Here is a 144,179-nt window from a genome sequence, read left to right as displayed (position 1 = left end):
TAAGTTATTCAACAAATTGTGTTACTTTTTTCAATCATCTTGTTGCTTATTCCAGTAAGTCTTATCTTGCTGCCCTGGGTTTTCAGTCTGTAGCATTTGGGGACAAAGATTGTATTAAACAAATTTTCTTCTGTGATGTGGAATGCGATGCCACAATTTATTTCCCCAAAATAATCATTCGTATCAATTTACTAATGCAAAAAGCACAGTAGTGTTTATATATGTGTTTATATATTTATATGTTTATCTGAGCAAGTTTTGTTGGTTATTATTTTATAAGGTGTATATAATACTTAAATTGCACAATATTTTTAGCACTGTGTGGAAACAGCAGTTCTTCTGATAATTTAGGAATGAAAAGAAGTCCTTTGTTTACTTGTTTCAAAGTTTCATAGATCTATTTCAGAGTATTAGGCATCCCTATCTGCTTCTAAACCCTTTCCTGAAATACAGCTCTTCAATAAAAACATACAAATCCTTTTCATAGGAAAATACTGATAAATGGTAACAGTTGCAAAGTTGCATAAATACATGGTTAGGGAATTTACATGATGTTTTCTAAGAACACCAATTTATATGTGAGAATTTGATTTTCAAGATGCACTCATTTATCACTGTAAGTAGTAGGCCTATAAAAAAACAAGGATGATCAGAGCAGTAGAATCATAACTAAATTTTATTTTGTTACTTGTTTGAATAAAGAACAGCGAACAATATAAAATGTTTTTGAAGTCAATTTCCTTGACTTTGTTTTTGTTTACTTAAAATATTTGGAAGTAGCAAAAATGCAATTATACAGATTGCTGATACCTCTGGGGGTAAACTAAAAATAGAAATTTACTCATTTATTTCCACTAGGTATCAGAAATCTAATTAATGTTTTGAAGGTAGAAGACTGGTTTTGTTTTATTTGTAGGTAGATTTTGTTCATTTTACTTGTCTGTTAGCATCCCAACAGTTGAATATTTTGATGATATCCACAAAACTTGTCCTAGCAGAAAAATGTTTTCCATGTACGTCATATTTGATTTTTGTTATTCACAGGCACTGTTTAAAGTGCTATTTCTATTGTTATCAGTTTGCTGGCATTTTCTTTATCCTTTTCTATCTTAATTAATTTTGGCCTACCTCAGTATTCTGGAAAGAAGGGTAATACTGGCTGAAAAGCATCTTATTTTGATGTAATTTATTGAAATTATTTTGAATGAATCAGTAATTAAAACTATTTACTTTTTTTTTTTTTTTTTTTTTTTTTAACAGTAGATATTAAAATGTTCATAATTAACCCTTCTGCTTTTCAAATTGGTTATCTGATTGGTTTTCTGATTCTTTTCCGGTAACCTGAAGTTTATATACTGTATTCTTTTCATTATATCAAAAGAAAAACAGCTTTCCTGAAAATGATAGAACATTAAACAAACCTCTTCCCACCTTGTTAAACAGCAGAATTATTTCTTAAAACTTAGACATCTTAATGCATACTAGGTGTTAGCACTAAATTCTAGGATTAAAAAATATGGACTTGGCTAACTTGCTTTATCTGCCCAGCAGAGACTGGTGTGAGTTGAAAAGTTCTCAAATCCATTAGACTCCTATATTTACTGTTTTTTATCTGTATTTTGATGAGGTGAAATGATTGCAAGCCTTATCAGGTATTTGTTTCACTCTTGGGGATCACTAGGAAAGCCTTTGATTGATTTAGGAAAACTCTGCTGCAAACAACAACATAGAAATGAAGTGGACAACATAAAGATAAGAATAAACAGAGCTAAAGAATAAGAAGCTGAGTGCAAAGAAATGTTAGGAAGTGTTTCGAGTCTAACACCTCCCATGCAGCTATGTTCTGATTGTGTCGTATATAGATCTTACAAAGTTCACAATGAGCCAAACACTATAAATCTCAACAGGAACACTTATCGTGAAAGTCCCATAAATACATAACTCATAAATTTGCAATACTGTGTTTTAATCCATACAGTTCCTTTTTCCTGTTTTTTTAGCTGTAAGCCAGGAGCTTGATGTTTCAGGTTGTGTTCTGACAGAAAAGTAAATCAAGTAAATGTGAAGAGGAGATAGATTGCTAGATAATAAATGATGTCCCAGCATCCAGTAACAGAGAATAAAGAGCAAGAAAACAGGAAAGGAGAAGCCCATTCTGTGTTGGAGTAGGTCTTCCTACCCTGTTGCTTGAAAGGTGTTGTTTTCCAGATTAAGGCAACATTAAATCAACTAGCCATCCTCAAAGGAAGCTGAGATACTGTACTGGCTCTGGAGAACCCATGTTGTTAGGTGCTTATTTTTGTTCACCATTCCTCGAGGTTTTCTTCTGTTATTTCAAAATCTATCTCTAGTGAAAAAAATGATATTTTTTGTCTGACATTTGTGCAGCAAGAAACGTAACTCTGGGGGATCTTTTGCAGTACAGTGTTCCTTCTTGAAGGTGTGGCAGTTCTTAAACCTAGGGTATTGGAGTGCATTCACAAAAACAAGAATTCTAATGAACTACGTAAGGAAATCTTAAGGGTAACTCAGTGTTTTCCACTTGAGTAGCATCAGCTACGTAGCTAAAAATACAGGGAACTGAAAGGATAAGTTGTCTTCCAGTGGCCTGCACTTTGGACTTCGAGGAAAACAGAAGACTATAATTGCTTATATGCTAACCAGTTTGTTCCTTGCTCCAATGGATTCTTTACCTCCACGCTTCTAGCCAAATCTGTGAAGACCTTACTGAGCCTTGCTAAAACAAATCCTCCCCTACTGCTGCTCGCATTTGCCTCTGTCACTCTTTGCTCATTTTCAGGTCTTGTATGTTGAAGAAAGTCAATATATAAACAATAAACTTGATTAGAAAATTACCTTGGAGTCCATTACTATATTCAGTATTGATATTCTGGTAGGTTTTTTGCCTGACTAAGACCAGATTCCCCATGTTGTACATGCTATGCAGAAATACTTTCAAAAAAGCTTTCTGACCTGTATGTTTAGAGTTACAATATAGAGCACTCTCCAGCCTTGTTTAAAATGTGAGTAATACTACCATTGATTTCAATAAAAGCATGGGTACCAGGAACTTTCTAAAGTCTGATAGAGATGCAACCATCCATATTCTGATTTCTCCCAGAAGAGATAAGAAATCCATAGGGTATTTTCTTTCTTGAAACAGACTGACTGACTCTGAAAAATTTTTAAATGACAATACTACGTATTAAATTTTAATGTTGTGACTGCTAAAGATCCACTTAAAACATTTTCCTTCAGTAATCAATACATCTTCCTTAGTTTCTAAATCTCTTTGAGAAAGTAGAGTTCATGAGCATCAGAACTAGAGCAATACTAAGATATTTGCTAGCATATCTCCTCTTTTAGAAATCTTCAGGTTTGGATTAGAGAAAATGTAGCCAATGATATCTGTGGCCAGATACCTTGAATTCTACTTGCTTCTAGTTCTTGTTGGGTACTCTGAAAGAATTACATTGCTATCTAGTCTTCTAGAAGAAAGAATTTTGGGATTCATAATAGTAGGGAAAAAAATGTAAGCAATACTAGTTAGTTCATGCAGTTCAGATGTATTTCTTTTTAGTTTATTTGTTGTCTACCCAGTTTCATTTAACTTAGTTCATAAATGACCTTACTATAGTATTAAGATACATCGTTTGTAGCCATAGCGATTCCAGCAATGTGTTTTCTTGGTGTTAAATTTATTTATAAAATTATAGGAATCATCTTTAAAATATATATGTAATTCCCTATCAGTGAAATGAATTGATGATCTCTGGCTTTTACTTTAGCCCCTTGGCATACTGCATTTTGTTTCTACTCAGTGCAGGAAATTCCACTGGCCTGTGGCACTTGGGAGAGAGGAGGAGGTCTTTTGTGGAGGGGTTGTGTGACCCTCACTTTTATTTGGATTTGGTCGCTTTTGTTTGAATATCTTTTACTGGGCAGAATCCTGAAGGCTTGAAGTATCCAGATAATATTTATTACTAACGTGTTACATGTTTGATGCAATAACCCAACTAATCTCTGGTCAGTCATACTGAGGTTATCAGCCTCCATTCCTCCTTGGTGTGAGCTGGTGCTCAGTCTTGCAAAGCTGCTATCATCCACCTCTGTGCTTCTTTTGTATTTTTTATAATTTGGCATGTCAATGCTCTGCAGCAAAGCAGGGTTCCATAAATGCTTCATTCCATCCATGAGAGAATAAACAGTTTGTGTCGTGCTGTTGTGTAATTGTAGCATTTGGAAGGCATTTAAGTACAGTAATGCAGTGAAATAAAAATATGATATAGAATATTATAAAATTTATGGTGATCTGGAAAACATTTGTTACAGTCAATACTTGGTCTGTTTTGTTTATGCAAGAGAAGGTAAAAGGATTACTTGATTGTGAGAAAAAAATCACTGGTAATAGATAGCTATTGCATTTGATGGAAAATGTCATAAGAGGATCATGTAAACGGAAGCTAAAGCAAAGCAATTATAGATAAGATGTAATCTTTTCTTTCTTTCTTTTTTTTTAAACAAAAACCAGAACATTTGAACATCTGCCCTTCCCTTCGTTTGCTTCCTGTCTAATAAACTGCAGCCCATTTTGGAGAGAACCTTAAGCTTGAGGAGCATGTGGTTAGATGGTATCTAACTGTTGTAGAATTTGTGTCTAGAGCTAATTACAAATAATAAATAGAGTTAAATGAAATTAACAGGAGTCTTTGCATTTGCTTGGTTGGGGCTTGACTCATCATCCACAGAAAACTAAATTAAATATAAACCCCACCAGTGCTGTTGTAGTCACAGAAGCAAAATCTTAAGTCAGCTGACTAGGAAGTCAGAACTAGCTGGCATTAACTTCAGAGGAATTATCCACAGATCAGGCACCATATGGTAGGCTCAAAGTCTAATGCAGTAGTCAGAAGAATCTGATTGCTCTTTAAGCTGTCCACTTGCTACTGAAGTATTTTCTACTTCTGTTTTTCTCTTTGATATGTGAACTATTTCCTGAGCGTTATTGTAGAACTACTACTCTTTCACCATTACAGAACACCAAATTTCTAACTTTTTAAACTTCTGAGAATCATTATCATCTCAAATATCTTTTGTAGAGAAAGACTTGCTTTCTGTTCAGGTCACAAAGCGGAGGAGGCATACTTTATGCGTAGTTCATTGTCCTGCTCGTAATCATTTTTTATTCTTGAGGAATTTGTTAGAAGTGGAAGGAAGCTTGAACATTAGGCATGTGTCAAAAATCAGTAATTGTGGAATGTGTGCTTTTTGAGTTTTGAAATTTGAATAACTCACTTAACTGGTTCTATATTGTGATGTAGATGATAAAATCTGTTTGCTCTGTTGTTTCCATTTAAACAACCATGTAAATGTTTTTGCTAATGTCAATCAGTGACTCTTGCCATCCTTTCTTATATATGACTTTATAAAACTGCATATTGTCAGTCATGGTAAAATTGGAGGGGGAAAAAAAGAAATCTTATGTATTTTTTTTATTTATTTATTTTTATGAATTTCAGGGAAGCTGGGAGAAGCGAATTCTAAAAAGTCTAAATAGCATGTGCACTGAACTCAGTATCCCACTAGCACAGAAGGTAATGTATTCCCAACTTTCTGTTGTCAAACGGTGTTTTTCTGGAAGTTAAGCCTGGTCTTGTAAGCTCGTGTTCATTGTTCATTTTGCACATGGTTATCAAGAGCTGCAAGACTGGTATCCAAGTTATTTTAGTACAGAATAAATTTCAGAGATTGTGGCAGTGTTTGCTTGAGCTGAACTTGAGAGAAGTCTATAGTCAGATCTTCCTCTGCTGTTGCACAAATTAGCCTCTTGAGGGAGCAGCATGTTGGAGAGCTAATAGGCTTTTACCAGAGCATTCCTGTGTGCAGGCTCAGCTGTATAACTTAGAGGTGCATAGCCTGTGTGCAATATGGATATACTTTGTTTACTGGCCAGCAAAGCAGCAAACTGCTAGTACCGACACATCATTATTGGTTTTATTTGTCTGCATTCTGCATTTCTTCGTTTAGAAGCTTTAAATTTAAATATTACAGAACTGGATTGTAATGTCAGAATGTTTTGTTCTTCATTTTGCTCCTGTTGCAATATGTACAATTTTTCTCTACAGTATGTAGCAAAACCTCTATAGTTCATTATAAGAGATACAGGGTGCAGCTGGTTTTACTTTTCAGTTGGGAATTTGAGGACAAAGTCTAGCAGCTCTAGCGAATAAGCAGTAAATCCTCAGTAAAGGAGGTAAATCCTGAAACCGACTATCAAATAGCCTCAAATTCATTAGCATACTCATAAAACTATTAAATTGCCACCTTTTCAACCTTTAATTGGAACCTGGGACTTTCTGCAGAAAAAGGTAACTTCAGGCTTGGAAGTGGATTTTAGCAAAGTAAGTTTGTGCTGCCAGTGCAATCTGTTTTTAAAAGTGTTACATTAATTTACATATTTTTTTTTACTCATTCTCTTAAAAAAGAAGAGTTACTTTCTTGTGTCTTTCAGAGGCCTGCAAGTGAGCAGAAAGAACTGCTTAATAAATGGAATGAAATGGGAACTGATGAACCAGGTAAGATCAACTAAAATTACATGCATTAAATATTTGTACATGGAAAAATGCCATATGTATCTTATTTATCGGTCAAAGATTAATGTAATAAATGCAAAGTAAACTGATTTCAGTCTTTTTTTTCTGATTTGTTATGTTTTATTATGCATAAACATTCACTTCATTGTGATTTTGTTTCAAGTTACTGAGCTAACTCTGAGTCAGCACTTAAAGGTTATGGCATAATACTCATTATGATGCTGTAGAGATTTATACAGCAAAGGAGTACCCCTTCTAGTGTAAACTCAAGCTAATAGAAAGAAAATGTTCAGAAGTATGGATGATTAAGCTCAGACATTTTATTAACAAAATATAAAAATAACACTTGCACAGAATAATCGATCATATCGGCTGGGAGAGCAAAGCTAAATACAGTTAGTTAATTCCCAAGTTCTCAAAAGAAATGATTTTGCTAGAGTAATAGTTTGTATCCCACGGAGTACCACCTACACAGTGACCAATACCTTTCATGGATTGCTGATGACAAGTCCCTATTTTTCATTTGACTATAGCATATTTCATTCAGCAATCTTCACTATTTTTAAAAAAACAAAAAAAAACAAACAAAAAAAAACACCTATTTTGAATATTATATCACTCCCGTGTCTGAAAGTGGTTCAATCTAAAAACTTGCATGGAATCGATAAAAGGCTTTCTAGGGCTCTTCACTTAAATACCAAGGAAAACCAAGGCACTGACTAATAGTAGCATAATCTTGGAGAGTGTGTTGTAGTTGTAACTCTGATATTTGTCACGATGTTATTTTAATCTTTGCTGTAATGCGTTATTGAAATTGCTAAATTGTGTTACAGCTATGGGAAAATTGCATGCATTTTTAATCTCTTTCGGTTTTAACATGTAATCATTGAAATCTTATTTCAGATCTAAGTCTTTTCCGGCCTGTTTATGCACCTAAAGATTTTCTTGAAGTAAGTATCATGAAAAAACTCAGTGATTGAATTGCATCCATTATAGTCTTTTATGTGAGGTGGGAAAGGTAATTTTTAAGTCTCAAGGAGACTGGTAAGCAATACAATTTGCTATTATTCCAAAAAAGCACGATTGGTATGATGGGGATGATTGTACATTGAGTGATATAATAGAAAGCTCATAAAAAGGATTTGCAGTATCTTTTTTTTTTTTTTTTTTTTGGCAATTGTCCATATGCATATTTACACTGAGACAAAAACTAGTAATAGTACTGCCTAGTACTCCTAGAACGAAGTGTGAGACCTACCCATACAATTGCCCTACTGTGTTACAGTTTGCAAACCTTTTGCTACTAAAGGGTGCTTCTTTCATTCACGTTAGCTTTTGCAGCTTATTCAGGGTCTTTTCTCTTTTTAAGAGCACCAGTGTCTGATTGGATCATTAGTTAAGGTTAATATCTTCTATAAGAGTAGCTCCATCTTATTTCTTAATTCATTTTAGATTTTAAACGGCAATACATTAAGCAATAAATAAAATAAATTGCAATGTGTGAAGCTGATAGACTGATTTCAATCAGTCTAAAGGTTGGTTGAAATTTTAGGTCATGTATGACGAATGTGAAAAATCAAACGTAACAGAACTCTGTGGAATTTGAACTCTTTTATCTATAACCAAATGATATCATTACAAAAATGAGATTATGTGATTGCTGAATCTTTAAAGTCCAAAATGACAGTATTACTCATCATTTTGCATGGTTCAAGCACGAAATGTCTTAATAAAACAGAACTTGCTTTACCAGCTATGCTTAGAATAGGAACTAACAATGGAGTAATAAGCCTTGTTGATGACGGTGAACTTAATGATTACGCAGTAGGAGGTTTGGGGTTAAAATGAGATTGAAAATAAAATTTAAAAAAACTGCATCTGTATATTTTGTCAGTTGTACAGGAACCAAATCATCAAGTACATAACAGTATAGATTTATAGAGTTAAGATGGCCTCCTCATTTGCAGAATAAAATGTAGATGTCTAATAGTGAATCATCAGTCAGAGTCAATGTATTTTAATGTTTGATGGGATTTAGTACAAGTCTAATGGAATGTCTTTTGTAGTGGTAGAGAAAATGTATCATATTTCTGATTTACGTATGAAATGTTTCATGGTTATGAATTGCCAGTACATTTCTGAATTCAACAATAAACTTTCTGTCCATTGTGTTACATTTCTAGAGTGCTTCTTGTCCAATTAGGAATATCTGAAATTTTTAATTAAACAAATTTTAATTTTCGTTTTCTATCACTGTCCTAACAATCAAGTTATGTATTTAATCTTGACCTTACAGATGTTTGCAGATGAATCCATTTTCATTTTGGACTTATCCAGTGACCATTTTTTAAAAAATATTTTCTTTCCAGAGTATGCAGTTTATTACATTAATCTTTTAATTTACAAGTCTGATGATGAGTTTATGTGATATTAGAATACTTAGAAGACTGAGAATTACAGAGATAGATTGTTGTAGAATTTTATAAGAGCAAGAAACTTATCTTAGAAAGTAACCTTGTCAGCTTAACATTATAATATCAAAATATATACCCATGGAATTAGAGTATGTAACAGACGAAATTCCTTTATATAGTCCAGTTATTTATCTTGACATTGAGTCCTTGTCTCTTAAATTTTACCCTTACTTTAGATTTTTAAATTTGTTTAAAAAAAAAAAAGTCAAATAGAAGGAAGTGCTTAGAGTTATTGTTATTTAGTAAGAAATGATTGTAGTAGCAAATTGTATAGTGCTTTGATTGAATGCTACATAGGGTTGCCAATGTAAGAACATGAATAAAAATTCTTTCAGAAAAAAAAAAGTAGTGTTATAGAATATTCTAGATATTTTAGCCATCAGGAGGATATTCTTAAGTGTTCAAATAGCTTTGATGAAGAAGCTGATTTTTTTTTTTTTAAGACTTCACTATGTAACCAGCACTTAATCTCATATGAAAAATGATTTCTGTTTTTTTATTTCATAATTTGGACTTAGTTTTCAAAGTAGAATATGTTTGCATCCTGAAAAATTTGGCTCCTTTGTGATTTTGAAAAGTTGATGTATGGTCTGATGTAATTTGGGCCTGTACATATGATAGTTTCAGGAAATGGTCTTATGCCAAATGTACTGTTTACAATACTGATGATTTTGAGAAAATTTCTGAATGTAAATTTCTGAAAATGTGCAAGGAATGACAGAGCTACCATTTTTAAGGTACTGATGAACCTTCGAAACCCAAATTATGAAAATGGAGAACAACCTAGTTTCAGAAATCATCTGGGGCTAATTCAGGTTCCTCTAAAAGTTAAAGATATTCCAGAATTGGTAAGTATAGTCTTTCTTACAAGAGGTTTCTATAAAAATTAGTTTGCCTTGCTAATGAACAAGATTCTAAACAATAATAACATTAAAATTGAGTTAAATCTCTCCTTTTGAAACCGAAAATCAGTATGAACATGTAGGGGGTCAACAGTTAAAACACAGCATAGAAAAGTCTTTTTAAAAGTAGTTTTTAATGGAAAATGAAATATAAAAAATAAATTGTCACTTGGGAAATTTCCATTTTGTGCCACAACACTGTTGATTTGTGACAAAAATATGTATATTTTCTTCATTTTTTTTGGTGTGAAAATAAACTCTAAAGACGCATTTTATTGTAATGAATTCTGTCGTTTTATTTGAGCTTGCACATGATCAAGTAAGATGACAATCAGTGTCTGATATTCTCTTAAAGTAATTTTAAATCTTGTTATACTGTCAGACTGTAAATGGAAGGAAGTGCTTGAATACAACTGTTATCATTGGAGGATAAGAGAGCTTTTCTTAAGGCTCCACTGAGAAGGTTCCTGAGGAGTTTATGCTATCCTTAACCTGATCTCTCATTTCCCACTTTATTACATACAGGCATATTTCATAGTCAACATGAAAAATGACACTAGACTAAGTATTGATGTGAGATTTTTCTCTTTTAAAAACCTGGGATTGTGTTTCATATATATGGATTTAAAAGAACTGTGTTTGGTTTAGAAAATATTTGCATTAAACCTTTCAGGAGAAATCTCATGATTTAGAGAATTAAACACTACTAATTACTTTGTTATGGTTTTGTTTTGTTTGTTTGTTTGTTTTCAGAAAGAAGATTTCAGTGAACTAGGCTTAAATACAGGACAGCTGGGTATTGATGATTCAGCACAAGTGCCTCCTGGTTAGCAAATGCTGTGTTTTAGTCATTTACTTAGAGAACTAATGCATAGAATACAGTGCAAATATCAAGCAGCTTGTGTATTTTTTCCATAATGAACCATAAATATTTATTCTGCACCTATGAATTTAATGATTTTATTGGTAAAATACAGCTAATAATAAGCAACATCAAAAATACGAAGGGTCGGATTTGAAGATTTAAAATTAGCATATTTACAGCTTGAAAATATGTTAATTTCAGGTGTTTGAACACTTCAGGATCAAGTCTGGAGGACAAACTTTTCTGTCTCCAAAACTGCAGAAAATACTGATAAGTATTTTCTTAAGTCAACCCTGCAGTGTGACACCACTAATGGATACATATAACAGAAACATCTTCTGTTATTTTTTCTGGTATACAATTATTCCTATGTGAACAGGTCTTAAAATGGCCTCTCCATGTAAAAATGGAAAACACTGAAGTTATTTTACTTTTTAAATGGAAACTTACCTATTCGAAGTCTTGGCTTTTGCAGTGTAGCGCTACTTTTGTATTTGTGTCCTTCATATGAGAAGAAATTCTTTGGTATTATTTCTTCATATTTCTTGGAAAAAGACATTGATGCTGATGCAGGTTAGTTTTTAGTGACTTTGCATTCAGCTAATTTTTACTGCTAGTGATGTGTAGTAAAAATACAGAATACTTTACTGGGTTGAGTGTCATTTTTTCTAATTTGTTTTTTGTAGTTCATTTGTATTTCTTTATTTCCTAGAGTTCTTTGAAAATGAACATGTACGTGTTGGACAAAAAGGTACGGATATGTTTTCATTTGTTTAAAAAAAACACCAACAACAGAAACCTATGAGTATTATGAATACAGTTTGTACTTTCATATCTCATATTCCTTTAGAATTTTAACAAGCTGGGCAGACGAACAAAACATAGGCAGTAATACCATTGTAATTTAGACAAGGGCAGAAAAGCAAGCATTGCAGTCTACCAGTAGCTATCAGATAAAAAACTCCACAAATATTTCATTAAAATGAAATAGGAAGCATAGACACATAACTTTCTGGTGATGACTTAACTTATGCTGCTACTGAATTTCATTTAAAAATCACAAGACTCTGGACTCCCTTCCCTGCACACACAGTTCTCATTAGTGAAATGGGTTTTACGCCAGTGCATCAGAACAACGTCTTTTTAATTTGCAGTTGCAGAACTTGCTAAATATTGCAATACTTAGATACCAGGTATACAGCTTTTTCTGAAAAAGGTTAGGAGTTTCCGTGATGGCTGAGACTTGATCCAGAAAGGAAAAAAAAACATTTATTAGTTCCAGTTCACTTATAGGAGTGTACATGCAGGGAATGTTTGAAATATACGCAACTTACAGTTTCTTGTGATTTGTGCAAAATATTATCAAAGGAAAAAAGTGGGGTGGATACCATCTCAAAAGTCCTCCATCCCTTTTTTGTTGTTGTAGTAACAAAACAATGACCTTTCTTTGTCTTCTCCTTTTGTGGTCCTTCTGTTCATTGTCTGTTCTCTGATCCAAGTGCAACTCATTAGGGTACTGTCCATCTCCCTGTTCTTTTCTTTTTTCTCCAAATCAATTCTCCACCCAAACTTACTGAGCCATTCATTTAAATCCACAATGTAACTTTTAGTCCTCATCTCGTCTCTTTAGAGCAGCCTCTATTACACAGTTGGTCTTAACTTTTTGTATGTGCAAAGACACGGAAACTTGTAAAAGTGTAAGCTAGAGTGTTGACCATGAATATTTAAGTTCATTCAGTGGGATTTCTTTTGCATACTCTATTGGATTTTAGAACATAAAGTGTTCTTTATGTCCTTGGTTGCCATGGGTGCATTGATTTTCTTTTATGCAATACATACTACCTCGTCTGAGGAGCTACATTTTATTATAATCTAATTTGTAATTCCTTTATTGTATTGTAAAACTTAATCTTGTATGTAGCAAAACTACTTTTTCATACTTTGTGTCTCAGTAAGAAACAGAAAGGTAAACAGTTTTTTTTTCTTTTTACCCCGTTCTTTAGGGGGGAAAAAAGATGACACGCCATCTGTGTTAAGAGCTCTGCTCGTTAAACAGAAAATTTGTAGACCAGTTATTCAGTACTTCAGAAGTGAGAGAAAAAGATAATTCAGTAGGTTTATAATTCCAAACCTCATCCTTCCAAACCTTTTAGATATTTTCCCTTTAGCTAATGCTTGCTGGTAAAGCAGATTGTAAGCCCTGTTCCTGAATCTTCATATTACGTGCATGTAAAGCTAAGCAACACTCCAGCTATCAGTCAGATAGGTAACGGACTAACCTCATTCTCTTGCTTTCTTTGTTGCCTGCACATGTGTTTTATTTGCCAAAATAAATGCTTGAATTCTCTCTGTATAACAAACAGCACCGAAAATAAATCTTTCAGACCCATTGCTTGCACACAAAACTGTAATAAGCTCAATAGAAGAGTAAAGAAGTGCATCAAATTCCAGTGTAATACAAAATTTCTTGGTAATACGGTCTTTTATTACTTTTTTTATTGGTCTAACAGACTAATATCCACTTCAAATATATGCAAATATTGCAGAACTCTTTTACTGTCATAGGCTGTGTAGTGTGTCTCAATTTTCACTACTCATAAAAAAAAAAATAAAAAATTGAAGTACTTGAAGTTTGGTAAACTTTGGACATCTTAAACTACATCAGTTTATTACTTGCTTTTTTTCTTGCAGTTTTAGCAGAGCAAGATAGTGCTGCAGCTCAACAGTATGTCCGTCAGGGATGCCCAACGGCACTCCGAGCTGATCTGTGGGCCCTCATTCTGAATATTTCTAATCAGCCAGAGGTAAGGAGCAAAGTGAGAGTAAAATCAGCACAAGTAGGATGTTAATATGTTAGAACAGGTCCAGAGGAAGTTGATCAGAGGGCTGGAGCACCTCTTCTATTAAGAAAGGCTGAGATAGCTGAGGCCGTTCAGCCTTTAGGCATTAGAAGAGAAGGCTCCAGGGTGTCCTTATTGCAGCTTTTCAGTACTTAAAGGGGGCTTATAAAAAAGATGGAGAGCGACTTTTTGCTGAGTCAGATAATGACAGGATCAGGGGGAATGATTTTAAACTTAAAGAGGGGAGATTTAGGTTAGAGATTAGGAGGAAATTCTTCACTCAGAGGGTGGCGAGGTGCTGGATCGGGCTGCCCAGAGAGGTTGTGGATGCCCCATCCCTGGAGGTGTTCAAGACCAGGTTGAATGAGGCCCTGAGCAACCTGATCTAGTGGGTAGTGTCCCTACCTATGACCAGGGGGTTGGACCTAGAGGATCTTTAAGGTCCCTTCAAACCTGAGTCATTCTATGAAAATACAAAGGCATGTGTACAAACACTTTTACTATTTTACTCAAGTCATCAACAATGAACTCTTCTGCAGTATCAGAAGACGTATAACTGTCAATATATCTAATATATTCATACCATAGCAATTAAAATCCATAGGTAAGTCTTTGGAGAATTGTCAGTACTTTGTTACATTTATGACCGAATTTACATGTATGAAGGCTATTTTTATTTCAATAAAAGCCTTGTATAGATTTTACTGTATTTCATGTCCTTTGAGGATGTAGTCATTTTCTCATAACACTGCAGCATTTATTGGTGACTATATAGTAGGATGATAAGATCTTATCCATAAAAATAAGTGTGAATCTTGTTCATTGGCAGCTTACCTAAGGAGTACTCATACTAAAACAAATTTTTAATAAAGTTATTTGGTCTGGAATTAGAATTACTTAGTTTATTCTTTTTATTTTTTTGAGAAATAGAGCAGGCTTTTGTTTCTCATAAGTAAAAGATGAAACTCTCTGTAGAAGAAAGAGCTGTTGAAATAATAATGAAATATTGTAAATCTTAATCAAGATGCTCAACACAAGATTTAAGTTCTTTTAAATTACTAGGCCAGCTTGACCTTTAGAAGTCTTGCTCTTCATGAGACTGGGAGTTTAATAGATATGAAATTAATGTTGTTGGTTACACTGCGTCTGCTTATATTCTGTTAAATGCTACATCTCTAACAGCATTTTTATCTTAATGTAGAAAATGAAAACGTTGAATAAAGAAGCCAGGGATTTTGTTTTGATGACAGAAAGTCAAGAAAATGAGAAAAATAATAAAATATTTCATTTTACTTTTATGTGAAGCATGAGCTATTATGGAAATAGATTTCCTAAAATTCGGTTTCTGAAATTGGCATGGACATCTTTTCTACTTCTTTTTTAAAGAGGAACACAAGCTGTGTCTGTCTATTAATATATTTGTTGGCCATACTGTTACATCCTCTAAAAGTTAACTCTAGTTTTTAGTAGTTTTTAATGTGTGTTTCTATTATGCATGAAGTATGAATATTTTAGACATTGTCCAAAGGTTAGCTTCTGCTCTGAGTGTATTAACTCGATCTACCATTAGGTAAGCTAGAGAGCAGTGTATTTGATTACATCTACTCATGGATGTGTTTTCACTTTGTAGTAATTAGTAAGGCATCTCCAACTTATGCATGTGGACATTTATGTGGACAGCTAATGTGCCCTCCCTGACGTAATATTTACCTTGTGTTAACTTTCCACACGCTTAGCAAACGATGCTCATGAACTATAGAGGAGGTAGAAAAAAACCAACTTCATACACATAAAGTATTCTTTGATTCAGTGCAGTAGACCTTCTGCTTTAGGAAATATTGCATGGGGTTCAGAGCCTTGAGATGGAGACTGTTAGGCTGCATGCAGGAAATTATTAGTGAGACAGTATTTTGTGGTGAAGATGAAAAAACTCTAGAAAGGTAAGTGGCTAGAGAATGGTAACAACAACCTGAAAGAAAAGTAAGGATGGATGAAATAATGTTGAATTGCAAATTTGTCAACAGTTTGAGATTATTGAAATAAAGGACTGGAAAACAGTTAAAAAAAAAAAAAAACAACAAAACAAACAAACAAACAAAAAAAAACACCAACACGCCAAAGAACAGAAAGAGTGTGCTTCATGAAAAAGCACGTGACTATTCTGAATCTTTTCCATCCAAATTCAGTGGCATCTGACAACTTTCATGGGTTAGTTACAAACTGCTAACAGTAATGAAGGACAACTCCTACCTTTGTCATCAATTTGGGTTGCATCCCACAGTATGAAGTGCTGAAGGACAGCATATCTGTTACAGAGCTTGGTTGTGATTGCCTCCATTGAGCAGAATAGCTAGAAAAACACTTTCTAAAGTACATTTGTTCTCAGGCATAGAGTTTTGTGCCCTTCATGCTCCTTGCTTTTTTATGAACCGAGAATACCTAGAAATGGAAGATAAATATTTTCATCAATGAGTGGGGACACTTCTCACTGAAAGTTTAACAAAACACATGCTCCAGTTAAAACCTGTTCACGTGGATATTCACCAGCATCATCTATATTATTAATTTAAATTTTTCTTTAGAAATGTAGCAGATAAATTAGCACATAACATAAGATGGATTTTGATATACTTTTCACTGATAACAGCTATATTTGGGGCATTATGTTGTCTCTATATTATTCTGCAGTTCAAATGTTACCATGAAGTAAATTAGCTAGTCAAATTCAGTCAAATAAATTGTGTCTGTATCATTCTTTTATTTAGCTTTTGGTTGGATTTTATTTTGTTTAATTTTCTAGACATACTTTATAGAGTAATATAGATAGTTTAATATATCTTAATTATAAAATAGAAGGCTGAGAGCATTCTTTAAAATGCTGTAAGCAAAGCCTACAGTGTTTGTATATATAAATATCTTGTGAGATACATAATTTTCAGTTTAGAAATATTTTTTGTTCTTTTCTAAAAGGGTTGAATGATTTGATTCTTCGATTTTGATGCAAAAGTGAATACAGTGATTGCTACTTGTAGTCATATTTGAATGCCAACGTGTACATTTATTCTGGTGTTTTCTTGATATCCGTGTAAGCTCTGCTTATGAATGAAATTACCTCTAACCTTCACTTGTGCAGAGTCTAGTTCAGGTGGATTTAACATTACATTTGTTTTGATGTCTGCACTTACTGCTGCGTGTTTATTATTTCCTGAGAAACTGACCCATCCATCTGGTATTGCTAAATTAACTCTTTTCAATGCATTCAGTGAAAGGTTTAACATTGTTTTCTTCATTAACAGAACAAAAGCACCAAAAAAAAAAAATGCAGCCTAGTGCTATACAAACGCCTTTTAAAATGAGTCCTTAATGTTTTCTGCTGCTTTGGTTTTCTAAACAATTGATTTTTGTTTTGGCATTGGGAGTTGTGGTAGCAACGTAAAATGCAGAGATTTGGTACTGTATTTGACTTACCTTAAAAAAATAATTTAAGAGCTCAGATTGATGTATGAGCATAAATTCATGAAGCTTCACAGATCTATGCATAGTAGAAAAACATCATTATCCCTATTTTACAAATTAGTAGCTTATGTAATGTGACAGAAGACTTTGTTCTAATGTGGCAGTGTTGGAACTGATCCTTAGGAGTTCCAGAGCTCACTAGGTTGCTGCCCTGAGGACCTGTATTTTGGAATCTTGCTGAATTTTAAAGGAAAATTGTCACTCACAGAAAACCTTGTCATCCTCTTCCCATTCTGTCTTACTATTTTCTCATAGTTAAAAATGACTTTCTTATCTTGCTATGCATATGTGAGGAATTGGCTAGTTGTTTGGCAAAGGATTCCCACACTGCCTTGATTGTAGACTCTGTCAAGTAATGTATCAACCGTATTAGAACTTGTGGAATTGGCAATACCTTTAAGGCATCTTGCATGCATATACAACAGAAACAGTTAATCATGCAATATGGCTAGCATAAAAAAGAAGTTTTTTTGTTTGTTTGTTTGTTTGTTTTGCTAGTTCCTGTCATAATAGGTACAGTTATTTGAGATAGGGAAAAAAAACAACCAAACACCTTTGTAGATTATTCATTTGACAGTGCTGCACAATACTGCAGTATTGGTACTTCAGAATTCTCACTTGAATATTAAGGTAATTTTCTGTAGATTTTAAGAACAGTTCTCCATCCAGACTGCTATTAGTTTTTATTTAGTAAATTTTGTCTCAACCTTTGTAAAGTGTTAGTGGATTAGTTATACCTCCTTTTTTTTTTTTTTTTTTTTTTTCAGAAAGAAAAATATTTTCCCTGTGGTACTTAGCGTTACTTAAGGAATTCTGCATTTGTCCTCTTTTCAAATTAAGTCTAATAATCTGTTAGTTCTAATAGATTTCTAAGTGTATGCTATTCACTTCTTTTCAGTTTTTGATCAATGCAAAGAACAGTTGCAGTGTTCCCTAGTCTTTTTTACTTCAATTCTCTCCCTTTAAAATGCTCTTTTGAAATTTCATCTTTTTTCCCATTATTTTGTCAAATCTTTACTCCAAGTATACATCTGTTGCAGAGAAATCAGCAGTACATATTATGTAAAGCTTGCAATATACAAGCATTTGTGTGGTGTATGGAAAGATGCTGAAATAATAATAATATAAAAAAAAAAAAAGTAAAGTGAGAGGGAGCCTTGGGACTGACGATTTAGTGTATACATTACAACAATTCAATCTAAAACAGTTGAAACAGTAATATTCAATTGCAGGCATAATGGCAGAGAGGTATTTGGGGATTTAGGAATTACATGATGATAGTGAAACATGTAATTTTTTTTATTCCTTTGCAAGGTCTTTCTTAGAAGAAAGGCATAAAATAAAGTAAAATAGCATTTGTTCTGCTACTTTCCAGTTGTTTCCCCTTTGTGTATCTTTTTTAGACACTCAGGAAGTAACTGAAGTTTAAAAAAAAAAAAAAAAGTCTGAGTTCTTTGTATTCCCCACCAGATTTTTGATATCTTTTCATCATTTTGATATCATTTCATCTTTTCAACATTTTTTTAGGTTTGTATTGTCTTAACATTAAATATTTGCAGCAGCTCACTAATGCTAGAAGTCAGAACTCATTACTGAAAAGGATCATGGAAGTAGAGGATAACAAAGAAGAAAGTCGTAATGATTTTGAGCACCGAAAAACTTTTGACTGGAAAAACTTCCAACCCAAAGGTTGGAAGATAAAAATCTTTGGTTTGAATTAGTTCCTTTATTCTCACTTGTATTAATTACCTGATATATGAATAAATATAAAGGGGAGGTATTTTTATAAAGTCTTGAGTATCTACCTAATTTCTGAGAAAGAATAAGCAGTGATGGAATACTTCCTAAATTATGCAGTGGGTATTTGAGTTTAATAAACGCTTTTTTTTTATTATTATTATTATTAAAAATTAGCTTCTGTAATTACAATATAGATTGAATTTTGTCTCATACTGATGGTGATAATATTTTTTAATTTTAGGATATCTTGTATTATGAACAACTCAAATCAAATGTGATTCAGTACGACCTTTTAGTGGACAGCCTGATTTACAAAGTAAGTAATTCATTAACCAGTGATTAAGTGATTTATATACTCATCACACCAATATCTTTATTTCTTATTTTTTTTTTAACAAACAAAATGTTAGATGGTTTGATTTTAAGGAGTGTCAGAATAATTAGGGTCGATTCATTATTGTAAACCATCTCTTTGTGCCTGTGTTGGCTCTTGCGTAAGATATTTGTTTGAGTTGACATGTTAAACAGTTGTAAAGAAATGGTAACTTCATTTGAAGGAATAACTGGTTTTGGAAGGAAAGGAAGCACTGGCATCCAAGTAGTCCAAGTTTCAATTCTAAATACTTTAATAATCAAGTTAATATTATGTTTTTGCATTTTAAAATATGGAATATGTGCTTAACTACAACTCTTTCACGATTAAATGGTGAAATGGTGTCTTACTACTCTGTTAAGCTTAGCTTCTGTAGGGAGTCTGAAAAGATGTCTTCCAGCTTCAAAGTGCTATATTTTTTGATTTCAGGATGTAAAGCTAACAGCAAGCAATGATGACTACTATTTCGTATTTGAGGATTATTTGTATCAGGTATGTAACTACTCTTTTTTCTTCGAAAAGTTAGCAAAGTATATTGCTGATACAGAATGCAGTGAGACTCTAGCCAGATGCATGTGCTGCATTACATATATTGTCCATTTGGAATATCAATACTCTAAGTTAATCTTGTACATTTAGATAGATGAAGCATGACAGGCTTCTTAAAAACTCCTCAAGGACCCTACAAGTTGTCTCTCCAATACAGAAAATATGAAGTCTGCCATTTTCTTCCTCTTTCTAGCTTTGGAGTATTGAAATGATAAACAGGAGCTATGGAGTGCAGAGAAATTAAGATAGGACCAGTATGTTCGGATTTCCAGTTTAAGAACAAAAATATTGCTTTAGAGCTATTTCAGTGACCTACTAAAATAAGTATCAAGATATTTTATTGATGTGTTTTCAAACTGAAGACATTGATTCTCTATATGTATGGTTACTTTTCAGATTGCTCCCATTCCAAAGCTGCTTCTAGCAATGGAGAACCCATCTAATTTGTAAAGAATTATCTTCATTGCTGCCTGTCAGATGCCCTTAAATAGAAGGAGATTACATTTATGAATTTCCTAATTTGTGATTGATTGCAGTGTCAACATAAATGACACGCAGCAAACTTACCATTCCCACAGTTCTTTCAATTTCATTAGTCACACCTGTTAGGTTAGACTGGCTTAATTTTTTGTTTTAGAGTTGTGTGAAATGAAGTAAGTTTTTCCTTGATGATAAAACTGCTAGTAGTCTGGAGAATAAACAAAGGAAGGAGCTGTCCTTAACATTGTTTAGCCCATAGAAGTTTAAGAATGTGTTAGTATTTAAACATACTATTCAATTATGTCATTATATTTTTAGCATAGTAAGGATTTCATTAACACTTAAAATGATAACTTTAAGGAAATATACCCTGTTTTTAACTTAAAACACTTACGATATTAAGATCTGTATCTGAATTTGTTTCTAAATTAAAATTTGTAAAGTGGCTACATGATGACAACTCAAGCAACAGTGTGTTTTTTCAGTGCAATGTTTGCATGTAGATTTTTCTTTGACACTTAAATCTAGAAAAGAATCCTCATGTTGTTATACTGGAAACTTCATGGGATGTAAAAATCTCACTTTTTTCCGTTTCATTCATTGTATAGGCAACTAAGGCACAACAACTAGTCATTAGCTGACAGTTCCAATGGACACAGAATTCAAATCTGTAAATGAATTTAAGCAAGTATACAGTATAATCTTTTGTTTTGAGACTCTCAGAGATAGATGTTTTGTTTTTTTTTTCATTGTTCTCAACATAAAGCACAATTGAAAATTTTATTTTTGTATATATCTCTATTGACTAAAGGAATTATTACAGAATGGAAATCATGAAAAAGCCCAACCTAACCTTAGTAATTCGAAGGGAGAGTCGACCAAAAATCTTTGAAAAATTAAGAGGCTAATTTTACTTCCAGGCTTTTAGGCAAAGAATACCTTAAGCATCTAGTTATTAGTTGTTCGTTTTCTTTGGTATATTGTGGCATTCCTTAAGTGTTTTTTTCTAGTAGAAGGTTAACCTTTCTCCTTGATCATTTTCTCTTCCGACCTGCTTTGCAAATGCATCATGAATTTGCAAATGCATTACTGTCAGATGATTTTATTCGGTGGGACCTAAAAACTTTCCAGTATTGGCATCTGTCTGATATGGAATATTATTTACTGATTTCATATGATAACTGGAATTAAATATTGGCTAGGTAAAGGAGATAATGAAAACTTTAGTTTAAACCAGTTAAATTACTTCTATGTTTGCATTGTTGTTTGTTTGATTTTTTTTAATTTTAATTTTTTTTTTTTGCCTTGCTCTTTTAGCTTTCTCGTAGCTCATTACCACCTTGAAATTTTTCAAGTCTTTGAGCATAGTGTGACATTTGTCTGTGAATTGCTTAACAGAAAAAGTATCAATCAAAACCAGAACATCTGGGCATAAAACAATAACGAGGATGTTCAGTTGCATTGCTGGTACCTCTTTAATAGCATGCATTCCTTCCTAGAAAGAACATTGCGAAATGATGTAATGTATTTGCTTTACTGTGCTTTCTTTATCCCAAGTTAACATTTGTTTATTAATTCTTTATAACTATTGAAATGGAGTACAGTTACATTCAGTATAGTCTTTTTTTTTAATTAAAGCTTTGTGTTTTTTTTTTTTTTTTTTTTTTTCTTACTCCTTTGAATTCAATGGTTTTCTGATTGTGATTGTATTGCTGCTAAAAATATCCAGTGGTTTATCAAACATTTCTGTACTTTAAAAGGGTTTGTATTATTTTCCTTTAGCAGTATCATTTTTGTGAATGAGAATAATAATACATAAATCAAAATTCATGATTTAATGTCAGATGTTTAATTTTAATACTGTAGTTTTACATCCTGCATAATGAATACATGCAAAGAACCTCACCCAGCAGCTTTCAGGTGTAGTCAGAACTTGGGTTTGAGAGTCTACCTCATTTGAAGACACACAGTCTTAAAGACTTCCAGATACTGGTACTGGATGCTGTGTTCAAAAAAAAAAAAAGAGAAAAAAAAAAAAAAAAAGGAAAGAAAAAAGGTGGTGGGTGTCGGAGGCCTCAAATTAAGGTTACATTCTTTCCCCTATGAGAGAACACAATTTATGTCCTTTTCAGATTAGTTCATCTTCTCTCACCTCAGTTAACATATACACAGAATTACATTTGCCTGTGTATTGTTATTGTCAGTTGTATTTTGGCAGCTATGAAAATGATTGTGTATTGCGCAAAAATAATATTTAGCTTCAACTGTTGAAGATAAAGAAACTATTTATTTTTTAAAAGATGCTTGTTATCTGAGAAGTAATTTTAAGATTCAGAAGAGGGAAATATCTCAAAATATGACCTACTTTCAAAAAAATTGCAGTGGTGTTCAGGTGTCACAGTTTTGCATGCTTCCTTTCGGTAAATACTGATATCTGGAAAATGTTTGGAATAGTTAGTTGAAGGAAAAATCTACTTATTTTATTTATAATAAATTATGTAGTAAAACACCATATAAAACATCTCCACATTTTAAATCTTGGCTACAATTTGAAGAAAAACTTATAAAACCTGTAAGAGGAGAAGGTTTAAGATACGCAAAGATCAGCATCAATTGATGACTGTATTACTTCTGCCCTCTTGTGTGCATTGTTGATAGTGCAGCCTTTCATTGCACCACAACATGAACATTTCCAAGTATAATAATTATTACATTTTTTACAACTGTATGTGGGATGAGTTTCTTCATTATTTTTTCTATGAATGCTCTTAATATTTAATTTTATATTCAGTTGTTCTAGATTGTTTCTTTATGTTAGCACAAAAACTACAGATACATTTCACAAAATAAAGTATGTATTTAAGAAAGTATGGATATGAGGTGAACATTCTCATCTATTCGTTTGGAAAGCACTGAACATAGTGTAAGCATTCTGCAAAGATTTTAAGAATGAGAGAGAAATATGAGGATCGGTCTTCTGGAAATGCACACATGTTAAAATGTAAATGTTTCATTTGCTTATTCACTTAGTAAGACTTCCCCAAGTCATAGTAACTGATTAGGAAAATGAACTGACATGCATCACAGTATTGACTTGCATGCACACAGCAAGCTGTTAAAGACTTAGTTGTTAAAACTAAGATGTCTAAGCAAAAACTTAGAATACTTACCAAACATTCCAAAATGTTCCAATGTGCTGATTATTCAGGTGTAGGTCAATATGACGTGACAGAAGGATGTAGGTTCATGCTTAGAGGCAAAGAGGAAGATTGGAGAGTGTGGATATTTTATTGACAATGAATGAATGTGAAGATGGTATCATAACAAGTTCAAAGTGAGCCTGGAAATTTTAACAGGAAAGTGAATTAAGTCGGTCAATAGCTTTCAACCATATTAGCTCTCTTTAGGAGAGTCTAATAGGTGCTAATCAGGGCAGGTGCTTAAATCTCTGTTTGACATTACTTTGTTGATTGTCAGCTTATTTTTGTCTTTTGCAGGTATTACTCTGTTTTTCCCGAGATACATCAGTATTGGATCACTTCACTTACAGTAGTGCAACCCCACCGAAATCATACATACGAGGTAAAGGGAGTTGTGTTTCTTCTTTCTTTCTTCCTTTTGTATTGCCTCATAGGTCTTTTCTCTCTCTTTACCTGAATTAAGCAGTTTTCTTTACTTACTGTTTGAAAGTAGCAAGGGTCTCACCTGAAGACAGAACAGGAAAGGGACCTGGGTCTCACCTCAGGCCATGACAGCCCAGAAACACATCTATAGGACTATTCCACTTATTCAGAAACAAATCTGGGGAATGAAGTTGCTGAAATCTAAGTCTCTGCTGAACCTGTGCAGTGTAAATCCGAAAGGCTTGTAGGTCCTATTTTTGGCTAATTAGCCAAGAGAAATGCTTCATGCTAAAAATACTGTCCTTCCTGATCACAACTCCCTGCTGCATGGCAAGCAAACAATTGAAAGGAAACGTAAAATTATTCCTTTAGTTTAATGAAACAGGTGACTTCTGTTATTCAAAAATACTGCTTTTTATTTTCATAAGGTAGTGGGCAAGAGCTTCACAAAGTAACTTTGAATTTAATTCCATTGATTCATATCACAGGAAAATATTTAAGTCCAAACTTGACAAAAGCTGTGTGCGCTAATTTTTCATGTATAGGAGAAACAAAATGCACAGAGGTCTAGAGGATCTCTGCATATCTATACATTTTCACATAATTTATTATAATTTCTAGTTAAATTTCTCATATTAAAACAGAGAAATACTTAAAGTTTTTAAATAGTTGTGCTTAAAAACTTTTTTTATTGCTATATTGATAAGATTTTAATTGAGAAAGTCCTATAGTTAAGATACTGTTAACTAATGTAACATTCATTTGCAAGGAAGAGAAAAAGTTATATGTTCAGTTTATACTGTTAAAGTTTGTCTTTACTTAATTAGCCTTTTGTTTCCAATAGTTTACTTAATTTCTGTTGTTGTTATATCACAGCTGTACCATCCATCTTCCTCTCTGTTGCAGGCTTAATGAAGCCTTGGATGTTTTTTTTATCCAGTGTTCTTCTGTCCTTTTAAATGTCTTTCCTGTCCCTAGGTCAGTCTGCCACAGCATGACAGACTTATCCCTTTAACCTTATCTCGTCAGAGAGCTTCACCGTCTTCAAGGACACAGCAAACACCTTTAGAGCTCCTAATATATACCCAAATCAAATCTCATTGGTATAGCATTGCTGAAATGCTTTTTTTTTTTTTTTTTTTTCCTGTTTGTCATCCTCCCTTGCTGGTGCTGCATTTTTATTTTATATTTTAGAGTGTATCTGAATTGCTTACATGCTTTCGGACAATATTAAATGGTCAATAATACTGGTAGTTACTCTTTTTCTAATTATCACTTATAATTTATAAATGTAGACTTTATCTTTACAACTTTTATTAGTTTAATTATTTTAATTATGGTTTGATTCACAGGAAAACTTGGAATAGAAGAATATGCTGTTTTCTATCCACCAAATGGTAAGAGTTATACTGTTGCCTCCTCTAGTGGTAGATTGGAAAGATACAGGATTTTTTTCCTGAATACATGATAACCTCTTTTTCTATTACAAACTGTGTTTTACTGTTATTCTGCCAAAATAATTAATTTAAAGGAGTAAGATGGATTGAAGCTACTGCAGAACCATGTTCAGCCTGGTGTTAATAGTCACATACGGAGTTTGTCTACGTGTGTGGGAAGCAGAGGGAAAACAACTTCTGGTGCATCAGCTTTTACTCCAGTGACAGGATGCTCCACTTAGAGGATCTGAAAGCTACATGCTGAAACCATCTGACCCCAGCTTTTCAGAACTCTACAAACCACACCTGACAGTCTCGTTTCTTTCAAAATGTGTCCATTTTTGAAATTCAGTTATAAAAATTCTATATAATTTTTAGTAAATATCGCTCCTGTTGTTACTTCAATTGTTAAAATTCTTTTTTTTTTTTAGCTCATATTTTGACCATTTAAATCCCTGTCTATTGCATCCTTACCCTGGTTTTCCCCCCATTTTTAGTTAAAGCTCAAGCTCTTTGCTCTTGCTTTCAGGGCCTCATGTCACCAATTTTAAATCTGTATCTCTGAACTTGTGTTTTGTGCCTTCTCCTTTCCAGTGGTGTCAGTGATAGCAGATATGTTTGTTCCCCTTCTCCCATTTTTGCTTCCACATTTATTTGCAGCTTTATAGTCGTGAAACATTGTCCTTATGACCTTTTGCCAAAGCAGCTCCTTCTTATTGGTCCTATAGGAAAATTAATGAATGGGAGCTGAGATCAGCTGGAAAAGAGGAGACAACTGTCATGGTACCACTGCCAAGTCCTCTAAATGTTTTGTCTGAGTACTACATGAGTTACTGGAGGTCTTGGCCTCCTTTTTCTCCTGCTCCCTCCTTGTTAGTGCATGACATTTACCAGTTGTCATTTATCTGAAATTAGGTTCTGATTTCAGCAAAGCTTATACTTCATGGAAACAGGGCTTTACATGGCTTTCTAGGAATTACAGTACGTGTTACGGTGCACCATTGGTCATAGTGAAGTAAATTATATAATTCCTGTACTTAAATATTTACAAGCTTAAAATCTAAGACTGCAGGTGCTATAACAATATAAATATATTTATATACAAATGTAAATATATTTATATATATATATATATATATATATATATATGTAATAAATATAAATATTTTATTCCTGTAGCAGGCAGAATTCCATTTAGAAACTTGGGGAAGAATACATTTCTTGCATGGCTAGAAATAAATATAAAAGAAAAATGACAAAAAATTAAATCTTTTGTTTTGTAGGTGTAATTCCTTTTCATGGCTTTTCTATGTATGGTAAGTATGACTCTCATAAACTCTATCAGTTTGGGATTTCTTTTTGTTGTATTGTAGTTAAAAGCTGTATATACTATGCAAATTTTAAACTTCTGTGTGTTCTATTTCTGTGTGCATGAAAGCTGTTTTATACAATTTTTAAAATTCCAAGCTGCTCCTATTTACTCACATCACAACTTTATATCATATACCCTTTGAGAGCTAATCATCATGCAGCTGGTCTGGTCAGAGGCTGCATCTTAATGTGTATGAGTAGAGGGAGGAAGTTTATTGACAGCCTGCTTGTTTCTTGTGTCTTTTGGGTAGACCAAGTTAGCTGTAGATCTTAAAAACATGAATTATGTAAAAAGCCTGTTTCTGTATCCATCCTCAAGTAGGTGTTAAAGGAGTATTAAGTGATAGAATGGTTGCTACTACTCTGCATAGATGAAAGCTTAAACATCAACAAGATTTCTAGGAAGAGAGCAAAAAAAATCTCCCCAGTTCTCAGATGTAACAAAGCAGCTAGTGCAGAGAGATGCTGAAATAATGTAAGAATATTTGTTACAGGTTTCCATTTTTTTTCTTTTGATTTATCAAAGGTATTTTTTGGGCAAGCAGATTTCAAGATTATACTTTAAATGCTATGTTTTACTAATAATAAATGTCTGATTCTTAGAAATAAAATGTAATATGAATGTAAAATGGAAATTTGAACCCAGGTAGGGAATCTAAGTCTTCTGAAGTAAGGAACAGCTTAGTTACAAACTCTTCCTTAAGTGTTCACTAGAAGGCTTTCAATTTCTGTGTGAAATGTATTCTTCTCAAAATGTTTGGATTTGACTCTGCCCGTTAGAACAGCAGCTGTCAAACTGGGTGGGAGCTGCTTCCCTCCCTCCTTTCCCCTTTTGCTTGGAAAGGGCACAAAACAGACCAGCTGTGACAAAGAGGGTGGATGAAAAGCAAGGTGGTGGAAATACTAGTGAGAATCCAAGCAGAGCATCCTGTGTCTTGCATGCTGTGCTGCTCTAGGAGGAAGTACCTGGGACCTTATGTAAATCCTATATATTTTTGCATGCTCGCATGCATACGATCATGCAGTGCCAGCTGTCAGGCACTGTTCTGTTATCTCCCTGGCCTTTATGTACATACGCACCCTGCCAGCTCTTCCACCTCCATCTTCAATCCTTACACGTAGACACTGGTAACACCCTCTGCTTTTCTCAGCCCAACGTAAATACACATTTCTGTGAACATCTCGCCCAACCTTAGTGCCCCACCTCTCACACACAAGTGCCATTATTTTCTATAAAGCCACCTTCCTGAGACATATACATATGTGAATGAATTCACACATACATCCACATATATCTATAAATATGCACATAGATATATGTACATGTATAGATTTTTATGCAGACATGTATCACTTGTGTAGAAAAGAAGTGGAGGGGAGGGTGAATGTAGAGATTATGAATGTATTCAACTGCAAGCTGCATGAATGCATCTTCAGAAAGAAGTAGTAGTTGAGTGATGATGAGTGAGTGGAGAAATTAAAGAAAAGCTTTTTACTCGAATGCATACAGAACAACTGTCTGTGAAATGTGCGTTGAATGAATAGAGGGTATTAATAATATAATATAATAATATATTAATTATATAATAATATAATCAGGGGTATCTGATTATGTTGAGGCACAATATACATGAAACAGATCTATCTATATGCCAGACCAATGTCAGACTGAAAAAAAAAAAAAAAAAAAGGTTTGAGAATCACTGCTTTACAAATGTAGCCAACTCTTATTTTGAATCAGGTATATTAAAAGGACTATAAACAGTAAACTACCAAATGGCCATGCTTTTCAGATCTTACAAGAAAGAAACAGGTCTCTCCTGATCAGTCATGCTTATGGGATGTTATTATGGCAACCAAGAGCTATTTTTAATACTTCACTTTTCAAAACACCTATCTTCAAATAGTAAAATTATGCCTGTCTTGAAAATGGGGAACCAATTTGGAGACGGTCGATGTCTGAAGAGCACATTGGAAGTTACAGATGGTTAAATCAAAAGCTTGCACTATGCAGCATATCATTGACCTAACTCACAAAGAAGCTGTCTTTAAAGTGTATTTCTTATTCTTAGGAAGCCAGCACTGTGAAAAGCAGGTTCTAAGCAGTTTAGGTTCTTGAAATGTATAGAACTGCAAGCTAGAATGTATTGTACTCCCTTTCTTCACTTTTTACTTCTAATGGTATATTCTATTATAAAAATCTTTCTGAATAATTTATATAATATAATATAATTTTTGTAAATCGTGCTAGTATAAATTACTTGTTTTTCACCATACTTCATGCTCTTAATCATTGAACTCTTTTAGCAGTTTACAGTGTTGAGTCAATTATAATTCTTTTATCCTTTCAGTTGCTCCACTTTGTTTTCTGTACCATGAACCTTCCAAATTGTATCAGATATTCCGTGAGATGTATGTGCGTTTTTTCTTCAGACTCCATTCCATCTCTTCTCATCCCTCTGTAAGTTCATTAGGAATGAATACCCACTCACTAAATACTCTGTTTGCTATGAAACAATAATATACGGTGACATGATTTTGTAGACAACTGAAAGACATCCTTTTAAATATAATGAAATATTTCAGCAAACTTGGAAAGGATATTGGACATTTTTTTCTACCTCAATATTAGTCTCTGCTATAAAATGTCATGTACTTTATGTAATCTTGTATTTATGTAATAGGCTTCTTGATTCAAGCAGTTATGTAAATGCATACTCAGTCTCATTTTAATTGATGACATCTAATTGCTCAAAAGTGTTTTCTGGGGTAGAGGGACTATAATATAGTCAAAGATATAGAGCTGTATTTTCAGTGATATCAAGTTAATGTCTCTTTCATTAAGAGACACTCTTTGTGTGACAGCACATGCTTTTTGGCATTACTAGATGCTGGAGGTATAATTAAATAACTTGGTGATGTTCATGGCCAGCTGTCTCAAGTGTAAGACAATTGTAGACGTTTTTGCTTATCTTCGATTTTTGAAGAATAGAGCATAGCAAATATTTTCCTTTTCTCCCTCACAAAGTGCTGAATAGCTGTATTATATCTTGAAAACATTTCCTGGTTAAAAAAAAATCCTTTCCTTAATATACTGTTTCAAGGCTGGGCATTGTGCTTTCAGTCATTAATAGCAGGGAAACCGGTCAGACAGGAATCTATTCATTTTCATGGTAATTTTAAAAAGAAATTTTAAAATGTATTTACATTTAACTTCTTTGTAGTTATCCCTATTGCTGTTTGTTTCTAGTTATCAGACAGATTATTTCCCACATCCTCCATTTTTTAGTATATATATGGTGTAACTGGGTTTGTTTCATTGAAGAGGAAATATTTCAAGTAGGTCATACTGTAATAACACACTAAGTACTTAGACCATGACATGCAAATATTTTAAGTAACTTAGAGGTGAAAGGGGCTATTACAACGTATTATGTTGCTAATACATACACAGAATTGTAGGAGCAAGGCTGTAGTGACTGGAGGCATCAGAGATGTTTGTGCCCTGCTTACCTGAGCTGTATATTACATTATTAATGGTGTTTTATTTCTTGAATTAAAAATTCATGAATACTTACATGCCGATGCTGTTTTCTCAGATTTGACAGTATGAATGTTAGTATTCAGGACATGATCTTGTTTCATTAGGGCATTGTGTCATTGTGTTTGCTATTTGAGACACTTCTACAAACTCATCTGCCCCAGCTTTTTTATCACCTTCGAGAAATTGGGGCGCAGCCGTAAGTACTTCTTTCTGACTTGCTACAAATATTGTGGATTAATTGCTCTGAAAATGCTGGCCGTTCTGTAGTATTTAAATTAAAAAGCTATGAGAAATTATTCCAAAGTGCAGCCATCAATGTGCCAGTTTTCCTTGAAATTCAGTTTGAATTGCTCTTTGCGTTCATATGAGAAAAAGAATTACTGAAATTTAGCTGAATAATGCAGCAGGTTAGATCTGATGAAACTAAATGATTTATTTCCTAGGGGACAGGAGACTTTTTTTTCACTGTGGTATGTTCATTACAGCAGGAGCCATTGGAGGATGGGGAAAGAGCAGGAGACTGTCATTCTCAATAATGTATTCATGGCACCAAGTACAATAGAACTTGAAAGTCTTACTGTATTATAACTGATACTCATAATAGTAGCAGAAATGGATGAAACATTTGGGGTGATAAAAGCTGAGGATCCCTGTAATGTAATTGTTTGGTCTCAGACTATTGTAATGATATTAGTGGTTTATCAAATGAGATGCTTAATATTTTTCTGATGGCTGTTACAAAGGAAAATATTGATTATTAATGCAGCAAGAGAAAATGACCATTCTTCCTGGAGGAGAAATGCAGAAGAATTTATAGACCATCAGAGTAATCATTACGGGAGAGAGAAAAATGTAACTACTACTGTTTATCGCTTGTTTGCAGGCTACGAATTTCATTTAAATGGATGGTCCGAGCATTTTCTGGTTATTTAGCTACAGATCAGCTCTTGCTTCTGTGGGACAGAATCCTAGGATACAACTCTCTAGAAATTCTTGCTGGTAATTGAATTATTTTTACAAAATGTGTTCAGTCCATGTGGTAGTAAGGCAAATACATGTTAGCTCAAGTCTATTTTGTGACAAGAAGAAAACTTAGAAAACTTAAAAAACTTAGTTGCTATTTGAATGCTGAAAGTAGATTGCGTACAAGTCAAAGAGAATAACTTTTAGAAAAATAGAATTGCATAAACACTGCATTTCTATCACAAATGTGAAGTAACTTTTTTTTTTTTTTTTTTTTTTCCAATATTTCTTCTTTATCATTGTTTGCTGTGATAGTGCTCCAGAGATAATAAGCACTCTCTGAAAAAGAGCGTAGGATGTCCTCCCAGCTTCAGTGGTACCATTTGATTTGGTAATGATTAAGATTTGAGTTCATCACCTTTCACAAAATACAAGATTTGTCTTATTCACGTATGGGAAGTATTTCTTCAACACTTAGCACAACTGAGAATTACCCTGTGTTTGCTGTATATCTTTACTCAAAGCCCCATCGTTTAATAGATGTTGAAAGTTTTGTACTTACAGAGGAAATTCTGTCCAAAGATTTATGCAAGGTTCAAGATGGGTGTTCTAAAGAAGATAAGTATCTTCAGTTGGAACACATTTTAAATGCAAAGTAGATGAACAGAAGAGGAAAGGTTTTAGTTCTATTTGTACATGTAAGACAGCTAGGTAGATATATATATAACTGTATAAGAGATAACTACGAATTATTTTTTCATGTTACATAATGCTCACAATTGAAATGTTGCCATTTAAATAAATCCAAATTTTTGGAGTAGAAATTAACTATTTGTAAATTACCTTGTCTTGTAATTAAAAGCTTGCCACATTTAAATGCAAGCATTTTCACTCAAACTTTTCTAAGATAAAGTTGCCTTTGTCCTATCAGTTCAATGAATAGCCAAAGAAATTCAAATACTGACATCCACTGTATATTATTATTCAGAATCAAAGTAATTACTCTGGGGAGTGAAAATTGCTATTTTAAATCAAGATTCATTCTAATCACTAATTAACAAGTCAGCAACTTAAATACTGGGCTTCTTCTTCTTTTTTTTTTTTTTTTTTTCTTTCCAGTGCTGGCAGCTGCTGTGTTTGCTTTCCGAGCAGTCAACCTGATGGAGGTGACATCACTGGCTGCAGCTGAAGTAAGGATACGTTTCAGTTAGGGGAGATTGAAATAGTTTCTGATCCTTTGCCAACAACAGTAACTTAAGCTTCACATGGCACGTGGTACATAGTGCAAATCTTTCTGCCCAAATTCTTACCTTAGATAAAAACTAGACTAATTGTGAACATGCAGTAGATAATACTGCTTTTCTGGAGTATAACTATGTAAAAGAGTATATTCGTTACAAAAATGAAGAGTTATCAAACTATGGTGTATAATTAGATTTTTTTCCTATTTTAATATGTAATTATGTTTGTAGGATATATAGTTTTTTTAAAATATTATGGATGTTTATCCTTTTTCTCAGTATATTTTAATGTTGCTGCTTTTGTGCTTTTTGATATCACAAAGATTTTACAAAGTTACTTTTGTCATTTTCTGAATCTGAAATCTTGCTGCAAGTATTGTCATTTTACAGGTAGGAAATGAAGAAAAATCTTTACGATGAAGATTATTATTGTTTATCTCTACTACTGTGTAAAATGTATATTTTTTTTCAAAGCTCTGGTGACATATTTTTTTCAAACACTGAAACCTTGTGATGGCTTTTTTTTTTTTTTTTTTAAACATACTTCATCAGAAGACATTGACTGTTTCGGTCATTACATTGGACTTACTTCACAAGTACTAGCCAAGCCACAGGATAAGGATTCTTAATTCCCAATTATTTTTAGAAGCAAGTTGAAATGTTAGACCTCTTATACCCTCATGATGCCATGTATATTTGAAGTAAGTCTAAAGGCTAAAATAAAGTTACTTGGTTTTCTATATGTAAACATATGCTTTTTCTTTGAAGTGTTAGAATGAAAAAAAAAAGGCAAGAGACGCTTTTGCACAACAACATAAAACAGTGATTTGTTTCTATTCAGGTCTGAACCTAACTATTGTTACTAGTCAATAACGAATCTTTTTCTGACTTCTTTAGCTGCTTTAAAGAAATTTGATTCAAATGTCAAGTTTAACAAGCCTTTTGGGTTTTTATCCTAGGCTGTACTTGCTGACCTTTCAACCCTGAAGGTTATGCCTCTTCTTCAAATCTTCTTGTTTGCTACTGTCACTTGATTTGCTTCAACAATGCTGATACCACACTTCCAGTCTTTCATGAGAAGCTAATAATTAACTATGCAACGTCTGCATAAAACCAAAATTAAACTGTATGTATAATATTCATTTAGAAATCATGACCTTAGTTGAATTTTGTAACTGAAAACAGGAACTTTGCGCACAGATGTGTGTAATGCATGCTACTGAATTTCCCTGTAACAATGGTTAGTACGTGTACATTAAGAATGACTACTTGTGCAAAAACAAAGCATGAATCGGTGTCTAAAATGCATGTAATATTAAATAAATGTAATGTGATTCTTCATCTGAGTTGTGACGTTAATGTTTCAGAATTATGAACACTTTTCATATTAAATAACTTTTTCAAACTCACAGCTCAGAGGATATCAACTCAAATACTGTAAGTGGAGAAAATAAAGATACTTTAGCTTACAATATTTTTTTCTGATTTTCTAAGAATGCAGATGGACAACACATCAGTTCTGCTATCTCTGTTTTACGTATTCTTCCCACAGAAGTTTTCTCTGTCTTCTCATATTAGTTACTTATGTTTATTTTTTCATACAGAGAGTTGTAGTCGCCCTTTCCTCATTCACCGACATGCCCTCTCAGGCGTCTTCTAAAGTCCTACCCAGAGTCTCATCAAAGGTCCCATGCTGTAAAATATGTTCCCCTGCAGAGAAGGCCTGAGCATAGCTTCCTTCTGAACTTGTTGAAGCCAGTCCTCACATGAGCCAAAATATTCCCCTGAGAATGATGCCAAGAGTTCTTTCACGGTGCCCCACACCCTTTTTGAGAGAGCAGCGTTGTGCCTTTGCCAGTTTTCCAGCCCTGGTGATTCAACAGCTCAGGCTTCAGTTCAGAATCCAAACTCGTATCGATGTGTGACGGATTTTCACTACGCTATCAGGCTGGCTCATTGTCTGTTAGCAAGTTCTATTTTGTGAGGTCTTCCAGCTTTTTCCACTGGCTTGTTTAATACCAAAGTGGGAATCACTAATCTGGTTTGATTTGTGTCTTGATACCTGGAAAAGGATCAAAGTCAAAAGGATATAATGGGGAATATAGCCACTGAGGTTGCTATAGGACTTTTATGTTCATCATATGTGTTATATATATGTAGTCGTCATACATGAGTGTACATACATTATGTACGTATGACAATAAAATACAAACCATAATTTGCTCAAAAGATATCTAAAAAGTGATCTAAGCCAAAATCTCAGATAGGGTAATGAGCTTTATGTGTGTGCTTCTGTCTAGATAATATAGTAAGAAACTTACTGAACGTGTATAGATTGTTACTAAATTTATAAGGCTAACTTAAAAAAAAAAAGTAAAGTTTTGGCTTCAGCATGATCACTTCTTACATGAAGAACTAAACTGCTTAATAGGTATGACATTGAATAATATTTTGGGAAAATTTCTTCTGGATAACCAAGAAAATAGATCTTTTAATATTTGACAGAAATGGTTTTAACACTTTAACTAGAGGCTTTTCTAGACATCTAGTTTTTTAAAAAAGGACGCACATGACAGCTTTTATCTTTACAGAAAGTATTACCCTATTTTACATATGGGGAATGAAGGCATAGAAAGATTAAGAGATTTGCTAAAGATTACAGAGTAAATTCCTAAGAGATGAGCAGTCTCTCCTGAATTCCTGTTTATACTTCAGGAAGCTTGGTTTATGTATTAACCACGAGACCTTACTTCATCTTCATGACAGCACATCATGCACATCTACTTCTGAAAATGGAGCATTTTGCAGTTTTAAAATCCGTAAGACTGGGTACCAATTTAGAAATTATAATGTTACAAAGCAGTCACAAGGACTGTGGCTCAATAAGCTCATTACAAGGTTACCATGGCTTTTAGGGAATTAAAAATATTTACTAAATAGCGAATGAGATCCCTGAGAGCCCTGCTGGACCCCCTAATTCTTCCCACTGCTCTGTGTAGGTACATGGTGCAGAATCTGACCATTACCCTAACCCATTCCTTGATGGGATTTTTGAGTGATATTTTCTCTCTCTCTCTCTCTTTTTTTTTTTCTTTTCTTTTTTTTTTTTTTTTTAAGTAGTTTTGAGAAGGGTATCAATAGGTAGAGATAACGACTGATGGGTGATTGTTTGAACAAGTCGTTTTGTGAATGACAGACGTGGTGTGTCTTCTTGTGACTTGGCATCTCATTATTCATTCTACCCATCTCACTTCTCCTCTGTCTTTCTTCCTTCCCCGCTGGAGTACTTAATCTGTCCTTTATCTACGTTTCTCCTGCTGGTTGAACAAGGGACCTTATGCTAGCAGCTAGCGTAGACCATTGTGCATCATTAGCCAGACCACTTGTGCTGGCTGCTTTGTCAGCCTGATGTGATGCTGTGCCTCTTGCTTCAGGGTTGGCCAGACAAAGGCTTCGGGGACTACATGCAGCCCTTGAACCAGGCATTGTATTGACCAGCTGCAGCAGGGAATCTCCTGAAGGCCTCTGCTGACTTTTGTCAGATGTTTAAGTTGACTTTTGTGAGGCACAGAAAGATACACACATACACATACAGGAATGATGAGTACAATTGCTTTACAATAAGATTAAGATAAGATTAAAAATGAACTGGCTCCTCTCCTTAGACTTGCAATTATACTCTGTTGGAACTTTTTTGAAATCTATTTATAAAATTGCTTTTACTGAAGTTTTATTGTTTTCATGTTCCCATCAGTTTCTCATTTTGGTTCCAACAAAGTATTGTGTTTCAGTTTCTGGCTGATATGTGTATTTTTAATCTCTTGTTTAAATAATATTCTTCCACTTTTCACTAAACAGATTGGTTTCTATCTCACAGCTAGATACTTCTCTTGTACAATTGCTTAAGTGTTAATTCTTCAGCTCTGGAGAGCAGTTCAAACCTGTTAAAGGCCATAGTCTATCACCGGGCTTCCTAAATCGTAAAACTCCTCTTTCATTTATACTGTTATAAATCACAGCCAAATTTTGACAGTAAAATCATAAATAAAGATGCTTATATTGATTTAAATAGATAAAGCTGAACCTTAAATGGCTCAGTCTAGCCAAATTGTTTTTCTTGGTCTGTTCCTCCCTGTATGAAATCGATACAAACAAATGTTTGAGTTCAAGAACCAATTGTTTCCATATTTCTAGAGAAAGATCAATTTTTGCTGCTTACGTTTGGGATTCTGGCTATGACCTGTCAAAAGTTTCGTGTAATGTTAAAGAGACTGTTTAAAAAAAAAAAAAAAAAAAAGCAAGAGCAAATAGCCTTTTCAAAAAATGTACCCAAGTTACCTTATTTCAGTACTCCAAAAAGTATATTGAAACTTTAGTCTTGATGGCTTGGCAATAGAACAGTTTAATAACTAGAACAGTTCCTACTTTTTACTGGATTTTTTTTGCTCATCGTAACAAATTTTACTATGAGAAATGCAGGGAATTTAGAGGTTGTAAAACAGTTAGGTATCCCAGTAAAGGGAAAGGCTGGAAAGTCATCACTGCAGGACAAATTTCTGTGTGTTTCCAGAAACCAGCAGAAAAAATGGTGCCCAAGTCTCTCTTTTACTCTCTTCCAATAAAAAGAAATCCAATGAATTTTACACAGTTCTTCCAACAAGACTAAAGGGAATTCACTGAATAAATTGCTGTGTGAACATCAAATAGGGGAAAGCCATTTAGTGAGCGGCTTATTAACCCTAAGTAAGAATTCATTTAGAGCTACTGAAACACAGCGTGAGACTGCGGTAATGTATTTTCGGTTGGGGGGGAGAAGAGCTTTTCTACCTTTTTTAACAAATCGGAAAAATACTTCTCAGCTCCTCTGTCAAGCATTTCATGTTAGGAAGCGGGGGAGGGAGGGGAGGATGCAGGAGTGGCTGGAGCTGCTGGGCTCTTCCTTTTCCCTCCTTTCTTACAGCCTTTTCCTGTTCACGCCTGGCCGCTGGCAGATGGTGCTGTGCTGGCCGCTTTCATCCCCAAAGCGGACACAGGAAAGGCAATCAGCCGAAGCCAGTGTTTGAGATCAACAGGGCTTTGTATCTGGTGTGGCCGGCTACGGCCTCCTTCCTCCGGCCCCAGAAACCCGCCTGGGGCTGGGCCGCGGGTGCAGCAGGGCCAGGGCCAAAGCTGGGACAGGCGAGGAAGCTGCCCCAGAGACCAATTCCCCCTCGAGAGTTAGCCACCCTGGGCTTTAGAAGAGGGTCTCAAGGACAGCCGTGCCATTATTTTTAGAGCTTTAGGACCCGGTATAACAGGGGATAAAAAAAAATCCCCTTTTTCTGGTGGCGGCTTGCAGAGGTTTGGGCTTTCCACACAAGGCCGCGCTTGTTGAGGGGCTGCGTGCCTGTGAGCGGTTCTGTGGGAGCCGTTTGTTGCTGTAAACAGCCACGGAAACTGGGAGCTCTGAGGTCTGCTGAAAGCACCAAAAGATTTTATTTTATTTTTTTTCCTGCACACATCATGCTTAGCTTTTTCAACACCTTAACAAAAACATTGAAGGAGGGAAAATCAGTTTGATCCAGCCATGGAGCGGTTGTGCTCTGCTTTAAAACTGTTAAAATGTCTCGTCTTCGTATTTTTTTAATTAGCCAATGAATAATTTAATACCAACTGACTACCGTACAGACCGATCACGTTTTTGGGAAGCATCTCAGGATGCTTATGTCTGCTGCAGATGACAGGTAGTGCAACAGCATCCAGCAGACGTTAATGGGGACAGGACAAATGCATGCTTAGAAAATGATGTTTGCCTTTGGTTCGGTGAGCTTTGCAAAACTGCAGTGCATAAACTGCTGTAATGCAATCCAGCTGTGCTAAGTACCAACTGGGGACCAATCCTAAAATGATTACAGGGTGGGTAATGCTGCTTTGTGGTAAACCTTTTTTTTTTTTTTTTCTTTTTTTTCTTTTTTTTTTGAGTCCGCAAGCCCGAGGAGATGCACCTGATTCTGCATTGTATCAGATGTTACGTTACTGCCTGCAGGAGCTGAGCTTTGGGTTCCGTGATGGAGGATGCAGCAGGGCCTCTATTTGTCCATATTTCCAAATCAGTGTGTTGTTTTAGATGTTAGGGTACTGATATGTGCTAGCAATTATCTCTAGAGAATTGGCTGTATAGACGACCATGGTGCTTTGCCAAGTGACACTGTGTTTGGCTGAACAGTTTGAACAAATTGTTTCTTTTGGGATTATGACCAAAATAAACGGAATATTTAACAAAGAAGTTAAATCCCACAGTTTATGCAAGACAAAGCATGCAACCAATTTCTGTGTGGTGTTTTAAACAACAAAGATTGGAATTGGATTGTCAAAGACAAAATACGTTATAGTCACCTAATGTATTCTAGTAGGCATCTGATAGCTCACTTTATTCAACAATGGTTTATTCAATGAATAATACATTCTGTATTTTTTTTCTGAAAAGTAATATTTAGGGTTAAGTTATGCAGTCAATGAGTCCAGTAATTAATAGGAAATCACCACAAATATATGTTGTAAAAAGCAATAGTATTTAATTTTCTATGTATTCAGAATTATGATCTACAATTGTTTGGTTATTTGTCTAGTGTCACAAGATTTTCCCTTTTCTCTCTCTCTCTTTTTTTTTTTTTTTTATTTTCTAGTGCTTCTGGGTTACAAAAACACAGGCATTGCTTTGAAGCCCAATTCTGGTTCATTAACACTGACATCAAACTCTGACTGGAAAATTGGCAGTGTTACAGCTTGTGAAGGAAGTTCCGGTTGCTTTCAGCATTCATGTTAGTGGTGAAGTTTGCTCTACAGTTTCCAACATAAGGACATATTTAGAAATTTAATTTTAGTTTGTGATACACTGGAGATGTTCTGACCACCACATCTTGCCATAACCAGTTTCCAAAGATGTACCAGTGCCAGACATGGGAAAGCAGTAATATTGGTATTAACAGCCCTCACCCTGAGCATTGAGGCAGGAAAGCCTGTCTCCAACTTCTGCTTCACTATCACACCAGTGGAAAGGGATTCTTGAAATGAAAGGCTTGTGGAAAAAAGTGTGCAAACTTTGTAGAATGTCTCTGCAGCACAGAAAGGGGCTGGCTATTCATGATTTGTACGTTTAACAAAGTACACTTTCTTCTACTGACTTCACATTGCATCTTCATGCAGCATGAATGTCAACAAAAAGGTGAAAAGGTGTTCCTGAATTCTTTTTTTTAATTTAAAAGCTGGAGTAAATGTTGTTGAATCATATGAAGGAGAAAATATATTTTTGACATATTTGTATAGATTTTGGAATTCAAACTTTTACCACTTGATATTTTCCCATTTAGAGCTTTACCTCCTCTTCTCCTTTTTACGGCATTCATTATCCTTACATAGTTTTGTATAATTTGGCTTTCTTGCCACTGTGAATTACATTTTACAGCTTAAAGAAAACACACATTTCTGATTAGGACTTATCTTTCCATTAGAAAGATATTATTTCTAATCAGTTATGAAGAAATGCTGGAAAGACTTTAAAGATTCGGTATCAGTCCATTCCTGCATTAGGTGGTGATATGGATAAGGGTGAGTATTACACTGGAGAGTCGCTTTACAGCAGGTATTTATTTAGGCAGGTAATCAGTATTCAGACCTGCAAACACAGCATGAGAAGATGAAAGTAGTAGATGTTTGGGCTTTATAGCAATCTAGGTTAATAAAGATCAAGAGGTTTGAAATGTTAGAAAGTAAAATCCATCAAAGACCTTCCTGTCAGTGCTGTCATCCTGAAACAGCAGGGGCTGCTGCCCAGGGTGTTTTCTTGATAATCCTGTGTCACATTTCTGTGTGGAGAAACTTGGAGAAACTGTGTGGAGAAAGGATGTTCTGCATTTCTGTCAGGTTTTCCATTAGGAGGAGAGAGAGAGAGAAGCAGTGAAGTTACAGGCATGATAAACACTGCAAATCTTCTCAAGCTGGTTGTTAGCCTACGTGTTCACTCAAAGTTGGAAAAAAACTGTCTGAGGCCATATTCAGTAGCATGGCTTTAAAAGAAGTCACACACAACGGTGTATGTACTAACTTTCAAGCAGGTAATTAAAATATTCCCATTATTATACTATTCGTAAAACTCATCCATATTATTTGACTTATGTAAAAGGAAGGGTCAAGATGCTAGTTCCTACAAATAAACTGTTTTGTGTACAGTAGATGTTTATGCAATGTTCTAGAACATAAGGAAAGGGCAAAATAAAAGTATCTTTTCCAGAAAACCAATGGAGAACTGTGAAATCTGGATAAATAGTAAAACAAAGATCATCTTGCATGGTGTGTACAATAGCAATTTGTGACGTTAGGAGCTATAGACATTTTTCTAGTTTGTCAGATACTTCCTGGTCCCTGGTAGTGGTGACATTCTTCTTTAACGATTGATCAGACTCTTGATGTTCTTAAATAAACTTTTTTTTTTTTTCAATAAGGAGTAAGACTTCATAAAGAGATAGTCTTCCTGTTCACAAGTTCCACAGTTCAATCAAGACTATTCTCAGCCAAACTAGCCTTAATTTTTGTTCTTTTTGTAGAATTTCCTGTAGATCTCTCAGAAAACTGCAGCCAGCCCAACTGCAATGAGTGCATTCTCGATGCAAATGTAAGTCATCTTTTCAATTTGCTCTTGACTGAAATTTTGCCCCCTTTTAGAAAACAGTGTGGTGAGATTATTAAATAGCAAGTGCAGGGTGGATATCTCCTTCCTGACTTCAGGCCAGACATTTAGACAGGGAGATGGTTATTGATACTGCTGGGGAAATTGTTCCAATGCAAACAAGTCAAGGCTCTATGCTCTGCTTTTGGTGGGACTGGGCCATTCAAAGGCAGGGCTATTATGGGACAGAGACATTATTTAAAGACCCAGTGCAGTATTAAGATTTTAGTAAGGATTAAAGCTAGCTTTTTATTTCCTTCATAGTATTTCTTTTAAAAATTTACTACTCCCTTTATTTCAGTGTTGTAACTTTACAGGCCATCTGTTAGATCTAAAAGGGGGTGCTGTTAGGATTTAACTGCACCTCATGTCATGCTCTCCTGTCCAGCTTAAACACTCCCAGGACAAGGCAACTGTCCTGCTTTAAGGAACAACACCCACCGTCATAGTTTGTGGTTTGCTGCCATGTCTCTCCAGTAACTCTGGACAGGTTTCACAACTACCTCAAATCTTCATAACTGAGGAGACATTAGAAACCTAATTTTTTTTCTTTGTTTGGTAGCTGTTTCTTGAGCTTGCCCTTCTTTGTCATATTATAAAAATATCAAGACTGCACAGAAGGTATCAGTCCTGGCGTGATACTGAACTCAGTTCTGAAGGACCACAAATCCTAGTTCCTGATGAAGCAGAACATTGCTGGTGTTAGCACAGCTAATCCCACTGGTAATGCATTTCTGGAGCCAAATGCTTCTCTGAGTCTCTCTTTAGTCCTTCAGGATTGGTTCTGAATATATCTTCTGAACTAACTGAGGTGTAGATATGATGACAAATAGGAAATCATCAGAATAGATTTACTCATTGCTACTGGATGTATAAGTAAGCTGTAAGCATTCATCCTTGTTGTTGTTTTCCAGTATTTCAGTAAGTAACAGTAGTAGTAGTAATACTTCAGTAAGGCCTAAAAGTATTGATTCCTCTCCTCTCCTTCCCTCCCCTCCCCTTCTCTCTTCTCCCATCTCCTTTCTTCTCTCCAAAGTGCAGCAGTTAAATTACTAAAATAGTTTTTCAAGGTTCCCTTTATGGCCAGTAGAGTGAAACAAATATTTCAAAAGAAAAGTTACCTGATCTCAGACATTTGTTTTAGTGTGAAATGAACAACCTTCTGGAAGCTCCAGTCTCTCTCTATTGATTCTAAAGTGATCAGGATTAGACTGTCTCTGTGGTGGTTTCACACTGCTGGGCAGCTGGACTCCACCACACTGCTCTGTCACTCCCTGTCCTCAAATGAAGAGGGGAAAAACTATGATGGAAAAGGGCTCAAGGGCTGATACAAGGACAGGGAGATCACTCGCCAGTTATCATCATGGGCAAAACTGACTCAGTGTGGTGAGAGTAATTTATTTTATTGCCTATTACTAACAGGCTAGAACAGGGAGAAACTAAAAGCAAACTAAAAACACCTTCCCCCATCCACCTCCTCCCCCGAGTGGTGCAGGTGAATGGGGAATGGGGGCTGTGGTCACTCTCTGATGCTTCATCTCTGCCGCTCCTTCATGGTCATTCCCTGCCCCTGCTCCATGTGGGGTCCCTCCCACAGGACACCGTCCTTCCTGAACTGATACTGTGTGGGTTTCCCACAGGGAGCAGCTCATCAAGAACTGCTCCCACATGGCTTCGTAGCATGGGGTCCATCCCCCAGGAGCAAGCTGCTCCAGCACAGGTCCCCCACAGGTGGCAGCTCCCCCCAGACCCCAGCTCCTGCGTGGGCTCCTCTCCATGGGCTGCAGCTCCAGCCTGGGGCCTTCTCCTGCGGGGGCTCTCCATGGGCCGCAGCCTCCTCCAGGCCACGTCCACCTGCTCCACCAGGGGCTCCTCCATGGGCTGCAGCATGGAGATGTGCTCCATGTGGGACCCATGGGCTGCAGGGGGACAGCCTGCTCCACCAGGGGCCTCTGCAAAGGCCACGGGGGAGCTTCTGCTCCATGCCTGAAGCACCTCCTGCCCTCCTTCTGCACTGACCTTGGTGTCTGTAAGGCTATTTCCCTCACATTTTCTCATTCCTCTCTCCCAGCTGCTGTGGCACAACAGTTTTTTTCCCTTTCTTCAATCTGCTCTCCCAGAGGCCCAACCAGCATTGCTCAGCTCTGGGAAGCAGCAGGTCCCTTTGGAGCTGGGTGGAGCTGGCTCTGATCTGACATGAGGCAGCTGCTGGGCTCTGCTCACAGAGGCCACTCCTGCAGTCCCCTGCTACCAAAATCTTGCAACGTAAACCCAGTACAATGATTTGGATATCTAACTTTTAGTTGAACTCTTCTCTGTATTTTCCCATTAACCATCATGAACAGTTTACAAAAAACTGTTGAAACTCATTAAATAGATGTAGATGAATCCTATACAGGTTATATCAGAGAAAGATGACAAACTTCATCATTAAATGCAGAACATTTTTTGTCCTACCACTAACCAAAACTCTCCCAATTTTGTCATGAAGGCAGATTAGAGAATAAAAAAGTCAAAATCTGAGGAAAATCATGAAGGTCATTCAAATCCAGTGCTCAGGAAAGACTAGTACCTTGCACACAACCTCCAAGTATCACAACCTGCAAAGCAAGCAGCAACAAAAATGAAATGCACATGTACTATTTCTGAAGATATAAGTTATAGATGAAATTTTGCTCTCACTTTTTTTTTTTTCCCTGAGAAGTACAGCTGTTTGTAGTGAGTCATAATGCCAAATGCCCAAGGTTGTATTTGAAAGTAGGAAGTCAATCCGTTTCCAGTGTTCTTGTAACAGAGAAAGAATATGCCCTTCAATGCTTTTTTTCCTATTACCTAAACCAAATAATTAAAAAATAAAAATAAAGCAAGACAAAGACAAAATATCTGTTATTTGACTTTCTCAGCAGTAGTTTCCATATCACCTTCAACTTTCTGAGTGATCTGAGACTAGCTGTCTCTGCCTCTGCAGAATGATCGTATTTGTTGTGTGACACATCACTCGTGGTGACACTCGTGTGTGACACATCGCACGCGCCATAGCAGTCTGATGGATCTAGGGAGAGCTGCTGTTTACAGGATGTGCGGCTTGCCTTCCGAAATTCCAGGAAATAATCTGATTGCTTTGACCTCAGAGCAGCCATTTCAATTTACTACAAAACAACTGATAATATAGTTGTATTTACAAACAATGTACACATTCACTAGGCTTTTTATCTTCCAGTCATAGATCATGAGAATATAATCTCCTTTTCATTCAAGTTCTGGCCACCGAATGAGTGGTTGCTTGTCCAACCTTTCAATCAACAGCTGCTAAAACTACCAGAACCACATTTGAAGCAAATCTCCGATCACTTCCTTCTTGCCTGCTCATGAGGTCATAATATTCTTTGTTCTTATCCCAAATATTTACTTAAAGGGGTGAAAGATTTCCATTTTAAACAACTGAGCTGACAGCATTTTCTTAGACCCCGCTCAGTAAGATAAAGAACACCTCTCTGCATTAGAAGCTAACAGCGCTTTGGCTCTTTATTTAGACAGACAAAAATAATGAAAGTTACTACATACATTGGTTTTAATGCAGCAGTTCCCTTGGTTACAGCCAATTCCCTAGCACACCTCTACCAGCCAGAACAGGCAGACTCCATCCCAAACAGTTCCAGCTACAAGTGAGTAGGAACTTTTTCTCCTAGTGAAAACATCCCCAAACATGCCCCAAGAGGCAGTCTTCACTACTTGCTGTGAACATACAAGTATATGCTAATTAGTATGCCCAAATTCTTTTTTTTTTTTTTTTAATGTATCGTAAATTTTAGTCTTAGTTTTTGGTGGTGGTTGTGGTGGTCGGCGTGCTTGGTTTAAAATAAAAGCTAGTCCTCTACAGTAGTGACTCTGTCATCTCCTGGTTGTACTTTTTTTCCTTGTTTGCTGTCTAGCAGGAAGGAATAGGCAGACACAAAGCACTTTCTGTCTCAGCTCCCAGTATGTGTAGATTTAGAGATTTACTGAGATTTAGAGAAAGTGAAAGAAAGATTATGTACATACTGGGATTCTTTTTTATATGGCAATTAAATTATTTGTATAACCTTCCCTCCGAGATAGCCTTTTTCAGTAAGTCATCTCACTAAAGACTGAGAAGCTACCACTTCTGTCTTGAAATGGGCTGAATTCACAGCGTGAAAACAGAAGGATGGCCAGCATGTTATTTTAGTATGTTGATTGGTTGTGTAATATTACCGATCATTAAATATTAAAAATGGTCATATTGATTATTTAAAGACAGGTTTGCAAATGAACTGATTATGACTTTACTGGAGATGCAAAATTGTCAGAGTCAAAGCCCTCTTAAAAAAAAATGAACAAAATGTCTGGACTTTTACAGTCTGGCACCCAATCTTGGGGAAAGAAAAAATGAAAGAAAGAAAGAAAAGACTATAGTGAGGTGCATGCTCTTAGTATATCAGATGAAGAAAGGGACTTACTAATATCTAGCTAGCTCTCCAAGTTTGTCCCTTGGCAGATAAACATATTTCTGAGCACCCTAAGCTGTAATATGCTAATTTCCACAACTGTTTTTGTGTTATTCTTGAATGTTCCTGTAGCTGTCAAAACATATAACAACCCATCGTTTTGTTGTAATCCAACTGTCACACCAAATAATCAGACAGATAGGAAGATTCCTGCTCCTCCATTGCTAATACGGTTGTGCCCTGGCAAGCTGCTTGGCTCCTACTACAGATTACAGAAATTAAAGTGCTGCCTCAGATATTTTAGTCACTCGTTCTGCCATTGTTTTCCTTCAGATTTGGTATCTCCGGATATGCCTCAAGGTATTGCATAAACAGATTGAGTCTTTGTTTGTTTTTGAACTAAACAAAATCCAACCCCAGTCTGCCTAGCCTACATCGAGTAGCTGGAATGGCATCTTTGCTCCCATAAAGAGCTCAACAGATTGAAAAACAAAACATAAGCAAAGCTTCCATGCTAATGGGAGATGCAGCCGCAACAAGCATTTGCTGAATGTTCTGGGTTCTTCAAGATTTTTTTGTACTTATTTTATTCTTTAAGTGTGAGAGAAAAGAATCTGCAATACTGCTGATAATACTATCACTGGGGAAAAAAAATAAAATGAGGAGACATAATCAACAATTTCTCACAGAGCTATAGCCCTAGCTTGCACTTAATGACTGTTCCTTCTCACTGATTGAAAGAGATTTTGTCATTTACAGCATTTTAGGTTATTACCAGGCAATTTGCTCATTTGAGAGATGCCTAGCTCCCTTGATAAGAAGATCATAAGGGCTAATACGCTCATCAGATGAGAACGTTTAATTTACTTCCATTCTCTCAGTTCCAATTTCATTATTGGAACTTGATAATATCTATGGCCCATAATTTCTTAGTCCATTAAGGGCTGGGAATACAGGACCATTTATAATACTTACTGTAGTTTTCTCTGCAGTTAACAGCCTTCCTTCCTCAAAAAATAAACTTCAGTAACTCAGCAACAACTGAGAATGGGGTCCTAAACTAATCCTCTCATTGTGGCAAATATAAAGACTATAAAATTCCATATTTGCTCAAGATTTTATCAGCACACAAAATCAGAGAACTTGGGTAAAGATACGAATAACTTCTCTAGTCAAGAAGACCATCGAATTTTACTCTCAAAATTGAAAGTGATTGTTTCTTTTCATGGCATTTGTGGAATTAAATGCTCTTTAGACAATTTACCAGTAATCTGGTGGTTATAATTTATTTGAATATACATTAATTTACTGTTGGTTTTGTATTTGCAATGTTTTTAAAAAGCAAATCTGATTGCCTTCATTTCTACCTAAGCATTTGCTTTAAGTCTTTTCTGTTATCTGACCTTCCTTCCTCTTTTTTTTTTTTTTTTTTTTCAGTCTGTGATATGCTTCCATTTTGTCCCCCAGGTTTCTTTGTAACTCTTATTATCAGCCTGTTTCTGTATATGGTTAATATTTTTCCTTTTGAGTCCTCAGATATACCCAGACCATTCTCATCTTGTTAGCTGGAGAGACTGTAAATAGCACCAAGGAGCAGAAAAAGTATTTATTTTTTTTTGCTCTATTGTTCAAACCTGCTTCCAGGGTCTTTTAGGACTGGCCAAATGTAGCTATTGGAAAGCACTGTGGGCATTAAGCAACTCTGAAGATTATTTCCTTTCTCTATTCAGATAAATTTCCTTTCCCTATTCAGATAAATCAATGTGTGCAAGTAAGCAAGGAGGATAAAATTTGCTGATTGCAAATTGTAGATGGAAATGACAACTCCAAGCAGTAAAATATAGACTATGAAAAAAAAAAAAAAAAAAAAAAAAAAAAAAAAGATAGCTTTCTGCTCTGAAGATCAATGAAAGAATGGGAGACAGAGACTCAAAAATGGGAGACAAGACTCAAAAATCTTGGGTTTTCCTTACAGCAAAGCACATTCAGAACATTTGACCAAGACTATACAATTCCAATATTGATCAAGACTAAAGACTCTAAGTAACATAAATGACTTAACTCTAGACCTTGAGATGATGAGTTTGCTCTTTGCAAAAAGAGTTTGCTCTTTGCCATCATGGGAAATACTGCTGCAACACTGTACCAGCAGTGTACCACATATCAGTGTCGGAACGGTTTGAGAGGAAAATGGTTTTATTTAAAACAGAATTTGCAGTGAAACACCTTTAATTCACATCCTCACAGTTTCATGCTCAGGGGCACCAGAACATGTGTGTTTGGGAAATCTGTAAAGCCATGTGGCACCAAGGCAGAGATGCTTAAGCCACCCGTCCAGACCTATGGCACTGTCATGCCTAGGTCCAGCATCCCTTGCAATTACATACAGGACAAGTGACACCAGCTTTGAAGTCCTCAAGTTTCCTGGGTTCTTCTGAGGCTGGCAACTGTGTGGAGATTTTGGAAATGACCCTGTGGAGTCTTTAGGAGCTGATAGTGATAGCATCTCTATTCTGTCTCACCTCTGTGAGTCATCTGGATTTGTTCTTTGATCTTTTTTCTCCAGATCTGGGTGTCTTGTAAAACTGCACATAGATGTGCTGTGGTCTTGATAATCTGCTAACGTGGGTGCCATTAGCACAGGCCCTGTTGTAGCAGTGTGCTCAATCTGTTGCCTCCACACCCAGACATTACCATTCATTCTCCATTCACACCAGTTTCAGCCTATTACAGTTGTCTACACCCAGCGGCAGAGAAAACCATCTCATTTTTTTTCATTACAAGCATACCAAGCCCAAGAACCACAGGGTCTGCTGATGAATGGGGTAGGTGACCCATTGATGAAGGATAGAGAAAAGGCTGAGATATGCCAAGCCCTCTTTCCCTTGGTATTTACTATCAAGGTCAGCCTTCAGGCCTCACAGACCTCTATGCCTAGAGGCAAAATCTGGGGGAAGAGATTACCAGCTCTAGGGAAAGGTTGTATTAGGGTCACTTTAGCAAATTAGATGTATACAAGTCCACAGGACTGGACAGGATGTGCACGTGAAGGTGCTGAGGAAGCTGACTAATGGAATTGTGCTGGTCCTATCATCCCTGAAAAGCTGTGGCAATCAGATGAGATTGCCAGGTACTGGAAAAAAACAGCCTTGTGCAGCCTCTCTCTCAGAGAAGATGATGAAGGAAATCTTTCTGGAAGCCGTTTCCAGGCTGATGAAGGACAAGGAGTTGATTTGGAGAAAATAGCACAGAGCTACCAACATGTTTGTTTTCTATGATGAGATGATTGGCTCTGTAGATGATGTGATCAGAGAAGCATACCCTGATTTTACCAATGCTTTTCATCCAGCATCCAATAACTCCAAAGTGGGTGAAAAAGAGGCAGAATCACTTTACACAAAGAGTACTGATCAACAGTCCAGAATCAAATTGGCACGTGGTCATACATGTTTCTTTGGGTTGAGTGGGTGGACACTCAGCTGTATTTGGGTCCTCACACTGAAATCACTAGGTGCTTAAATTTCTGTGGATTAATGGGTCAGGCTGCAGCCCGGGGCCAGTACCTGCCCTCGCTCTGAGCTGGTGTGGCTGAGTCCATGTGAGGCGAAGCAGGAGGGCCCCTGGAGGTGTTCCCCCTCAACGTGCCCCTCACCATCAGGTGCTTATCAGCACCAGGCTCCCCCAGCTCCCAAACATGTGCTCCTTGGAAACAATTCATCCCAGGCTTCCTCGTCTGGGGACCCTGTAGCTGAAATCAACAGGTGAAAACAAACTGATTTTGCAAGATTTTTAATGAAAACCGTTTTCAGCTTCATACCCCCAGCACTTCAGTGAAGTGCTCCCTGCTCATGTCCCCAGCTCACAGCTATTCTGACACATGGCATTTCTCTGCAGGACTCCTGCAGCCCATAGCCTTTGACTCCAGCAGTTCTCAGTTACAGTAGTTCACGTTCATCCAAGAAACTTGCCTCTTTCGTGTACCCTTTATGAATACATCTCTTTTTGTATCTTAAAATTACCTAATTAATTAAAATAACAGCTGGTTTCTTTGTTTCCTTCTGGGGAATTTACTCTGCTCCAGTTCCCCTCCCTAAAGTCAAACAACGCCGAGCGAGCTTTCGTAAGATGCAGGCGTTTCATTGTTCTCTCTGCACCAGATCTGATCAGATACTGCTGGTCTTTAAAGGCTGCTGCGTGCTAAGGCCACAAAGTCACCATTGGATGCATTTTCCAAATCTTTGTATGCTATGTAACTAAAGTTTTTGTGTGCGTGTTGTTTTTATTGAAACGTTTTGGCTGAAATGGGTGTGCAAGCTGACTGTCGCTGAGAAGTTATTTCCTGCTGTATGTAACAGCTCTATGAGGCAGCACAGTGAGCTTTTGGGATTGTGCTTTTGGGATTGCGAGGCATGCGATGCGTCCATCTCCTGTGGGGTTTGCGAGGCAGGTCGAGGCTTTTCTGAGGAACCTTTAAAAATACTTCTGCTGTGACTTCTTAGTGGATTGCAGTAGTTAATTTTATAGTGAGGGCAAGGTTTATATAGCTTTTACCATCCACGCTGCATTGTTTTATGTTGTGTATCTGTGGTATTACGTGGGATGTGGACTTTGAAGGCCTTGTTATTCATTGTTGAAGGGATCAAGACAGAGGGGCTGATAATCCTGTGGATTTGGACAGCACAAGGCACAACACGGATTTTATTCCTGCACAGTGGCTTGATGAAAATGACTTGAGTAAAAGTTGTTTTTGATTTATTTTTTTTTTTTTGCCAAGGCCCTAAGCACAGTTAAATCAGGGTTTAGCCCTCACGAGAGCTTGGTGCTCCTGATTTAAGTTGCTCAAGACCAGACTCCAAACACCTTTCTGTGGCTGCCCAGAGGAGGCTGCGCGTGCCAAATTTAGGTTTTCCCTCACACCTTCGTGTCTTTTGGACAACCCTCCTCAGGCGACCGCTCTTTGGGCAACACCGGTGTGGCCAGGGCAAGTTTACGGGACTCCAAGCGTAAGGATATATTAATATTTATATTAAACTTATAACACGAGGTTTCAATTTTTTATTTTTTCACGCTTTTAACCGAACTGTTTCCACACACCGCACCCTGCCCCGCTCCACCTCAGCAGCCGACCCCGGGGCTCCCCTCAGCACCCCCCCCCCCGCCATGTCGCCCCCGCTCGGCGCCAGCCCGCCCCGGCCCCGCCCCGCGGGTGACGTCACGGCGCGGTGACGTGTCGCCCGGGCGGCTCGGCGGTGGTGGCCGCCGGAAGCGGCGCGGGGCCGGCGGCTGCAGCGCGGTGCGGCTGCGGAGCGGCTCCGGAGCGACTCCGGATCCTTCAGCTCCTCTTTCCTCCCTCGCCGCGGCCCGGCCCAGCCCGGCCGTCCCGTCCCGATGAGCGGGCTCCGAGCGCTGCGCGGCGCGGCGGGGACGCCGCTGCCCACCCGCCTGCTCCTGCTGGGGCTGCTCCTGCCGGGGCTGCTCCTGGCCGCTGCGGGCGGCGAGCAGGAGGCGGCGGCGGCGGCGGCGGTGGGAGGGCGGCGGGGGTCGCGGGCGGGCGGCCCCCCTGCCTCCTCCTCCTCCTCCTCTGCGGCGGACACCGCGGCGGTTGTGGCAGGTAACGGGGGGAGCGCGTCCCGGGGCCGGGGGGGCGCAGCTGCATGCCTGCGGTCCGATACCGGGCTTCTCTTCCCTTTTTTCCCCTTTTTTCCTTCCCTTGCCCTCGGGTTGCGGCAGGCTCCGGTGGCCCGGACCCGCCCGGTAACGGACCTGTCTGTCCGCAGGCTCGGGGGCAGGGGGTTGAGGAGCCGGGGAGCCGTCGGAGGGGGGGCTGCGAGTTGCCCGGGTCGCTTTAACGCCTTCTTTAGGGAGCCCTGCGGCTGGGGGTGGGAGGGGAGCAGCAAACCCCACCGCCCCTGCGAAGCAAGGCGGGCTGCGCTTCCTGCCCCAGCAAAACCCGCCGCTGGCTGAACCAGCGCCCTGAGCCAAAATCGCTACTTTTCGCGAGGTATTCCGTTAGCCTGCTCCGAGGCCAGGGCGCTTCGGAGGTCCCCATCGCCTGGTTTTTGTTTGGCTCGCCACAGAAACTAAGGAAGTTGGAACATCCGCAGTCTGAAGCAGGAGTCGCACCTCCCAAGGGTGTTGGGGAAATGCCGTGTTGGATCGGCTTTTTTTTTTTTTTTCCAGAACATAACTAATGTGGTTGTAGGTGGTATTAAGTGGTTCTCGCTATGCCTGGTGCTGATGCTGTCTGCGTTTCACGCTCAGTCAATCTTGAAATGTCAATTTGGAGGGAGAAGTATTTTAAAAATATTTTTGGACTGTAAAACCACTGCGATGCTTGTCAGCTGCTGTGGTGCCTCCCTCCCCCACCCCCCTGCACTGGATCTGGCGAGAAAATACATGTGAGAAATGTAACACATCACACGTGGATTTACTGTTACATGTGTAAGCGTGGTCTGGGGAACAGGTATGTTTAAGAGCCATCAGAGAATCAGTTTTAATCTTTTGAAGGTTTTTAACACAGTTCTGCATTCATCTACTTGCAGCATTTGGTGTTTGAGTTGAATGTGTGAATTGGCTGCCTGTCTGGTAGCTAACCCAAACAGTTCTAAGTTACTCTGCAGAGTCGGAAGGAAGAAGCCTTGAAAGCGGGGGGAGAACCAGATGAGTGTGCAGGGAGTGATTGTAGTTATATTATCTCTTATTCTTTCCTCTGAAGATTAAAATTTGCAGATGTGACATCAAGTTAGGAGGGACTGCAAGTATTCTGCTGGATAAAAACAGAATGAAAATCAAATTCCATAGGCTGGAGAGGCAAAATCCAGAAGTTAAGTCTGTTAAGTATAAAATGCTGTGCACAGAGGACTCTCAGATGCTCAAATACAGTGTAGGTGTATAGTCAGCACAGCTGTAGGAAATAATCCAGGAGTGATGGTTGCAAATTGATCTGAACAAGCAACGTAATGCAGCTGGCAAAAGCAGATGCTATCCTGGGATGTGTTGATCTGGCTTAAATTACACAAAGCTCTTCATTTATTGTTCTTCATTGCTCTTCTGTGCCTAGTCTCGAGTATTAAACAAGCCAAAAAAGTCAGAAGTAGCAATGTGGATGGAGAGGCTTAGCCTCTGACTGATGTATTACTTTATTTGGGGGGATGGAAAAGGCTGTGGGAGGGGTGTGTCACTATCTAAGAAATTAGTTCAAGAGAGGATATTGATTTAATTTTTTTTTCCATCTAATGTGGTTAAGAGGTGGGTTAAGAGGAAGTGAATTGTACGGGGGACGACTGAGGTTAAATATCAACTGGAAAGTTTTTACCAATAACATTCAAATTACAGAAATGGTTCAACAAATCCCATCACTAAAGGTTTTTAATGGGTTAGAGGAGCAGCTGGCAAAGGTAATCTAGAGAGATACTGACATGGCAGAAAAGGGATGTGCAAGTAATTTTATGACTTTATGATTTTATAAACAGCCATATTTTATCAGCTATTCAGGGACTCAATCGTTTGTTACTGTTGTCTACTTGCGTGCATGCGTCTTTTTAATCGTAACTTGTAAATGACAACTCTACATATGTTGCATCTGAAGATGTTTAGTCACAGTTATAAAAATCAGATCAATGAAACTGTTTCCACTGATTGGAATACTGTGAGGTTATCTTCTCTTCATTCTGTCCATGCTTGTTTACTCTTAATTTGGTCGAAAGTTTTAAGGAATCATTATCCAGACCTTGAAGATAAGTGTGAGTTATCGTATTCTGTTTATTCTGTTGTTATCTGCTTTGCAATTCTGGAGGATTTTTTTTTTGGTCTGAATTTAATAAATGATCAGAAAATCTGGTCATCTTTCAGGCAAGACAGAGAACCTGGAACTGTATCTGGCTAATAAAATTCTCTCAAATAGTAGCTTATAATATTTAGCTAGGCCATTCTTAACTGTAGCTCTACATTGTATTTACTGCAGAAACAGTGGATGCCACAATGTAACTGCTTTCTCAAAGTGAAAGATTTGCCTTGTTCACTGAGCTTCCATTCTGGAACTGCCCCATCATGTCGTCTCAGTGCTCTGTGATCCCCAAATTTCTGTCGTTGGCACTTGAGAAATGAAGGTTTGTGTAAAACACTGTTTTTTATGGAACTTTGTAACTGATTGAAGCCATTCTAACGCGGGTGGCTGTCAAAGGCTGGCTTTTCTCTTTGGAAGCTGACCCCAGCTGGCCATGCTAGCAGGATCAGTGCAAGAGAGCAAGCAGGAGGACATCCTGGTACCGGGAGGGAGGGAGTTTCCTGCTCTTTCTGCTTTGTGCTTTCTTTGTCCCCAGTGCTGTGATGAGCACTGCTGCGTTAGCTTGCAGGAATGTGAGAGGGGCAACAAAAAGCAGTGGTTTTCTTATCAGACTCTTTTCTGGCATGCTCTGAGTGCCAGCAGCAGTGCAAGGAAGAGGGAGGATGGGCTGTGTGGGTGGGGTCAGCAGTGATGGCAGTAAGTGAATAAATGAGCCTCCCTGCCCATGTAATTGCATCTGAAGGTGACTGAAACTGCTCTGGTGACCTTTTTTAGCTAGAATAATCTGTTTAGAAGTTGGTGTGGTTACGTGTGAGACTTTACGCTTGCTATCACTCCAGCATATGTGTAGTGATCTTGATCGTGCAGAAAAATGATCTTGGATTACATGTGCATGCACTGGTCTTGTACAACTGAGCTCCAGGACTGGTCTCTTCCCTAGCAGACTGCTTTTTAAGGCCAGTAGATTTTTCTAGTGACAAAAATTGAGTACCTCAAGCTTGTTTCGTTCTGTTACTTCTATATGTATGCTTGTAGCTAAGCTCTTTGTGATCTGCACCTATCATTTAGGTCGAGGACAGAAATTTGTGTCCTTTTCCCACTAAAATGATGCCGACCTAAAGCTGTCGGTCGCTTCCTGACTGCATTTCGGTGCAGTTACTTGAAGTTCTTTGACTCAGGATCATCCCTCCATCAGCAGGTTTTCGCATTGCTCTTTCAGCTGTAAGCATTCTGAAGCAATCTCTGCTTTCCTGGGGACCTCCTACTAGGCTCCGGCTAGCTACTCCTACGCAACTTGGGCATGACTCATTTTCTTCTAACTATCTATCCTAAGTAGGTTGAGCCGCTGTGCATCTGTCAAAAGAGAACTGGACCCGATGGCAGAGGCAGTGGATCACGTTAAGATTTCTCATGATGATACTATCGCTACGGAAAACGCCTAAAAATGCAGTTTCCTCTTTAAAAAAGCTTGTATGAAGTAAACAATTTGATATCTTTTTTCTTTTTTTTTTTTTTTTTTGTGTGTGTGCTGCACTCTTTGTCCTTTTGTATTTAATATGTTCTCAACCAGCACTAGGGGAGAAAAACATATTGTAAAGATCTGTGATGCTGTGGGAAAGCTGGTTACAGGTTTAATCTTTCTATAGCTTTTAATGCACTATCTAAAATTTCTCAGGAGTCAAGTGTGGTATTTTACATAAGAGTTGACTCTGAAACTTGCTGCAGAAGCCCTGATGCACAAGAAGACTTCAGTGGGATTAGTCTGCATCTTATCTGTGAAATGCTTTTTTAAATACAGGAACTTGAGATGTTTATCTTGACCACACGTGGTATGTGTTGGGAGTAAATAATCATTACAAGTGTTGTCCTAAAATAAGCACCTGTGCGTTTTCCAAACAAAGGTGAGTTTCGAGCTGTTACATAAGTTGGTGTTATTCTGCCTTGGTGGATGCTCCCCAGTCTCTCGTGTTGCCATGGAAACTATCTTTGCATCTCTGCAAGGGGGAGGGTGCATAAAACAAAATGCATATTTATAATTGAGAATCAGCATAAATGGGATGGGATGATTGCCTGGGTACTCTACAACTTGCGTTTGTTTACTTGATTTCTGCCAGCACTTCAGACTTAACTGGAGGATGTTTGTTCCTGTTTCTTTAATGCTTTTTTCCTCCCTTTGGACCTTGCTCCTTTTTCTTCCAATCACAAAAGCACGCCACCTTTCAGAGGCCTGTTAGAGGGATGTTTAATTCTGTATAATGAGAAGTAGTCCAGAGTTTTAACAAAAAAATCATCATGGAAATTGCATATAAGGTGCTTGCCAAAGCAGTTAAAAACTTGGGTTAACACTAACATTAACATAAGTGTTGACTCAGCAGAATATGAATTAACAGGTAGGAACCACCAGCTTTTTCTTTTTTTCTAAATCTCATCCTTGCTGTCTCTAGCAACGATTTTTAGCTATCTCATGAGGAAACTTCCTCTGTATGCAGACAGTGTTACACTCCTGCAGGTGAATTGTGCTTCTCTGGGGATCTCTGGGTGCAGGGGTAGAAGGCAGCGTCACTGAATATTGCGGCTTGTATTGCAAGTCACAGGCAGCACCACAGAAACTTGGGTAAACTGGAACAGTTGTCGAGGCTACTGGGACTGTGTGAAGCTTTAACTTCTGCTGTAGCTTAGAGTTTATAGGAATGCAAAGATAGCTTTGACACTCTTCCTCTAGGCCATGCTTTCTGTTCCCTACTTCTTTATCATGAAGCAATTCACAACTGACAGTGGCCCAGCCCTATGGTACTGTGTCCAGTTACAATTTTAATACATGATTTTTTTGTGTATATTGTTTCTGTGGTTGTAAGAAGCTGACGTGTGCTCAGCTTCCAAAACTGGTATCGGCAAAAACCATCAGCTTATCTGAAATGATTTGAAGGTGTTTAAAAGCAAACAGCCTTTGGTATTCATTATTCAAACATTTTTTTTGGTGAAGATGTTTTGGGTTTCTAAACTCTGGGTACTTTCTCCTTAAAATTTGGAACTTTGCATACAAGAAGGTGTGGTATGAATGTTCTTTCTTGCTTTGCGGTTTAGAATAAAGGAAGGGGTTAGTCTTATGTAAATTACTCAGCACACGTAATAACGCTACACAGGAGAAGGAATAGGTTTTCCTCAGTTCCATCAGGTTACTGTGTGAACTGAATTACTTAAAATTTGGAATTCTTCACAAGTTTGGGGGATTCTCACAATGTTATTTTGTTCTTAATGTCAATTAACTCTACTAGATGACCATTGAGATTTGTCATCGGTAACTCCTGAGCATACCATCTTTTTTTCAGCATTTGTAGTACTTCATGAATAAGGGAATGGCTCAGCAAGTGTTTTTTATATTTATGCTATCGTCTCTGTTTACATGTAGAAGTCTTTGGTGAGTTTTGCTGGGAATTTTTCAATGTAACTTTTGTTAATGTGCTGACACTTTGTTCCAACCATAGGATTTCATTTGAAACTCATTCCTCCCATGTGTACCCTCACTAACTTCTGTAAGCAGATGAATTTTCAGGTTGTACACCTAACCTAAAGCAGATTAAGATAACTCTATGTTGCTTCTCCATAGTTATAGCCTGAAATGACTAGCTTGGTTTGCTTTTCCCTCAATTCGCAGTGCTGCCTAGTATTTGGAGAACAGCAAGCAAGAAATATTATACTGTTAACAAACAAAACCACCCAAACTTTGTGGTCTTTGAGATGATTTTGAAGCAAATACTGAAGTTAATCATTCGTAGTAGGAGACTTCCTTCTAGTGTGGTTTTAATTCTAGACTGCTATATATAGAAGGCTGCGAGATAACTTCTTACTGTAGCGTTGTGTGCCTGGGTGAAAAGTACCGTTGGTTTAAGTTAGTTTGTGTTGCCTGGACTCAAATGATTTTGAAGTGAGAATGAGGCAGTTTTCTTTTTTAATGCTAAGTATGGTGTACTGTTTCATTAAATATTAAAAATTAGACTATAATATCATGTAGCTCTGATACTTACATAAAGATGTGATACGAAGGAAAAAATGTCTTTACATCCTTGTCTACTTGTATTTTTTAGGTTGAAATGCATCAAGGCAGCACCGCCCTCCCAAACATGTATATATGTTTGACTTGACTTTTGTCAGTGCTTTTTGGGAACATGGCTGACTCAATTTCCTTTCTCCTGTCTGGTTTGTGTTCCCTGAAGACATCTCCTGAAACGCTGCTGGCATAGCCACCGAGGGTATTGTGGTTAAACATGTAACAACTGAATAATATGTCAGTTCATAGATGAGAGACAAGGACATTATTTTGATGTAGGAACCTGTGTCCTGTATTCTCTAGAATGTAATCCCAACACTGCATTTTAAATGAATACTTTCGTTTTGGTCTGAGGAAACTGCAGTGCCTGTAATTGGCCTTCCTTTGGTTGCGTTGCAGGAAAATGACAGAGTCACTCTGCAGTCTTTGAAGGATGTGGCTTTGTTATCAATTTCAGCTGACCTCAGTGCAGGCTCTTGCTGCAGAAGAGGATATTCCTTTGTGCCTGTTGCGTTCTCTTCCTCCCTGCCTATTCTGTCTGTCCCAAGTTCTTTAATGTTGTTGTGGCTGAGGTAGTCCAGGGGAATGCACTGAGCTGGTAGTTGTCACTTGTGTTTTAGCAGGGTCAGGTCCTGGCTTCATTTCACTGCACTGCTGTATAAGAGCATCTGTGAGAAGGCAACAGTGTTGGAGGAAGGTAGTGTTGGCCATTTCAGTAGGAGCACATGCATGCCAAGTAGAAATTTTTGCTTTCAAATTAAACCTTCCAGGAGCCAACTCAGTTTTTACCAGTTGATTGTAAGAGAGCTTATCTCAAAAGCAAAATTGCTTGCTTGGCATAACTATTTGATCACATAAAGCAAACTAATGAAATATGATTTTTATTAATACAGGATAAGGAAGGCATCTTCCGTTCTGATTGAGATGTAAATGTTTATCAGCTTGAAAGGAAAAAAAAAAAAAGAGCCAATCTGAACTCTTAGTTCATCTGACTGCTGCTTTTAATCTTTGTCGTAAAGGAATTTGAGTATAACTGGTTTGTTTCCTTTATTAAGTAAACATCTTTCTGAAGAAGCTACATCTGTGGTGTTTCCTTTTTTGTCACAAAAGCACTCAGATACTTGTTTTATGCTGCCTCATGTCTGTGTGTTTATAGTATTGTGAGATCAGTAGTCAAGGCTCTAATTTCTCTCTGTGTTGAAGAGTGGTAACATTTCCTTGCTTCAACAAAATGGAGGCTCTGTACACGACCTGGCCTGTTACGAGACCCACAGAAACTGCTGTTTCCTTACAGATGAGTGATAAGCAGTCACAGCTAATGTTACCTTAATGGGAAGAGAAGTTATGCATCTTCAAAGTACTGGATGATGACAAATGGAGCGTTATCCTAATTAGCTTCAGGGTGAGTGGAAGTTTGACGCATGACGGGATGATGAAGGGGGCCCTGCCATAAACTGCTGTTGAGTGCACAGGTATCTGAAGGTATTGCATGATACTGTGTGAGAGGGTAATGGAATAGTAGCTGAGACTGTCTTAGTGCAGAAAACAAAATAACAAAAGCAAACAATACACTTAGGGAGGAAGAGAGAGGAGGAAGGAATTGGATATTTTCATACTCAATACAAGTAAAAGCTTGTATTGAATTTAACCGTATAACTGGAACTTGGTTGACTGTTACAGTTTTGATTTTGGGAGTAATTGTGGATTGTCCTTTGGAAAAAGCCTGGTATATTTCTTCCTGAAAAAATGACAAATTGTGAAGAAAGGAAGATAGTATACATACCGTTGTCATTTGAAAAGGGTATAAAAAACTAGAAAAGGTCTGGATAAAGCTGGCTGAACTTCTTGTATATATGCTTTTGTGTATGAAAAGGCATTGAGACTCCTTCCTTTTAAAAGACCTGCCCTGTGGCCGTAGTTATTTGAAAGCTGAAGCCAATACACGTTAACAGCTGTAGTTTAGGCCTTCACCCTGTGTTCTTCCTCATGCTGAGCAATTTCAGTTTAGTAAACTGACACTTTCTACTAGAATAATTCACGAACTGGTTAAGTGAAGGTCATATGTACCCCAGGCTGTGTCAGGGAAGGAAGGAGGGATGTGGGGCACTGTGGCAGCCAGGTGGGCTTTGGGTGGTAGGGATTGGTGGTGAGGATGTAGTAGACCAGTTTGAAAACATGAGTGTTATAAAGGAGGCAACTATAGGAAGACTGGTAGTTTCTTTCATATGGGACCTAGGGGCACTGATTGCAAATCAGAAGGTTTAAATTAGACATCCCACCTGCCCCACACTTCCTCGGAGGGAGCGGACCTCTGTGAACAGGTGGAATTAAACTGGGGAACTCATTGCGGTTGTGTTGTTTGAAACAAGACAGCTTGGCAGATGCTGTTTTCCATTAGCTCTTCATTTTCAGTTTTGTGCAAATGTTTGAAGTGATTGCTAATGCAGAAAGAATAAGGTTAAAATACTCAAAGGAGAATGTCATAATGTTGTAGTAAGCTGCATCGTAATTTATACAGTAAGTTTTTTGGGAGATGTTGCTAAATGAAGGTTTTCAACTTGAGGGCTTGCAGAATACTTGCTGGCACTCACTTTGTAAATGGATTTTATTGAAATGTTTTCCTTCCATTGATTTGCATTGGTTTGCAGGCTCCTAAATGCTATCTTAAAGCTGAAATTTCTTTCCTGACAGAAGTTAATAAAACTACAATGACTTTTTGTTTTTGATTTTATTTTTTTTTTTTTTACCATTCTTAGTTTTCTATGCCCAAAATGCTGTCAGCAGCAGATTAACATTCTTGCAGCAGCCAAGAACAAGACAACCATTGTCTTGTAACCTAAATTATTGCTTTAAATATTCTTTAAATATGACCCTGCCACTCTTATTTGCAGGATGATGAGGGAAATTAACTTTTCAGAGCTTGTGGTTTCTTCTTCTTTTTTTTTTTTTTCCTCTCCAAAAAAGGGTTTCAAAGGCTTACCAGAATAAAAATGATCATTTCACTGCATCTTGTGCAGTTGAAAACATTTTAAATGAAACTATCTGGCTTTGGCATGGATTCTAGTCTGAAAACTGACTCTACAGAAACATTTCATGAATATCTCTAGTTCAGTTTGCCTCTTTCAGAATTGTTTACTGTGCACATTAAAAATGAAAATGGAAGTGAAACTCTTCTAGTAACTGGGATGCTTTGCAGATGAAAACTAACAAAAATCTGGTGTTGGAAGCAATGAAAGTTCACCTTTGCCGCATCTGTACTGTGCTCTCAGTGTTCATAAAGAGAAGCTTAATTCTGGCCTGTTTATTAGGATTGTAGTAAGAGACTTGCTAGAAGCAGGAAGGAGCATGTATTGCACCATCAGGACAGAGCTCTAATTGTTTTCCTGGGCAAGAATTGTAGTCAGAATTTTGGAGAAGACAGTCTTCAATATGAAGTTACTTGGCTCTTTTTGCATACAGATGAGAGTTAGAAACATCAGCTCTGAACTGCTGTAGAAATCGGTGGCATACATATGTCCTGAGATCACCATGGAGGCTGCCGTTTGCACAAGCATTGGGAAATCTCAAAGAGCTCGTTGTGTGAGGCCGGATAGTGAGCTGAAGATCAGAACGTGAATATATAGGGCATTCTGTATCCTTTGGAGTTAAAACAGCATTTCTCTAAAGTACTTATTGCATACGTACTGGAGAGGAATATTTCCTGGATATTTTCTTAATGTTAGGATGTGAAGTAAGCATAGGCTAGAAATATGCTATAAAGTGAATTGCGACATTCATACAGGTGGCAAGTACTGACACTAATAATGAAGTGTTCAAAATATTGTGGTTTTAAGTGTTGGGCTGAAGTGAATACTGTACTTTCGTAATGCACCCTGTCCAAGAGTTGTAAGTAGCCTGCTATATTTGCATGAATAACAAACCTTTGGCTCTTACATATTTGCTTGTTTTATGAAATAGCCTCACCTGATGATCTCAAGTTTCTCATTTACTTAGAAATATTTTGAAGCTTGCTTCCTCTTTAAGAGAGGTTTGAGATAGGCCACGTTACTTCAAAGGGCAAGTTCTCATTAGTTAGTTTGTTAAACAGGCAAAAACCCTTGATTTTACTGATTGTGCATTAGTCATTTTCTATTTACTAATTCAAATGGATATGAAGTGTAGTTGTAATGATGATGTCAACCTCAATTATTTTTTTTACTGACCTGAAAGATTTTAGATACCTGAGCTGAGTTACCTAGGTATAACCAATTCAATTTTTCTATGATCAGAGATTGTATGTAAGATGTCATCCGAAGGATGACGTTCAGAAATCCTCTAGCTTTTATCCGGTTGCCATTTCTGTCAGAGGATGTAGGCAAATAACGATTTGCATTTGTTGGAGCAGGCAGAAAGCTTTGCTGTCAGTCCTTGTGCTGCTCCCAGATGGGGCTGGAAGCGTGTGGGATGGTTCCTGGTGGGGTATGGGCCCCAGCAGCAGTGCTCCCTGCCCGGCTGTTCCAGCAGGAAGCCTGCCTCCATCCCCCTTGGCTTCTCTGCCTCGCTGCTGGTCATGTCAAGGTGGTTGGTGTCACACCAGACCTGGAGAATGCCCTCACGTTTGGGAGCTGCAGATTTTAACATATGAGGGAAGAAATGTACTTGGGTACCAATTACTCTGCCCGGTTTGCTGCTTAATTATTTTCATTTATTTTTAACATGGTTAAATTAGTAGGGCTCAGACATCTTTAAGTGCTTCCCTGTGATGTTACTTGATCAGAAACTTTAAGGGTTAGATTCCTTCCACAGTTCTTGAGGTGTTGGTATCTGAGCGAAGAATCTGGGCTCCTTCTCTAACACAGTACAGAGAGCAAACATGATACCTTGAGGTAGCAAACCCTGCTCAGACGTGGATCACACCATTAACTCTGTGCATTCAACATGAATATAACTGACAGTGAAAAGAGGACACTTCAGATGCAGGCAAAAAAATGTGTGCTCCCAGCTCTATATGAAAGCTCTTCCAGGAGCAGTGCCTCAACCTGCTTAAGGAGCCTCCAGCCTGTTGAAGGTGATATCTGACCTTACACCATAATCTTATATCTAACATTAGGCACCTCTTGAGTCATGCAAAAAAAAAAAATTACCTGCCTTTAAGTTTTTAACTGCTGCAGACTGAATAATTACTGCTTGGGTTAGATATTAATTTGATATTTACATTCATAGTGCAGCTTAAGTGTGCTAAAGTCTTGTTTCCTGTCATTTAGCTTTAAAATGCTGCAGGATTAGGTTTCAGCCAATCAGTAATACTAGCTAGGAAGCTATAATTAATGTCTTAGGGAAGGGGGGAGGGAGGTGTTAACTCCTTCTCATCTTTGATATCCTTGTTAGCCTTAATTTATTACTTTGAGAAGGTTTGGGAGTTCTTGGTAGATGACTTGGTAGAGAAGATGATCTATCTATGCTTGAAGTCACTTCAGCTTTTGCACCGTTTTACAAACTTGATTTGAACGGTTGGATTGCACTGCAAGGCCTTTTTGTGTGTGCTCAGCTGGTTTAGGACCGATATGCCTGTGTTCATAAGGAACACCAGAAGACTATGCTGCCATCGGCTCATGTGGTTCTGAAAGTCTTTAACATAAATGTTTCAGATCTGCAGATAAGAGAGAAGCACAGCTATGAAAAAGGGAAAGAACAATTCCACCTCTGCATTAATTGCATCTGGGAACTTGAAGTAACGCTTTGTACTTCAGAGCAGAATGTTGTGCTAAATTGGAAATGGTGATATTCTCGCCCACAACCATTCGGTCTCATGCAACTGTGATTGGTTTAGTCACAAGCAGAATATTGGTCTGCCTACTCCGTCTTTGCAAGCTACCACGGCACTGGAGTTGCTGTTCGTGGTTCATTAGTATTCATAGGAGCTTTGCCGTAGGAAGGATGAGAGTTGTGGGCAGTGTCTTTTAATGGCATAGATTAGTCTCTGAGAGATAGCAGAGAGCTGGAGAAAAACTGAAATCTTCAAGCATGGCTGGGGATGATTATAGCTCATTTGGAGGCTATGGTTGTCTTGTATTTGAGGACCTTTTAGTAGTCCTTCAGAATATCTGTTTCTGTGCTTTTCTTGGGCTAATGTTGGAACCTGCAGAGAACTTATAGCTGTTTTATCTGACTGGTGAAAATTGTAATAAATCAGCATTTATGTTTAAATTTTGTAAAGTACTTTGAGCACAGTTGGATGTGCTTCATGTAATCAAGACATCCAGAAGACTGCGGGCGAACTCCTCATATACAGTCTTCCAAATATATACTTACTAACAGCAGCAATTTGTCTAGTATGTGATGACTTCTGTCATGTAACTCTTGAATAATTTTTTTTCTTGGACAAACTCTGGCTTTGTGTGCCTGTCCACAATTACCCTCACTTCTGCTCATGCTCCTTACTTGCCTCAGTTGAACAGCCAGTGGAATTTTCTAAGTATTGTGTTCAAAAGAAAAGCAAAAGCTGCACAGAAATCTACTTCTGTATTTTTTGTTGTTTATAAGCTGGTTCGGTTCAGATAAGGAAGGGGTGAATGAAATGAGAGTGAATATTTGAGCAATCTGGAGTTCCTGTTCTAAATAAACATGGTGCCAATCCATTTAGATTAGTTGAGGCCTTGTAACTGTCTGAATTTACTTTGACTCTTTTGTGATTCTGCCCAATTTATGACCACCTGTAAAATTTGTGCTTTTATTCTGCTCTATCATTGCATTTAGAGTTGATGGTTGACTCATCACCTAATGCGAGGAATAGCTTTTATGTTTAATGTGAGGAATAGTTTTGCATTCGGTCTAACACAATATAAGCAGAAGGATTTAGCATGTGATATAGCGATAACATCTCCTCTGAACTAGGACCTTACTTGTGTATAGTGATTCTAGTAAATAGCAAGTGAACTGATCCATACGAAGTAACGAAGTCAGCTTTCAGCAGAAGGTGACTCTAAATGAATTCCTCCATTCTGTCCACGCACCTGCTTGGCTTTAATGTTTAACGTGCCAACCAGCTGTCACTATTGCCCAACCAGATTGTAAAACGAGGAGATGAAATAAGAAAATTGGAGGAAAATGAGAATAACGAGAGGTTCCCAGCATGGCCTTCTGAATGTTCATCAGAAGATGGATGATGGCAGAACATGGGCAGAGAGACTAAATAGAAGCTGCTGGTGAAATGTGGGATGGGTGAGGGGAAAGCTGCATCAGCGGGGGTGATGAAGATTGTGAATGCTGGAAAGGTAAAAATTCTGTATCTTTCAGAAGAAATACCTTGGCATTATGAGATATTCAAGTCATTAGGATAGCTGTGGTGACAGACTGCTGTTGTATAGCATTTGAAGGGTTGCATGCACAGATCCCAGGAGCGAATGAGTTGGGGCGGCTGGGAAATGCTGCTTCAGTTCATTCCTTGCCTCTTTTTTTTTTTTTTTTTGTGCTGTCATGTAAGCATTTTGTCCTAAGTGTTTAAGAAGCAAGTATAAAGCAAAGCAGAAATACTGTACTAATAGTTTTATGACTGTGTGGTTCATATTTGTATAAGAAATGTGGTGATTATGAAATTTTCTGCTTTGAGGGTGCTTGGCACGGTATAGTGTTTATTCTTCACTCGTGGCAGAATATTTTTCGTATGTCTTGTGACTGGAAGCTGTTAGCTAATTCACTGATTAGGATTGGCTTTAGTAATCAGTTTACTAAAAACCACCACCCCTGGCTTAGTGGAATTTGAGTCTGTGTACTCACCACTGGTGGTTTGACAATTAGTACTGCTGAAATGATCCTGCAAGAAACCCCAAGGTCATCCTTTCGCTTTTCCCGTGAATAATCTGGTTTTACTGATGAGTACTTCTACACTGCTAAAGACTTGGATAATGAACAAGGAGGGCTGTATGCATGGGTCACGCTCTTGTTACTAACTGTAACTAACTAAACTAAAAAGTGGCAAATGGCTGTGGATTTTTACAGATCACTGAAGTATTTTTTGGATTAAGTGATCTCAGGCAATATTTTTATTTCTTTTATAAAAGAGTGAAGTTACTTGCATTTCTGCAGACCATTATCACTCACCTGTTACCCAGAATCATTTTGCTAAAAATTTTACTCACTGATTTAGGACAAGATTCAATTCCTGTGGCATCAGCTTTTATTATTAAAACATTGGTGTCTGTTTCTTTAAGAGGAAAAAACACGTGTAGTCCTTATGGTTTAATATGGAAATACATGGGGTTGTTTAGAAATACTGGAATTGCAGTGTTTTTTTCATAGGCAGCTCTTACAGGGAACAACTGACACTTATTCTTCCATAAATACTATCTTTAGGTATATCATTGTGGGCTTTTTTCTCATCCTCGTTGATCCAGAGGTGGATTAAAAGGTTAAAACCTTGCTTAAGAACATAGTCATCTTACAAAACCAGGGAAGTAGCTTCCCTAAAATCTTGAATTAACTGTCTACCTGCAGCTCAAGAAGAGGGTATTAAGAGAAGTCTCAGCACGTGGCTAAGGCATGTGGTCTTCAGGAAGACTCTTCCTAACAAAAATGTCCTTATGTCTTATGTCCTAGTCAAGATTTTTTCCAGACTGCTTGTTTTTTCTTACCTAAAAAAAAAAAGTGGCTCCGTCACATAGACCTTGCTTTGGAAGGAGTTCTTGGTGTCTTGGACATGATGTTTATCAGTAAGCTCAGTGTCATAATTGAGCATCACATTGTGTAAAGGCAATTTTTTTTTAATTAGTAACTTTTAAAAAATACTATCAACTGGTTACAAATAAATTCAATGTCTGGGTTATTTTCTCTGCTTTTTTTTTTTTTTTTTTTTTTTATCACCTTGCTTCTAAAGTCCTTTTGCATATCTCCCCCTTTATTTTCCTTTGGAATTCGGCTCAGTCTATTTTGAGATGAGCAGAACCAAGGAGCGTACTCAAGCAAGGGAGGTATAATTACCTCTGCATTGCTCTGTTTAGTAACTTCTAACAGCTGCTTATTAAGCAAATGACTTAATTGACTTAATACCTATTAGCAATCTTTCTGGTAAGAAATTGTCTGCTAAAACAAATTCCAGTGTGCATAATTACCTCAGGTGAGTTACTGTGCGGATCAGCAATGGGCTGTTTCAAACTTCTGTGCCTTCCCCTCCACTTTTCCCTCTCTGCAGCCCTGGCTTGGATTCCTCCTGAAAGTGTCATAGGTGGGATTTGCTGTTGACATGCCTGATCAGCAGCAGTATTCAGTAGGAAGAAGATTGTTATGCTTGGGATCAGTTTCGCAATTGAACTTGTAGCTACTCAGTGTTGACGGGGGGGGAAAAGGGAAGTCTTCAGTTTTGTTTTGGGTATAAACTGAGAAATCCTTCAAGTAGAAAAGATTGGTTCTGTACCCACTGTTCAGTATTTCTCTACTGTGTTTATAACCTGTCTCTGAGCAGTTGTCATTTGTCTGGTTTTACAAGTCACACCATCTCTTCTGCTGAGTGCAACAACTTATAAAAAGGATTTGGTACCAGTTTATTGGCTGTGGAATTAAACTTCAGGTAAATTGCTAGATTTCCCCTAAGGAGCAAAAGCAGCATTTTCCAGACAGATCCGAAAGTAGCTGTTTTCTCCTAGAATCTATTTATGCAGCATTTATTGTATTGATAAAGGAAGACAAAAATAGAGGCGAGGCACTCTGGTAGGCTGATTACAAGGAAGATATTAAGGGGAAGTGTAGCTTTTCCTTCTTTGGTAAATGTTTTATGTTAAAAAAGCAAACAATTGGAGAACATGCTATCAGGAACCAATCGGCTCTGTGCAGCCAAGCACAACTGCGGATCCAGATTGAAACAAAGGAGAAAAAAATTCTTAATTTCTAATAAATGGTTTTACTTACCAAATGATTAACATCTGTTTTTGGAATAACTCCTGCTAAGAAGTGGCCTTTTTATTTATGTGCTGCATAACTTTATATCTCGTGTATATTTTTGTACAAGTCTTTGATAAAGTTGATTACATTCTAGTTAATTAGTTTCTCCTATTCTGTATATGGTTAGGGCAACGTTGTTTCTTCTAGCTTCGTACTCCTTTTCTTGATTCTGTTCCCTAGTAGAAGGGAACATCTCCTTTATAAAAAAAAAAAAAAAAAAAAGCATGTAAATGCTTTCATCATGCAAAAGTGAAATTCTTCTGCTTTTTGGGGGCGAAAAAAAGAGCAAAGGGAAGCTAAGATACTTGGAGTCTTCTTTCCCACACTGTGGGAAATGCTCCATGGAGGAAAACTCTAGGTGTGCTAAACTTAAGCATTGAGACTTTCTATTATTTGTCTTCTAACCAAACTGCTTCTAGCATCTTTAGGCAGAAATACTAACATGGAATGGAAGAACACAACCACTGTTCCAGGGTGAAAAAAGAGGTGCACAATGGCCCAAGCTTTATATTTTGACAGAGTTCTTTGCTGAGACATCTGAGTGAACCATGCCTGGGAATTGTCATAGCGTGGGCTGTTAGGACTGCCTGGTGCTGTGCAAAGTTTGTAAGGCAGGGCTTTTTGGTTCATGTACAGCATTTCTTAAACAAATGAACCACTTTTGTACCACAGCAAGACATCTGAAAGTGTTTCTGCCCTGATGTTCTCTGCATGTGGAATAAGGATGCTCCTGGATGAGCAGTGTTGGCATCCTTACACTGATGTACGGTGATCTTCCCTTACAGTGACTGGCAATCATCTTTGTACATCCAGAAGATTTGTCTTTTTTAATTAATCTAGCCTGCCTGTAAGTCAGTTCCTTAAAGCTTAAGCCCTGAAGTGGCAGGGGAGAAGCAAATAGCTATGGATTTATGACCGTAAGATTTTTGAAGCTTAGAGAAGACACAATTAAATTTAGCAGGTCTTTTTAAAATAAAAAGGCATGCAAGTAAATTTTATGAAGAGTTCTCACAATTGCTCTGTGGCCATCTTCGTTCACCTTAAGTAAGCTAAACTCTTGAGATGAAAAGATGCTGAAGAGGCTACAAATGAAGAAAGATGTTTAAAGTTTAGCACTGTTGTGGTGTTAACAAAGACATGTAATATAGAAATTTGCACCCCTCAGTCTATATTTGCTTTCAGTGGCATTTGAGAAGATTGTTTTTCCCGTTAATGTAAAATAACATTGCTATTCAGTGCATCTTTAAGATAAGTGAATGCTTTGTGCAAGTTTAGGAAAGGATGACCTTCTGGACAGAGGTCTCATCTTTGCCATTTCCAGGCAATGCTGTTACCCTGGAGTTGCTCTCGTGCTGGGTTGAATTAGTTTATTATTAAACTAGATTAAATTGTCCTCGTCCATGTGATGATACTGCTTTTGTTCTCCTCTGCAATGTCCAATTTGAACAATTAGATTTTTGAAAATTTTCCAATTAAAATTAGTTCTTAACCCTGTTTGGAGAAGTGCACGTATGCACATGTGCAAAAATTACTTTGGCAGGTTCAGTGAAAAAGAACACCTGATCAAGTGTTTAGTTGCACATATTTCTCATTCTGTTGTTAAAATGAGAAACTAACTAGAATGAGCCACTCTACCATTGCCAGCCTGTGGGAAGGATACAGGGGGAAGATGTCTTACAATGGGAGGAACTAAATTTTTAGAAGGAGGGGCAAAAGTAAAAGGTCTTTATAATCAGGTAAGAGAGCCAATAGGTCACCATATGAGACATACGTATTTTTTTGTTTGTTTTTAAATACAGTATGATGATGAATTTGGTACTAGCATATCAAAACTAGCAGTGAATTTTAGTACTACTTTTGCAGATAAGGAGACTGAGAAACTGGAATGAAAACCTTGTGACACTTGAACTGGCAGGTGGTTGGCATTGAGAAGACCTGGAATGGAAAGAGGAAAATATGAGCAAAGCAGGGAGGGAATATCTGTGTGTGTGAAGGTTGGAAGGAGAAGGGGCATGATCTAATTTGTTATAGGAACTGATGGGGTTGAAAGTAGGAAGTAACAAGTTACAGTTGGCTTTCTATTCCTTTTTAAATATTAAGCCTGTTTATAGTAGGAATAAGCACGATGTGTTTCTCCTGTCGCCTTGTTACACACTACAGTATGTGTTGGTAGCCCTAGCTATCTGGCAGTGTGTGTAGCATCTTGTAAACTTGTTTTTGTGCTAGATAACAAGTTGAGTGTTCGGAGCACTAGATATTTTTGTAGCTTGTTCCAATAATGCTGCTTCCTGGCTGTGAACCGAGCATGCAAAACCACAGGCTGGTGGTTCTAGCCATAGACTGCTCAGTGATGCGCTAAAAGCGACTGTTCGCTTTGCAAGTCCTGCCTGAGGCGAATGCAAGCAGACTTAAATGTTTGCATCCATACAGAAAATCTTGATACTGATTTCCTACACCAGTTTTCTATTGTCCTGGCCAGTTAATGGCATGGCAGGAGGTTTGTTCTTCTGCCTCGTGCTCATGGGATGTGTTTGGGCAATGGAGCTTTGACTGAGGAAGAAAAGGAGCTGATGAGAAACTTTTATTCATTCATTCATTTATTTATTTATTTATTTATTTATTTATTTATTTATTTATTTATTTTTGGAGCTAGTTCATAGCTGCTCTACAGAAACTGCTGGCTGAGCCAACTGTACCTGTGATATGCCAGCAGAGCTGTGGTGGTTCCGTGAGGTTTGGGTTAAGATGCTACGACTGAACAAATTCTGGACCCGGGCGGTATTTCTAAGGAAAACACAACACAAAATTCTTGCCCTGGCCTGCTGTCTCTATATTGTCATCGAGCTTAATTTGGGCACGGTTGAAAACTGTTCTTGAATTCTTCACCTGTCTCTGTTTTGACTGTGCTGCTGCAGCAGGTGGTTTCTTAAGTAGGTCAATGGGCATGTGCTTGGCTACTGGTACACGAAGCTGGCATGGGTTCACGTGGCATGTAGCAATACCTGTGGGATTTGAAAAAACCACACGTATTCATGTGGCATGTAGCAATACCTGTGGGATTAGAAAAAAGTATTACAGAAAAGGTAAGCCTTCAAGAGACGTTTGTATCAAGATGTCCTTGTGAAAAACTAGCCAAGATCCTGCTTGTCTTCGTTTTAGTTTTATCTAGTTGCTGGCTTTTTGTTGCTTAGCATATATTTCTTTTAGCAATTACGTACATGGTTATTTTCCCTTGTGAGTGTACTGGCTCTTGTGCATACATAAAAATGAACAATTCCAACAAATGGCCATCTAATCCAAAGAGTGCTAGTGAGTGTTGAAGTGTATAAAAATATCATCTTTTTTTTTTTTTATGACAGTCCACACTCTTGCTGTCTCTTTTGTGAGTCATTTCAAATTAGGCTGCAGGTAGGAAGCCTTGAAAATAAGAAAACACTGTGCTTGTGTTTCTTCAAGGATTTTTTTTTTATTAAAAAGTGTATATAGAGTTGCATATTACAGGGTGGGCACAAATTTTTACTTGTTTTTAGAATAAACGAGATGCATGCTTTTAGACTAAAAGTATGGGGATGTATGTATGTATGAAGTATGTATGTTCTGGAGCTGGGTATTTGGTTTGTCACCTTACTGGTCTGAATTTGTGTGATTTCTTCTGTACCTTTGACCTCTTATATGGAATGGCACAATTTTAATGTTTATGAAAGCTATTTTGAACATTCCTTGGTCTTTGCTGATGCTTGTAGAACTACCATTGTTTGAAAGATTGAACGTAGGTCTGGACTTTGCTGATATCAAATATTTTTTTTTCTAATTGCTGCAACTTTTTGACATTCTGTACTTGACATAATAGGTACTAAATTTTTGCTTTGGTATTGTAGTCTTGCAGTCATGTCTGTAACTTCAAAACAGTGGTGTATTATTTTAATTGGCAAGTTAAAAGAATTCTTTTTAATCGGGTTTTACTAAAACAGATGATCCTTTGTAAGGGATCAGTAAACCAATAGCCCATGTGATCTCATATGAAACAAGGGAATTTAAAGAACTCCAGTGTTTAATTTTTTTTATTAAAACTTGGGTGGAAGTACTTGCTGTTTTTTAAAAAAATGAACAAAGAATCCTTTATGCAATGCAGAGATTCAACTGTACCGTAACTTATATAACCTACTCACTTTGGTATTCTCAAAACCTGTAGATTAAAAACAAACAATGAAACTTCCAGTTCATGTTAATAAATTCAGCAAACTTAAATAATGTTTGATGCATTGATTTTTATGTCAGCTTGCTGTTTGAATCTGATTAACATTTTTAAGTAAAAGTATTTAATATCTTTATTCTCTTTACTACGTAAGCTATTCCTGGCAAGCGTTAGAGAAAAGGTTTTAAGTGCATTAAAGCCCACCTTCCAATAAATAATGCTTGAGCTCACAGCTTGTGCAGTTGCATGGAACAGCTGATGTTCAGAAATGGTTGGAATTAATTCTGATCATAAACCCTGAACTGGCTTGCTCTCTAAGGTGCTGCTGCTGCAGGTAGTTACATATGAGCTCTGAGCTCACTCTTTATCCTGTTGAGGTGGAACTTCTTTCAGTTTATGGGAATAGATTTGGTTATTTTTTTTTCAGGGTGTTGGTTGTATTAATTCTGCAGATCTCCTTAACTTCCCTTCAATTTATTTAATTTTGGTTGTTTTTCTGCTTTAGTGCATTTCACTTACAATCATTTTTAAACCTTTCTGATCAAAAACTATGGGTGAGGTGTTAAGGTTACAAATTCTTGTTTCTATGAATGTATTAAAGGTTTTAAACTGCTTTTGTCACTTCTCTGAATCAGTACAATTTAGTTCACTGTATTTCTTTTTCTACTGTTTGCACACTTCCTTTTCTTTCCTCCTTCTGTTGGCTGCAAGTTAGCTAACAGCATCTTGAATCTTATTTTTGATTGAGATTGCAGTTCTAGTGCAGTAAGTTATGTAACACTTTTTCATAAATTACGTTTTCTGCTTATAGAAACAGTGATAGGGTTTTGAAACAACCCTGTTTTTTTTTTTTTTTTTTTTCCTCTGCTTCCCTTCTACTTCTACTTAACAATGAAGTTAACCCTTCTCAAAACCTTGAGCTTAAAAACTGTTGTGTGAATTGTGGAAAAACTGTTTGTGTGAACAAAGCCATTAAACCTCTATTTTGTCTTCATGCCTAGACAGTCTTAGATCAGTTGGTGAAAGGAAAGGTGAGGCTTCTTGTATATCATGTACCAAAATATCACTGAATCCCATTGGAGCTTTAGACAAGTTACAATGCCAGAAACTCCTTGCTTTTAATCATGGCAGTAGGCTGTATACTCTTGTAATAGAAGTTTCATTTAAAAATACAGGTCCCCATTTCTTTGGGGCTAGACATGGCCATGTTTAAGTAGAATTTTAGCTCTGTCTTCACACAGATGCGTGCATAAAGTCTCCTAATACAAGGTAGTTTTTATTGAACTATAAGACGCAAATCAATGTTATACAATATACTTTGTTTTTCTTTTCCCTTTTAAAAAAAAAAGCTATTAATGAGTGAACATGCCTACTCATGCCTTCATTTGTGATGAATTCTTTCTTCTCAGTGATTATTACCCTGTTCTCAAGCTCTGGGCCTTTACAGGCATGCTAATTCTTATCATCCTGTTCTCGTTATTGTCTTTTAGCCTGTCTTAAGTTCTGCTGAAACTCATTTCTCTTCATTAGATGCAATGATGTGATGGTAAAGACCTGCAGATATTGTGAAGGCATTCCTAAGCAGAGTTCACACGTGTGCACGAGTACACATATTCTTTGCCCAGGCATGAGGAATACACATGCGTGCTTAAAGGCAGTACACAAACCTGTGCACAAACGTCAGTGCTGTAAGATCTCATTTTGGACTTGTTCAGGATTTTGCAACGGTTTCTTCACAGGCATGCCTTGTTCTTTTCCTGTCTGTAATCATTAGGTGTCTACTTAATATTTCAGGTTGTAAATGTGGTGGATCAACAACTTCTTCAGAACAGCGTGCTTCTTAGGAGTGTCCTAAGAACACATGGAGAGGACACAACTAACAGTTCATAAATAAGAATGACTACTGCTGTTACACCTTTATTTATATTTGTGAAGTGGAGCACTCCATTTTGGGGGCAGTCATAGAATCACAGACTTATAGAATCATTAAGGTTGGAAAAGACCTCCAAGATCATCTGGTCCAACCATCTCCCTGCTACCAATACCATCAACTAAATGGTCCAACCACCCCCCTACCACCAATGTCACCCACTAAACCGGGTCCCTAAGCACCATGTCCAACCTTTCCCTTGAACAGTGACTTCACCACTTCCCTGGGCAACCCATCCCAATGCCTGACTACTCCTTCAGAGAAAAAATGTCTCCTAATTTCCAACCTAAACCTCCCCTGGCATGACTTGATGCTATTCCCTTTAGTCCTATCACTAGTCCTTCTTGAATCTGCCTTTCAAAGGAGATGACAGATGCTTGTTGAAAGGGAGCACTGGAATCCAGACTTGTGCTCTGAGCCAGAATGTCACCCTGACCCGACACCAGCAGGACATCCATAGCTCTCTGGCTAATTCGTGAAAACCTTCAGGGATGGAGTTTCTACATCTTCTGGATAGCCTGCTCTAGTGCTGCAGTGGCCTCCAAGCAAAAAAAAAAAAAAAAAAAAAAAAGCTTTTCCTGATGTCCAACCTGATCTTCCCAATGCATCGTTTGACTGTTTGTCCATGTTTCATGGTCTGCCACTGCTGAAGAGGCTTTGCCATCTGTTGTGAGGTGGTTGCAGGTGCCTGTTAGATCACCTTGGCTGCCTTTTCAGAAGACATTAAACAAGCCTAGTTTCCTGAAAATAAGTGGCCTCCTTGAACGTATGTAGGATTGAAACTTTGTTTTCTTAAGCCTAATAAGGTTGAAGTTCATTAAACACAAGATTTGGAAAATCAGTATTACCACACACTATAACTTTTGATTAAAAATGAATCTAAAATAAAAAAGGGCTGTAACTAGCTGCATGATGCAAGTTTGCGTTCATGTGTATACATAGTCAAACAATGCAATGTTTTAGTTAAAAGACACCAACAATGGGGGTTACTTGGAAATATTAGAATGTCGAAATCTTTTTGTGTAGAGGATCCAAGTCCAAGTACTTCAGAATGTACATTCTTGAGACAACCTAGACTGTTGCATATAAATAATGTAATAAACCAGTAAGATATGGAGAGAGACCAGATGAAATCAACACGTAGAAAGGTTGTTTCAGCTGAATTTAAGATGATGTGTAAGCAGAAAATAGAATAATGTTACTCAGTGAGAAAAAAGAGTGATGGAAAGTTTAGCGCTCAAGACATCAGAGCGGCTTAAAGTAAGTAAAAGTAACTAAAGTAAAGAAGTAAGTGTGTAGACTTCTTTAAAAGGTGATTTGTTTTAATTGAATGTCTGATATGCCTAGGTGGAAGATTCTTTTAATGCATTGACACTTTCTGCCTTAAATAGACCATAAGTTTTTGATTAAGCAAAATTAAAAAAAAAAAAAAAAGGGGGGGGGGGCAGAAATTGAAGTTGCATGATGATCACTAAGCTAGTCGGGTAGTAGGCCACTACTGGAGTCTGCTGTAGGCTGTTTGTAATGTAGGTATTGGAAGTGAGAAAATTCTTTAAGGTAGTTGTTTGCTTAGGATATGGTAAGCTTTAAATTTGTGATGCTACCACTTCAAAGCAAGAAGTGAAAGCCATGCTTTTAAATTCAGGTTCACTTCTCTTGTAATAGCCCCATCTTTGCTACATAGGCAAATATTGCCATTCTTTGCTCTGTCTCCAGCACGTCTAGGACTTCTGGTTTGTGTGGTTGCAGAGAATTTTGGAATGCATGTGGATTTTTTTCCTGTGTGTGTTCTCCCAGTTCGAAAACGTTTGATTAATTTATTGATAAAGTTATTTGAGAAAGGAACCTAGCTTTGGTTTGGTATTGGTAGTAAAACTGTGTGGAGACAACCTCAGTTAACAGTTTAAATGTTGGTAGTTCTTTATTATTTTCATGTTAACTGGCAACTCTTCCCTTTGTTAATATGTACTGATTCAAGTATTACTGAAGAAATGAGACTTAATGAAAAGCAAAAACTTTCTTTGCATTTTAATAGAATAAATGAGAAACTTGCTATAACCCAGAGCTACAAAAAGGCATGGTTTTGTACCTATTTTCTGGTTATATATTGGTAGTGTTCTGTATTCAGAAATAAAGAACCGACAAACACTGTCCTTCCCTGCCTCCTACAGATGACTTGGTATAAGAATTGCTTTGAAGTCTGTATAGACAAAAGCAGGTTCAAAGCAAAGTCATGTGTTACGTGGATCATTGTGCTAATACACAAAGGATGAAAACATTTGTACTGGTTGTTACATGTGACTGGAGTAGTTGGTTTTCAGGTGTCAGCTTTGGCAGGTGTTGTATTTAAAGCATCAGAATAGATTTCAAAAATGAAGTAAAATCCCTTGTATTCGAGTAAACCTGAGAGAAACTACAAGGTGTTACAAAACATGCTTCTATTTGAGATACGAATGAAGAACTTCAGATGTGTTTTACTGTCTATGGAGGCTGTATAACAGCAGTAGGACACCCGATGAAACAAGACAAGCTCCAACATTTTTTAAAACAATCTTAGTTTAGTATTTTTTATGTTCTATTTGTTATATTTCTGTTTCTGTGGGAGACAGAAGGCCTTGTGTGAAATTAATTTCCTAGGGTTTTTGAAAATGGGGTCTAATTGAACGTACTGAATTAGAATTCATCTTTCATGTCTCTGGCTTGTTTTTGCTTATGTTTAATGAAAGACAGGTGGCTTTTTATCTTCCAGAAGTTATTTCCTTTTTGATAATTGGAAATGATGGACCACCTGTACTTCTTGATATTTGATATATTTTTATAAAAAAAAAAAGTTACTGTAGCAGAAACACTTCTATTGGAATTTGTCTGGCTCTGGGCCTCTTTTTGTTCTTCTGTGTATTGCAGGGAGCGAGGAGCAGCAGAAACATTGGTAATACAGTGCACAGGGGATCCAGTTCCAGCAGAGTTGGGGAAAAAAATCTAGTATGTTGTTTGTCATGCTTCAGCCTTTTCAAATCTGACAGATACAAATGGCCATTAGTGTTTAAAGTCTCTTTTAAGACTCTTAAATTTTTAGTAAGCTTTATTTATGGTTGTCATGAAGCACCTGTAATGACTCTTGTAAAAATAGTCATTATCTGGAAAAAGCATGCTGTCCTTTGTTTCATCTTGATTTTTTTCACCTGTGCAAGTCAGGAACAAAGGCAATCTCAAGTGAGGACTTGAGAATAAATATTGTATGTATCTCTGAAAGTAACCAAAGACATTAAATTGTATTTTATACTAATAATCTTTTGCAGATGGTTGTAACCTCAGTTGTCACAGTGTTAAATTTAAAGAAAAAGCACACTTTCTCATGCTTTCCCTTGAGTAAATTTCCAGGTAAATACCTTTCTGTTTCTTCTCTTCAGAAAACTTAAAAACCACCACTTATTGATATCACAATCAAACAAATAGAGATGATGAGAACAAAAACACCCACCCACCTGGCTTTGTGTAGCCAGGTGTCACAGTCTGTTGGCTTTGGGAGAGACCTGTGTGTGTTCAGGTCTTGCATTTTGAAATCTTACTGCGTATTTTGGCTCATAGGTTTTTGGGAAGCGATCAAAACAATTGGAGCTTGACTTATGGAGCTACATAAATTAAACACTACGTGGACCTCTGTATTGCTATAAAGCCCAGCTATGCCACCAGTTTGTGGTTAACTATGTATGCTGTGTCTCCTCCACTTGGTAGTTGTCAGCTGCAACAAGTCTTCCAGGGCACGGTACGGAGGGCAAGGATTTAAGACCTGGAGCTGCAGTTCCCCACTCAAGTAGTAGCATAGCTGTTGTTCCACTGCATTAATTCTCGTTTTGTTTATTTTGCTCACTCGCTGCATCGGTGGCTGGGTTCAGAAGACACCACAGGACCGGGGTTTAGAAGCAGTGCTGTCTGTGAAGTGCTTTTCTGCCGCCTCCTCCTTCAGTTTCTCACCCTCCTGCCCCCCTCCCTCTTCTGTCGCAAGTCTTTGTGCAGGAATATAGAGAACCAATTCAGGCTGAATCAGTTTCCTGAGCCTTCCTCTGCAGCACGACGGCACAAATGTGCTTCTGTTGGTACAAGGAAGGGGACAGTACAGGGGTAGGAACAAACGGTGGGGTACGAACAGTTAGGAATCCTTTTGGCACCAGACTTTGGCTTGTTCTGCCTCAGAGCATATGTGAAATAATTGCCTTGGCTCTTCCTTGCATCCTGGATGTGTTCATGCTGTTGGGGAGCAACTGATGTTATTTGAAGCCGCGCAAGTAGTGTTTGGCGATGTGTGGTGCTCAGGCAAACGTAGAATACTCAGGAGCTTTATGCTTTGCTTTTGCTTTTGTGAACAGTTTCTCAAAATTTGTCCAGAGGCGTAAGCCTACTGCTTTAAGCTTGTGTACAAATGATATCTGTGTGCGATGAGAAGAGCTGTGTGTTTTCAGGTATGCATCATTTAACCATCAGCTTGAGCAAATCCTATCCAATGTTATATAACTTGTTCCGAGTTTTGGACTTTTTAGTTGAACCAAGTTTCCTCTTTTGTCCTCCGCATGACAGCAGTGCATGACGTCAGGCACATGATATTTGTTGTCTTCTCATTGTGTAAGAACTGGATTCTCTTTTAATGCCCACTTTAACAGCCAAGGGAGTGGATGTTGGAAAACAATACCCTTCAATACCCTTTGCTACTACTTCCATGGGCCCCAAAATATATTAATTAAAACTCTGTCAACCAAGAATAATCTGAGTTATGTGCGTCTAGAGTTTATTCTGACACTCTTAATTGCAAAATCAATATCTGTGGTAAATTTGAGCTGTAGCATAATGGTGATATGTTACTTTACACAGATATGTGATCATCTTTTTTTTTTTATGTTCTGAAAACTTAAAAAGAAAACGTGAAAGGGAGAGAGGGCTGTTTGGATCTTCTTAGCATCAAATAAGCTAAGGTGAACTGGGGCAGCATCAGTAGGTTTGTCAGCCCATTTTATCACTTGGCAAAATTTGTCATAAGAAAAATATTTAGCAGCATATTAGTTAGGAGCAGAACTGCCAGTTGTGCAGTCTGGATGTGAGTGCTAACTGCAGGGCAGTTCATGTAAGCTTCTGGAAGTAGGATAGTGCTCTACTAGCCAGCAATCTGCACCACTAAATTTTCCCATAAGCTAATGTGACTATTTAAAGAAACTATGATATTTGTACTTGCTCAATTACTGATGTGTTGAATGGTGCTGAAAGGAAAGGTTTAATTATGGTCTTATCGGTTAAATAAAATGAATCTCTGTAGTCAGCACGTTTGTATTTCTAAAAGCATAGACGCTGCACAGGCTGACAGATTTAATGCTCAAATGCAAAAATCCTAACAGATTGTGTGTAATAAAAAAAAAAATGCCTTGATGCTAAGGGCATGCTGTATTGTAAGTATAATGTTACAGTTTTTTAAATTTAGGTTTCAGTTGTATAATTCTGATATGCTCTTTTAAAGTATAAATACATTCTGACAACATGTTGTTACAGGAACTCTAGGGGAGCTGATGATGCTACAGATGGTGCTCATAGAGGATTAAATTTGATTCCTTCATAAGAACAGTTAATAATATACGTACTGGATCGGATGGTGTAAAAGACTTGAAGCGAGGTTGAGTAATGTCAGCAATGTCATGCATACTTGCCTGATTCGTGGATATAGGATATGATATGAATCACATGTGAAAACAAATATCAGCAGAACTAGCGTAGTTAAATGTCTAAGTGTAAAGGTGTAGTTTATATGAAAGTAGCTCATGACCTTAAAACTTCTCTAGTATATATCTTTCACATGCTTTATTATAACTGCCTGGAAGTGTAATGATTTAGGACTTAAAAGATACATTTTTAAATCTTAAAATAATATTTATAAAACTTATGTCTCTTAGTAAACTTTTCTGTGAAAAATTAAGATGGGAGTCCTTTCAAAGTGCTTTTGCTCCCTCATTTTCATTCTAAGAAGGTTTTAAACTACAATTCCAACATGAAAAAAAAAAAATTGAACTTCTAACTTGTCAGCCATGCTACAGCTATGAGGTTGTTGTGTTCCACAAATCACTCTCCTCTGGAGAGAAGTTCAGTGGCCTATGCTCTGCCGAACTTGTGAACTCCATGTGAACAGAAATTGGTGTACACCTTCTGTATGTTCTCACCAGAAGACCTGGCTAAGAGATTAATGCATAGCAGAGGTGTTAGTGTTAGCTCCAAGAAAAAAAACACATTCTATTCTAACTCAGGATGTAAGTGATTAATATAATGTGTGAAGAGCATATCGTACTTTTTTTTACGGGTTTATTAAGTAATTTTCATGACAAAATCAAGATGCATGTCATGTTTACAATCACGTTAACTGAATTAAATATTTCCCTTCTTGGCCTTGTAATAAAGGATAGTAAAGTGAGACAGTTTGTATTGCTAAGAGGAGACATCAGACATCTGTCTTTTTTTTTTTTTTTTTTTTTTTACTGTACTTACAGGTTTGCACACTGAGTATTGTTACCTTATAGGTAAGGTTGGAAAGAGGAAAAGTGGAGAACTTTTCAATGGGTAGCATAAGATAACATCTCCATCTCCCAGTGAGCTCTGATACTGCTTTGTTAGGTTGGCCAGAGTTTCTCTTCTAAGTTATCTGTCTTTAACCATTTTATACGCGTTGTTCAGCTTCCCCCTTTCAACCTCACACGGGCTCAGAGAGGTTGTGCAAAGGGAGAGTCATGAATCCATCATCTTGACTTTTGTCTAGACATAGAGAAGAGTTGTAATTTGCTAATTAACTTACTAACAATCTAAATGTTTGCACTGATATCTTGTTTTGTCAGAGTAATCCATGAAATGATTAATGTATTCAAACTCTTTATATAACTTCCTCTTCAAACAAGCATTGCTGATTTGGGCTCATTGGAAGATGCTTGCTTTGAATTCTGTTTAATTACAGCAAAATTAGATTTGACATCAAATTTAATTCTTTAGAGAATTCCTTTCATGTCTTTTCCCTTTCAGTGGTTGCTGAAAAGTTCTTAAATTGATATGTGAGATGCTTTGAATGTCTTACTGGGTGATCAGAAAGTTAATCATATCTGCTGTTCTGTTTTTCACGGCTTTTTATCTGACACAGATTAGAGAAGTGCCAATCGAAACCTGCCTTAACACTTGGGTTTGCTAGTGGCATTATGTGATTGAGTTTCTGCTTTAAATAATGTATTGTTACTTCACTGTTTTCTTGTATATAAAAAAGAAATTTAAATTCACTGTTGAAGAGCTTTTTTTCTGTGGGTGTGGTGAAAGAGATAAATTGATGGTGATTTTGGGAAAAAGTCTTTCTTGCTTCATCAAGTGTGTGTAGATATAATCAATTTGAATATACTGAAGATAAACAGAATAAATGGACACTTCTCAATAGTTGCAAAAACAGGTTTGAAACTTGCACATATGGATCACTTTTATACACATTGAAGGGGTATTGATTTATTTTAAGGTTGTTTTAAATGGTTATGCAAGGGATATTTAGTGGATTTTTAAGAACTGTGGCAGCTTTTATGGAGCTGAACTAGCATAGTTTTTTCCCCCTCAGTGAAGTGTTACTAATCACTACGCTTTCTATGTATTCAGAACAAGTCTTTCAGGTACCAGGTTTTGCAGTCAAGAGTTTCATTGTTAAGTCTTATCGGCTATTGTAAGCACCATTTCAGAAATTACCTGATTTCTAATATACAGTGGCAGAAAAGCGAAGCTTTGCATATCTTTAATTCAAAGACAACAGGGCATCGTTGTGTCCTCTCCTTTTGCATTACACCCCTTCCCCTTTCCCTGCTGTCATTAGTATTATTGTATGTTCCTTTTCCAGAAGCTCATTTAAGTAACATGAGTGTTTTGATTAGAAGATAAGTGTATTCTGCCCTTTTTGTCAAAATTTTGTCTGTTGCTTTAACGTCTTTTTTAGTAGAAAGATGTGCTGCAGTGATGAACTTTTTTCTCTCTCATCATTTAAATAAATGTCACAAATGACATTGTCAAGTTAACTGTTATCCTGCTCAGCCTACTTGCCATATGGAGGAGTTTAATTATTAAGAGTAGGAGTGATTTGCTTTGGGAGTTGTTAATTGAAAGATTAAATGAAGCTCACTCTGAGGATCTCTCTTCAAGCATTTGAAGATTTTAATGACACCTTATGTAAGCATTTAAGATAAAAGCTACATGTTTGTTGCTTTTATTGTGAATAGGCGTTTTGAACATCTGGTGAAATTTCTGAAAACACTTGCTTTCCAGTAATTCAAATAATCCCCACTGTATCGTTCAGATTTGTACTCAAACTTCTAAAAAATCATCATTCTCTTACATTTTTTTTTTTGCCTTAAATAATTTTGAACTGATGGAGAAACTGTAGTATATTAAAGTATGGTGTAAAACTAAAACAGAAAAGAAATGCAGCTGTAAGAAAATAGAAATCCTAGAGAGGTGAAGATGCCTTTGGTGGGGGGGGGAGGCAGGAGGGGATTTTGTGGTCACTTGCTTAGACTCTGGAAAATGCAAAGAAATCCTGCTTCTGTCACCATGGCTTGCTGAAACATAGTTATTTTAAGCTCAAAATATGTGCTTAAGAAGCTGACACTTCAGTATAGTGCTTGCCTGTGAGGTTTCCCTTTATTCCAGATGGCTTCTTAGGAGTGAGGAATCATAAAACTAGCAGAACGTGGCACACTCCTGAGTTTATCACAAAAAGGACAGTCATGGAAACATCATAGGCTTCCATGGGACTGCTGCTTGTCAGCTCTTCCTCTTGGTGAGTGCTCAACAGAAATGATGTGTAGCTGCCCACTTCTCCAAGCAACTCCCAACAGCCAAGTTCCTCTCAGCAAACTAATTGGGAACCTGATTCCAGGTACTCAGGACAATCTTGAAGGCTTTGTGTGTTCATGTATTCTTAAAAAGGCTCCTTGAGGTACCAAAAAGCCTTTGGATGCTTTGGAGACCAGATTGGAGCTGCAGGCACCTGGCAGGAGTCCCTCTGTCACACTCAAGCACAATTGCAGCACTTACGCACCAGTGTCCATATGGAAAAGAGGGGTAAATAACTGCAGGTTATCTATATGTGGGGCTGTTGGGCCTTTTCATTCTGAGATCTGCTATGTTCCCAACAGTTTAAGGAAAAGCAAATGCAGGATAGATAAGACTGTGCGATGATCATATACCCTTTGCTTTGGAGCCACGTGCATTCCTAAAATAAATGTCAAGGGCTTTGCTGACATGAACGCTTGAAGATACGGGTAATTAATTTTCCTTACTGGCTTGTGTTGACAGTGTTGCTCTGCAAGCTTACATCCTGTTACCTTCAGGAAGTGGGATGAAAAAGCTGTGACCCTGCAGTTCAGGAGAACTTCCAACTGGAGATTTTCTTGTAGCCTTGCCTTATTTTAGCACCCTTTTAAAATGAAAGGGTGTGGGGGGGAGCCAAGTATTACTTTCCCCTTATTTGTGTTCAAAACAAACAAACAGCTTCCTGTGTACTGTACTGGGTAACTCTTAACTCAGTTCATTATCATCATGTCCTACAAGAAGGGTGGCTTTGAGCAGCCCTCTCCTACAATTGTGGCTTTGAGCAGCTCTCTGGCCAGGCACATGTTTTCTCCTGCTCTCAGAGCTAGGAGGCAGTTCCTGACCTACTCAAGGCAGGAGGAAAGGCTTCCTTCCAAAGCCTCCGCCAAGTTTGAGCCGTAAATCTCACATTTAATATTTCAGTGACAAATTTCCTTCATTATCATGTCCCTAACGTGCGAAATCCCCTCACTTCTGACCAATGCCCAAAGAGGTGCTGTGTAACTCCTGCATGTCCTGACAGCAAGGTGTGCCTGTAGGCACATGGTACGTGTGGTGTGCCTTTGCCAACCTCAGCTAAACAACATCTTTTACTTCGTTTTACTTTGCTAATTTCTCAGTGGTGCTCATTAAAGGAAGGATCAAACCTGAAGTTACCAGGTTTGCTTCCTGAATATCACCTCTGTACTCTTTTCTGTGACAGTGATTTTGGACCATGCTTATTTATGTATGATACACCAGACTAGGGCAGACATAGTGGTCCAGGCCTAAAAGTTAGCTTTATCCTTAAAGTATAATAAAAGGTTTTGAATCCCAGATGCCTTTGGCAGGGTGGATTCAGAATGAGATATGAATTGCCAAGACTTATCAATTGTTACTTGTTGCTGATCCTTAGGCTTTTGATGATGGCACTTGCTGTATATCGAGACACTTCCCCTAGACTTATTCTAATGGACTGGACATTTGAGAAGTTTTTAATAGTACTTCATCTAGTATTAATTTGAATTACACCTGCCTTGTAAATGAGGCAAAATGCAGTGTTTTAAAACCTTCTGCAGAGTTACAAATGATCACATTTCCATCAGTTCTTTTTTGGATTTGGTAGGGGTCTGTAGGTATTCCTTTGAAATGATTTTCACTTATTGTGTAGGTTGTAGCTTTCTGATTTTTTTTGAAGTTGTTCTCTGAAGAGAGGGATGACCAAGTGTTGTCAGTCTGGGAACATTATTTTTAATTTTACTGCATGAAAATAAAGTTGGAGTAAATTTGGGTTCTGTATAGAGTGGATTAATTTTTATTGCAGTCGAGATGTCCTGCTGGATGTTTCTCAGCTCAAAAAAGAGCAAACTGGAACTCAATCTGTTCTTCGAGAGAGATCGAGTGTTCTTGGGGCCAGGGCATGGGGCATTTGAACCATAAGTAGCCTATTTACTTCTTTTAAGAAGACTTATAGCTCTTTCAAGCGCTTTCATGTTTAAATAACCAAAAAAGGCTTGGGGAGGTTTGGGCTGGACTTCAGGAAGAATTTCTTTCCTGTGAGGGTGGTCAAACATGTGAACAGCCTTCCTAGAGAGGTGCCTGTTGTCCCATGCCCCTTGGTGGTCAAGAGGCATTTGCAGAATGCCCTCTCATCCATATGCTTTAAGTTCTGGTTAACCCTGAAGTTGTCAAACAGGTGCATTCAACCTTTGGGGATCCCTTCCAACTGAACTGCTCTATTCTAACGCATATTTAGAAGTACTCATTAAGATTAAGAAACTGATCAACCTCAGTGTTGAGAAAGTGTAGCCTGAGGAAAAGTTGTGACTTGAAAAGCTGGCCTTTCAGCTGAACAAAATGGAAAAGCATTTGAGTGGGTGCTTGCAAACTGTGAACTCCATTTATCTGATGTATTCCACTATGTAAGAGTAGGACTAAATACAAATCAAACAAGTTGGGTGTGTTGGAGGGACCACTTTATCTGTTCTAACAATTGGGCTTTCTTCTAACTTAAAGTGTATGTAATCTTGCAGTACAAGTATGTTGTGATTCTGATATATGACTGTTTTTAAGTAGTGCCATACTCCGTGGCTACTGGAATTTAATAATTAGCAGAATGCTGCAGTGATTCGTTACTATTGCAAGGGAAGCCTTTCTATACCAGCCACCATATTCCAGGGGGATAAGTCCTTAAATCCCCCAATAATTGTAAATTTCTCATTGCAAGGTAAAAATTTAAATGCCATCTAATGTGCAAACTAAACATTTTCTAATGAAACAAAGATGGATAAATAACTGATTTTTCTAATCTTAAAAAAACAAAACCAAACCCCACAACCTTAGAAGAGCTTCATTTTTTTTCAAGGCCTTCTGATTGCATTCCAAAGCTGAAAAATGTTTGTGATAGGCCTAGTTTAGCATTTAGTAATTTGTCTCTCTGAAATATGTGAAGTACTTGTTAAATAGGTAGTATTTCTATCTCTGTGACTGTGTTGTTGTGGTTTTTGGTTGATATGTGGACACAGATGGAACAGTTAACTTCTGTGTAATAAAACTGGTATAGAAAGTAAGAGTGCATTAACTCATGTCGGTCTGTAGGGATCAGTCCTGTTAATGTCCGAGATCCCAGCTGTGACTTGGTTGCCAGCTTTATTATTCTTCTGCTTTGTAGCAAGTGGAGTTGTGTCAGCATCTCTTATTGTTATAAATTAAAAAAAATAATCAACTGAAGTCAGAAAAGCAGAATCATGCCAATTCAATTAGTATGGAATACTAAAGCAATAAATTTTTCTATGCAAACTCAATCCTATCAATTTCTGTATGTTTCTCTTCCATTACTTGTGCAAATGAGCTTTTAATAACTTCAGTAGTAGAAAGAAAGCTTAGTCTTTTGATAGACTAGAAGCAGAAAAAAAATCGTGCCTCCTCAAATTATATTTTTAATGATATGACTGAAGCTGAGTGTACTTAACTGTTGTTTATGGGAATAGTGTATTTTTATAATGGTTATTATGTTGGGAAATCACCATCTCAGTACTGAACTTACAAAAAATAATTTCTGTATCCTTTTCCACCTCCTATTCTTTGAAGGGTTTGGATGCATCAGAACAAATGGAAGTTAGCTACTAGTTGATGCGAAGGTCTGTGAAAGACAAGTCTTTAACGATGGGTTGATCATTGTGTATTATAAAAATGGGCAGCATTTGGCATGTGTCTTGTGGCAAGGAAAGAAAAATGGTATACCAAATCCTGACATGGGGAAGCACAGCCATCAAATGGGCACAAATCATGAGCCTTCAGTAACAGACATGGTTGAACATGTGCTATTTGTGACCTGGGTTCCTGCTCTGTGGTGACTCTGCTGTTTTTTTATCAGAGTATTCAGGGCTGTGGGGTATCATATTCTTGTCAGTTCGCTTTCCTTTGTGGTGTGATTTCTTCTCCTGTAGTCCTTCTTGAGTATTTTATGTTCAGTAGTACTACCTACAGTACTACTGCACTGTGGGTATCATTCCTTTATCTGCTTATGAAGCTGTGATAGAAGAACATTATAATCTATTGTCTTTCTCATCCTCATCTGCTTTTTGTTTTCCTCCGGCTTCCAGAAAGGAGGTTGGAAACAACAGTGACTTTATTTGCTGTTGTGATGATGTATCGTGCAAAATGGTTGACAGATAGGAGAAGAGGTAGAGGTTACAGGGCGTTGGCAGTGAGGGCAGAATTGCAGGAGTCAAACTATACCAGTGTCTGCTGAGAGCTTCCTTATTGCTTAAAAAGAGGGTGTGTTTTCACTTTTTTGTCAGAATTCGTATTTTATGGTTAATTTGTTGTCTTTGAACTGGAGGCTACGTGCGGGCAACTACATGTATACAAACAAAATCTGAAGTTCCGTGTTACGCTTTGGGAATTTTATATTCTAGAGTGACAGTGACTGATATTTCTGTTCTGATTTGTTTTCCCCCCTTTAGATCCCTGCAGTTCCCTCAGCCCACCATGCTTTACTGAGGAGGACCGATTCAGCCTAGAAGCTCTCCGCATGATACATAAGCAAATGGATGACGACAAAGATGGTGGTATTGAAGTAGATGAAAGCGATGAGGTAAGAATATAAAAAGTCTTCACTTGTGCATACCTATGAGGTCTGTCCTTCTCCCTGTTTTACATAGCTGCTCTTTATGTTCCAGAACCTGAGTAGTTGTTTCTTTTTAAATTCAGCCCTTTCTGTATGAAAATGCAGAAAGTAAGTCAGAAATGGAAAATTGTTGTCCGTGGTTTTAGCCTAAAAGAAAAAAAAAAATAAGAGTATGTATAAAAGCTGTTATTTTTGATATTAGTGTAAAAGGTCTTGGCTTGGCTTGCATTGAGGGTTACTAAGCATTGATATAATCTACCAAATGTTATTTTAGTTTCTTTGCTTTAAGATTTTCTTGCTTAAGGCATCACCGGGCTTTCCTGTTTACCTCACATTTGTTCAAGGCGCTTCATGGTGCAAAACAGTACCTGTAAAAGACAGTCTAAATGCTTTATGTTTTTTTTTTTTTTTTTCCCTCCCATCTTATGGGCAAGTAGTAAGCACCTCCTGCTAAAGGTTAATGACAGATTGAGGTCTATGAACTAAGGAACGTTATTCAAAGCTGCCTGAAGCATTTTGTGATAGTGCTTGAATGATTTCAGTAGTCAGGCTCCTGGTGGCCCTGGCAAAGGGCTTGCCCTTTTGTACTTCAACTTTACCATCTGGATACTCAGAATTACTGGGGAGGAATGGAGATCTATCCATGTAGTTTCACTGTTCTTGCTTCTCCAGCTTTCTGGCAGGAGAAAGGAGGGGTTGGGGTGTGTGTGTGTGAAGATGTCCCCTGATTTCCTGTTTGCTAAAAATGAGGGGTATTACCATGTGGTTCTGAAACCAATTCTCACTGAAGGTGAGTAGGAGAAGAATCTAGCCTTGTTTTCTCATCCCTTTTTTGTAACATCTCCCTGAAGGAATGAAGTTATGAGTTATCGTGGTCAAGTCTAATTTGATACCACACTGAGTTCTGTGTGAATATGTACAAAACAACTATGGTGCTTCCTGAAGGAATACAGTACAATAGAGAAGATGTTCCAGAGTAAACTAACGTGCTCCTGAGGAAAAAATCTGCCCTGTACCTTAAGGCGTGTAATGGTGCAGCAGTTCAGGAACAGAAAATACTCTGTAACATTAGAGCTAGGGTGTTTATTAACATGAATATCTGGGAGAGGCACAATCCAGTCTGCAAAATGAAACATTAGTGACTGTGAGCTTTCTGAGAAGCTTTTCAACATTGCATGATTATCTTGACTTGCACTGCATTTTTTTTTATACACGAAGGTGAAGAAAGTTAAAAGAAAACACTGAAATACACATTGAAAAGTTTCTAGCAGTATTCAAAAGACCTGCCCTTGCTTCCAATACACCTCTTCATCTTTATCTCTGAGACTAAGTTTCCTCCTGTTGCAGAGGAGTGTCAAGGTGAATCAAAGCAGCAGAAGCTACTCTTAAATTCGTTAAAATGACTGAAATTTGAATAGATCATGAGGGTTGCGGTTATAGCTAGGGTATGAGAGATTAGTGAAGCTATGTATTCAAAGTACTCACCGTGCATAGAGCAAGACAACTGAAATGTAGCCCTTTCTCTCTACTCTGTTTTCAAATGTTGGTGTATTTAATAAGAGCTAAATTAGCTTTTTTTCTGCATTTAGTATCTTGCAGATCAGTGAATACGTATTTGCACAGATGTACTTTCATCTAAGACATTACAAGCAAACCTGAAATTAGTGAAAACCATAATTTAATTGGAAGATAAACTAGTAATCTATATGTTCCTGTGCTGCTTTAACTAGTTTTTATCTTAATCTTCAAAAATCTGACATTTTAACAATGAAGTTATCTAATTACCTTATTACTTACAACACATGTAGTATATATTCAGAACAGTAATTGACACTGCTTCCAAAACAGATGTTTTATCTGTCAGAGTGGATAATGCTGCTTGTCTTGATTAAAGATGAGAATAGATAATAAACCACTTAATTATAAATAAAGCTTGCATGAGATACAGGGATCTTCTTAACAGCAAGGTAATGGATTCTTACTGTTACGTGCTGCATGGCTTCTGCTTACAACAAGACTCCTGGAAGAGCAGTATATTGATATTCACCAGCTTTATTATTATTATTATTATTTGGCAGGAAAAATGACAAGATATATTAACTTTCTGCTGTTGTACCACTAGTAAAACAGTGTTATGGATTGCAAGCCTGTATTTACACTGAGGAAGGAAGTTCTTGTAAATAAGTTATTTTGAGAAAGGAAAGGTGACAAGAAATAAAGATGTTGAACTACTTTAGCTATTTTAATTTGCTAATCTAGTTGAGAACCCCTGGCAGTGATTCCCGAGACCTTGCTTGCTCTTCTTTTTTGGAAAGTTTCTCATGACTTGTTTTTGTTGTAGTTTGTTTATTCTATGTAAAATAAAGTCTCACATAAAACTGTTCCTTAGAGAATGAATTTCTCTAGGAAGTAGGAAAACGTGAACATTTATAAGAAACTTCGTGTTTCCTCAAAACTTGTCTGCAACTGGAAGCCTTTTGGGGTTGGCTTCTGTAGGCTTGAAAGAAGATTTTAGCTAGCTAACCTTTGTGAAGTTCATGTGGGAAACTTGATCAAAATTTTTACCATGAGATTTATTAGTCACTGAAACACATAAGGGATTTGTGGAAGTCAGCTAAGAAAGGTGGAAGGGTTCTAGTCTGATCATGGACTGGTTAGATTTTTCCTTAGTTTTGATGTGTTACCTAAGTTAAATTCACCAGAAAATACTTTTCTAGTTTGAAATGCTAGAAAATATTTGAGGAAGAAAAGAGGTTATGTCATAGTTACTCATTTTTGATTTTTTTTTATTCAGGATTCACATAATTTTATAACATTTTCCTGATTTTTTAATATAGAATAACATAATTCAAAAACAAGGAACATAACTCAAAGGAAAAAAAGATTGATTTGGATAATAAACTTGTGTTATAATTTAAAGTAGATCATGCTTTACTGTGCTGCTATTAATTTTTGTGAAGTAGGATATCACCGTGAAAGGCAGAATGGGAGGAAAAAGGAAAAGCATAGAAGACAAGACTGTAGTTATCATTAGGGTAGGTCAATATGAATTTTTCAAATCTGGCTCCTGCTACTAATATTTTACTATTAATGTACAAAAGGTTGCAGTTGTTTACATTGCTTCAAAGGTGTAGACTGTAAAAGGGTAACTAAAAGGGAGGACATTATTGACTGAGGCTTTAGTCATGTATTGTGGGAGGCTATCTGCCTCAGGAAGCATCTGTTACAGCAGGCATATATGACTTATTTTAATGATGAAGAGGCACGAGTAGCAAGACAGACTTATCAGCATGTTCGTTATTTACCAAGTTTTTTTCCTGTTTCCAAAGAAACTGTATGTGTAGATCCTACATCATGTAATCACCTCAAGGAATCTCACTGTAGAAATAAGTAAGTTGGTGGTTTTGAAATACTACTATGTTATGTGTATAATGACACAAAAGCCAATGGCATGAATTTACAGCATTTCATGGGATCCCTGGATTAGGTGATTTAGTATCTCAATATCTTGCATAATTAAAACAAAAACAAAACAAACAAAAAAACACTAAAAAGAATACCAAGAGACTGCAGTACTGAAAGCATCAAATGATCAGAGAATGCCCATGAGCAAGATTGGTCAAAGCAGCTGGAAACTCAGAGGTGAGATGTATAAGTGATGTCTGGAGACAAGAATGTAAAAATCAGTCTGTAGCAGCTTAAACAGGGTGGGTGATCATCATCTGTACAGCGACCAAAGCAGTAAAAGTAGCTAATGTGATTTGATCAGGAAGAGTAGATCAGCGCCTTGGCTATAGTAAGTGTGATGGGCAGCCCAAGACCTTCCTTGAAGTGGAAGTGGCCAATTCAGAACGTGTGCAAGCTCTGTGAAGCCATTAGTTGAAGGCTTGAAGGTCATATTTGCACCTGTGATGCAAATAATCCAAGAGAGATGGAACAACCTATGTTATGAGAGAGTGTTTGAAAGAAGATGAAGAGGTGGAATAATCCAGTTGGGAATCAAAATGGAGGAGGTAGAAGAGTCAAGCATAAACAGAAATAAGTAATTTCTAGAATTAGGTTGAGTCGAGAAATACATGCCTCAGAAACCCTGCCTTTGGTGCTCATTGTCCTTTAAGGTTTTAAGAAAAAGTAGAAGAGTATGAATGGTTCTCCTTTTACTTAGTGTGTAATTTGCTGGTGATATTCCCGCTGGTTTACATTTCCTTTCTTCTAGCAGTTAAAATGGTACATACAAACACCACAGTCTGTTTTATAAGCTTGCTATATGAAAATATTGTGCACTTAAAACTTTTAAACTCCAGATACCTCTGTATTCTTGAACAAAAGCAAATTTATACACAGCATCTCTGTCCCCTTTAATTTTTAAATCTTGGAGACAGTAAAGAGTTAGCAAAATATTTTAGGGGAAAAGTACATCTATGTAATATGTTGGAAAAATGAGTGGCTGGTAGATAGTGCATATGTATAGGCAGTTGATGGAATAAATGGACGTACTTCTAGCTTTCCCAAACTTTTTAGATGATAGGGAAGCATAGAAGTTACAACCTCCCTAAATTTAGCCAGAGGCTCCTGAAGAAATCCATTCAAATGTTTTTAAACTGACACGTGTTTTTTAAACTGTCACACGTGTGACGTAGTTGGAGAGCTTGATCTGCCTTTGTTAGTGCCTCTTGGGACCTTGTTAAACTTCAGGAGCTCACCCCAGGTGTTGTAACTTCAGCTGGGAGGAGATCTACTGTGAGCTCTTGCTTCCTCTCATTGCCTGCAAATATACACTCAGCAAGAAATGTCCTTGTTAAAGGACATAAATTCCCTTAGTGTTTTGGCTTTGACATTATCACTTTTATAATAAATGTCCTTAAACTGCTGTTTGTAAGGTGCGTAAGGTAGAAAATGCTTCAGAGGCAGACTGCTGGGCAAAACTGTGTGTTGTAGGGAAATGCTTACTGCGGCGGCTCAGAAACGGTACAACTGTTTTGCATCATCCCAGATATCTCCCGAGTGCGTTTTACATCTCGCTGTGCGAGAACATTGTGTGAAGAACATTGATCTTTCAGATGAGTACGCTGAGTGTCCTAACCAGTACGACAGCCCTTTTCCCCCAAAGCTATCTGCTTACTCTAAAATTCCGTTAGTTTTAGTAAGCAGCTAAATTTCAGCTGCAGATGTGTTAGTAGAGGTCTTGCTTCTATTGAATTTTATCATTCACCTGCTAATGCGTTTGCCTCTGATTGTTAAAAGGCAAACTCTTCTATCCTCCTGAAGTTTTGCAGCAGCTCAGCATGTCTACACAGTCTGTGCTTTTCAGAGCCCGCTAGGCAGGAGGCAGCCCTGCCTTGAAAGCATGATGGCAGTGCTAGTCTGTGGCTGTGTCTGTGCAAAGAAGTCCAGTGGAGCGGCAGCGTCTGTTATCATGGGTATGGTTGCATAGAAACTCGTGCAGACGTGTTTTGGATCAGACCTGCCTCATGCCTTGCCTCCTTGGAGGTGCTTAAGCTAATGTGTAGCTGTCTGCACCTGTTTTGTAGCATTGCAGGCAGTTAGTCCTGCTACAATTAAATGCTCTCTTGGAAATTAATTCCAGCTTTTTTTTTTTTTTTTTTTTTTCCCAGTAGAACTTGTAGGTTACTTAAGATACACTTGCTTCCGCTTTCATTAGCCATGGACTTTGTTTTACTGGAGATGTTTCCAATATGCTTGAATAAATTACCTTATTTTACTCTGTAAAATCTTCAGAAGCTATTTCTATGGGGGGAAATGGTGAATGCTGTTGTACCTTAATTGCAGCATGTTGAATGTTAAAAGCACACTTGCCATCAACTTGCCATCATAACTTGGTAAGGCTTGACAGTGTGCAATAGATGGAGTAAATCTGGTAGCACAGGATGGGACAGCTTTGTAAAAGGCCATTTAAGGGTGACTGCTGCTAGGACTGCCTCTATACTAAGGTAGGGTTAAAGGAAAATTGAGGTTTTGACTTGTTGCAGGTTTTCTTCAGAAGAATTAAAGCAAGAGGAAATAATAAAACTGAAAGGAATAACACTGTAGAAAGGAATGGTTGCTCAAGGGAGGATGGTAACACTTAGCCAGGAGATGTTACTAATTGCTCTTAAAGTAAACTTGTCAGTTGGAGGGTCTATTTTAAGTTTGTGAAACTGAAAATCATAAACTTGTGTCTTTATCCAGAACAAGGAATAAACATAGCATGAGTGCTTCCTTCTGCAGTTAGTGAATGTGGTTAATTTTACTTTTCCACTGTTTAGCAAAAGTATGCGATTGTTCATTTGCTCCTCAAGGAGCAAGGATGTTTTGCAATTTTGCAACTTCCATATTTTTCTGCCCTGCATCTTTGTGGTGTATGGCTTTAGTGTGTCAGTGCTCCCTTGGTGTCAGACCTGTGTTGGATTTTGGTGTCTGTTTTTCTTCTTTGGAAGGGTTAGAAGTTTGTGGTTCTTGCTTCAGGCTAGTTTTTGGTTGAGTTTGCTGGGTTTTGGTGAATGTTACAGAAATAAAGGCTCTGTGGAGAGGAAGGTGGTGGCTCACCTGACCTTGCCTTGAACTGTTCCAGGGCTTCAGCTTCTGTTGGCGCCAGGATGAAAGTTTTTCATCCCCACTTTATTACACTGAATCCTGGGCTCTGGGATATGATTTTTTGTTTGTAGGAGCACAGTTGTTAATATTTCTTCTGGGATCAAAACTCCAGGTTTGATTTTAGGTGTGTGGCTTTCTTTAAAGTAATTTTTAGTTGTTTTTGAATTACCTACCTCAACTAATGGCTATTTTACACTTCTTTTTACGTAACTCATCTGCTTTCTTGGTTTCAAATTTGTAGTCTTTAAAAGGCCTTCTCCCTGTTGAATAATTATGTTGGCTAAGATAATACTTAGATGTGTTTTGTCAGAGCTAATTCTTTTAACCTCCCAATTTAGAGTTATTTTTCTAACCTCTTCTTTGTGTACTTAATGGCCAGGGCAACAGAAGAGAGATTAGCTGCCATGACAAGGAACAGAAAAATCCTCTTTCTACCAGAGTTGTTCTGTTTTTATGGCTTTCTTCAATTTAGGATGCAATTCCTTTTCTTAACAAAACTTCCATATTAGGCCAGCTCTTAAAAAAAGGTATTTTAAGCAAAAGAGATGTTTGTTGACTGTCATATCTCTTCATTAGCGACTGCATTCCTTCTTTGAAAAGTGATGTTTTCTTGTCCAGCTGTACATGCTGTAACTCTTCCCTGTGGCAGTCCTGTGCTGTGACTGTCTCTGACCTGAGAGCAATATAGGTGGGATTGAACAGAAGACAGGCACTTTGGTTTTTCATGGAGAAATCCTCATAAACACAGGACCACTCCCGTGGAGTTACTGCAAACTAATTATTTAATGCAAGTTGCTCGAGGTGTTTGTGTGTGGACTCCTTGTTTAAAAAAACAAACAAACAAAAACATTTAGTCAAATACCCTAACAGTCTTTCAATGTAAATTAGATCTTTTCCACTATTCTTCTCTCCTTCTGGATTTTTTTTTTTTTATTGTAAACTTAGATTTTTCTGTATTTGTGATGAAATTTGAAATTAAGCTTTCAGTTTTCCCCCCTCAAGCTTACGTAGCTGTGTTCGCATCGGTGCCGTGTGAATGTATCTGTTAACTCCTGCTCCCTCTGCTGGCTTTGTAGCCCAACAACAGGAAACCTTGAAAGTTTTCCATACATCCTTTCTGCATTGCTTAACTGGCTGTCGAGGTAACCCATGTTGCATTTTAAAAATCAGAACGCTTTCCTGTATAACCTTATAGGGCTCTTGTGTGATATGTAACACCCTAAAGCTTTTCTGTATATCGGTTGGCATCTGTCATCTCTTTCTTCCTAGCCTTGTCTGTAGCATGATTTTCTTAACAGCATTTCAGACTTTTTCTTGACAGCACCTGTAGCTGTTCAGATGTTCCTGTCGTGAAATATTTTGCTTTTGCTGTCAACTAGCAATAGATGGAAGAAAATTGAAAACTCAGAGGTATGAGCTTTAGCTGGGGAGGTGCAAAATGTGCTGAAACCTTTAGCTACAGCATGTATTCCATTCTGTTCCCCTTCAGAAACCACACTGGCCTTTTTAAAACAAATGTCTGTGCCTGTCACAGACACCTTCGATTGTACATCGTGTGCTGGTTATGGGAATTACCAGCTTCAGAGTTGTTGTGCCAATCTGGGAAGTACTCAGAGTTCATGTTTGGACTGTGGAACATGCAGCAGATACATTTCCATATGGTTACAGCAGTCATTCCTTTCTGTGCTTACTGTACTTTTTTTTTTTTTTTTTTTTACTACTGTTGGACCAGGGTGTTTTCAAAGTTCTGCAAATGGCTCTACCCCAATAGGCTGCATTCTCAATTTTCTCATTTAGTACATTTCTCTGATATTTCTCGTATGCATGCGTGTGTAAACATGAGCATCTCTGCCTTCTTATACGTATGCATAGTAGTAGTTCAAGCACACATGAAATTTTTATTGGCTAAACAGAAATAATTGAGTAATCAAACTGCTTTAGAAAGCTATTGTCTGTCAGTCAAAAATGCTCTGAAGTGGTAGGTGAAAGAGGGCTTGCACCCAACCTGTATTTGGAACCAAAAGATAGGCATGGTATTTATGATTGGATTCAGGAAGGCAACTACTATTGTATCTGAAGTGTAGTAGTTAGAGGAGAAACCTGAATCCCTTCCTGTATTTTTTTTTTAAGACTTCTAATTTTCTTGTAAGAATGAAGATTTTAATAAGGGGACTTTGGCAAGTGTGAGTTTCTTCTTGTATATTTCTGCTATCATACATTGATTGTTTTTCCATCTGGTGCAACTTGAACTAAATCATCTCTAGATTTGTTAGAAATGTGGGAAGATCTGCAGATGCTCTATTCCAGGAGTAAAGTTTAAGTGGTACATTTAGCAGTTCACCACTTGCCATTCTTTATCACCTTTGTTTGAAGCAGAGATAGCATATGGACCTGCCACATAAAAACTCTTTTGTTAGCTGTCTTGACTACCTATAGCAGGTTTTGGTTGGGCTGCATATCCTTCAGGGAGTGAGGAAAGCAAGTAATCTCCTCTGAGATTACTTTGCTCTCATGTTAGTTTTCTGGTACTGCTACTCATAAGGTGTCCATCCACAGAGGTGTCTGATGGTGTGCTTTTTAGGGTCTGATACCGATGTAAGGTTACTGCTACTAATGGGAGATGGGTTTGCTAACCAGTGTTCCAACTTCTCTAGGCTCTGTGTGAAACAAATAAGACCGGCACCTATTTGTTATGTTCTATGTTATTCTTCTATTGTCTTGCTCACTTTGTCCACTTGGAAAGCTTCATTCATACCTGCAGTAAGTTTTTCAATCTCTCCCTCTCATAATTTCCCCTACTTCAATTCTGACTTGCAGCTGAAGATATTTCAGTTACACTGAAACTTGGAAAAAGAATGGGAAGCAGTAGATACGAGAAGAATTAAGGGGTTTCTCTGGCATAGTGCTGTACTACACTGCAGCACTAGTGTGGTTTTATGCACACCCAATAATGAATGCAGTATAAGAGCTAAGATTGTTGGCTAATGGACATTTAGCACTCCTCAGCTTTTGGGGGAGGGAGGAAGGTCTTCATTTCATGGTTGTGGTATCCATTTTTCCTGACAGTGGCCCTAGCTAAGAGGATATATGCTAGGGTCTTGCACTTCCATGCTTTTTCTGGCTCTATGTATAAAGAGAAACCATTTGCAATGACTTGTGAAATATTGATACAACACTGTTGTATAATGAGATTGCAGGATCTGTTTTGTTATGCTTACTAATATGCAAAGCTTGGTATTTTGACATAGGTTTTCTATTAATTATTGTAAATGAAATGCCATGTGTAATACTTCTGTGCTTGGAGTGTAGCCACTGAGGCATCATTATTAAGAAGAAAATTGTCCCTAAGATGGCTTCTGTTTTTAATTTGAAATGGAACTAAAATTTATCTACTCAGAAGACTAATATTAGTTAACACCTTTCTATCATTCCACAAGCGGTTGTTTTTAACTGCTGTAGCAGGATTCAGGTATTACTCATCATCCATAAAGGTCTGGTGTGTTTTCTATTATTACATAGTCATCTTCATCTATTGAAGGTAAGACCAAACGTATTCAGAATGGAAAAGTATGCAGTATGATTTGTGCGGTGCATACTTGGAATCACTACGTCTAAGGTACAAGAAAAATGTTGTTAAACGTTATATACTAGCAATTGCAAATTCAGTTTTCCTAGAGTTTAATAATTGCAGAATCAAGTCCTGTAAGAGTGTTAAAACTTCCTTTTTGAGTCTTTGACATAGTCAGCTTACATGAATTGTGTGCTGCTTGCATGGGGAAGAGATAGTAAAGATTTTTTTTGCCCTGATATACTTGCAGCTTCTGCTTAGAAAGTGATGTTTTTTAATTTGTTTTCCTTCAGTTTTTAAGGGAAGATATGCAGTATAAGGATGCCTCGAATAAACATAGCCACCTACACAGAGAAGACAAGCATATTACCATTGAGGATTTATGGAGACGCTGGAAAACATCTGAAGGTAGGTTAAAAATATATTGGTTATTGAAATAGACACAGTTTTCCACCAAGTTGTTTATAGTAGTAAGTGGATGACCTCTTCTTCAGCATTTTCATGAATCTGTATCAGTACCGTGATTCACAGGGGTATATAAACCCAACTGAATGCTCACTCTAGTGTTAATTTCTTTTTGACGTGCTGGGTACATTAAGATAGCTTTCACACTCATCGGTATGAGGTTATAATTTATGGAAGTGACTGTTGCAATCATTGAATTCCAGATAAGTGTTTTTATTTAGTGAGCAAACCCTAAGGGTTTCTATCAAGGTGTTTTTTAACATTAATTATACACTGTACTAAGTGGAAAATCCAATGTACTTCTACTGTATAAATTGTCTTTGGGCTACAAAGAGCTAAAATTCCTAGTCCTAAGTATTTTTTAAAATCTTTTGAAACTTGGGATACAGGACCATGCAATGATGATCCAACGTGCATTCCTTGATTTGAATGAAATTATAAGCCACATACTTCATGAATGGTATACTGTTCATTGCTGAGTATGTTCCAGGATTTAGTGATGAAAAAATAAATCTGTAAAGGTTAGGAATGTTGGTCATAGTTAAGAGTAATTTTTTTTAACATGCATAAGCTATTGAACTAATGATGTGTGCTTAAAGATCTGTAAATTAGTATCAGTTGAACAAAAGATTGAACAGAAGAGAACTGAAACTAGGAAGATGACATTTGTTCAATTACTGTTAGGCACTCGTTTAAGTGCAGTCAGAGGTCATACATTGCAACTGTTTGCTATGTAGTAAACCAGTTGTATTTTAATCGGTGGATGTTTCTTGCTTCATCTCTTCAAGTATCCTTTAGGTACTTGCTCACAGAAGATCTTGTGCAATGAAAACATTGCAACTAAATTATCAAAGAAAATTTTGTCTACAATTTTGTCTGACCTATAGTAACTCTTCAGAAATGCAGGCTGTAGTATTATCAGAAGTATCTGTATATAACTTTGTTCCACGTCTCTTGAGTACAGTGAGTAGTGTGAATAAGACTCAGATTTTGAAAGGACTGTCTGGTCTTCCTGTGTCTGCTTATAGAGGCTTTGCTCTGCACTGTTTAGTGGTGTTGTATGTTCAGTACCATTATACTGAAGTTCTACCACAGGGATGAGAATGAGCCTCCCAAGCGGACGTATAAAGGATGCTTTAGGAAAAGTGGAGTTTATACTAACAATATTAAAGTTTTATGTTTCTAATTGAAATCTAACTGTTATATGCTTATTTTCTTTATTCTTTCTTTTAATTGTATGCTAAGAAATAAAGTTGTTGAAGTTTTTGGAACTTTTCACTTGAACTGCTTAAATTCTGAGATTTCCAAACTCATGTTTTGGTAATTAATAACTGCCTAAGCTTTTTATATGATGTTCCTCTTCACTGCTTTTTGAACTTAGAAGCAAAGTGACATGGTCTTGAAATGTTTTTTTTTTTTTTTTTTTTTCCCCAATACAGAACTTTTCAAAGTTGCCTCTGATTTTTTTTTTTTTTAATATGTATATGCACGCTTGGTTTTGGTGACTTAGAAAGCATGAAGCCTCTCAAATCTTAAACTATTTTCTTTTAACTTTAGGAAACACACAAGATATTGCTTTTCCTTTTTAGATGTTTTAGGAATACTGATTTAAGTGCTGCTAGTATATAGTGCCAGTTTAATGCAATTTGACAGCATGAAGCAAGAGTGTGGATGGTAGTGTAAATGGTGGTATCGGTAATTTGAGACTTCGTTAAGTAGTCTGTAGGTATCTGTGAGAATTACAAGCTCTAAATAGTGCCTTTGACAGTGCCCATTAGTGCTTATGCAGAATTGTCTTCTGGATTTAGTGTTTCTTATTTTATGGTGAATTGAATTGTCCTTTCTTTCTCATAAAGATAATTTTCTCCAGATGTTTGTCTTCAGCATATATCAAGTAGTTTAAAATAGCCTTTTGTTTGATACAAGATGGATGAGATTTGAGGGAAGAAATAAAAAAAAAAAAAAAAAAGCAGATTGCTTTTTAATTATTTCTGGCACGAGGCCTGCTTTTGGTATCCCCCCCTTGCCTTAAAATCCATAAGTAGTAGTCTGTACTGGTGCAAGTTAAAGGGATTTCGAGGCTGCTGTAAGTTTTTCTTGCATGAAAGGAAAGACAGTGCAGCTAAAATCAGCATCTAGTCTGTTGCTCTGTTGCCATACAGCTTTGGTGACTCTTTTAGTGAAAACAACTGGCACTTAGTTTAGTTGATGCCGCTGACCATTTAAACTTTTAAATCTTGTGATTTAACTCTGGAGAGACAGAACTCTTTTTAGAAGATTGGTTAGGAACTGGCATATCTTGTGTAAAGCATAGAAAACCCTGCTTCCTAAAACTCTTCTGATTTCTGTTCTTATGTACGCCTGTTCCTTGTGTTCCATATGCTTGCCGTGTGGTGTTTGACTGTCTTTTTAACTAAGCAATATTTATTTATATATGCACAAAGTCTGTCAGCTATTCTCAAGTATCAAGGTTAGTTGTTGTTGAGTTAAAGTTCAAGTGCAGAGTCGGTATTTATTCTGCCTTGAAGAGGTGCGAGGTGGGAGTTCACAAAGGTGATGCATGAACACTTGCTTTGATGTCTAAAAAGTGATTGAGCAGAAACTGGCATTCAAAGTCCAGTCTGGAGCATCTGTGGCCCTAGCCCTTGTATTCTGCACCCCCTACACCACCCAGATCAAGTCTGCGTGAATTTGAGTGCTATTAGAAGAGAGATGTTTACATATTTAGTCTCAGTCATAAGGCAGTCTGTAAAACTGGGGCAGGAGCCTTCAGCTGGATAGCTCTCTGACCTGCCTGGGTGAATAGAGCAGGGAGCTGTATTCTTGACAAGGTAGCATTGTCCCATACAACTTCATTGCTGTGGCAAAACAAAACTGTAGTGGTCAAACCTGGAGTTCTTGAGTTGGTTACTTCTGTCAGAATAAGTCCTACCAAAAGTCAGTTTCTATGAACTGATTTTTTTTAAAGAAAAATCAACTAGTTTTTCTCTGCCGTTATGGCTTATTTGACGTTTAATGTCATACATCCTGTAGTTTGTGGACTGTTCTATAATACAAAATAGCTTGCATTTTTTGTATTTGCCCTGTATTTTTCCTTCTGCTTTCCACAGAGAAGAAAGTAAAAGGTGACCTGAAGTCTACCTTCTTTAGTAGATAAACAAAGCCTTTAAAAATATCTTTATATATGTCATCACCTGTTTTAATCTGAGGTAATATTTCGTAAGTATTCTTGCAGTAGCTAGGACTAAACTGCACGCCATGGAAATGTTAGGATTGTTTTCCACTTTGTTAATCGTTTACTGTCTCAGTTTTTAAATATCGGAGATTGGAAACACGTGTGGGTCTTGGCTAAGGACATGTTACCTAAGGCTCCATGCGATTTGGAGCAGGATGAGTACAGTACTGCAGATGGGTTGTCTTGCATGAGGTGAAAAAAGACATGCACTTGGCTATTGAAAAGATAGAGAAGAAGGTAAACGCTGACCCAGACTTAAAATTTTTCATGCTATTCAAAAGTTGTAAAAATTAATCGCAGCATATTTCATACTAATGCTTTTGAATCTTTCCATGTGTTTGATAGAGTATTTTTCTTTTTTTTTTTTTTAATTTATTACCTGGTCAGCCTGCTTTTAACTCTAAGCCCAGAATATGGCTGTCATTCACTTTTGGCCAATGCTAAACTCTTTGAAATACTGCTGTTGAATGCAGTCTGACTTCTGAAAGGTGCAGGAGGTCCAAAGGAGTACTGGGGCTGATACTATAATGGTTTTACTTTGTGGCTCCCTGTGCTATGTGATAAATCTAACGTGATTAAAGGGATATATATATAGCCTGATCTTCCAATCAGTTATGAATATGTGTTAGCAAGGAGCAACTTTGATACAAGGCCAGTTTGAAGGTCCTTTTTGCTTCTTTCACCTTCAAGTATGTTATAGATGTTTTTAAAAAAACAGCCACGTTGGGATCCAGAGCATAACAGCTGATGCAAGTCTACAGACTGAGTGCTGCATTGGGGTGTAAATGTGGCTTTTATACCTGCCCACCCAAAGCATGCTGCTGACATCCTCAATCTCAAGATAGCTCTTTGAAAATAAGTGTGAGAGGGAAGGATATGATATCTCTTTTAATGCAGTGTGCTTTTAACTTACAGCAATTGTCAATTGCTACTCCACTATCTGAAGGACTATGCTCTTTTTGGGTGATTAAAATATGGAAAAATTACTACTACTGCAGCTTGCTTATTGGAGCTGTCACAATCTAATTGCCAGTGCTGATCGAGATGAATTTCAGCTGGCCAGCTTGACTTTCAGTATGCTCCTGTCATCAGTGCTCTTGTGTCATGTTTCAGTAGGCTATAAATGCTTCTGCAGGAGAAAAAGGCCAGTTTGCTTCTCGCTGCTGTATGCTGTTGTAGAATAAATTCATACACTGGTCATAAGGTCTTGTTGGAGACAAGTCAAGCAATACTTCTGACCAGTATATGCCATGTAGAAAACACAAATGGAAAGAAACAATTTGAAGGCTTTCGCTGATAGCAAGTCTCCCAGGGCTCTGCTGTGGTGCTGCAGAAAAGGGAGGACAGGGCTACGGCTGGACAATGTGGGCATTTGTGAGCCTAGCACTAGAAATTCACTGACACAGAAGCAGATTGTAAGTGTCCGAGCAGTGTCAATAACTTACAGAAAAGTCTTCTACAGAATAAAGCTCTGATGGATTAAGCACTTGTTGTGAAACCTCGTTTTGGGACCTGGAGCAAATTGCCTGGCTTGAAGGTTGGCTTTATAAACTGACAGGTTAAACTGCAGGTTTCTCTTGCAGTCTTTGTTTCTGTATTATAATTGTTTCAGACCCTCAAACAGTATAGATATGAAACCCTAAATGAAACCCTTAAGTTGAAGGAAGCTTCTGTGGTGGTAAGAGGACGCTTCAATGGACCATTATTGTTGTATGGAACACTTGTGTTCAGTTTCCCCAGGGTGTCCCCTGGTCTACTTCCATTCCCTGATCAGTGCTGTAGTTGAAAAATGATTTTCTGTGTATTTCAAATAAAACATAAGTGAAAAAGCAATCAGTTATTGCATAAAGTCAAAATCTAACAGTTTCTACAAAGAACTCATATACTTTGAAAATAAATTCTAAATGTAGAAATTGTGCTTCATGTAAATTCAAATGTATTTCATTAGAGCCCAGATGATATTTCTTAGGTGAAAAATTTAAAATTTACTGCTGAGGGGTGTGTGTGTGTGTATGTATATATATATATACATATATATATATATATACGTATATATATATACATATATATATATACGTATATATATATATATATGTGAAAACAATTTCACCTAAATCTTGACAGTGTGACTACCAGGTATTTTCATCAGCAGTGAAATTTCAGTTTTTCCATTTATCAACTCAGTGAATTGTGTTACTTCCAAAATTACATGTTGTACTCTCAGTGAAGTCTGTAGTGTGTAGTAGCTTTTTTAGGTAACTTTTGTATGTCAAATCAAAACGGTGCATTTGCTTTGAATCAGTTTGTGAATCTGATGCTTGCAGGATGCAATTAAGGATGATCTGGATGATCGTAGTCAACCTTTCTGAAATGCTTAAAATTAGTTGTGAAACTGATCTTTTCACATTCAAGAAACATTTAAGAATCTTTGCAATGTGCATATGATCTGTTTACAAATAGCCGAGACATCATTTATCAAAGCTTAGGGTATTACGACAAAACCGTGTCTGTTGTAAGATCAACACCTGGACAACAGCTTGTGGTGCTAAAGCAGAGGAAGAAATGGGAATAGTGTGCTGAGAAGGAGTAATACACCACCTATATGAATGGCTGCAAGCGGTTTGTATTGTGACTGTATTTCAAAAGCTTGTAAGTGGGTCTGAAAGGTGTTCTAGTTATCTGAATTGATCAAAATCTGAAATGTTTAAGCTTGTTTTTCATCTTTCCTGATTGTATGTGTGAGATGCTGTCTCTGCCCACCTTTGTCACATGTGAGTAGTTCTAGAGAGCAAATTTCCTTTCTTCTCTCCCCTTTTGTGGTCAGTAGGCACAAGCCTCTGAAGATGCTGGTGAAAATGGGTCCCTGGGAGAGATCTTGGTACCTTGCTTTAAATGGGTACAGCACCTGCAGACATATGCAAAGACAAAAGGGTTGAGACTGAGATCATTAAGCGGATTTGTCACAAGATGCAGTCCCGATTTAAATATATCTATAAAATTATTCTGTGGATTTTTAATAAAGAAATATTGGTTCCGTGCTGGTTTGGTTACCATGTGTTTCCCTGAGGAAGCTTAGGCAAATAAGAAAAATGCAAAATGTCAGAAACACATTGGTCAGTATGAATGCTAATTCTATTCTAGAATCTGCAGTTCTATTTGGCTAAAGCCTTATGCTCACTAACTTCCTTTTCTACTGCTTGTCTTCTATGTCTTGCTATCGATTTTTGTGAAAATTAAGTTAATCAAACATTTTTCTTCTAGTTCATAACTGGACTCAAGAGGATACCCTTCAGTGGCTGTCAGAATTTGTTGAACTGCCCCAATACGAGAAGAATTTTAGAGACAGCAATGTCAATGGAACAACACTTCCCAGGTGAATTTCTTCTGAATTAGTTTCAAATGATTCCCCATAGGTTCTGCTGATTTAGTCAGGATGTGAGACCGACGATGTGAACTTGAAGTCTAACAAGACATGGATGAATGCAAGAAAAGAGAAATGCCCTCGTGCTTCTGAGGAGATGACTGACTTTTTTTCTGCCAAAATAGTTCCAAATATAATTTGTATCCAGCCGTTCCTTTCACTTTAGCCTTGTTTCTTCCTGTTGAATTTCTATCAATAATCATGCATTTCTGTATGTTAGCTCACTTTGTTTTGGACAACTTCCAATATATTGCATAGGTATACATCAGAACTATCTGCATAACCCCTCTTCTTGAGCATAGTTACCAAAGCTGAGTATTGTGTGTATTTTGTGGAGTTGGTTTCACAAATTTATAGATCAGCTATTGCCTTTAGCTGTGGCAGATGGATTAATGATTATTCCTGAAAAAGTGGAACAGGGAAATGTGGAACAGGTCAATCTATTGTATCTTTTAATTAAATTGCATGATTATAATCCATATAACCAGGAAATTCCATACATTGAGTGTTTATTTTTTTCATGGATGGGTTTGAATATAGCTTGTGAAGTAGGTAATGTTTTTGTTGTTAACAGGATAGCAGTAAATGAACATGCTTTCATGATCTCTCACCTCAAAATAATTGACCGGAGCCATAGACAGAAACTTCAGCTTAAAGCCTTGGATGTTGTTTTATTTGGACCTCTCACACGTTAGTATTTTTTTGTATTTTTTCTTATATTTTCATTGTAGGAATTCAACAGAAAATACTTTCAGTGAGGCTTGATGCTGTGGGTAGGATGGCTTATTTTATATTGTGATTGTACTGATGGATTGGTTGGCATACACTATGAAATTAAATGAATTAAAACTTGTAAGGATGCTGGAACTCTAGAATTGTAAAATTTAAGACTGTAGTAATTTTGGTGTGTTACCAGTGGGCTGCATGTTGGCTTTTGTGTTGCAATAAGTACATTCTAACTGTTTTTGACTATGTTTAAGTTACACTTCTAGCTAATGTTACATTCACCTCCAAGAAATCTTGGACACTGCAAGCTGGGATGTTGAAATGAGAGGGGATGACTCCTCGCTCCGTGTCCCAAAGAGGAGGAGACTGTGATTCAAACCCAATGCCAACGTCTTTTGTGCGCACTCAAGTTTAAGTGCTGTTAAATATAGTATTACAGTTTTGCATCTGACGCATTTTAGCTTATGCAAACATTTCCTTACCACATCACCAGTGGTCTACATGCTTACTTGTACACAGTTACAGTTGTGTTGTGTTTCTGTGCGTGTTGTCTGCTCCCAAACTAGGAAGCCCTTCCAGAGCTGGTAGGGAGTTAGCCTTCTAAAAATCTACTTTGTACAAGAAAATTTTTAATTTAGTATTAGGGTATTTCAGAGGGCACAAATGGAGGAGAACTTACTGAAACATAACTTAAAGTTCTTCCCAGGGTGATAAAGTGTAATTGGGAAAGCTCTCTTAACTAATTTAAATATATAGACAATGTAATGTAAAATTTAATAAGCTTTCCTCAATGTAATGTACATTTTAGTATAGACTGTAGATTGCATTAGAACAGAATGGCTTACGTTGCATCACCTTTTAGGCTGTGCAGGAAAACAAAACAAAACACAACTTCACGGTGTATTCATGTATCCACGAAGTGGTTAGTGATCATGTTATTCTCTGTACAGGTCCCCCTCACAACTGGATGAAAGATTTTGTATTAACGGTTTCTATAGTTATTGGTTTTGGAGGCTGCTGGTTTGCATATACCCAGAACAGAACCTCCAAAGAACACATCACAAAAATGATGAAGGACTTGGAAAGTCTCCAAACAGCAGAACAAAGTCTTCTTGACTTGCAGGAAAGGTATGAAAACAAACAAGGCCTAGTTCAGTTGTCCTTGACTTCATTTTGTGGTGAAATACAAATACAGACCATTTATGCTCATAAACACTGCGCCTTAAAGCTTTCTTTGGATTTTGTTAATCTTTTTACATAGAAAGTGTGATGTCAGTGATGATGGGTTTTTGGGTGGGTAGACATTGCTCCTGGATGTTTTAGAATAAAATAATAACTTAAAGGTGAGAGTAGAGATTCAGTCTTTTGAATCTATTGAAATCTATTGATTTAGAAGTACATACTGTTATATTCATACAATTAGTTTGCTTTGGAATCTCTATTTTCTTTATGTACATTGAAATGAGAACACGGAACTATCTTTCTCCTGTTTCAAGCTCTTAAGTTTGAAATAGACTTTGGCTGATTACTTTGTATTGCTTATTTAGCATGATAGTTGGTAGGTTTCTCTGGTACTTACGTAACTCAATTTTCTATGAAGATGGCTATTTTGATCTTATTAATGAAAGTTGATCTTCTAATGAAGATTCAACAAAGTTGGCATATTTTGTTCGACACTGGACATTTTGTCATGATGCTGCACATTCATGCAGCTTGTATTCAGTATTACAGAATTGCAGAAAGGTTGAGGTTGGAAGGGACTTCTGGAAGTCATCCGGTCCAACCTTCCTGCTCAAGAAGGGACACCTAGAGCAGGCTGCTCAGGATCGCGTCCAGGTGGCTTTTGAAGATCTCCAGGGAGGGAGACTCCTTACAGGGCAACCTGAGTTTGGTCACACATACAGTGAAGTAGTATTTCGTGATGTTCAGAGGGAACCTCTTGTGATCCAGTTTGTGCTAATTGCCTGTTGTCCTGGCACTGGACACAATTTCTTCTCAAGAGGGTGGCAATTTTTAACAAACATGCTGTGTGTTTTCTCATTTTTCTGTTCAATGTGAAGGCTTGAGAAGGCACAGGAGGAGAATAGAAATGTAGCTGTGGAAAAGCAAAATCTGGAGCGCAAAATGATGGATGAGATCAATGATGCAAAACGAGAAGCTCATCGCCTAAGGGAGTTGAGGGAGGGAGCTGAATGTGAGCTCAGCAGGCTCAAATATGCAGAAGAAGAGCTAGTACAGGTATCTGCAAACTGTATGTATTTTAATGTTGACTTTAATTTGGTCCTTTATTAGATATTTAGGGTTTAGAACAGCCTTTCTCTGACACTAGATTTGAATGGAAAATTCTGGGAGTACTAAAAGCAAAAGTCTGTCAATCATGTCATAGCTTCAGAAGTATTTTGCTACATAAAAGGACATAACTATGTATTATCTTATCATAACGTAACTGGATTCATGGAACAGGGTATAAGAAAGCTTGTTTTCTATCTTGTTATCACAGGAGAAGGAGTAGCTTTATCTCACTCTTGAGTAGTAATAGAGGACTTATAATACTAAATCAATGTGTTGTCTTACAAATACTTGTAAGCCTCAAGCGAGTGACTATATATCACCAGAAAAATATCTGAGTGTAATATAGTACATGGAAATTCACATACCTTAATTTCAGAAATGCCTCATCTGCCTTCCTGACAGATGGGCACTTGCCAAAGCTTGTTGTAAAGCCTTAATATGTTGCTCTGGGTTTAAAAAGGTGTTTATATTTTGTTTTCTGCTGTCAGTTCTAATGAGAATCTTGGTGATGCTTTTTTTTTCTTTTTCGATGCTAGGTTCGCATGGCTCTAAAAAAGGCTGAGAAGGAATTTGAGCTGAGAAGTAACTGGTCTGTTCCTGAAGCTTTACAGAAGTGGCTTCAGTTAACGCATGAAGTTGAAGTACAATATTACAATATCAAAAGACAGCATGCAGAAATGCAATTAACAATCGCCAAAGATGAGGTACTAATGTTTACTCTTCAGTTACTTAAGAGCGATATCTTGCTAGGTGAATGAAACAGTAAACACAAATTATTCAGATAAGTGTATGGATATTTTTTCTCCTTTTGAGATGATGTGTGCTGCCTATCAATATTGCTGATATTTTGCTGTCTGTATTAAGTACATAACATAAGCGTTTCTGCTTTTTAGGCAGAAAAGATAAAAAAGAAGAGAAGCACTGTATTTGGAACATTACATGTTGCACACAGCTCCTCACTGGATGAAGTGGACCATAAAATCCTTGAAGCAAAGTAAGACTAATAACAGGACGCATGTGTTTTTTTTTTTGACTGTGTATTTCTGGAATTTGAACTTACTATCTTAGTGTTTTTGCACTTCTATGTGGAACAGCTTAAAAGACATTAAAATGGGAATATTTGCAGTCTTAAAGGGCCTAGAATGGCTGCACTGGTGTTGCTTTCCTATTAAGAACAGAATAAGTAATTTTAATGCTTGCTTTTTTTCAGGAAGGCACTCTCTGAGTTGACAACCTGTTTACGAGAGCGTCTTTATCGATGGCAACAGATTGAGAAGATTTGTGGTTTTCAAATTGCACACAACTCTGGGCTACCGAGCTTGACCTCCTCTCTGTACTCTGATCACAGCTGGGTAGTTATGCCTCGAGTTTCCATTCCTCCTTATCCAATTGCAGGGGGAGTTGATGACTTAGATGAAGATACTCCTCCAATAGTTTCACAGTTTCATGGTAAGTATTAAGTTGAGTAAACTTGATGGGAAAGCTTTCGAACATGGGATTTTAAAATCAAGTGGGAGGGGCATACTAAAATCATATAGGGTTGCATCAAAGTTTAGAAGCAACAAAATTCTGTGTAACTTTTCAGATGTCTTTTGGGACTTGCATAAACTGAAAATAAGGTTTTGCAATAAAAATAAAGGAAAAAAAGCCTTTGTTTCTTTACCGTGGTGGGGGTGGGGGACACTCCAGGTACAGAGTGAGCTAAAGTTTTTAAAGTCTGCTTGTCATGCTTGGTTCTCCACTAAAACAAGTTCTTATCTGTAGTGCTATTTTTTTTTTCTTAGCACATAGCACATTTATCCTTTCAGATGGAAGGGATGGATTTTGCCTAGGGTTCCTTGTGCTACATAGCTTTTCAAACATTCTTCAAATCCTGTTGTTGTCCAAGGGAAGCTTTCAGGGAGAATGTTTGTGTTTGGATACATTGGGTTGTTTGAGTGTGAAGCACAGAGGCCAAATGCTGGAGGGAGGGAAATCCAGCTTTGGTTAAACTATGATGAAAGTATATACACTGGGGATCCAGACCACCCTGGTATCTTGAGTCATTACGTCAATACAAGAGCCTGTTTCATGGAAGTTTTGATTAACTGGACTCTGGAGGCATATCAAAAGATGAGCTTCCATGTAGCTTTTTTAAATAAACAATATCAAGCTGGGGAATAAGTAGGGAAGAAATCTTTGTTATGTGTGTACATTTTTCTTCCAGGGCTGGAATTCTTAGAATCAATTAGAATTTTAAAAGCACATAAGGAGAATGCCACTTTGCTGGCTTTGTTTCATGTGCTTGGGGCATGTTTTCGTTCTAAATATACCAGTGTTTTTGCATGTATTCCATGGAGCCGTTTGAAAAGTTTAATACCAATGCAATGCTATTTTTTCTGTAAGTTCTGATTACTTGTAAAGAGTACTATAGCCTTCTCTATAAGGGAAGGGATTTAAGGGATTTAAAGCTTAGTAACAAATTCCTTGGATGACCCAGTAAGGTGTGGATTCCCAGGTCCAAAATTCCAAGAAAGAATATGGAGTAACCTATGGTGTGGTTTTAAAACAGAGCTCACGACCTTCCATATAGTCTAAAATGGCAAATCACTGAAATGTGTATGTAAGATGTGATTTTAGTCCATCTTCTTGTTCAGGTCTTGCATGAAAGTGAAGCCAGAGAGCAACAAAGTGCAGCTGGTTCAGAGGATCGAAGATTAGAGAAGGACTGTATAGTTTCTAAGAGCACATGTAGTTGAAACTTCTGTTTTTGTTAAAATTTAGTTTGTCTTTTTGGAAGTGTTTATAGCTAATGAGTGGTATCTCAGTTAATCAGTGATGAAAGTTACCTAAATCATAATAACGTTACAAGAACTTTAACTATGTTTTCTGAGTTTTGATGAAGCATAAGTGTCTGCTTTTTGTAAAGTGATTGCATGAGAGAAGTAACTTTTTAGTTTACTAGCTTTTATAGTTTGTACTATTTACAAAAACAAACTGGAAATGTTTGGGACTGGGGAAACAAAAAATATGTTCAGTGATGTTCCTGAAAGGAACATCATTCAGGAAGTCAAATTGTTGTGTGATATGTTGGTAACTGCTAAATTATTCCCATCCTTTAGAGAAAAATGACAAATGCACACGAGGAAGGACAGAAGCAAAATGGCTTGTCTCACTCATGAGGCTTCAGGCAAAAGACAGTATGCAGACAGGTCAGTTACAAGCAAGACTTTCAGTGTCTGGACATAACTGAACTGTCTGGTCTAGGCTGTTACCTGGCCTTAGCATCCTTTGATATCTGTGTAAAGTTGGCATAGTTGGCAGTCAGATGGACAGGCTTCTTTGCACTTCAGCAGGAAATATGATAGGCTAAAATGGTGTGAAGTAATGGATCTGTTTAGTCCTGAAATTAAGAACAGGAGGATATAAAGTAGATGAACAAGGCTGAAACAAAGGCATTACATGAAAGGGATAGTGAAATTTTCTATTTTCCATTAACTTGCTAGGATTCAGTTGACTCCTTGATCTAGTGGGTTTCATTTGCACTATAAAACTGATTCTAAGTTGTCATAGCTGAATCTTTCATAATCCTGCAAATATGCCCCTATAAGAAAACAAAATGCTTATAATTTCTCTTAAGTCAGTGATGGTCTTGTTTTTTACACCAGCAAGTAGGATGGCATCTTATTTACCTGGACACACAGTACAAATTGCCTAAATAGATTCTGTATTCTTTGGTATACTTTTTTTTTTTTTTTAAGAATTTGATTACTGACAGGCTTGTTTTTTTAGCTGCTTTTCCAAGTCATAGGGAATTCATCAAAGTAAAATTAAAAGTTTGATTTATGTGATAACTGTCATGTTAAGACTTGGAAGCCACTGTTTATTGCTCACTCCCGCAGGACACAAAGTCCATGTTGTGGTGAAGGTGCAGTTGTTTGCAGTTTTGTGAATGGTTGTGGCTTCCTGCACTGAAAACAGGAACTGAACCTTTTCTGAGATTCCAGGAAGGGAGACTGTAATCTACCTGACTGACTTGCATCTCAAAAATAAGATGCACGTTGTGTCAGGCTAGACATCTTTGTCTACAGTAAATGTTAAATTCTTTTGGTATGCTGTACTAAGTAAATGTCTTGAGCAGCAGTAAAGGTATGGTCTGTCTTATTTTAAGCTAAGTGATGCATTCTGTTGGAGAGTGTAAGGAGGTATATGAGAAGTCCTGAGGCATTACAGCTATCCTGAAAATAGATCTGGAGGTTTCTTTCCATAAAAGTATTGATGTCTAATCAGTTTCTGAAGGAGGAATTGGATGAGAAAGATCATAGTTTGTCACTTCCTGTTAGGTGCTTGAATGGTCGACTCTTGTGTTGCTGTCTCCACCCATTATTTTTTTCCTGAAATTCTTAGCATGGAAAAAGAAAACATCAAATAGGAAATTCTTGAGCTTGAAATGAGGTTGAATTTTTCTATCTTGTTGAATATTTTTTCTATCTATTGAATATTTTCTATCTTGTTATATATGATTTAGTTTTCTATGTCTAATGTAATTTTCAACTAATGCAGTGTATTTCAGTTGAGTGTTTGGTTAGGTACCACCTACATTACAAAACTTTCATGCGTGGTTATTTGGAGCTTAAAGAATACAAGTAAAATACAGGATATTGTGTAATGTGCTAACTTGAGTACTGCTATTTTTAGTTCATAAGGGTTTGCAAGTCTCATTAGTCTCTTCCCTCCCAAGGGAGGGTCGTGAGGCAGTGCTGCACATGGTCAGAATAGTATTTGGTAGGCACAAAACTTCTGCAGTTGGTTAGCTGCTTCATCTACGTGTAGAATGTGTAAGGTGCTGTTAGTCTGCCTTCTCTCTTAACAATAGAGCAATGTCCTCTAAATAATTGAGCAATGTGAAAGTTGTTTAAGAATCACTGTGACTGAAGCAGACACCTGCTATTTAGTCTTTAGAGTAGATTTTGTTAACATCGATGTCACATGGGGGGGTTTGGTTTGCTTTTTCTTTGCCTCAGGGTCCATTGTAAAACCTCCCAGCACACTGGCAAGAAGCAGTAGCTTGTGTCGATCAAGACGCAATGTTGTGCCATCATCTCCACAATCTCAGCATGCTTTGCACTCCCCTGACCCTGACATCCTTTCTGTGTCGAGCTGCCCAGCTCTTTATCGAACTGAAGAGGAGGAGGAAGCCATTTACTTCTCTGCTGATAAACAATGGTATGGGGACTAGCAAACAGCACTTGGGAATCTGATTAGGAGTGTTTGAGGCAGTCAGTTTAGAATTAGAAGTTGAACCATGACGAAAATTAAAGTAATTTGTAGGATAATATAAATGAATGTAGTCAAAAGGAGCAGAAAGTGTTCATGTCTGGTATGTGTATGTAAATAGCTAGCATGTCATGTACAGTTAAGTAATGTTACAATCCAGGGTGCACTGAACTAACCCTGATTCTCCATTACAATATGTTACTGGCTTTTACATCTGAAACTAGGATCAAAAGCAATGTCAGCTACTGGGCGAAGAGAAGATGGATGGTAACACAATTCTTACAGCATGTTGAGCGTGTACCTACTCTTGTTACATGGCCTCATAGGAAAAGGTTAAATTCCTTTTGGAAGGAGCAAATGAGCTTGTTGAAAGGTAGGGACACTTGTCCTGAAGAAACTTTTTGTATATGATAGACTTAAATCTCCTCCTTTCATTTCATAACTTTTCTGACTTCACGTGCCAGAAAGATAGTTTTTGTTCTTTGAAGTGAGATGCAAATGACTGATTCTGGGCAGATCCTGCTGTCCACAAAAAGCAAAATTGCAGAAAGTAATTATTTTAAGTTTAGGTAATGAAATGATATAGTGCAAGTTGTAAGTTAAAATGTTGGACTTGATGTTTTTGTTAATTAACTACTAGGGAAAAGTGGGTGGTGCTTTTAGACTGATATTGATTCTAAATTTCCTTGTTAATTGCATGGTGGAAATAATAGTTTCATTCTTTTTTCCTTTGTTTGCTCTGACTCAGGGAAGTACAGGAAGCAGGTTCAGAATGTGACTCCTTAAATTCATCCGTTGGAAGGAAGCAGTCTCCTCCATCTAGTCTTGAGATGTACCAGACACTTTCTCCTCAGAAAGTATCCCGGGAAGAACTCTCACTGGAGGAATCATCTACAGGAGACTCCTCTTCTCTAACTGCAGATATATCTAGGGGCTCTCCTGACTGTGTAGGCATGGCAGAAACTAAGAGCATGATTTTTAGTCCTGCAAGCAAAGTTTATAACGGAATCCTGGAGAAGTCCTGCAGCATGAACCAGCTTTCAAGTGGGATCCCAGTCGTAAAGCCTCGGCACACCTCGTGTTCTTCAGCCAGTAGTGACAGTAAACCCAGCCACGAAACTTCTTCTGTCCCTAGGATAAGTAGCATCCCACAGGACCTGTACCAAAATGGTGAAAAAAACAAAAAGCCATCAAAAATAAAAAGCCTCTTTAAGAAGAAGTGTAAGTGAGGTGGGCAGAAGAAGCCTTGTAGTAATGTTATAAGTACTGTTTTTTAAATCTTTAGGAATGTAATTCCATTTGAGCATTCCAGACTGGATGCGCTAATGGAATACTCTGTAGGTGGATTCTATTTAACTGACTCTGCTGTCAAAGTTTGTGCCAGCTGTCAATGAGAAATCATTAAAAGTTTCAGACAGTTTACATTCATTTCTGCCTATTTATTTCTCTTTTTTTAGTTTATTCATAAACCTTTTTTAAGCCACTTTGGACTTACAAGCTTTAATGAACTAGTAAGCCCTCCTGGGCTTGCCAAAGTTTCGTGTTTACCAGAGCATCTTCCTATCTTTCCATAGAGCTACAACATTTATCTACTGGACTTCAAGAAAAATAAAAGAACTAATTGAATTGCACTACTGTTTTACAGACTGGAAAAGTCTCTCTGCAAGTGAAACTGAAAGACTTGTATTTGAGGAGATGAATCTTTTCACTTTTAGATCTTTGGGGTTTTTAAGTAGAACCTAGAATTTCTAATTGACTTGATTTCTGGAAATGGAAATGCCACGCTTTTATTATGGGAAGCTTTGTTAGATGCATTTATTATTAGAATGGTTCAAGTCCTGCTGTAAAGATCATGTTTTTCCCAGGACTTTCACTGTGATTTCACTTCACTGCAGGCTGTATGATAAATATATATATATATATATATATATGTATGTAATTTAACAAGAGAAGAGGCTCTTGATTCCTTATGCAAGTGATGGATATGAAACTTGACCGAGGACTAAAAATATTCACTCTCTTAAAACGAGGAGGTGGGGGTAGTAGCTTTTGTTTACAGACTGACAGACAATGGACATTCGGTTTGTGAAAGTTTTGTACTGTGGTAAAGATAATAAATTGGAAACATTATTGTGCTTGGGAATGTTCCAATTTTAGCTAATGCTTGTTTCAGAAGTCATGTTTATTGAAAGCTGTTGTAGGCTACATTGCTTATGCTTACTGCTGTGTATAAGTTATTGTTATATTTTTTGGATTAGCTATTAATGTCTTAATGTCCTCCTTTTGTAAGATTTCATACACTTTATTTTTGTATAGTTTGAAGATTTAGCTGTTCAGACATGTCTGAAGTAAATGGTATAATTTTATAATGCATACTGTTATACTAACTCATAATTTTAGATATAAAGATAGCTATAAAGGTGAGACTCGACATGCTTCAGAAAAGTTTTTGTTGAGCTTTTATACGGAGAGATGAAGTTACTACGAGATAATAAGGAAGCCTTCTTAGGGCAACAGTAGCTAGTTGCTTGAAAACCATTTTTTTTTCCAACAGTTGGAGACAACAAACGTACTGCTTGAGTAACAGTGCCTTTTATTCAGTTTGTCTGAAAACGTTAATACTGAGCAGGAATTTATTTTGAGGTACATTCCAAAGAAATACTTCTTGCTCTAATGAACACAAGCAATTTACCCAGCGATGACTAAATAGTTTCAGCTCTTCCATAGGGGTATGCTAGTTGCCTCAGTAACAGGTGCCACTGCCAGCAGCCTGTGATCAGGGGCTCATTCCTCGACAATATGTACATGCTGTACTGTATGAAAGAATTAATTCACTGATTGCCTAATCTTTTTTTGCTAGTAAGGAGCCTTCAACAAAACCTGTAGCTAATTGAAATTGAAATGATACATGTTTTTCTATAATTTTCTATTTAGGTTCCATTGTACATAAACGATGTGTTAGTTCTGTCCTTAATAAGTGGTGGTGATGTTAATGGAAGCATTTACTGTGGCTAGTGAAATGGTTAGAAGAGGAGGGTTAGAAGAAGAGATGGAGATGCTACCTATGCAAGTACCTTAAAAGTCCTGGAACATTTGGATTCTTCCTGTTCTCTTACAGAATTAATCAGATTTTTTTTTTTACTGTATGAAAATGAGTGTCATCTATATAAATATAAGTATAGGCAAATAAAAGATTTGGTAAAGTTTGGAGAAGAGACAAATTGCTGGAATAGTAAGTAAGGAAATTACATTGTCCCATTCTCTGAATCATCACTGAATAACAGTGGCTGCAAAAGTAGACACCATTGCTGCCTTGTGATGACTTTAAACTAAGATTGTGCACTCTGTACATGTTAGACTGTCCAAAGGCAGCTATGCAAAGACTTGTGCCAGAGAACCACCTCACTGCTGAGACTTCAGAGTTGTAGTTAAAAGCCTGATGAAGTACTTTAACCTGTACAAAGGGGAAATGCATAAAATTAAGGCACTTTTGGCTCCACAACATCACAGAAAAGAATACCACCAAAAATGTTCAATTTTGATGTCTGCACTTAAGAAGGCTATAGCAATAATTAAGGTTTGGGGCTAGATAGTAGATCTTGTGGTGTAACGTTTGAGGAGTTCTGTCTCTGTCATTACCAAAGAAGATAAAGCAGCTTTTTGATACTGGAGAGTAAATATATGTACACATGGGGGAAAAAAAAATAAAATATCTGGTACCGAGGAGCGGGAGGACAGCACTTTCTTAATCCTGACATCAAAGTCATGCAAGCTCAAATACAGAGAAGCCAAAACAGACAAATCCAGTGTTCTATAGTAACAAAAACTGAAACAGAGGTAGTGGTAAGTTCTTCATTAGCTGTGAATTTTTAATGTTAAGTATCTTTTCTGAAATACACAATTTAATCAACTTCTAGGGAAAAAAGATGGCATTGTACAAACAAAATTATAGGTGTGATAGGTTTTGGCTTTATAGTGGCAAACTTTTGGAGCACAGACTGCTCTCAACACTCAGTTTATCACCAGCTGTCCTGTAACCTTATAGCTGCTACTTAATAAATATAATAGAACTAAAAGCTTAAGTTAATATGATCAGAAGTGGTGAGTATTGGATGTTGGAGCATAAACTGTAATTGGTTTTAAGTTCAAAGCTTTTTTCATTATTTTAATAGAATCCTTATACTTTTTGCCACCTTAATTTGTACACAATCTAAGTGACTTGCATTGCTACTATTATGGCTACTGTAGACATGTTCGTCTTCAAACCTGTAGCTTCTTTTTTCTTGTCCACTAGAAAAAATAAAATCATTTGGCTTCTATCTGTTTTTGGTAAGGTAGAGAAAGGAAATAAGAAGGAAATGTATGTAGAGATCACTGATACTGGGATAGATCCTCACTGGTAGACATCAAATCCAGCCTTAATGCTGAAGTACCTGGCATATGTCAACATCTCAGGATTTGATGTGCTTTAAAAGGCCCTCCAAGTTTTTCCTGTTTTTGCTTAGTGCAAGTCAAACCAGTTGGCAGTCACTGTCCATAAGGGTTCCTGTAAGATGTTAGACATCTGAGACGATCTAGTGTCATCATTGCTTAGCAGCTCAGGACTTCCTAAGCTCTAAACTCAGAATGGTTGTGATCAGAGTATTTTTTTGATCTTTTGTAGCCAAAATACGTTTTATTTTGAATTCTTCAGTACTTTCTCAGAAAATAAGGATCTTTGCTTTCTTAAATGTATTGTTAAAGGTTCATTTGTCAGCACAGGTCCCCTTTGTAGACACTGCCTAATTGGTAACCTCTTCAGGGTGAATCCTAAGTCTTTCACCTGAAAGAGGAAGAAATGTCAAGTATGTGATTCTATATCAAGAAGTGTACTGACAATTAAAAAAAAAAAAAAAGGGCAAAAAAACAACAAACTACCAACCTTCTAGAACCAAACTTTTCCCTTGTTCTTACTTAAGACTGGGATTTTTCTCTTCCCTAATAATACAAAAACGTAGGGAAGTTGTTCCTGGTTGTGTGGGGAATACCTTTGACTAGATTATTGCAAACCTTGAGATGAAAGCAGTTGATTCATTTTCTGTGGTCAGTGATGGAATTTAAAGCTGCATATGTGTAGTTCCAGGCATATCAGTACACTTTTCTTTCCCCATTTCACTGATACCTAGGCAGCAGATTGCTTTCTGATGGACAATTTGCTGAAACAGGGAAGATTCTCCATCATTGTCACGGTTATAATGATCCATCCTCATCTGGAAGACTTGGAGATGGTGAACCCAGGAAGACTTCCGTTTGTTATATGTATGGATGCGAGCTTGAGTTAGGCATTAATTTTGACTGACTAAAAGCCTACAAAGACAATTAGAAATTAAGCTTACAGTATTTTGCCGTTTTGCTTCTCAACATGCGGGAAAGGAATGTGCAGAGGAGAGAGAACTCCAATTAGCATTTCTCATACGTCCAGCTTTTAGAGCTTCAGGATAGTTTTTATTCCATTACCAGGTTACATTACTGAAGAAGGATTGCTAGCTTAATTTTATAATGTATGCGAAGAAGCATTTATTTTCCATTTACTTAGAAGCAAGGGAGAAGAATGTAAATAAACCTGAGTGTTTAATTTTTTTTTTTTTTAAAGCCAAATAGAGGAATCACTGGGTCTTGTACCTCTTTACTACTTGCTTATCTCCTTGTACAATATGTTAAGTATGATGAACGAGGTTTTCTCATCTGTTCCGGTTGCACTGACTGAAGTGATGTGTGTTTGAAACACAGCTTGCTCAGAATTTCTCTAAGCATTTTAATCCTGGGTATTGCATCTTCACTGAATAATGGTTAAGCCTGCTAAGGCTGTTTGATTTCAAGTGCTGGTAAACTTTTCTGCTAGTGACTCTTAAACACTGACTTTTTGGTATAACCAGTAACCAAAAAAGGCTTTTGCCTTTAGTGTTTGTGTGCTTGATAGCATGTAAATGTTTAGGTAACAGTTCTTTTGAGGCTATAGTGCCAATTCAACAGTGTCGTACACATTTTCAGTAGATGGCTTTCCCTTCAAGGCCTTTTTGAGATGGTGCTGGTCTGAAATTCCACTTAGTCCTTTCTTGCATAAACAGAATGTACTGAATCGTATAAATTAAAACAAATTTAAACTGTTATTCCCAGTTGCTCTTGCATCTGACATCGCTTAAGTGAGATGGCAGCACTCACCAATCTGCTGTCTTTCAGCAATAAAAAGGATGCATTCCATTGTTCACTCTCCATCTGCGAGTCCCAGAGTCCCATGTTTACCAAATCTGGAATGTGTGCTCTGTGTATTCAATGCTTCTCTGAAATGAAAAGTGCTTAGGCTGGCCTCAGATGTCAAGGGTGGCACAGGGAAAAAAAATTCCTTTTGCTCATTGCATAGGATGAAAAAGAGTGCAAAGATATATCACTTCTAAGTCACAAGACTAAAGAATGCTCACAATTTATATTGCTGGAGATGAGAGGTGCATTCAATCTCAAAACTTTCAGATCAGTGACTTTGTCCAAGAATTAACCTTTCTTCTGTAGAAATTTGCAGGGCATTGACTTGACATTTCCATTCTATTTTCAATCCAGCATTAAAGTTGGTAGTTACAGCACTAACTTGTGATCGCCAGAGCTCAGAGTTGTTTCAGATAATGATTTCAGTAGTGTGTCTTAAAGCTGACTTCAGTTTAGTACGTGTTAAAGAAATCTGAATTAACTCTTTCTTCTTTACATTCCTTTTACTTTAGTTCAGCTCAGTTCTTTGTGATCTTCTGCTGTTACAAAATAAATACAGGTACTGATACTTGATTGTTTGTTTAGAATACATTTTTTTCAATTAGTAATTGTTAATTACTAATAGATAAGTGATAGATACTGCTTTTAAAGACTAAATCGTGGTTGGATATAGTTGTAAAAATGCTGCTGTACTTCAGTTGAGCTAGGTACGGCATTGACTGGTGCAATTTCTGTATGAACGGTGAAGTTTTCCTTCTTAAATTCTCCTTTGTTTTGTATCTTAACTTGAAGCTGCCCAATTATTTTCAGACTTGAATTTGTTTAAGGTCAGTATGTCTAGTCCTAACAAAGGTCGGCCAGTTGTCAGCCATCAGCCCGTTCTTACTGGAATTAATTAAAAGTGGTCTTCTGCAGAAACAAACATCTTGAATATTTGTACTAGCTTATTAGCTTGTTAGATGGTAGAACAGGTTCCTGGAGGTCTTCAGGTGGAAGGCAGAGAACTGAAATGAACCAGGTAACCTGTGTTCTTTTCTCAGCTTTCAAATCCATCTCCCAATAGGACTGAGTCTCCCCAGGGGAATGTAGATGTACTTACTGCTTGGAACTCTGTAGTTAATTATATTTGGCTATCTAATTCTAATAACTTGCATGTGCGCTTTGCTTGCTTGCTTTTCAATAGCTGACATAAGCCATGGGAGATCTTAGGGGTTTGTTTAAAAATTGGCGATGGGGTGGGAGAAATCTGCCAGGTTATGGACTGACTTGAACAAAAAACCTCCCAGCTTGTGGTTTAAAGGACTTGTTTATATAGCTCTTAATGAAATGAATTGGATATCATGTGTTTTCACATTATACGCTGCAAGCAACAAAAATAATTACTTTTAACCCCACATTTTAGCAAGGCTATTTGGGAGATGTCTTCCCCTGCTTTTATTTTCAATAAAAAAAAAAGCAAAAACCAAAAACATTTAGTAGTGAGTGCTCAGCATATTAATACCTGACTGAGAAAACTAGCAGAATTTGAGTGACTTGCATTGTTTTTTTAATTACAGCTTTTTAAAACTGTAGATACTTGCATAAAGACCATCATTGGATATAGGTTGTTTTTCAATGACATAGCAAGAAGAGGACCAAGACAAGTAAACAAGTGCACAATCTAAGTCTTTCTTAAAATGCTTTACTGTTCTGGGAAGATATGTTGTCCTCCATGCAGATTCTGCTCTTCCTCTACTTGCTCTTAGCTGCTGTTTGTTTTCATTAGCTGAACTAAAATAAGAAACAAAGCCCTGAGACCGACCAGTTTCTGTCTCTCTAATGTATACACAATGTACTTGCTTTTAACTTCATCTACTGCATGTTGTTAATGCTGTACACAGATGCAGTTGGAGTATTTCTTTGGTGTTGTACAGCATGATGCATTTCATTCCCCTTTCTAGTTTACCTCCCATTGGCTATATATTGCTTTACAACTGGAAAGAACTGAGTTTTTGGGAATTGAGTCTGTTTGCGTATGATTTTTTTTTTCCTGTGAGTCTTATGAGAAATGTCCTGCTTGGAGAGTCTCAGACAGTATTTTCCTGTGTTTATTCATGTTATTTTGCTTTATTTTATAAGTGGATATTGATTTCTGATGTGTTGTTACACTTAATGTTGAATAAATCTGATTTCCGTTTTGAAAAGTGAAATTGTGTTAGTGAAAATGTTATGTAATGCTAATTCATTTGAGACTTTTCCCAGAGTATATAAACATTGATATTTTTATTTTTTTTAATTTTTTTTTTTTTTTGTTATGCTTAGAAGTCTGGCCAGTATTTCTTTGCTTACCATGCGATCATTAAATTTGATATCAATTGTACTGGGAAGAAAAAGGTTTGGGCAGACTTATTAGGCTTGGAGATTCTGAGTCTTAGGGCTCTTGCTTTGAAAGACACTTTTACTTTTAAAGTTGCTTCATACTATGAATGTTGAGGATTTGGGGGGGTGGGGGAAGGTTCTGAACAAGGTGAAAAGCCTTTCCAATTAACTATTGGTATGACGCCTTGTGATTTTGATCATAAGGAGTGGTTTGAGAATCTTCAGGCTCTCTTAAAAGTTCTTACTGTTTAATATTCCTTACGTTACTAACTCTTCATGACTGAGAAGAAGCACAAGCTGCACATGAAGAACAGTTTTTAAAATGAGTTGTCTTGTAACCTCTGCTGCAAACGGAATGCCTTACATTTAAAGTCCCACCTATCTGAAGGTAATAAAATTGCAGTGAGATAAGCAGGTGAATGACAATACAGGTGAGGGACCATGGAAACAATGTGAATGGTGTTCAGACAACTTATAGTACAGAATAAATTTCTGCTCTAGAAAGAAACAGGTTATTGGAAATCAAAACTGTTTATAAGTTATTCTCAGTTTAGTCTAATACAGCTCACTACAGAAGCAGTAATGTGGTGTGTGAGATGGTCACTGGCTTCACTTCACTTTGTCCCTATTACCCTTGATTAAACCTTATATATGAATCAGCTCTGCATCTTTGGAGAGCTAAATTACTTTCTGTTGGGGACCGACCATTCATTTCTCTGGAAAGTTGTGAATGAGCTTATTTTAGCATAGGCTGTAATAAATGTTTTTTTTTTTTTTTTCTTTTTTTTTTGTTCTTTAGCCGTTAAATTTGGCACCCAGGCAAGTGGACCACAGAGCATTTTAATCCCGTGGGATGATAGTGCTGAGCTTTGCATAATGACCAGTTTCAGCGGGCTGGGATTCAGTCACCGAAGTTAGATCTCTTTCATTCTAGATGAGCTACTTTTTATTACTACCGAACTGAAGTCAATTTCCTGACCTTGTCAAATTTAAGCTTTTAAACTGACAGTTTTAACAGCTCCACTGGGTGCTGGCATTGCTGGTGAACGTCTGCAGCATCCTGCTTAGCCTTAGTGAGGTGAAGGCCAGGGGTCTTCTGTATTCAAGGAGTGGCTGAAAGCATTCCAGAAATATTTTCAGAATCTCATCCTGGATTTCCGTTTGTTCCATACATTCTATTTAAATCTACTCATTCTATAACTTCTCTCATTAGTACTGGTTTTATACAGGGAAAGCTTAGCAATATGAAAATATTCTAGAAGTTGTATGCCACAGTTACCACATGTGGGTAAAGGCATGTGAACACATACGTGGGTGAAGAAAGGCTGGAGATGGAGTCAGGAGAAGCTGTATCCCACGATTTACCTGTGCTCTTAAATGCAGCCTGGAGGAATCGTTGGGAAGATAAGTTATATGCAAGGAAAGTTCAAATGCAAACTATTTAATTACCAAGGAACTGTTTTTTTTTTTTTTCTTACCCCCTTCTACTGTTATGATAAAAATCCTCTTTTAAGGGTTCAGAGGCAAAATCCTGAAGAGGATTGTGAATAAAAATAATGGCTTGGGAAAAAATCCATTCTGTTTTCTGCTCCAACTATAAAATATGTTAATCTTTTTCTAGTAATTTTAGAGGAAGTAGATAAAAGAATGTTATTTTGGATGTTTTGTCTGTCTCCAATGGTATACCAACGTTATGTGCCAGAAATGCTTCAAGATAGATGGGTACAAAATAAAACACCAAATCTTGTGGTGTTTAAAGCATTTTTTTTTTTTTTTAAGCCTGCTGTTGTCTAGTTAAAGAAGATAAAAGCCTGCATAGCTGTAGTTTACGTTGCCAGAGATTTTGATTAATTTCTGTTTGGGGCTGAAGAAGCAGCAGAGACATAGGAAAGAACACACCGAGTTTTGGAGAAAGTTGATGAAAATTAATGAGTCACCAGTATGTAACAAGCGAAGATCCTCTGAAAGTAGACTTCTCATGAGGCTTATTGCACTTCCTAAAGAACTTTAGTTAATAAGTCCACAATGAATTGTTCAAAGGTGTGCTTTAGCTGTAGCGTTTCTGCTTTGTGTGTGTTTGGATTCGTAAACAGCAAGAACTCCAAATTTAATTAGAAGTAAAAAGAACAACCAGCTTCAGCTATGAAACTTCAAAGAGGAAAGAATAAATCATTTTAAGGCAAGTTTTCTAGCGTAAAGTAACCAAATACAGCAGTGAGCTGTGTATCAGTAACCTCGATTTCTTTTGATAAGCTGCTCAATCCATCGTTATCTCAACATGAAGTTCTTTTGTAGCAAAAGTGACTTTTTTGTTGTGTAATGCAAAGAAGAGTTTCTGGAGTGCAATTTATCCCCTTGTGTACCTCCTGCAACCTCTATTGCCTAAGCAAGGCCTGGGATACCTCTGCTGCTTTGTGCATGTCAGTGCACCTCATACAGGCAAACCCAAGTGTTTTTTTTTTTTTTTTTTTTTTTTTTTTCCTCTGAAGTTTCTATTGGAATTTTATTTTGTGGAGCGTGGAATACTTCATTTTAAGATTCCTGGCAGGTGTAGCCAGAGCTATTGGGTCACAGTCTGAGCCGACTGCTCAGTGCATATATTGCTAATGTTAGCCATAGACAAGCACGTTAGTTTTCTAGAGACTCTGTACAGAGTGGAGACAGTTCTCACTCACCAAAATATTGAAATGTTTTCCATCTAAAACATGACAGTACAGGAGGAAGCCTTGAAGTAGATCTACTTACTTCACTTGACTCAGGTTATTTTTTGAACAGGAAAATCAATATTACTTTGTCCTTCAACATAAAGGAAAATATAATTTCCTCTTACACAGGGCTACCAAAAAAATTGTTCATGACATAACTGTCAAGTGTTCAGACACTAAAAGGGGTAAAGTAATATGCTCGTGTAGCTGGTGGGAACAGTGAAGGCACCATGGTTCCATGTTAGGTTTATCAGTATTTAACTTTGTTAATGATGGAAAAGATGAAATGTAAGCGAAGGAAGCAAAAGACATTTACTGGAAATTCAGTGTAAACAAGACAAATATGAACAAGTGTAGATGAGTGGTTAGGTGATCAATTTTGATAAATGTATGTTAGAAGTGTTAACTACTTGATCCCTAGAATGCTCTGGATGTAATTCATTACTCGGGAAAGAGACTTGGCAGTCCAAGTGAGAACTCAGCATTCAGCTGCTATCAGTGTGAACATGTAAGATGTCAGGATTGGAATTGGATATGTAGAGAATGGCGATTATGCAAGTTGATTGTTAGCAGCCATGACACTAATTTCTCTTAAAAGCTAATTTTGATCTTCTTGAATCAGTCATGTTGAGGGATTTAGTATATACTCTTCGAAAACACTTTGCCCCAAAGCCCCACTCAACCTGGCCCTGAACATTTCCAGGGATGGGGTATCCAGGGCTTCTGTTCCAGTGCTTCACCATCCTCAATGCAAATAATTTCTTCTTAATATCTAACCTCAATGTACCCTCTTTTAGCTTAAAACTGTTACCCCTTGTCCTATCACTGTATTCCCTGATAAAGGGTCTTTCCCTATCTTTCCTCTAGGATCCCTTTAAGTACTGCTGTAAGGTTTCCCCAGAGTCTTCTCTTCTCTAGGCCGAATTATCTGAACTCTAACTGCCTGTCTTCATAGGAGAGTTGCTCCAGCCCTCCAATCATCTTTGTGTTCCCTTTGGATCAGACGATCATCTTGGCTTTTCGGCCTCTGCCAGATATTTCAGTATTCCTGTGGAACAAAACTGTTCTGAGATTTGTATGGAAATAAATCAACCTTCCTTGGCATGAATTTGCTGCAACTGCAAAGGCTATTTTGGATCTGTATCTGCTGTAGTTAAGAATACCCAAGAGTCCTGTTTTCCAAGGGAGCTCCAACAAACCTATTATCAAAGAGCTGTGATTGATTTTGTTGCATTACAACCAAACATTAATTTTCTTCTTTTGTTCCACAGGGAGAAAGGGGCGTATGTTTTCCATCCCTTTAAAGATGCTCTTCATCTCCAAGCACTGTGTAAGCTGGCATATGTTAAATTCTGAACATCAATGGAGAAGGCAGCACTGTAATTCACACATTTTGATTTGACAGCTAGGTCGCAAATATGCTAACGTTCAACTTGTTGGTTATTATTGCTGCTCCTTTTCACAAGGGAAAATTAGTATGCACATTTGAGGATGGCTTCTTTACAAAGAGTTATATAAACTAGGCAGGCAGCTCAATTTCCTAGCTGTTTATGAAAAGACCTTTTATTTCTTACTATATTCCCAGTCTGGGAGAAGTCAAACATTCATTTGAACAGAAAGGCTTGGAAGTTGAACAAATAGCTCCTTCACTTAAATGCAGCCTGAACTCTTCTGAAACACTAGCTGTTCCTATTTTTTTCTTTCTTGAGGGTTTTGCACTGTTGAATCACTGTTTCAGTTCTGTGTTCAGGATATATCACATTCAAAATTCGTCTACGGAAGACTTTAGGGAAATCTGTGTGTCCATGCTTTGCCATTAAAGGAATAAGCAGATGAGAGAATTTCACTTATTACAGCTCTTAGGTCACCTAGCTATGGAGGAAGGAACGAGTCAGTTGCATATTAATAAGAGGTTTCTCTGAATCTGAAATAAAACCAGAAATTCTAAAAGTAAACTAAGCAGAGAAAAACCTAATAGGAAATAATATAACATTAAAATCCTACTGTCCTCACTACTTGAAAATAGCTGTTCCCATGCATTTGTTCCTAGACAGTTGCAGTCACTGCTTCTTAGATTACTGAACCTATTGACCTTTGAGGTATGACTTCCCAAATTCAAACCAAACCAGTGTGAAGCCATGTATTGAATGGGGATTCTTGACTTCATCGTTACCAGTCTTTGCATGGTGTGTCTATTTCTCACAGCAGCTGTAATAGTGCAAAGCTCCTGGTAACTGTGTTAGGAGCTACCCTCAGCTTGTGCAGGGTGATTAATTGCTTTGAGGGGATCACTAAATTATTAGTGGCCTCCTGTTGTCATTGAAATTGTAATGTTTGTAGTAGTTTGCAACAGCAAAGGACACCTGATTTGATCAATACTCCACCGCAGGCTGTAGTTAGTGGGAGCAATGAAGAATTCAGAGATGGAAGAATAGGACAGTCAGGAATTGAAAAACTGAATCAGTTTTCAGTGAAATACTGCTGCTGGATTGTGAATCTAAAATCAGCTGCCTCCTTGAATTTTTATAGCTTAATTGTATGGACAACAGAAGGATTTGCCAACGTGTGTTTTTAAATTGTTTTCAAATAGTACCCTATTCGCTTGAAGCACTTAACTAGTGCTCCATTTACTTGCCAGCTTGGAACTATAACTCATCAAGTACCCTTGGTCATTTATTTTTCCAAATTATCTTATTGGAAGACTTTTAATTACTATAATTTCTGCTACATTTCTGCCCCCATCTCTGCTAGCATTACATGGCCAGCTGAAACTAGCAAATTCTTGCTGTGTAATGCTGGAAGTGTGACAAAACCCTAATTACTGAAGTTCAGTTATTTTCCTTCCACAGCACCATAATACTATGGATTCTACAAATGCATAGAAAATGGTGTCACGTATATGACTGCATGACTTTATAGCATAAGGGTATAACTTACTGTTACACGTGCTTTGCACCATTGCAAATCATTTGCCCATTGTGCTTAGTGAAAATGAAGCAGTATAGTGTTCTTTATTTCTGTTTTCTAGTGGTAAAATACAGCTGTAATATCTTGCTCACAACTGTCAACAGGTTAGCTTCATGAATCTTTATGCAGCCACTTTCATTTGATGTGGTAATGAGTACTCTGCAAATACACTACAAAACTACAGGTCTTTCAAAGCTGCTTTTAATGAACCAGTGGGACTTGGTTCCTTCGCTGTCAACAGCAGCCAGCCCCAGCTGAGCTTTCCTCGTGCACTTCAAGTCTGTATTTGATCACTCTACGTAGACTGCTACTGCTTCTGTTTTGTCCATTTTAAGGCCCTTACTTGATAGGACACAACCCAGAGCAGCTTTGCCAGGTTCAGTCTAATGAAATACCTACTACCTAGCACAGCAAATCTCACAATAATAAGGTTGGGGAAAAGAAGACTTCCTTATGAGAAATTCACGTTGCCCACTTCGAACTCTACATCTGCTAACAATGTGGGCATTGACATACATATGTATATGGAAGGTGTATGGCTAAAGTTTAGCATAAGTTCCCACTAACACTTTAAGACAGCAATGTAGCTTTCAAGTGGAGAAATTCTATTGTTTTGTCTGTTGTCACTTTGAAGTGAAAGATTTCTATTGTTTTCTGGTCCTTCAAAGGAAACTATCAACAAAGGTAGTACCTTCGGATCTTTGCTTTAATGAATGCAAGTAAATAGCGTAATACATTTTGATTAAGCTTCACATGGGAGGTTCAAATCTAGTTCTTACTGTTGCTCATTTGCTTTGTGACTTTTAATTAAAACACTTCAATTGTTCTGTAAAAAAAAAAAAGGTAATAGTGACTTGCTTCCTGCAGGGGGTTGAATAAATGTTAAGCTTCTGTTAATTGAAAGTGCTATTCTGAGTTCTAGGTATTAGTAATTCAACAGATTAAGGGATGAAACTCTTCTGAGAGCTGAACATTTCCTCCTGCAAAGAGAAGTCTTGATTTTCAAAGCTACACGAGACTCTACTCTGTCTTTCAGGACACACTAATCTATTCATATATTAAAAAAAGTGCAAAGTAAAATGAAAAGCCAGGAAAGAGTATAAAAATAACAAGCAGCTTTGACCTTTCTTCATCTTACACAGGGAGTTTCAGGAAGTGACAGATGATGGGGGAAGGAAAAGACACAAATCTGGGAATGTGAAGTGGCATGGGACCATCACAAAGACTTTCAACAGTGCTCTGTATTTATTTCACAGATGTATTGCTATTTTTTTTTTTTTTTTGAAAACCACTCTAAATTAATGGAGTAATAGAAAGGAATGCGCAGGCTTATCCTGACATTGCTGCTCATTAGCTGAAGGCATGAACGTGTACTCTGCTAAAGCAGGTTCCCTGTTTCTGGAGTTCGTTTTCTTTCCAAGAGAAAAGCCTTGCTGCTTGACTTCTTTGATATGCGTGTTCGATAAATCCACCTAAAATTTCAGAATTACTGAGATGTCTGATTAACCTGCTAGTGGATTGCAGATAGCATATGTTTTCTGAGAATGTCAGGCTGATCTCTTTCCATAAGTTGATTTTGAAGTGTACTGAGGAACAATGTCTCTTCCCCCTCCCTTTATTTTTAAAACCTTTATTCACTCACTAGAACTTGGTCACAGAAGCACAGAACTGCTAAGATTGAAGAGACTGTTTAATAAAATGCCCCTTTTTCAAGCTGAGGTTTCCCTACAGCAGGCTCTCATGCCTGTGCTCAGTTTGGTTTTGAGTGGCTCTACAGCTGGGGCCTCCACAGCCTCTCTGGGCAAACTGTCCCAGTGTGTGATCAGCCTCAGTTGGGGAAAAAAATAAAAATTCCTTAGATGTAATTAACCACTTGAAGTTACAGCTGTTTCCTTGTGTGTGTGTGTGTTCCCCCCCCCCCCCCCCCCCCTTCACTGTGTACCACTGCAATTAGTCTGGCTTAGTCTTTTATTCTTGCTCTCACCAGATATTGATGCACATTGACAAAATTCTCTGAGCCTTCTCATCTACAGGCTAAACAATCCCAGATCTCTGAGCCTCTCTACAGATGAAAGTTGCCTCTGTCCTGCAGTCATCTTCACAGTCCCTTAGTGGAACTGTTCCAGTATACCCATCTCTCTTCTACTGGTCACAGCACTTACGGTGTTGACATACCAGCAGCACTGAGTGGAGTGGAAGTATTACCTCCCCTTTGCCTTCTGGCGGTGCTGTTCCTAGTGTGGCCTAGTGTACTGGGTCTGGCTGGAATGTTAACTTTCCCAGCAGCAGCCCATACAGTGCCGTACTCTGTACTTGTAGCTGGAACAGCAGTGTTATCACACCAGTGTTGTGTCTACTGCTGAGCAGCAGTGGCACAGCATTGGGCCTTTCTCTAACCCTCCTAGGGGGTGGGCAAAAAGTGAGGAGAGAAACATCACTAGGGCAGCTGACCTAAACCAATCAAAGGGATATTCCATACCATGTGGTGTCACACTCAGCAATAAAAGGTGGAAACAGGAAGAAGAGGGGAGGGGTGGGCTCTCGTTGAGAAGACGTCGGTCCTCCTCTCGAACACCACACCTAGAAGGCTGTTGTCGTTTGTTTCAAGGGGATATTACTGGCTCATGTTCCATTTCTTGTCCACTGGGATCCTCCATTTTTTTTTTTTTTTTTTTTCCTGCAGAGCTGTTTTCCTTCCAGTTCGTCCACACACTGTGCTCGTGCATGGCGTTGTTCATCCCCAGGTGCACAACTTGGTATTTCCCTTTGCTGAACTTCACAAAGTTCCTGTTAGCTCGTTTCTCCAGGCTGTTGAGGTCCCTCTGAATGACAACATGCCCTTTGGTGTATCAGGTGCTCCTCCTCATTTGCACATCATCTGCTAACTTGATGATGTGCTCTATTCTCTTATCTAGGTTATTAATGAAGAGTTTAAGCAGAATTGGGCCCCAGTTATCAGCTCCAAGGGTGTACCACCAGTTACTGGTTTCCAGCCAGACTTTGTGCTGCTGATCTCAACTTGTTGAGCTTGGCAGTACAGTCAGCTTTCAGTCCACTTTACTGTGAATTTATCTAGTCTGTATTTGTCGGTACATGTGTAAGAATGTTATAGGAGGCAGTCAAAAGCCTTGCTAAAGTTGAGATAAACCATATCTGCTGCTCTCTACTCACCCACTGCACTCATGATTCCTGTTTTGTAAATTCCTGCTGACTAACCCATTTTGGAAATGGCTTCCAGAATGATTTGATCCTTCGCCTTGCCATGGTTGGAGGTAAGGTCAAGTGGTCTGTAATTCCTTGGGTCTTCCTCCTTGTCCAGAATGTACCATACCCACCCTTCCCAGCACGTGAGCTGTGTGAGTGCTCTCGCCACATCTCACTGGGGGCATGGAGACTAATGAGATAGCAGCCCTACAACTGCATGCAGAACTCAAATTTTCAGCATTTGCTCTGCATGCTGAGAGTGTTAGCATACAGGCAGAGAGGCAGTCATACTAATTTCCTGTTGATACCATGACCAATACTACGGAGACGTACCACAACACAAACAAGCTATTGAAACTTTGAGGAAATGCTCTTCACTTTTTCTCTGCTTTGGCAATGAGAAGAAAGGAAGTACTGGAGGACAATGACTATCGGTTGCTGCTCTATATTGCTGAGACCTTTTTACACCCTGTCTTTAACAATAGTAAGCAGTCAGCTCCCCAGTAAGCCCAAACTGCAGTGCACTGTTAAGAAATGTGGCAAAGGTTGAGAAGGGAAAATGTTCATTGACTACTGGAAGAACTGTCAAGTGAAAGAACGTGCAGGATAGGGTGCTTGGAGAAACTGTGATGCTCAAAGGGCAAATGATTTGAAGTAGGACAAGACTAGCAGATTTGAATAGACAGGTGAATGTAAGAAGAGAAGTGAGGTCAGAGTAAACAAATAATAGGACTGGGAAATGTTAATATATAGTTCCACAAGAGGCAAGAAAAAAAATGCTCATAAGAAAGTTCCACAAGAGGCAAGAAAAAAAATGCTCATAAGAAACTACTACTTCTAAAGTATCCATGCTTCATAAACCATGTAAAAATGAAATGCTCTGTTTTGAGTAATCCTTAGTTTTTAATTTCTCTGTGCTGGAATGTATGCTAATGTGATCTGAAACGGAACCAGACATTGTTCTTTCAAGGGCTTGCTTCCCTGTACTCTGCTTTAATACCTTTCTTTCCTGCATTCCTTGGGTATGATAATAGCATTCAGTGAATCATATCAGCATGCAGAGCTTAATTAATGTTTGCAAAACACTTAGATCCTCAGATGATGTGTACTATGTGCATCCGGTGCAACAGATTATTGACAATAAACACAGGGTATTTTTAACTCCGGCAGCAACTCATTCTTGGTGCTTTTCCTATCACAAAAGCAACTCCATGAGGATGGCTGTGATAAGTCATGTCAAGGTCCAGCTATCTCACTATCTAGTCTCCAGGAATAGCAGGTGTTTAAGGAAAAGAACTGTGAAAAAGACAGATGCTTTATCTGACAAGCCCTCCTGGCTTCAAGCAACAAATAATTTTAAAGATCTTGCAACCCAGAAGCTGCATCGAGTACCTGCCTCTGAAGGGAATTCCTGTCCCTACCTTTTCAACCAGTGCTTGGTGAGCTGGGGATTAACCCTGCATACACTCCTAAGGGTGTTGTTTTCCTCTGCCTGAGAGAGAGAACATAGAGGAAAAAAAATCATATATTTACTCCATTTAGTTGGAAGTAAATCTCCATCTACCGTGATGATAAATGTATTTCAGTCACCAGAGGAAAAAATATTATGCACTATTTGGTACTTTGACATAACTGCTCATGGAAGAGCTAAGAGTATATACTTTCAGCTCCCAGAATAAGATGATTTATTGCTTCAAATTTATCTGATTTTTTAAAACAATAGATTCATATCCAAGGAGAGATCAGTTCTTCACCCTTGTGAGCTACAGAGCTGGAGTCAGATGCATTAATTCATATTAATAAGATGCTAAAATTCCAAGGTTTTATATAAATTAAAAAAAAATATCTATGTAAGGAATTGCTTTGCTTTGCCATGTCCTCCCTTTTCTCCTTCCAACTGATGGACAGTGTTTTGCATATCCACTGGCAGCAGATTTTTTTTTATTCCTGAGGAATAGAGATATTTGGAAATGCGATACATATATGAACTAGAACCATTTTTATGTTAAATTGGGTTACAATTTCTCAATTTGCACAAATAAACTGATTTGTAATTTAAAATCCTGTGAAGAAAATTCTATCCCATTTGTATGGGGAAATGGATAACTACTCTGTGAAATCTTGGAAATATTTTGAGATGTTTGTAATGAAAGGGCCAATAAAAATGTAAATGATCTCGACTGTATTTATATATTTTGCCCAGTTCTCTGGCAATGCTGCTGATTTTGATAACAAACAGCCTACTACGCATTTTTTAACACGATGAAAAACAAAACAAAACCACAACTACAATATTTGCATTTAGTTATCTGCAACCGAAGGTATCTCTTCCATTTCACGTTAGTCAAGCAGATAGTATGTGTTCACCGAATCTTTTCATTTTGGTCCTAGATTTTACTCTAGGTGGCAGAGTTGTTCTATCTATATTATGGGAAGAACAGATTAAGAAACAAAAAATGGTTAATAATGTGTAACTCCTCGTTGTGAATAATTCTTGCTTCCTAAATCAGTTGCTTTATTTTTCCAATAGTGTCAAATTTATCTGTAAGCAGGTAGGATTCATAAGCTATGTTTTTGAGAGAAAAAATTGTTTTCTTCATGAATGCTGCATGACTCAATTAGAAACTCCAGAATATTTTGTAAAGTATAATTGCTATGATAACACTGATACTGGGAGCGTGTTTGGGGGAGCGTGCATGAACTGCCACGTGTTCCCAGTTTCCTGGGAAGGACTGAGGTTGGGGGACGAGTTCATCTTTCCAACAGTTCCAAGTGCTATGCCAATATGTAATTCTACAGCAAGTACAGTCACGGGCGAAATGCTGGCCTTTGGTTTGTGGACTATCTTGACTTACTTTTCTCTAGAGTTGTGTCTACTATCTGCCCTGTATTTTGAACTGAACTCACCCTTTATTCAAACTGGGTGTAACTTTTCGGTACTATGCAGTGAATACAATGCTTGCCTGAGCACACCTGAATCAAAAGTAGAAGGTTCAAAACTCCGATGACAACTTCTCCGTTGATACTTCTGAAGTGCATTTTATTTTATCACATAATGTCAATCAGAAATCTGCAAAGGTATGTGGAATATGGGATTTATTTATTATTATTATTTTTTTAAGATTATCCAATCTAAGACCTTGTCAAATAGGATGCTAAGTAAAAGTGGGAAGCAGTAACCAAAATAGACATAGACCTGTCAGACAAACATAGCACAGATGAAGAACAGGAACAAAATAATTGACGGGCTATCAGCAAACTGCAGGCAAACTTTTCAGGTGATAAGGATGAAACCTGAGGCTCCCGGGTGCTGCAGGGATTTGTGGAGCTATGTAAACTTACTGGGGCAATGTGCAGGAGAAAGGAGCTCAGGGAGGAACAAAAGGGGAGTGGACAGAAAGGGGTGCAAAAGGGGATGGTAATATGTAAAATGGGGCCAGTTAGCACTCTTACCTGAGTCCTGTGCCTGATCACAGTAGTCTGTCATAGCCTCTTATAAAATCGTTTCTTAATCTTGTTCACCTGTGTATGTGAGTGCTGCAAGGATAAGATGCCAGCTACTGGGGACTGGTGTGAGTGGATCTGGGGCCTGTGACTGCAGCCAGACCGGGGTGTAGGTGCCCTGCAGCCAGTGGGGGTCCTGGTCCCAGCTACTGGAGCTTTGGGGGACTTACTGGGGACTTGGTGCCTAAACCACTGGGACAGGAAGTGTGTGCTCCTCAAACCAGCTGGTGCGTGGTGCACGCCAAAGCTGGTGTGCCTGACATTTGCCTGCGAGCCTCCAGCTGGACCAGCAGGGGAGTGAAGGCCTGCTGGGCACCTGAGAGGGCTGGGAACCTGGGCAGGGCTGTTGGATGGATCGTGATGGTAAATAGGGAGCTAGAGATGTGTGTGTGTGTGCTGGTAACACAGAGAGTGCTGAGCGTGTGCCTGCACTTGTGTGCTGTCTCTGCCAGCTGAAGAGGAGGAAGGGGGCCTGGCAGGCTGTGCTTGTTTTATGGCAGTCCTGTGCATGGGCACTGTTGAAGACAGCGACTTGTCGGTGGCGGTCTATGTGACCAGCCATGTCAGCATGATCTCCGTGTCTGTGGATGCAGGCTGTGTGTCTGTGTGTCTCTAGAGTGTGCTCAGCTGGGTGAACCTGCAAAGGGGAAAGCAGGAAAGCAGCAGCCACATCCCCCAGCCTGGGCAGAGACCCTGGGATCCCGGGCACCAGGCGTAGCAGAAAGGGCCTGCCCCAGAGCAGCCCGAAGAGGCTGTGCCCAGTGTCCCTAACAGGGTTCTTTGTTCTAGAAAAGCATCAAATGCTGCTGATTTATTTATTCATTTATATATTTAGACTGTGAAAAGTGAAAGGAAGTCTGTAAACTATATTTTTGACATAAAAGTTTTAGGAAAATGTGAATATTTGAATTTTTGAAAAATATGTAAGTTAGCTTGACTCAAAGGCTCCAATATTTTTAAAGAGGAATGAAAGAATAGTTTGCCTATTTTTGAGCTTCGATTTTATGTATAAATCCTCAAAGACTACAAGTTTAGCATTTCTATGGGCTATAAAAGCAGCTTTTTATTGACTAAAAACTGTACGAATTTGTACTCTTATTGCTTCTAAAAAAATGTCAACCCGATTACTGAATAAAATTGAAGGCTGCCTTCAATTGCTCAACTTGTTTGTAAGAAATCTGTTGTGTTTACCTTACAAAGCTGTAATGAGCGATATGTATTTGTGGGAATATTTTATCTCTCAAGGGATTTTGGCACTCTGCATGCTAACTAGCACCACTGCAATGTTACCATTTATCATTAGGGAGCTTTGAAGGTCTACAGCATTAATGCTGCTACGCACTGCTTGCCATGACAAGACTAGTGTTTCTACAGATTACTCATGCCGTGTTGTCAATGGGAAAGGTCATACAGGACTGAATTCTGCTTAATGTAATATTTCTTAATTCATAGTTTCTTAAACAAAATGCTTTCTCCTTGCTATAGGACAATTGAACTAATAGCCTTTAGCTTGTTACTGCAATTCTTGCAATGTTCTATTTTGGGAGAATAGGTTTATCTTATTGCCTCTCTATAAAAGTGTTCGGAGGTCACCTTTCGAGACATCATTTTTCTTTCTGTTTGCTCCAGTCACCGAGAAGAGATTCTGTTCTCTGAAGTGGGAAGCTCTATGTTAATGTGGTTTAATGTCTTTTCCAGAGGGAGTTTCTATCAAGTAACATGTGATGCTCAGGAGGTGAGGGTGACTATGTTTGTAGCTGCTCTCTGTGCTAGAAGAATTTCATATTTTTTACATCTTTTGAGTGTTAATGAAGCTATCTTTCAAAAGGTTTTTGACTTTGAATATGTTTTATCCTCTAAAAAGCTGAAGTGAAACCTTTATACCTGTTATCTTACCAAGCATTACACAACTTTATTTAAACAAGCTTCAAACAGGATTGGTGTCTATTCCACTCTTGTTAATAAGACATGAAGAAATAGGAGCAACAAATTTGTTTTTTGTCTTTGCTTCTCTAAGAAACATCTGGTCCTGACCTTCCTCTTCATCAATTCCCCCCTCATTTTGCTTTAGCAGTAGTGTTTCAGACGTCAACCAAACACACCGATTGCAGTGATTTGCTTTGCCTCTTGAAAGCAGCATGCGATGCCTTACCACTACCCACCTCAGTGAGCAGCCTTGCTACAGCACTGCTGCAGAGCCCATCCAGGAAGCCTGGCAAGGGTTGGAGCCAATTTAACAAAAAGTATTTACTCAAATACTTTGCATTTTTGTCAAAAGAGAAAAGTCAGTTTTCAGAGTCCTTTTTTTTCCCCCTTTCCCTCTCTTTTTCCTTTTTTTTTTTTTTTATTTTAAAATTTTTCCTTCCTTTCTTCCTCTCAAATTGAAGCTTTGTTTTCAGTGGAAAACATAGGTTAAGAGAAGCACAGGCCTGTTTAGTGGTTGGTTGGAACAACATGTTTGATATGACCTGCAGAGGAAAGAAAGGTGTGAGAAATCTTTGCCTAAAAGCAATGTAATGATTTATAGGTCTGATGACTTCATATCTACAAAGAGATTTCAAAAGAAGTTCTATTACCAGCTGATAGGCATAAAAAGTAATTTGAAGTTGAGTAGTTTTCAAAATATTAAGTGAGAAAGGCCGTATAGTTTATGCTGCATCTCAAAACTGTAGAACTGGGGGAAAGAAAAGGGAAGAAAGAGTTGAGGAGAATGACCAGTTAATAAAGGGAATATCATAATGCAGTAAATGCTGAAAAAGTTCTCATCCCAGTGAAGGGGAATAAAACCACATTTCTCATAGGTATGTTGTACTGTCTATTGCAGAGTTGTACAGCCTGTCACAAGCATACATATCACATACAAATGTGGAATGCTGTGACTGTAAGATAGTGTAATTAATCTCAATTTCTGTTTCTTCTTTTCACCACTCTGAAACCTCTTTGGGACTACTATATTTCATATTTCCTCAGCCTTTGGCTGCATGGTAGGCTTTCCTAAATTTTGTTTAAATTTAACACAGTGAGGTAAGTCCCGGTACACATCTGCAGTACTGTTCATTCTGTAGCTCCTCTTGAGATCCCAATATTTTGGGATTAAAAGATGTTTCATTGAAGTTTGCATGCTGGAATATTGTGTAGTGAGTGATAACATTTCAGCATTGCTAGCTTACCTAAAACGTGCCCCTTGCTAAAATTACCTTATAGCTTTGCCCTTAAAGTAAGCCACTTATGGGACATACATTTTCTTTGTGTTTCAAAGGAGAGGGTCTCATCTTCCTCCTTCAACCACTGTCAGTCTTGACAAGTCGTTGATTCTCAGGAATGCCTTAAATGAAGACGACACCCATTTTGCTACCGTTGCCTGCCCTTCTTTCATACAATGGAAATACTGCCTAAACCCTGAATGTCTGATCAGTCTGTGTATTTTCAAGCTGAATTTTTTGCACTCAAAGAAAAGAGAGCAGATGGCTGTGTCTCTGCTTGCATTTTAAGAGAAGGTTTAGCTTTAAAGAAAAGTGAGAATAGGATTTGTTTCTTGTTTCAGATTGCAGGTTTACGGTAATTACAGTTTATCTCAATTTACAACTCTTTTAGGGAAGGTAAAACTGAGAAGACCAGCCTCCGGGGATAAATAAAGAAGAAATTGTTGAAGGGTATAGCTAGCGTATCCTTTCCCTCTTAAGGAGGAGAGGAGTCAAAGGATTTGCTTAAAAAATGCCAGCTGTGATATAAGAGGTCATTTAACTCCAACCTGAACCTAGTAAGATGTTAGGAGAGAAGGATTGCGTTCCACCTAATAACATTTCAGAATCCATGCAGATGCACCATTCTTCTGTTTTTGAACAATAATTAACACTACACCATCATTAACGATTGAAAACAGCAAAGTTGAGACTGGGTGGGTGGCACACGCTGGGAACTGAAGGGCCATGAAGAAGAAGGATTATTGTGGCAAGAGGAGATTGGATGTCCTTGAACATGTCATTTACAGACTGGATTTTCTGAAGATAAAGATTCATTTTTTTAAAGTAAGGCAATTATTATGAAGATGCTACCTGAAAGCTAAACAGTTTCAAAATTTTAGTTCTCACAAGAACTTTTTCCTGGCTGAGAGATGAGTTCTTGCACACAGTCTTACTTAGCAGAATTGTAATAATTTTTTTTTTTTTTTTTTTAAATCGAATTCAAAGGAAAACCACTGCTCTCAATTCGCTTAAAAATGGACTTTTGGGGTGGTGGGAGAATGGGGAGAAATAGCAAATTATATGGAAAGAAGGCTATTCCATCTTAAAACGTGCTTAGCTACATAAAACTCTTATCAGAACTGACTTTCTGGCTGCAGGGAATAATTTGTATTTTTCTTTTTCCTGCAAGAAGCACGAGAATGGGTTTTATAAAGTTTGTTCAATATGCTAAAACTCTCTCCATCACACTTTGAAATAGGAGTTTAAGCTTCTCTAGAGGTAGTTCAATACCAATTTACTTGCATTTCAGTACAGCAGTTCTGTAGGATTTCTGAAGTCTGCTGAGTAATAGACGTGAATACCTGATGTTTCACACAGAGGTCTACGCTAGTTCTTGAATCAACATAGAGAAACAAAACAAACAAGCATTTCAAGATCTGCTTAGAAAAAAATATTTCCATGCCCTTCCTCTGAACAAATTCTTAAAGTGATGTTTGTTCATAGTAATTGGAGTGAAAGTATTTTAGAAAGTAAAAAAAGCCTCTCTTTCCTGATACTCAGGATGGCTGAACTTCTTCCAGGCTCCTCCATTTCTGGCAATGAGGCTCTGTCTGCCCTTTTGCAGACCTACATCTTGCTGTCTTGTTAATTTTTCCCCTGTAAGCTTCAGGGTTTTTATTGTTTTGAATTCTAACATTTCCCCCTCCTCTGTGAAGGTTGCTGGCCCTGGAATGGGGAAAGTGAAACTGGAGGAGCTTGAAAGAAAACAGCCTGGTGTAAGCCCTGAAACCAGCCTATCTTACATGGATAACTTGTGTTTCTGTGGGTCTGCATGTCTCAAATAAAACTCCTGAAGCAGCACACATGGTTAGATACACCAAGAATGTTAACAATCTGTGGCGGCGGGGAGTGGAGGAAACAAATTTATTTCCCAATTTATGCACTGAAACCTTCCTTTTTTTTTTTTTTTTTTTTTTTTTTTTTTTTTTTCTGCTTCATATTAGGCCTGTGGTTGTAATGCCATAAAATCTTGATTTCTGCTTTAGAAATATATATATATATATATATATATATATATATATATATATATTTCATTATCTGTGAGAAGGGAACCTAGCTTGTCAACTAAGAGACCTCCAGTGCTGTACCCAACCAGACTTTGATGTACTCTGTTCTTCTGCATGGTCCCTCAGAATCAGCTTGATTAAAAGTGGGGATTATCCATAACAGTCAGTATTGACTTAATCTAAGTACTTGTTCAGTCATGTGCTGAACAAGTTCAGTCAAACTGGGAACAAATTTCTCTGAAGATCTTTGGTGTCTCCATTCTGGGAAATGTGTCAGTGGGTATAGCAGAATAGGGCAGACAGTGCCATTGCCAGACGATGCCCCACTTTACCTTATTTCATTGTGTTATAAAAGCTCAGAGGCTGTCACTGCAACTATCCTTGTTATTTGGAATGACTCTGGAGTTTAGCAGACTTTTCTTCATTGTTGTTGTTAACAATAATAATAAAAAATCTTACTCAAGATATCCTATTTAAAAGAAATAAATAAATAAAGAGTATGCTAGACTTATTAAAGAAGGCATAAAACACCGCCTGTGGCAGCGTTCCCCAACTTTGCTGGCCTGGGGGTAGTGATATTGAATGAGTCGTGTGCTTGTAGGCATGTTGTGCTTTCTTCTTCCCTTCAGCTTGAATTCAACTTTTTAATTTCCCGTGCCTGTGAGCACGGTTGGAGGGTGTCATGGGCAAACAGTGCTCACGAGCAGTAAGCTCGGAAGGCTGGCCTACGGTGAAGCTCCCTTTGCTGCCTCATCTCTATCGCATTTCTGCTGCTTGGTACGAAATTATTCCTGGAGCTAGCAAATTCCATGAAAAGTTTCAAAACCTGAAAACTGAGCCAGCAGAAAAGCACATAACGTGAGACCTGTTGTGTGATGCTGTTACTAATGCACACCAGGGGGCACAGTTACGCTTTCCCTTGCGATTTTTCATGGCTTAGTTTCCTGAGATGCTATAGATTAAGGAAACATTCTCCTGTTCTCTGGAAATAGTGGGGTGCTTAGTGTGATAATATGTTAAGATATGCACATTCTGAGCTGGCATTTCTAAGATGCAAAAATGTAGTTTAAACCCCAGATTTATAAACCATTGCTATGAAAAATATATTTTTTTGATCTTCGGAATTTGTCAGTAGAGCATGCTTCGTGTAGGTGTTACACACAGTAACTGTGACTTATATGGCCAGTTCTGAGTTGTTGGTTTTCATCCACCTGAAACAATTAGAGCTGATTTTGATAGCCTAGCTTTCCTTTCTCATGGGCTATTGAGAAAGGTTAATTTAATTATCTGTATCACCGTAATTGTCTCATCATCATTTTAGGAAACCTTTAGATTTGCATAAATTAAAACATCCATGTTTTGTAAGTTTCTTTGTTCTAAGGAGGAAGAAATACACAAAAATAAAGCAGTATAACTCTTCATAGTTTTTCTGATAAAGAGCACAACAAATAATGAGTTGTGGTGCTACTAGAAATGAATTTGAAACAATGATGCATGAACACTGAAATGTCTCCGTTATGACCTCTTTGGAAAGCTTGTGTCCCTTTAATGTATGCCATCATTTATATGCAGCACAGGGTGAAACTGGACCTAATAATATTTTTGCTTATTTTCTACACAGATCTGCTCCCCAGAAAAATGTGTTTATGATATCTGCAGCCAAATCAGATGTAGGTTCTGCTTTAGATTCAGTGATGCCTACATCTTGCAAATGTTAAGCTAATTTAACCCCAAATAGTGAAAAGTAAATAATAAAAAATGCATGGTATTTCATCCTCAGCCAAAAATTCAAGGATGGCTACTTCACGAGCTTCATTTAATTATTTTCTGCCTTCACTGGAGATTTGGTTCAGGTAGGAGCAGATGTAAGCATAAAAATTTGAACTGAGGTCCTGACATTTTTAGATGGGGACTTCAATTCATGGTTTTGTGAATTCCTATTGTCCTCAGTCCTGTATCTCGGTTTCCAAATAATAGCAAAAATAAAGTGAGATTTTTATATGTGCTGAAGAAAAGTATTTATGCCTGAATTGTCTCTGCGGCAATTTATAGAAGTATGCAATTATTATCTTAAATGCTTACAAGTAGGGCTCAATCATGTTGGAGTGCAAACACAAAGCAGTAATTGGTCCTCGTTTCAGAGATGCTGTAAGTTAAATGGACCTGATGGGGATACAAGAAAAGTAAGTTATGTGGTGGCGGCATGTTAATGCCTTGATTATTTAAATGGTAGGATTGAGTTAAAGCTTTGCTGAATGGAAAGGGGAGAGAAGGCAGCAGGTGGGTGGGCTCCTGTTCTTCCACAGTTGTCAAAGAGAGCCCTGAATGGCATGGGCAGGAAGACGTGCCTTTAATAAAACAGCAAAGTGTGAGTGTGCAAATGGTCTGTGTGAGAGAGAGGTGAGTGTCCTGTTGTGTTTAGCTGTCTGTTTCCAGCAGTTACGTGCTCAAACTAGAGTTCAGCATTGGCCTAGAGGGCTGCTTCCTCTCCTGAAGAGGTAGGGCCAAATGTGTCTGGGAAGCCTGAGCCTGCTGGAGCGTGGCCAGGAGACTTGCACCATAATGCCAAATGGACCACCGAAACCAGTGGGAAAGTTTGTATAAGCCAGGTCCTACAACTACTGTTGAAACAGAGTCTGGATGCTTTCTTTACTTTTTGGATGCTGTCCCCAAAGTATCCCGAAGCACCTACACCCTGGCCAACTATAGCATCACCTAGCAGGTAGGTGTCATCCTACTGAAAGCCAGCAGTAACCACTTCCCCTACCACTGCTGTTTCACTGCTTTGCTGGGGAAAATAGGTTTGTATTTCACCTGAAAGTTAACTTGCACACTTTCCTCTGACCCTGCTACAGAAAGGACCGTTTCTGTCTGCTTTATTCCTAAAGATGTGACTAAGCCAACAGAAAGTTTTCTTGCCTAAAGAGACTGGTTTCAAAGCCCAACACTTTGTCAATATAGCTCATGTACAACAAACTTGGATTCAAAGATGTTTGAGGACCTGGGACCTGCTGCCTCCCAAATGCTTGCAGATAGCATGTTGGAGGGCTGACTTAGCACAAAAGTGCTTATCCATGCTATGGCACAGGCACGACCTGTAAGTATATATGTGGTCTAACTGGAAACCATGATCAGCAGAGAATTATTTATATTGTATATTACTTTATATCATATGTAAGTTTGTATTATATAAAATATGCACGTTTTATGCATATATCTAACTGTCTTTATATGCACGTGCATATGTTTGTCAGCGTGGTGATAGTAATCACAGGCCAACTGTGCTCGTTTATTCTTACAACCTTGCAGCACTCTCAGGTGTTAACACTTGGTGTGTTCTGACAATGCGAATGTCAGCAATAATGTCTCTCTTTCTTTGAGAATACCTCTACAGAGCTCTGTAAGAAAGCCTATACATGTAGATACTGAACTTACACTAGCCTACTGCACAAGGTCACCATTAATTTTTAAAGAACAATTGGAATGCATTTTAAAAAAATCTAGACATACGTATGCTATCATGAGTATTGAGCAGCAAGGAAGAACCCCCACTCCCCTTCCCCAGCCATCAAACCACCAGGTATCGTTTCTGAACAGCAGCCAGGCACTCATAATTCCTTTCAGTGCTGTGAGTTTTGAATATAGGCTGTGGAACAATGGACGTGGCTGCCTAATTTTCAGGAGTGTTGAAGCTGAAGCTTCCTTTCTGTTGTTGAGTTGGTAACTTTTACATCACAAAGATGCTTGCAGCTTCATGGTGAGATTCTCTGCGAGGGAAAACGGTTAACCGATTCCCATCTGCGATCAATATGAAGCTGACACAAAGTCTTTGCTTTAGCAGCTCCAATGGAGGTGATGAGCTGCTAGATGAAGGGTTTATACTGGTGTTATTTTTGCTCCTTCGCTTGTGTATTATGTGTATGTGATGTAAAAGGGAGTTGAATGTTTTCTTTGTTGCTTCCTCTGTGCCTAGAGGAGCTTGCAAGATTAATTTTCAGTGTGTGACAGAGAGAGTCGCTGGCTCTGAAGGCTCTTTATTCACTGAGAATCCGAAAGATGTCTCCCAAAGCCTGTGTGTAGGTTGGTGCTGTTGTCTGAGCGCAACCAGCTGAAGGTTCTTTGTTTGTGAAATGAATGCCTGTGCTTTTTGTCTGCACTTTTGGTTGAATCTGAGCTTATCTCTGAAATGATCTCTATGTATCGTGATTGAATAACCAGAGTTACAGCTTGGGGAGGATGCAGAGGCAAATTCTTGTTAGCCAACATAAACAGTAGTCAGATGAGGAAAAAAGCCATACCCAGATGAGCTGTGATTTTTAACACTACAATCAAGAGCAATGAACATGCAGATTGAAAATAACTATGGATTGTAGCTGCTTTTGGAAATACAGCTAGGAAAAGAAGCTGTGAGAAGCTAGGTTTAGAAATAACAATGCATAGGAAACTCCACCTTAAAACCGAGGGGTAAATATCTTGGGGAAAACACATATTCCTTGCTTCCAAAAAGGCTTTTTTTTTTCTTTTCTTTTTTTCTCAAGTCAAATGCTTTATGATAAAAATATCTCACCTTGGAATATTACTAGGTTGCAATATACCCTAGCAAGAAGAAAATCTGGGAAGGGCTAATGCGGCTTCTGTAGGTGGAGCTGAGGGAAGTTGATGTGTCTGATCAAGAAAAGATCAAAGGAAAATGATTTCTGGAGATGCAAGCTTTCCTTTCCACTGTTACTAAGTCAAAGAATGCCTACATTGTCTAGTTTCTGAGAAAGATAAGTCTGGATGTGTTGTTAAAACTGATTTTGCTAGTGTTCACTGATCTTATTGATCTTTTCAGAAAGCTCTGGATAGCCTCACATACTGTACAATGTAATGTAAGAAAGAACCTTTAGCAAAAGCTGGAAGAGACCATCTGAAATGATGGAAGGGGAAGTTTTACCTGATTACTCTGCAGTTAATAAAAAAAACTTTTCTTTCTCTATAGTCATATCCTGTTTATCTGACTGCTGGCTGCAATAACTGAGCATCTCAGCATTTAATCAGCTTCCCTTGTAGAATCTGTGAAGTACAGAATGATGATTTACCCTTTTATAAGCTGGGGGTAGGGAAAACAAGTTGCTGAATATTTTTGAGCATCCTGCTTTAAGGCCTTTGCTCAGGACAGTAAAAGGATGAATCTCTAGTGGACAGAGGTCTCCCAGGTTTTATCAGATTCTTGACGTACAAGAATGGAAGTGTTGGAATTAGTGTCTTTTGTGTCCCAACCAGAGCAGCTTGCATAAAGCCAACAAGACAGGAATGAGTGCCTTGTGTGGATGGTTTTCTGGGCAACTATACGATGAGTGTAAAATTAATAGTTTTCAGAAGTTTTCAAACT

The 144,179-nt window shown here is 37.6% G+C and overlaps 2 protein-coding genes across 3 annotated transcripts in view; both read left to right on the top strand.

Annotated features, from left to right (window-relative positions):
- Positions 1-33,839, top strand: part of TBC1D19 (TBC1 domain family member 19) — a 45,705-nt gene extending 11,866 nt beyond the window's left edge. Inside the window, exons 5-21 of the mRNA XM_084285889.1 lie at positions 5,520-5,594; positions 6,512-6,575; positions 7,497-7,543; positions 9,805-9,915; positions 10,723-10,795; positions 11,547-11,585; positions 13,526-13,638; positions 19,172-19,246; positions 19,733-19,795; positions 23,830-23,914; positions 25,308-25,352; positions 26,675-26,707; positions 29,114-29,223; positions 30,411-30,502; positions 31,190-31,305; positions 32,389-32,459; positions 33,470-33,839. Of these exons, the coding sequence (XP_084142015.1) occupies positions 5,520-5,594; positions 6,512-6,575; positions 7,497-7,543; positions 9,805-9,915; positions 10,723-10,795; positions 11,547-11,585; positions 13,526-13,638; positions 19,172-19,246; positions 19,733-19,795; positions 23,830-23,914; positions 25,308-25,352; positions 26,675-26,707; positions 29,114-29,223; positions 30,411-30,502; positions 31,190-31,305; positions 32,389-32,459; positions 33,470-33,544 (1,287 nt within the window). The 3' untranslated portion in view covers positions 33,545-33,839. The remainder of the gene's footprint in view (positions 1-5,519; positions 5,595-6,511; positions 6,576-7,496; positions 7,544-9,804; positions 9,916-10,722; positions 10,796-11,546; positions 11,586-13,525; positions 13,639-19,171; positions 19,247-19,732; positions 19,796-23,829; positions 23,915-25,307; positions 25,353-26,674; positions 26,708-29,113; positions 29,224-30,410; positions 30,503-31,189; positions 31,306-32,388; positions 32,460-33,469) is intronic.
- Positions 33,840-51,068: 17,229 nt separating this feature from the next.
- STIM2 (stromal interaction molecule 2) lies at positions 51,069-115,678 on the top strand (the record flags this gene model as incomplete). 2 transcript variants are annotated; one of them, XM_084285465.1, is made up of 13 exons in its annotated part: positions 51,069-51,291; positions 86,856-86,986; positions 97,475-97,589; positions 104,143-104,254; positions 104,877-104,992; positions 105,979-106,156; positions 107,089-107,266; positions 107,857-108,024; positions 108,214-108,314; positions 108,531-108,769; positions 112,324-112,525; positions 112,801-112,949; positions 113,325-113,490. In XM_084285465.1, 13 exons carry the CDS (start codon positions 51,069-51,071, stop codon positions 113,360-113,362), a joined length of 1,950 nt encoding a protein of 649 aa, XP_084141591.1. In that variant the 3' UTR covers positions 113,363-113,490. The 2 variants fall into 2 exon arrangements, with proteins under 2 accessions (XP_084141591.1, XP_084141592.1); XM_084285466.1 differs by lacking the exon at positions 112,801-112,949 and having other exon boundaries at positions 113,325-115,678.
- Between the last annotated feature and the right edge of the window lie 28,501 nt (positions 115,679-144,179).

This window comes from Netta rufina (assembly GCF_964035555.1).
Source record: "Netta rufina genome assembly, chromosome: 4".
Lineage (NCBI taxonomy): Eukaryota > Metazoa > Chordata > Aves > Anseriformes > Anatidae > Netta > Netta rufina.
This window is presented reverse-complemented; position numbering and strand designations above follow the sequence as displayed.